This window comes from Salvelinus fontinalis, chromosome 18, assembly GCF_029448725.1.
Source record: "Salvelinus fontinalis isolate EN_2023a chromosome 18, ASM2944872v1, whole genome shotgun sequence".
NCBI classification, from domain to species: Eukaryota; Metazoa; Chordata; class Actinopteri; order Salmoniformes; family Salmonidae; genus Salvelinus; species Salvelinus fontinalis.
In genome coordinates, this window is record NC_074682.1 from 37,300,093 (window position 1) to 37,444,271 (window position 144,179).

Here is a 144,179-nt window from a genome sequence, read left to right on the forward strand (position 1 = left end):
CGGAGATCATCCGTTCACCTACTCTGCATATCACAAAGACACAGTGGTTGGAACCAAAAAATCTCTGATTTGGACTCATCAGACCAAAGGACAGATTTCCACCGGTCTAATGTCCATTGCTCGTGTTTCTTGGCCCAAGCCAGTCTCTTCTTCTTATTGGTGTATTTTCGTAGTGGTTTCTTAGCAGCAATTTGACCATGAAGGTCTGAATCACACAGTCTCCTCTGAACAGTTGATGTTGAGATGTGTCTGTTACTTGAACTCTGTAAAGCATTTATGTCACGGCCGTCGAAAGAAGTGGACCAAAGTGCAGCGTGGTAAGCGTACCCTTTATTTCCCTTTATTATAGAATGTCGCCAACAAAACAAGAAACAAAATTAACGACCGTGAAGCTTTCGAGGGCTATAGTGCCACTAACAAAGTCAACTACCCACAATCACAGGTGGGAAACAGGGCTGCCTAAGTATGATTCCCAATCAGAGACAACGATAGACAGCTGTCCCTGATTGAGAACCATACCCAGCCAAAACATAGAAACACAAATCATAGAAATAAAGGACATAGAATACCCACCCAAATCACACCCTGACCAAACCAAAATGTTATGCTGATGAAGGAGGACCCAAAAGCGACGAAATAGAAACAGAGTCTTTATTCCAGTCTTAGACAAAAACGATACTCCTGATATATCTAAGGTAAAAACAAAACAGGAAAACTGAAATCCTCTCGTCAGTAGAGATGAACGACTGGAGACGCGACCACTAGACACCTGCTCACACGCAGCATCTGATGAAGGCAAAAACACGATAGGGCGGAACAAGGACACAGAACAGCAAACATCAAACAAGAATCCGACAAAGACAGAAGCAGAAAACAGAGGGAGAAATAGGGACTCAAATCAGAGGGCAAAATAGGGGACAGGTGTGAAAGAGTAAATAAGGTCGTTAGGAGAATGAGAACCAGCTGGGAGCAAGAACGGAACGATAGAGAGAGAGAGCGGGAGAGGGAAAAAGGAAGGAGGAGAGAGAGGAAATAGAAAGAGGGAAAGAACCTAATAAGACCAGCAGAGGGAAGCACAGGGACAAGACATGAAGATCAAAGACAAAACATGACAGTACCCCCCCACTCACCAAGCGCCTCCTGGCGCACTCGAGGAGGAACCCTGGCGGCGACGAAGGAAATCATCAATCAACGAACGGTCCAGCACATCCCGAGATGGAACCCAACTCCTCTCCTCAGGACCGAAACCCTCCCCCTCCACTAAGTACTGGTGACCACGTCCCTGAGAACGCATGTCCATGATCTTCCGTTCCTTGTAAATAGGTGCGCCCTCGACAAGGACGGGAGGGGGGGAGGGAAGACGAACGGGGGCGCGAAGAAAAGGCTTGACACAAGAGACATGGAAGACAGGGTGGATGCGACGAAGATGTCGCGGAAGAAGCAGTCGCACAGCGACAGGATTAACGACCTGAGAGACACGGAACGGACCAATGAACCGTGGAGTCAACTTGCGAGAAGCTGTCGTAAGGGAAAGGTTACGAGTGGAAAGCCACACTCTCTGACCGCGACAATACCTAGGACTCTTAATCCTACGTTTATTGGCGGCTCTCACAGTCCTCCCCGCAGACGAAGGCAGACCGGTACTAAAGTCTAAGGCGATCTGAGACCATGGTCGAGAAGGAATGTGAAGCGGTCTAAGACGACCGGCATGAGGAGAGTTACCTGACTTAGTCTGCGCGCAGTCCGGACAAGCAGCCACGAAACGGCGCGTATCCCGCTCCTGAGTAGGCCACCAAAACCGCTGGCGAATAGAAGCAAGCGTACCCCGAACGCCGGGGTGACCATCTAACTTGGCAGAATGAGCCCACTGAAGAACAGCCAGACGAATAGAGACAGGAACGAACAGAAGGTTACTAGGACAAGCGCGCGGCGACGCAGTGTGAGTGAGTGCTTGCTTTACCTGTCTCTCAATTCCCCAGACAGTCAACCCGACAACACGCCCTTCAGGGAGAATCCCCTCGGGTTTCGATGGCGACAATCGATGAGAAAAGTAAGCGCAAGGATGGACCTTATCGTCAGACTGGAAGCGCTGGGACAGAATGGCTCCCACGCCCACCTCTGAAGCGTCAACCTCGACAATGAATTGTTTAGTGACGTCAGGAGTAACAAGGATAGGGGCGGATGTAACACGCTTCTTGAGGAGATCAAAAGCTCCCTGGGCGGAACCAGACCACTTAAAGCGAGACTTGACAGAAGTCAGAGCTGTGAGAGGGGCAGCCACTTGACCGAAATTACGAATGAAACGCCGATAGAAATTAGCGAAACCGAGAAAGCGCTGTAACTCGACACGTGACTTAGGAACAGGCCAATCGCTGACATCCTGGACCTTAGCGGGATCCATCTGAATGCCTTCAGCAGACAGATAATCATCGAGAGCCTTACGTTCGGGAGCCGACAGAGAGAATAATCTACCCCGAGGAGAAGTGGTCCCCGGATGGAGATCAATACAACAATCATACGACCGGTGAGGAGGAAGAGAGTTGGCTCTGGACCGACTGAAGACCGTGCGTAGATCATGATGTTCCTCCGGCACTCCTGTCACATCACCAGGCTCCTCCTGAGTAGAGGGGACAGAAGAAACAGGAGGAATAGCAGACATTAAACACTTCACATGACAAGAAACGTTCCAGGATAGGATAGAATTACTAGACCAATTAATAGAAGGATTATGACATACTAGCCAGGGATGACCCAAAACAACAGGTGTAACAGGTGAACAAAAAATCAAAAAAGAAATGGTCTCACTTTGGTTACCAGATACTGTGAGGGTTAAAGGTAGTGTCTCATATCTGATACTGGGGAGAGAACTACCATCTAAGGCGAACATGGGTGTGATCCTCCCTAACTCTCTGAGAGGAATGTCATGTTTCCGAGCCCATGCTTCGTCCATAAAACAACCCTCAGCCCCAGAGTCTATCAAGGCACTGCAGGAAGCAGCCGACCCGGTCCAGCGTAGATGGACCGACAAGGTAGTACAGGATCTTGATGGAGAGACCTGAGTAGTAGCGCTCACCAGTAGCCCTCCGCTTACTGATGATCTCTGACCTTTAACTGGACATGACATGACAAAATGTCCAGCAGAACCGCAATAGAAGCAAAGGCGGTTGGTGATTCTCCGTTCCCTCTCCTTAGTCGAGATGTGAACACCTCCCAGCTGCATGGGCTCAGTCTCTGAGCCGATGGAAGGAGATGGTCGAGATGCGGAGAAGGGAAGCCCCGCTAACGCGAGCTCTCTTCCCCGAGCTCGGTGACGAAGATCTACCCGTCGTTCTATGCGGATGGCGAGTGCAATCAACGAGTCCACGCTGGAAGGAACCTCCCGGGAGAGAATCTCATCCTTAACCTCAGCGTGGAGTCCCTCCAGAAAACGAGCGAGCAACGCCGGCTCGTTCCAGTCACTGGATGCAGCAAGAGTACGAAACTCTATAGAGTAATCCGTTATGGATCGATCACCTTGACATAGGGAAGCCAGACCCCTGGAAGCCTCCTTCCCAAAAACTGAACGATCAAAGACCCGTATCATCTCCTCCTTAAAGTTCTGATAAACGTCAGAACACTCAGCCCTTGCCTCCCAGATAGCTGTGCCCCACTCCCGAGCCCGCCCAGTAAGGAGTGATATGACGTAAGCGATCCGAGCTCTCTCTCCAGAGTATGTGTTGGGCTGGAGAGAGAACACAATATCACACTGGGTGAGAAAGGAGCGACACTCAGTGGGCTGTCCAGAGTAACATGGTGGATTATTAACCCTGGGTTCCGGAGACTCGGAAGACCAGGAAGTAGCTTGTGGTACGAGACGAAGACTCTGAAACTGTCCTGAGAGATCGGAAACCTGAGCGGCCAGGGTCTCAACGGCATGACGAGCAGCAGACAATTCCTGCTCGTGTCTGCCGAGCATTGCTCCCTGGAACTTGACGGTAGTGTAGAGAGAATCCGTAGTCGCTGGGTCCATTCTTGGTCGGATTCTTCTGTTATGCTGATGAAGGAGGACCCAAAAGCGACGAAATAGAAACAGAGTCTTTATTCCAGTCTTAGACAAAAACGATACTCCTGATATATCTAAGGTAAAAACAAAACAGGAAAACTGAAATCCTCTCGTCAGTAGAGATGAACGACTGGAGACGCGACCACTAGACACCTGCTCACACGCAGCATCTGATGAAGGCAAAAACACGATAGGGCGGAACAAGGACACAGAACAGCAAACATCAAACAAGAATCCGACAAAGACAGAAGCAGAAAACAGAGGGAGAAATAGGGACTCAAATCAGAGGGCAAAATAGGGGACAGGTGTGAAAGAGTAAATAAGGTCGTTAGGAGAATGAGAACCAGCTGGGAGCAAGAACGGAACGATAGAGAGAGAGAGCGGGAGAGGGAAAAAGGAAGGAGGAGAGAGAGGAAATAGAAAGAGGGAAAGAACCTAATAAGACCAGCAGAGGGAAGCACAGGGACAAGACATGAAGATCAAAGACAAAACATGACAGTACCCCCCCACTCACCAAGCGCCTCCTGGCGCACTCGAGGAGGAACCCTGGCGGCGACGAAGGAAATCATCAATCAACGAACGGTCCAGCACATCCCGAGATGGAACCCAACTCCTCTCCTCAGGACCGAAACCCTCCCCCTCCACTAAGTACTGGTGACCACGTCCCTGAGAACGCATGTCCATGATCTTCCGTTCCTTGTAAATAGGTGCGCCCTCGACAAGGACGGGAGGGGGGGAGGGAAGACGAACGGGGGCGCGAAGAAAAGGCTTGACACAAGAGACATGGAAGACAGGGTGGATGCGACGAAGATGTCGCGGAAGAAGCAGTCGCACAGCGACAGGATTAACGACCTGAGAGACACGGAACGGACCAATGAACCGTGGAGTCAACTTGCGAGAAGCTGTCGTAAGGGAAAGGTTACGAGTGGAAAGCCACACTCTCTGACCGCGACAATACCTAGGACTCTTAATCCTACGTTTATTGGCGGCTCTCACAGTCCTCCCCGCAGACGAAGGCAGACCGGTACTAAAGTCTAAGGCGATCTGAGACCATGGTCGAGAAGGAATGTGAAGCGGTCTAAGACGACCGGCATGAGGAGAGTTACCTGACTTAGTCTGCGCGCAGTCCGGACAAGCAGCCACGAAACGGCGCGTATCCCGCTCCTGAGTAGGCCACCAAAACCGCTGGCGAATAGAAGCAAGCGTACCCCGAACGCCGGGGTGACCATCTAACTTGGCAGAATGAGCCCACTGAAGAACAGCCAGACGAATAGAGACAGGAACGAACAGAAGGTTACTAGGACAAGCGCGCGGCGACGCAGTGTGAGTGAGTGCTTGCTTTACCTGTCTCTCAATTCCCCAGACAGTCAACCCGACAACACGCCCTTCAGGGAGAATCCCCTCGGGTTTCGATGGCGACAATCGATGAGAAAAGTAAGCGCAAGGATGGACCTTATCGTCAGACTGGAAGCGCTGGGACAGAATGGCTCCCACGCCCACCTCTGAAGCGTCAACCTCGACAATGAATTGTTTAGTGACGTCAGGAGTAACAAGGATAGGGGCGGATGTAACACGCTTCTTGAGGAGATCAAAAGCTCCCTGGGCGGAACCAGACCACTTAAAGCGAGACTTGACAGAAGTCAGAGCTGTGAGAGGGGCAGCCACTTGACCGAAATTACGAATGAAACGCCGATAGAAATTAGCGAAACCGAGAAAGCGCTGTAACTCGACACGTGACTTAGGAACAGGCCAATCGCTGACATCCTGGACCTTAGCGGGATCCATCTGAATGCCTTCAGCAGACAGATAATCATCGAGAGCCTTACGTTCGGGAGCCGACAGAGAGAATAATCTACCCCGAGGAGAAGTGGTCCCCGGATGGAGATCAATACAACAATCATACGACCGGTGAGGAGGAAGAGAGTTGGCTCTGGACCGACTGAAGACCGTGCGTAGATCATGATGTTCCTCCGGCACTCCTGTCACATCACCAGGCTCCTCCTGAGTAGAGGGGACAGAAGAAACAGGAGGAATAGCAGACATTAAACACTTCACATGACAAGAAACGTTCCAGGATAGGATAGAATTACTAGACCAATTAATAGAAGGATTATGACATACTAGCCAGGGATGACCCAAAACAACAGGTGTAACAGGTGAACAAAAAATCAAAAAAGAAATGGTCTCACTTTGGTTACCAGATACTGTGAGGGTTAAAGGTAGTGTCTCATATCTGATACTGGGGAGAGAACTACCATCTAAGGCGAACATGGGTGTGATCCTCCCTAACTCTCTGAGAGGAATGTCATGTTTCCGAGCCCATGCTTCGTCCATAAAACAACCCTCAGCCCCAGAGTCTATCAAGGCACTGCAGGAAGCAGCCGACCCGGTCCAGCGTAGATGGACCGACAAGGTAGTACAGGATCTTGATGGAGAGACCTGAGTAGTAGCGCTCACCAGTAGCCCTCCGCTTACTGATGATCTCTGACCTTTAACTGGACATGACATGACAAAATGTCCAGCAGAACCGCAATAGAAGCAAAGGCGGTTGGTGATTCTCCGTTCCCTCTCCTTAGTCGAGATGTGAACACCTCCCAGCTGCATGGGCTCAGTCTCTGAGCCGATGGAAGGAGATGGTCGAGATGCGGAGAAGGGAAGCCCCGCTAACGCGAGCTCTCTTCCCCGAGCTCGGTGACGAAGATCTACCCGTCGTTCTATGCGGATGGCGAGTGCAATCAACGAGTCCACGCTGGAAGGAACCTCCCGGGAGAGAATCTCATCCTTAACCTCAGCGTGGAGTCCCTCCAGAAAACGAGCGAGCAACGCCGGCTCGTTCCAGTCACTGGATGCAGCAAGAGTACGAAACTCTATAGAGTAATCCGTTATGGATCGATCACCTTGACATAGGGAAGCCAGACCCCTGGAAGCCTCCTTCCCAAAAACTGAACGATCAAAGACCCGTATCATCTCCTCCTTAAAGTTCTGATAAACGTCAGAACACTCAGCCCTTGCCTCCCAGATAGCTGTGCCCCACTCCCGAGCCCGCCCAGTAAGGAGTGATATGACGTAAGCGATCCGAGCTCTCTCTCCAGAGTATGTGTTGGGCTGGAGAGAGAACACAATATCACACTGGGTGAGAAAGGAGCGACACTCAGTGGGCTGTCCAGAGTAACATGGTGGATTATTAACCCTGGGTTCCGGAGACTCGGAAGACCAGGAAGTAGCTTGTGGTACGAGACGAAGACTCTGAAACTGTCCTGAGAGATCGGAAACCTGAGCGGCCAGGGTCTCAACGGCATGACGAGCAGCAGACAATTCCTGCTCGTGTCTGCCGAGCATTGCTCCCTGGAACTTGACGGTAGTGTAGAGAGAATCCGTAGTCGCTGGGTCCATTCTTGGTCGGATTCTTCTGTTATGCTGATGAAGGAGGACCCAAAAGCGACGAAATAGAAACAGAGTCTTTATTCCAGTCTTAGACAAAAACGATACTCCTGATATATCTAAGGTAAAAACAAAACAGGAAAACTGAAATCCTCTCGTCAGTAGAGATGAACGACTGGAGACGCGACCACTAGACACCTGCTCACACGCAGCATCTGATGAAGGCAAAAACACGATAGGGCGGAACAAGGACACAGAACAGCAAACATCAAACAAGAATCCGACAAAGACAGAAGCAGAAAACAGAGGGAGAAATAGGGACTCAAATCAGAGGGCAAAATAGGGGACAGGTGTGAAAGAGTAAATAAGGTCGTTAGGAGAATGAGAACCAGCTGGGAGCAAGAACGGAACGATAGAGAGAGAGAGCGGGAGAGGGAAAAAGGAAGGAGGAGAGAGAGGAAATAGAAAGAGGGAAAGAACCTAATAAGACCAGCAGAGGGAAGCACAGGGACAAGACATGAAGATCAAAGACAAAACATGACACAAAAAGAGACATAAAAAGGCTCTTTCAGGTCAGGGGGTGACAATTTATTTGGGCTGCAATTTCTGAGGTTAGTAACTCTAATGAACATATCCTCTGCAGCAGAGGTAACTCTGGGTCTTCCTTTCCTTTGGCGGTACTCATGGGAGCCAGTTTCATCATAGCGCTTGATGGTTTTTGCGACTACACTTAGAGACATTTTCAAAATTCTTCCAGATTGACTGACCTTCATGTCTTAAAGTAAGGATGAAATGTATTTTCCCTTTGCTTATTTGAGCTGTTCTTGCCTTAATATGAACTTGGCCTTTTACCTGATATGGCTATCTTCTTTATACCACCCCTACCTTTTCACAACACAACTGATTCGCTCAAACGCATTCTGAAGGAAAGAAATTCCACAATTAACTTTTAACAAGGCACACCTGTTAATTGAAATGCATTCCAGGTGACTACCTCATGGAGCTGGTTGAGAGAATGACAAGAATGTGCAAATATATCATCAAGGCAAAGGGTGGCTACATTGAAGAATCTCAAATATAAACTATATTTTGATTTGTTTGAATCTTTTTTGGTTACTACGTGATTCCACAATCAAATCAAATCAAATTGTATTGGTCACATACACATGGTTAGCAGATGTTAATGCGAGTGTAGCGAAATGCTTGTGCTTCTAGTTCAAACCATGCAGTAATATCTAACAAGTAATCTAACAATTTCACAACAACTACCTTATACACACAAGTGTAAAGGAATGAATAAGAATATGTACATATAAATATATGGATGAGCGATGGCCGAACGGCATAGGCAAGATGCAGTAGAAGGTATAGAGTACAGTATATACATGAGATAAGTAATGTAGGGTATGTAAACATTATATAAAGTGGCATTGTTTAAAGTGACTAGTGATACCTTTATTACATCCAATTTTTAATTATTAAGTGGCTAGAGATTTGAGTCAGTATGTTGGCAGCAGCCACTCAATGTTAGTGATGGCTGTTTAACAGTCTGATGGCCTTGAGATAGAAGCTGTTTATCAGTCTCTCGGTCCCAGCTTTGATGCACCTGTACTGACCTCGCCTTCTGGATAATAGCGGGGTGAACAGGCAGTGGCTCGGGTGGTTGTTGTCCTTGATGATCTTTTTAGCCTTCCTGTGACATCTGGTGGTGTAGGTGTCCTGGAGGGCAGGTAGTTTTCCGTACCAGGCGGTGATACAGCCCGACAGGATGCTCTCGTTTGTGCATCTGTAAAAGTTTGTGAGTGTTTTAGGTGACAAGACAAATTTCTTCAGCCTCCTTCACCACGCTGTCTGTGTGGGTGGACCATTTCAGTTTGTCCATGATGTGTTCGCCAAAGAACTTAAAACTTTCCACCTTCCCCACTACTGTCCTGTCGATGTGGATAGGGGGGTGCTCCCTCTGCTGTTTCCTGAAGTCCACGATCATCTCCTTTGTTTAAATATGTGTTATTTAATAGTGTTGATGTCTTCACTAGTATTCTACAATGTAGAAAAGAGTCAAAATATTGAAAAACCCTGGAATGATTAGATGTGTCCAAAATTTTGACTGGTACTGTATATAGCAATATCATATAGGCTATAGTTAGGGATGGGCAACTTTGATGGGGCGGGGGTCACAAAAAATCTGAACGTCATCATGATGGGCCGCAGTTGCTCGCAGGTCTGCAGTACCCAACTCCCCACACTGTGAGCAAAACATTTTAGTGGTCGCCATCTTGACAGCAGAGAGGAAGTTTTAAATAAATTGTGCAATTCAACAAATTGTGTGTCGGGTGTAGAGAAATGTTGCAATTTTATTACAAATTTTGTGCAAGTGGCATGGGGCGGAGTTGAAAATGTGCTGTTTTACAGCCAATTTCCTGCGATTCTACATTTTGCCATAGGGTCGAAAGAAATGTTTGGAGTTTTTAATATGATATCTATGTGAGACTGACTAATAAAATCCAATGGGTGCACCCCCAGCGGGTAATTCGACCATGATACTTTTAGATAGCTGGCCGCGAAACTAACTTAGAAAACTAAAAATGTTTAGCTGACATGGGCTAATTGACTGACTAATCAGTGACTGACAAAAGAGAAAACATTTCTGATGCACAACCAAATTGTTCCGAGGGCCTTCAAAAGGGGAGCCGCAGTCGCAGGCCCGCAGCCGCCCATCCCTGGTCTATGCCATGATTGCTGTCGTCATAGGCCTATACATTGCAAGTTCAAATGATAATGTAAAACATCTGACAATGAATCCGTATACTTTGTAACAATCTACTCCAGTATTATGGATACATAGGCTACTTTGTTACCCCCTGAATGTGCAACTTGAAACGGGACTTTATCTTGTCATCAGTTCAGTGGCAACAGCAATGCGTCGCAGTCTTTCTGCTGCCTTCTCATAATTGGCTGAACAAGCAGTGATGCTACATCCACCGCTAACCTTGCCCGGGACCAAAGGGAGGAAAGCTTGAGGAGCGCGCGCATCAGGACGTCAAAACGCTAATAACAGAACAGGTGGAATTTTCAGCGTTTCTACGATTCTCTCTCAACTGGGAACATGTTTTCCCACACCATGTCTGTCAGAATTGGCAAGGAATGTCACCAATGAATATCTGTCAAAGAATTGACTGATAACACCGCGAGTCCCTTCTTGTAGCCGTTTTGGCTATCAGCTTCAGACTCCGTGTATAGTAGCTCACCCGTCAACTGAAAGGACGATACACGGACCCTACTACCATGCCCGCAGAAGTCAACGACCCTGAGAGCATTTTGAGCTACCAGGTATTGTCATCTTTCTTTGTGCACTCCCTTATTTATTGAAAATTTTAATATCAAAATATGGCACAGTCAAGTGAATAAAAGTAGCGTAGATTTATACATCAGCCTAAAATAACAATGTTACCTGAACGTTACCGATGCCGTTATAACGGTTTTATCTGGAGAGGAAAAACGGAACGCATCTGGACGCGCTTTTATGCTACCAAACGTGGGAAGATCAATAGCCATGTTTGCCTATAGGGCAGCTTCATCCAGTTTGTTACGAAGATTAACATAATTAGTCATTACATCTCAATGTGAACAGATTGAGATGTAGATGAATTTGCCACTCTTCAATTGAAAACAGGTACGCATTTTTGTAGTAGGCTACAATCCTGTGAGGATGGAGCAGAGTTAGTGCGCACGAAGTGTTTTTATTATTCGGAAACTGCTGGCACGTGCAATGGCACAATTCCCAATGGACATATCACATTGCAATACACTGCCTAGTGTGGACCCATCTTTCACGAGTTATATTTCTTTAACCTCAAGCATGTTTTAAAATGTGTCTGGCATCGCCAGAAATAAGGAACATGTTGGAGATGCATGCAATCACTCGCGAGGCAGGCATGGCAAGGCTAGCAAGTGTAAACAAGGATAGAGGCTTAGTGTATATCTATGTTTGTTCATTGTTTGGCTATATAAAACGGACACTTATTAAAACTGTTTGAATATTGAGTTTGATCAATGTATCGAGTATGAAGCCTACAGCAGCCTAGGCTATGGGTTGTCCAAAACAATTGAAGCATTCGGTCTCCTTCTCCTTTTAGAACCGCATCAGACAACATCAACCATTCACCCTCAATGATAGTCTACAACACACATCTAACATGTTCAGTGTAGCTAAAGTGTTCATCATATTCTACTCAATCCCCGAATACATTCTCAATTACCCTCAAATGACCTTGACGCCATCCTATGTGTAATCCGTGGCGGTTGAAGGAAACCGAGCTCCGAATTAAGCTCTAGTTTCATCATTGTGTTAATTGGGGTGGGACCATAGAGCTAGATATAGTTTCTAAGAAGATAAAGAGAAAATATAATTAGCGTCAGCTTTCAATACTTGATTGATCTTACCCATAGTCAACCGACAATACAGGCAGTTCAAAATACAGCGACTGCTCATGAATGTACCCTGAAGCATCTCTGGGTAATGAATGAAATAAGTGTACATAGTACCGTACCAGGGTTTAAGATAGGATAACGTTATGAATATTTATGCAAAGTACCTGGATGACAGTCTCCTATGTCGTCATTGGTTGGCTGACTGCTCGGGGAATGTATGGAGACTCAAGTGTTTTTTATATATTATAGGAGAAAATTCTGAAATTCCATTCCGGTGCCAGAACAACTAATCAAAGATTATCAACTGGACTAGACTGTAGTCTGATGGTGCTTGAAGTTGTTCAAATGGGCATTATTTGGACAGTAAGTGTCCTTCAAATACATAGGCTCTGATACACAGATCTGATAGTACAAAAAAAGTATGAATGTATGTAAGTCGCTCTGGATAAGAGCGTCTGCTAAATGACTTAAATGATAGAGAGCCAAAAGTCTCATATTAGATTAAGCCCGATTGTAGCCTAAGTATTGAGGTTAAAGTGATTGGGGAGGATCTAGACTGGACTGAGCATGGGCAGACCTAATGACTGGTGTCAAGGGAAGACAATGGTAATATAATTTGATGGCTTTACTGCATAGCACCGGAAAGGGAGGGAGGCAGACAGAGACATCTGGACCCATACATTACAGAGCTCTAGCCTCCCAGTGAACCCATTACCACTGTCTGTATATCATCTTCTGATAAGGTTAATGCTTTATTTCATTACTCTATTAGCTCTAATCCAGTTAGCACAGAACTAGGCAACATCAGGCTATGATATCACCATGCGTGAAAGAGCTATAATGCCTCAATAGTTTTGTTTGTTCTGATGAGTCACCACATGTACTGTGTCATACAGTAGGGAATCTAGGACTGATAATGCCAAAAACAGACCAGCCCTAAATATATGACAATGTTGTTAAAAGACAGCGATTTCACTGCCACGTTTTTCTAAAATCTTACTGAATTGGCCCATTTCAACCCAAGTCTTGAGTATCAATAAAAGTATGTAACATGGATAGGCCTTATTAATGTAGCCATAGTACAGTACACCACATTGTTGTATTGTGAGGTGAAATCCTCAGGGCTACAGCTCAAATGTTTCTTAAAATCAAGGACAGAACAAGAGAATAACTATTAGGATATACAAATACATAATATTTGTTCGCCACAAGATATTCTCAATAGACGCTTGGACTGCAAGAACATCTTTAACGTCTTTGTGCTTCACACAATATCTGCTGACAGCACAGTGTTTAGAGATCCAGTTTAGAGCAGTCATTTTCACTAATTAGTGTAGCATACAACATGGATCCTAGATTCTGGCAAACAAAATAATCACAAACCTAAGGCATGCTATGAGAGAAAGACTGTGGACCAATAGAGACCGGCACACTTGCGGTAGACACATTCTTACAATTACACATCTTCAATTTGGTTACGCCATTGTCATCACTCCCGTCCTCCCAAGACATGCCCATATTTACCATAGTAAGGGATCCCCTGACCGAACAGGAAGGCCAAACTTTTATACTCTAGGCAATGCCTTTAATTTCCAATAAGGGACACCTGGCACTGACAAGCCATAAGGGTACATTCACAAACTACCTTGTTGCAGATAATAACTCAGTTATGGTTCAGTTAGGATGTTTCCATGGTGATAACCCTTAATCCCTTAACTCCCCTTAGTGATGACAAACTCCCTTTAATGTTGTTCTGTCCAGCTTATCTCACAGTTTTAATTAGGCTCTGATCTTATCTCTGTGTTTGGACAGACCATTATGTACCTGTAAGTAATTGCTTTGAGAGGGAAAAACTAGCCACTATAATGTTTATGTTATGATCTGTTTGTTAGCACTGGCAGCATTGTCCTTTTAGTGACAGAGGCTGTAAAAAAAGAAGTTGTGGTGAAACACATGCGTGATAAATGATGTGGGTGATATCCCTTCTCACTGTAACTCGCACGCACGCACACACTCACACACAGCTAGTAATATAGTGCCTCCTCAATCAAAGGAAGTCACAGAATAAGCTGAATGATGCACATGTAATTATACAACACCCTTCCCTCCCTGTATGAGCTCTATTTGCATTGTTGCGTTCTCTCACCTACACAACCCACCAAGGCCACAGTGTTCTGATGGAGGGAAGAAGAAGGTAAAGAGAGAAAGAGAATTAGAGAGAGACACAAATAAATGAGTGGCATTGAACAATGCTAGTGAATGCATCCTCTCCTCTCCCCTTTCTCGGCTCTCTCTCTTTTTAACCTAAGACCACTTTTTCTCTCATCTTTACCTCCCCACCGCTTCACCTCAGTCATCCCTCTTTCTCTATCCCCATCTGTCCAATCCCTCTCTCATCTTCTCTTTCACGGCTTAGATATCAGCCTCTCCCATCCCTAGTGTCCTATGGAACTAACTCCTTCTCTATTCTTCCTGAGTCAGGTCAGTTGTAGTGTACAGCAGTGTGTTAGACTGTACTGTAGTAGCAGTGCAGGTGTCTGGGGCCAGGCCTGGGGCTGAGTGGTTACAGTTACACTATGAGCCATGTGGAGGAGGAACAGCAGCCTCTGTGGCCTGCTGCCCCCGCCCCCCTCACACACTGGGCCGCGTCTGGAAGTGACAGGCCCAGTTGTCAGAGTCAGGATCTGTAGCACTGCTGTCAGGTCAGTGTGCTGCTGGAGGGAGAATAGAGAAGAGGAGAGGAGAATGAGAGGGAGGGGGAGTGAGAAAGGAGGAGAGAGAGTGTGGAAAAAAGGAGAAGAGGGAGAGGAAGGCTTAAGTAAAGAGAGGGAGAAGTAAGTGTGGAAATTGAGTTGAAAGGAGGAAGGAGAGAGTGTGGAGAAAGTAGAAAAGGGAGAGGGGGACTCTAGGAAAGTGAGGGAGGAAGAGAGAGAGAGTGGAGAGAGTGGTGGACTACTTAAAGAGAAGTAGCCTGTAGGAGGAGAGATTATTAGGCCTATAACCGTGACCATGACTTACACACAGTTCAGCAACCTCTTGTGTTAAAGAAACCACAAAGTTTATTGCACTAAAAAGACAGATGATTCACACAACTGTGCAGCGCGGAAGTTCATGTTTAAAACAGTGAATATGATTGGTTTTATGTGATAACTAATGTAACGTGTCTTCACATTTCATAACTCCCTTTTACTAAGGAATCATAAAGAGTCTCCTCATTCCTAAAATAAACCATGAGATCTGTTAGCGATATTAGGATTACTGTGCAACGTAGACCTTCCAGTTTCTCCCAGGATGGCAAAACAATTTGCATGTTCGTATAGTGCCCATCGGTTATGAATGTTTCAGCCTTTGTTGAGAAGTCGTGTTTTTACCGTAATTTGCAGGTTTTAAAGAGCACCAAAAACTACACTAAACATGAGCCTTAGCGTATCTGCCGCCACAGAAACAGACCCTGGGTCTGTTCTAACGCGACCACCCGCGAATCCGAGGCCATGATTGTGCTTCCGTTGTTGGTGTGGTAGCGAAGCAACCTTTATTTGGATGCAATTAACATATATGCATATGACAATTTCTCCCGACAGTGGTAGAATTGCTCTGGCGCGCTGCATGAAACAGAGGCGCGTTTAGTTAAAAGTATGCAGTATGCCACGACCGCAACACAGTAGCAGCTCATGACTGGCTAAGTAGACAGGGCGGGGCCGAGTGCAGATGGATTTTTCCGAATTCAACATGTATCACTTCAACCAGCCTGATAATAGTTAATTTCCAATTTGTTTAATTTCTCTAAACTCTGAATAGAATAGGATTGGAGTTATAGGCCTACTCAGGCTGGTTATAGGCAGACTATCACATTCAACCTATAGCGTAGCCCAAATAGCCCATCTATCCTATTTAAAAAGGACTTAAGACAGAAACAGATCATTGGTTCCATTTCCATTACTAGTGAAACCAAAGCGCTGTAACATATAAATCAAATCAAAAGGCTATTGCACAGAAAAACATGGACTTGCGGGTGTATCGCAAATTCAGAACTGATGGACAGCAACACAATAAACTACAGCACTGATCATTGGAAACGAGATCAGAATGACTGCTAAGGCTTGATCCATGAATGAAATAATTAAATTAGGTAGCCTAGCCTACAAAACTAAAACAATCCATGTGTTCAAATCAAAAGGCCTGATTAACATGACATCAGTAGCCTATGATGCAATACTCGTGATCATATTGAGGAGAACAAAAACTACTTAGCCTAATACCACCACAGAAAGTTCACTATTTGGCATCTTCACAATTAACTAGCCTAGTTTTGCTGTTAGGTTTGAAGAGAACTAGGTCCTGTTACTTGCAGCCCACCTCTTCCAATGCATTGTGGAAAAGTGTGTATCGAATTCTACTAGATGAAGAGCCGAAGTGAGTATTAAATCCTGGCATTTAAACTATACTCGATTTTTGAAAATTCCCATACTATAAAAAATGTAAAAATCCCATACTGAGAGTGCGTCATGCGTGATTGCGTTGTTTCCCGCTATTCGTTGATTTCGGTAGCGCATCTTCATATCTAATGGATCAGCTGTTGTCAAAGCTGAAATTAGTATGACATCCAGCATTTAAAGTATTCTTGATTTTTTTCTAAATGTCACTTACAATTAAACTACATTTTTTCTCCATACTCAAACGGCCTACTATTTAAGACGCAAGTATGGGTATTCAAACATGGCCAGTGTCTACTGTTTGCATGTCTGTGGATCAGCTGAGTCATTGGTCCCCGGTTAGTGTTAATGGTTATTGCCTTGGTCAGCTGAGTTGTTGGTCCCCGGTTAGTGTTAATGGTTATTGCCTTGGTCAGCTGAGTTGTTGGTTCCCGGTTAGTGTTAATGGTTATTGCCTTGGTCAGCTGAGTCATTGGTCCCTGGTTAGTGTTAATGGTTATTGCCTTGGTCAGCTGAGTTGTTGGTCCCCGGTTAGTGTTAATGGTTATTGCCTTGGTCAGCTGAGTTGTTGGTTCCTGGTTAGTGTTAATGGTTATTGCCTTGGTCAGCTGAGTCGTTGGTTCCCGGTTAGTGTTAATGGTTATTGCCTTGGTCAGCTGAGTTGTTGGTCCCCGGTTAGTGTTAATGGTTATTGCCTTGGTCAGCTGAGTTGTTGGTTCCTGGTTAGTGTTAATGGTTATTGCCTTGGTCAGCTGAGTTGTTGGTTCCTGGTTAGTGTTAATGGTTATTGCCTTGGTCAGCTGAGTTGTTGGTCCCCGGTTAGTGTTAATGGTTATTGCCTTGGTCAGCTGAGTTGTTGGTTCCCAGTTAGTGTTAATGGTTATTGCCTTGGTCAGCTGAGTTGTTGGTCCCCGGTTAGTGTTAATGGTTATTGCCTTGGTCAGCTGAGTCATTGGTCCCTGGTTAGTGTTAATGGTTATTGCCTTGGTCAGCTGAGTTGTTGGTCCCCGGTTAGTGTTAATGGTTATTGCCTTGGTCAGCTGAGTTGTTGGTTCCTGGTTAGTGTTAATGGTTATTGCCTTGGTCAGCTGAGTCGTTGGTCCCCGGTTAGTGTTAATGATTATTGCCTTGGTCAGCTGAGTTGTTGGTCCCTGGTTAGTGTTAATGGTTATTGCCTTGGCCACCTGTCAATGTGGATGGTTGTTGTCCTGGCACCACACTGCCAGGTCATTGACCTCCTCCCTGTAGGCTGTCTAATCGTCAGGCTTACCACCGTTGTGTCGTTAGCAAACTTGATGATAGTGTTGGAGTTGTGCATCACCACGCAGTCGTGGGTAAACAGGTAGTACAGGAGGGGACTAAGCACACTCCCCTGTGGGGCACCCGTGTTAAAGGTCAGGTCTTGTACATACGTAGGATCTTAATTTGAGCCAGTTTGCTATAGCAGGAAAATAATAATAATGGACATTTTTGTAGGGCTTGATACATTTTTTGTAAATGTATCAAATTGGAAATTACAAACTTCAGAAGACTTTTTAAACCTCAAATACACTACAAGTTTTGCAATGAAATTTCTCCTGCAACAGGGTGATCAAATGAAGATTCTACATCAGTATGTATTTATCTTACGTGTGACAATGCTGGCCTGGCTGTGTGCACTTAAAATGGACTGACAGAGTCTTCCAAAATGAAGGATATTTATTTAGGAACAGAAAGGTAAAAAAAGGATGCTACAAGTAGACAATAGGTCTTCTAAAATGTTTACAATACTACAACCTTTATACACAAACTGAAGCGCATCCTACTACTGGCCTAGATTACACTGCTTCCACCAAATGTAGGCTTTTGTAGATGCAATCAAACTAATGTTGATAGCCAACTCAACTCTTTGGGATATTCTACCAGATTGTAAACTTGTTACATCCAATGAAAGCATTTTCTATTTCCATATAAAACCTCCAAATCATCAAGAACGAAAAAGAGACACAGAGACACATAGTAGCTCACTGTACAAGTAGGATTTTATTCACAAGACATATTTCACATGTATTCATCCTCCTGGAGGAGAAATACCTCCCAGCCTTGAGATCCGAGCTAAATTAGACAGATGCTTTGGGTGATACAGCTGTGTGTGTCTGTACAAGTATGTGGTTGTGTTTTGATGTACTGTTACTAGGTAACAGAAAGGTCAAACAGAGGTTTTCTCAGTGTGAGATGCAGACCATGATGATTCCTAGACCTGGAGAAATACTGTTTTCACTCCCTGTGTGGCTGGCAGCTGTGACAAATATTGTTGACTACACACAACACCATCTACTACATTCTGACATTCTGCTAATTGGAAAACCAAAATTCACATCTGTTTTTATTGTTCTGTCAGGTAGGCTATCTCTCGCTCTCGCTCTCTGTCTCTGTCTCGGTCTCTGTCTCTGGGGTGTGTATGTTTGTGTGTTTAGAAGCTCAAGCTGTGTTGTCCTCAGGCTACTCCAGTGCTATAGTGATTTGCTGTGGTGGTGGTGTCCTCCCCTCACACTCTGTCAGTCTGTCAGTAAAAAAAAAGTAAGAAAATGTATGCACTCACTACTGTGAGCGGTCTGCTAAATGACTTACATGTAAATGTACATGTAGTTAGTGTAGCACTGATGAGCCTGTGAAGGACACAAACTCAAGTAAAGAGCTATTTCGAGTGTGTGTGTGTGTGTGTGTGTGTGTGTGTGTGTGTGTGTGTGTGTGTGTGTGTGTGTGTGTGTGTGTGTGTGTGTGTGTGTGTGTGTGTGTGTGTGTGTGTGTGTGTGTGTGTGTGGTAGCAGGTGGCTGAGATCGGGGGTTGATGGTGGTAAGCTGTGTGGAAAATGACTGTGTGAAGTCAAGCCCTTTTGAGCATTGTCGGCATGACTGGGGTGTGGTGGGTGGGACTGGGGTGTGGTGGGTGTGACTGGGGTGTGGTGGGTGTGACTGGGGTGTGGTGGGCGAGTGACAAGCATTATTTACATGCACCAAATAATGCATGCAGACCAGATTTTGGCCGATACACGCTAATTATCAAAATCCAGAAAAGAGCCATTAAATTCTACAGCCACCTAGAAGGAAGTGATTCCCAGACCTTCCACAACAAAGCCATCACCTACAGAGAGATGAACCTGGAGAATAGTCCCCTAAGCAAGCTGGTCCTGGGGCTCTGTTCACAAACACAAACAGACCCCACAGAGCCCTAGGACAGCAACACAATTAGACCCAACCAAATCACGAGAAAACAAAAAGATAATTACTTGACACATTGGAAAGAATTAACAAAAAAACTGAGCAAACTAGAATGCTATTTGGCAAAGCTTTGACCATGTCTGTACATATGTACTATGTACAGACTCAGTGAGCATAGCCTTGCTATTGAGAAAGGCCGTCGTAGGCAGACCTGGGTCTCAAGAGAAGACATGCTATGTGCACATTTCCCACAAAATGAAGTGGAAACTGAGCTGCACTTCCTTAACTCCTGCCCAATGTATGACCATATTAGAGACACAAATTTCCTTCAGATGACACAGATCCACAAAGAATTCGAAAGCAAACCCAATTTTGATAAACTTAGATATCCACTGGGTGAAATACCACAGTGTGCCATCACAGCAGCAAAATGTGTGATCTGTTGCCACAAAAAAGGGCAACCAGTGAAAAACAAACACTATTGTAAATACAACCCATATTTATGTTTATTTATTTTCCCTTTTGTACTTTAACTATTTGCACATCATTACAACACCGTATATAGACACAATATGACATTTGAAATGTCTTTATTCTTTTGGAACTGCTGTTATTATCTACTTCACTTGCTTAGGCAATGTTAACATATGTTTCCCATGCCAATAAAGAGAAAGAAGGAGCACTCAACAGAATGAAACAGAGAGGGAGAGAGAGAGAGAGAGCTGTATCCTAGCTGCAGTTCCAGTCCTCCTAATAGAGCTGATTATAGAGCTTGCAACCTGAGCTGAGTCCCACAGACAGCCCTAATTCACCAGCCACAGCTGCACTGCCTGATAAGACAGCACCACCACCACATCGAACAGAATAGGGGAGTGAGTGTGTGTGTGTGTGTTAGAAGGGTAAAGGAGAGAGAATTAGAGGAAGGGTGTGTGCATGTGTTTATACAGTAGATGGAAGGAGAGAGGAGAATGAGAGAGGACAGAGACTGAGATTAATCAACACCATTTTAATATACCAGTGGTAAATGAAGTCTGACTATAGAGCCATTGTGAAAGAGATCACTGAGACTGTTTATCAACTCTTTCCTCTTAACCACCAGGTTTATTGAGCCCTAAATACATTATTTCTACCAATTCCATTTTTATGTGCAAATGGGACTCTTCATGTTTTTTGCAACTCAAGGTCCGTCCATCATTAATGAAGGAATTCTATATATGCCATTCAGCTTGTATCTAATGCAATTTACAGTACAGGGAGTTCATACATTTTAGTGATTCCAGCAGGAATTGAACCCACAGTCCTGGCGTTGCTAGCACAACTCTCTTACCAACTGAGCCACACATTCATTCAGCATTGCAACAATTCCCTCACTCACCCAGTCTTTCTGTATTTTCAAATAGTTCCATGTAATACTCAGTGTATTTGTCTAACAGTGAGAGAAAGAGGTGTCTAGGGAGATGGAACGCCTAGTCATGGAAATAACTCCCTGTGGCTCAACATTGACAGGGAGAGGGTGAGGTGTAGTGGAAAAACGAAGGATGGCTAAGCATCAGCACCAAGTCAACCATTTCAGTTAACTCTCGCCAGGGAGGTGTAGGGGGTACTGACACAACAGGTGTGTCTGCATGACCTGTGTATGTGCATTGTGTTGACTCTAAGCTGAGGGAAAGGTGCTATACCTTACAGCGCAGGTACAGATCTGTTTTTCTTTTGTAAGATTTGACTTCACAAGGTAAGAATGGTCTCTGAGTCTTGGTTTTCCCTTGAAAAACATAGTCTGTGTCATATCTTAATCTGCAGACTAGTTATATAAAACTGTGATTGGAAGCTTGAAAATACACTTTAGATGAAATATGTAGGATAATGAAAAATTATACTTTACTTTCAATACTGTAACTTGTTTTAACTCGTCAAACTACAGCTAAAAATGACAGTGGTCAACTATTAAGACCTGTTTGTGTGATAAATGTTGAACTGAAAGTGAGGGAACTCCAGTGAAGGTGAACCTGCCAGACCTCTGAAGGATAAGTGAAACAGCCCTCTCCTTGAGGTGAGGGGGAGTGGGCCCAGCTGTCCTCTGTTCTGTTTATGGTGGGGTTTCTGTTGTGATGAATTATGCCACCATCAAGGGGTTAGGCCAGGGGGAGGAAACTGATAGAACAGGTCTGCTAAAGAGTTGGAGCTTACAGGGACAGGGACTGTCTCCCTCCTCAACCCCTCACCCTCGCTCACCCTCATCCCCACTCTCATGTATCACAGCTCACAACTCTAAGGCTAGCTGGCGGAACAAGAATGGTTCTAAAGTGCCTTCTCTAAATGGGTCGATACATTGCCCCTGTGTTGAATTAGACAGAGCACAGGAGAACCAGAAAAGGTAAATCAATGTTCTATGTATTTACTCTGATGCCATGTCAATTTGATACGCATTGCGGATAATGGCACACACACACACACACACACACACACACACAGGAAGGCTGGAGATAGGCAGTGATGTGCTGAAAGGAAGGTTGAATCATCTCATTCAAGGAAAGTATTGATGCATGCAGTTCACATAAAGGGATCCTGGCTGCAGCAGAGGAAGGCACTAATAGGGATTCATATTTTCCCGAAAATCAACCAAGTTTCAATACCGGGAATAATTCCAATTTATCCAGAGAAGTACTGCAAAAATCAGAAGTGCCCATTTAAAGCGTTTAAACCAAGATATCGTCACTATGTGTCACGGCTGTTGAAAGGAGAGGATCAAGGTGCAGCGTGGTGAGCGTACATTTTCTTTATTAATAATCAAAATGACGCCGAACAAAACAATAAACACTACAAAAACAAACTGTGAAGCTCAAAGGCTATGTGCCCTTAACAAAGTCAACTTCCCACAAAGACAAGTGGAAAAAGGGATACCTAAGTATGGTTCTCAATCAGAGACAACAATAGACAGCTGCCTCTGATTGAGAACCACACCCAGCCAAACACAAAGAAATACACAACATAGAACATAGAATACCCACCCCAACTCACGCCCTGACCAAACCAAAATAGAGACTTAAAAGGATCTCTAAGGTCAGGGCGTGACACTATGCCAGGCCAATCAGAGGGGCTTTGCACCACCTTGTAGGCTTGGTTGCACCACTATGTAAAGATTTCAGAGAAAGTGAATCTGATATTTAATAGTGATAGAGTAACTATCTTTGATCGCTAATGACATAGTTGTGAATTGCGAAACAGGCAGTTCATGTTCCTCAACTCATTCAGCGCTTTTCAGCAGTAGGCTATCTCGACACAGAGAGCGTTCAGGACGCACAGAGTGCACCCTGAGTATAGCGTTGTTGAATCATACAAACTTTGTAATGGCAGTCAATCAAAAGTTAAATTACAAAAGTTGCTAAGCTTGCTAGATAACCTCCTTCAACGAATGACAGAATATCTCCTATATTTGGCAAAATCGAGTTGACAATTATGCAGATAGCAGATCAACTCATGAATAACAGGGAGATGAAGTGTGGAAGTAGTTGCAATATCATGGTATCTTAACCCAGACCAAAATATCCATATCTTCTCTCATACCGTTTGTTGATCACACATTCTCTACCGAAGCTCTCATATGGGCAGCAATACGAGACAGCGCAGAGAAGCGGGGAAAATGTTATAGCGGTATTTTGACATACTTAGGCGAGAGACGTGCTTTCATAATGCAACCTATGGATTACAGAATAAAGTTAGGAATTTTCATGCGAGACAGGAGTCAGCATACTGGGTTTCAGTGAGATTGGGGCCAGACAGGAAAATAACCTAGGCTCTAGGACAGGAGAAGATATAGTTTTCCCTCAAGTCTCTGAATTGTTAACATACTTCATGTCTGTGACAGAGATGACTATGTAGTGAATTGTGCATAGGCCTACCAAATTTGTGATTATCTGAAGAGTCACAATGACAACGCAAAGAGGCACGCGTTCTTTTCTAGGCTGTACTCTAGGGGTTTCCTGTAGGGTTTATTAACTACATTCGGGTCGGTTGTGCTGTCCAGCAGTGTCAATTATGTGTGTGCTTTGGATTTATGGCGACTTTGTGTGAAGTAAATATGCTAGGCTAAAGGCTTACTGCTGTGGAACTGCATTAGTGCGACATTGGGGGAAAATGTTGTAATTTCCCGGGTCTTGTCATTACATTTTTTCAGGAAATGTGAACAGTGTTCCCAGGGCGGTCCCGGGATGCCGGTTATCCATGTTAATCCCGAGAAGGTACCAGCTGCAGCCACTCCAATTTGGGCCATGCCCTGTTTAAGCAGCACACCTTGCTGCAGTCAGGCTGCGTTTACACAGGCAGCCCAATAATGTTATTATTTTTTTACCACTAATTGGTCTTTTGGCCAAAGCAATTAATTGGTCTAAAGATCCGAATTGGGCTGCCTGTATTAACACAGCCTCAGAGCTCTATTGCGTTCGGTTGGTCTCCAGCCCAGTGACTATCTCAAAGACTATGGACCTTTTGATTAAATGTTTTTGATAGACTGAACAGTCGAATGGTGGCAAGAGATATTTCAGTTACAGTTTTGACCTCTGTTGAGTTATTAAGTGCTTGAACAGTGATATATACTCTGATTTGAGCTAGGCCTTTTATTTAGCAGTTTGAATTCCGCTTTGAAAGCGATAAAACAGCAGGACATTTTCATGTTTTCACTGGTCCTTTGGCTCCAGTGTCCCGGTCATACACATGCACGCACACACACACACATACACACACACACACACGCACACACGCGCGCACGCGCGCGCACGCACGCACGCACGCACGCACGCACACACACACACACACACACACACACACACACACACACACACACACACACACACACTGTGCCAGATGATGACAGACTGGCCCTGGTCCAGGTTTGTGATGATCCATCAAGGATGTGTCAGAACAGCCAAACCATGATTAGTTTATGCCTATGATTTAGGGTCTGCAGTGTTGCTACAGACCCCACACACACACATGCCTGCACATACACACAAAATTACAATTCCAGTGCGGCCCTGGCCGTAGATGCAGAACCATTAGCTGTCTTGGACCAGTGGAACCACACCCTTGTTTTTGAATTCTTTCTTTTTCTTTTCAGTTGATTGAACAGTTAAACTTTGAGACATTGTGACAGAATATGTCACAAGGTTAATGGCTTGTTTGTTAGAACAGACTCAGTTTGTGATTGTACTGCTGAATGGAGTTCTGTGTGGAAATGTGTTAGTAGAACATCCTGACCTAGCTCCTCTGGTTGAGTGGGAGATTTTCCTTTGTCATGCTCTTTGATGGGTTTGTGTGTGTCGGTTTGACGGTTTGTCTCCGGCTAAGGTCAACAATATTGACTGGGATTCGCCAGTAATAACATAGAAAAGGTACACATACCACACACACACACTTCTATAACTGTATCATACATAGATTTTTATTTTATGTCCTCTGAGCCATCTAATAACACTTCTGAAAGGTTGCTGCAACATTGTAACAATGATATTGAAATATAAGAGCAGCATTCCCTTGATCTGAAACCAGATTTGAACCCTCAGATCCAGTACAGTATAGGTCCTTGTCAATAAAACGTCACAATACAGTGCACAGCGTTTGATTTGCCTACTGGGGCGCAAGGAGACCCCCACCTGTAATTTCAGATATGTGAGGGTAGCCCATCCATTTGGCATGTAGCTACACTCTTAGAAAAAAAGGTGCTATCTAGAACCCTTTGAAGAACCCTTTTTGGTTCCAGTTAGAACGTTTTTGGTTCCAGCTAGAACATTTTTGGCTTCCATGTAGAACTCTTTCCCCATCAGGTTCTACATGGAACTGAAACGGGTTCGACCTGGAACCAAAAAAGGTGCTCTTATGGGGACAGCCGAATAACCCTTTTGGAACCCTTTTTTCTAAGAGCGTAGCTACTGTAACACTCTTAAAAACAATGTGGAAAAGGGGATGTTAGGTAACTTCGCTAGGTAGGCCTACATAGGTTGAAGAAAACAGTACATTAGGTCTACTTTAGGTAGGTCCATTAGGTCTCCCGGGTGGCGTAGTGGTCCAGGGCACTGCATCGCAGTGCTGGCTGCGCCACCAGAGTCTCTGGGTTCGCGCCCAGGCTGGGCTGGGTTCGCACCCAGGCTCTGTCGCAGCCGGCCGCAACCGGGAGGTCCGTGGGGCGACGCACAATTGGCATAGCGTGGTTAGGGAGGGTTTGGCCGGTAGGGATATCCTTGTCTCAGTATGTAAAAAAAAATAATAATGTAATAAAATGTATGCACTCTACTGTAAGTCGCTCTGGATAAGAGCGTCTGCTAAATGACTAAAATGTAAATGTACTTACCACTATATGTGTAGCCAACTGTACAATGTTTCTACTAGTAGGTTGCAAAGTAAACATGATCAGCTAACAGTGCATTTGCAAATGCACCCTTCTGCTGCTTGACAGGCAGAGCCCACAAAGGAAGGGAAATTAACGTTAACCACTCATACTTGTCAGGTATAGGTAACTTTTATTTTATATCACTCAAATATCCAATTAATGGTGGCCGATATTGTGCAATATCACGAGGCTACCCTCATGTATCTGAAATGACATGATCAATTGATGTTTACTGATTGTGAAAAGCGTGCAGTTACTTGCTCGATAACTCTGATGATAGAGCAAAATGTGCACAATTGTTTTGCATGGAATAATCGGAAATTTGTCATTCTGACTACGCTCTTCAAGAGGTGATGCTATTACAACCAAATAGTTAACATTTATATAACAGTCCTTTGAAAACTGCACGCAGTTGTCAATGGTTTTAGTGGGGCTGGGAGTCTTCTTTCCCCCCAGCAGGCAAGTCAAAAGCTCTGCACATTATTGTGACGTTTTATTGATGACGACCTATAGGGTCAATGACATGCACAGGCCTTAGGGCCAGATTTCGACTTAAAATATATGCTTTTTCTACACATGCCTTTCCTATGCACTTCTCAGTAGTTGGTATTCAGACTTACCTTATGCAGGTGCGTAACGGGCTTTGCAGGCGCGGTCCCCTTGCAGGCACTAAATACATTTAATTCAACCGCTGAAAACCCTCCCACTTGTTGGCCAACAGATTTTTCATTCAATAGGGTTTTCAGTACATTTATTGTCTCCGTTTCAACACCAACTGGTAGATTATTTAGGTAAAACATTTTTTTTTATATATATTTTTTTATATACAGTGCTTTCGGAAAGTATTCAGACTCCTTGACTTTTTCCACATTTTGTTACGTTGCAGCCTTATTCTAAAATGTATTAAAATTGTTTTTCCCCCTCATCAATCTACACATAATAGCCCATAATGACAAAGCAAAAACTTGTTTTTAGAAATGTTTACTAATTTATAAAAAATAAACAACTGAAATATGACTTTTACATAAGTTTTCAGACCCTTTACTCAGTACTTTTTGAAGCACCTTTGCCAGTGTTTACAGCCTTGAGTCTTCTTGGGTATGATGCTACAAGCTTGGCACACCTTTATTTGGGGAGTTTCTCCCATTCTTCTCTGCAGATCCTCTCAAGCTCTGTCAGGTTGGATGGGGAGTGTAGCTGCAAAGCTATTTTCAGGTCTCTCCAGAGATGTTTGATTGGGTTCAAGTCTGGGCTGTTGTTGGGCCACTCAAGGACATTCAGAGACTTGTCCCGAAGCCACTCCTGCGTTGTCTTGGCTGTGTGCTTAGGGTTGTTGTCCTGTTGGAGGGTGAACTTTCACCCCAGTCTGAGATCCTGAGTGCTCTGGAGCAGGTTTTCATCAAGGATCTCTCTGTACTTTTCTCCGTTCACCTTTGCCTCGATCCTGACTAGTCTCCCAGTCCCTGTCGCTGAAAACTTCCCCACAGCATGATGCTGCCACCACCATGCTTCACCGTCGGGATGGTGCCAGGTTTCCTCCAGACGTGACACTTGACATTCAGGCCCAGGAGTTCAATCTTGGTTTCATCAGACCAGTGAATCTTGTTTCTCATGGTCTGAGAGTCTTTGGGTGCCCTCCAAGCAGGTTGTCATGTGCCTTTTACTGAGGAGTGGATTCCGTCTGGCCACTCTACCATAAAGACCTGATTGGTGAGGTGCTGCAGAGATAGATGGTTGTCCTTCTGGAAGTTTCTCCCATCTCCACAGAGGAACTCTGGAGCGGTGTCAGAGTGACCATCGGGTTCTTGGTCACCTCCGTGACCAAGGCCCTTCTCCCCAATTTCTCAGTTTGGCCAGGTGGACAGCTCTAGGAAGAGTCTTTGTGGTTCCAAACTTCTTCCATTTAAGAATGATGGAGGCCACTGTATTCTTCGGGACCTTCAATGCTGCAGAAATCTTTTCGTACCCTTCCCCAGATCTGTGCCTCGACACAACCCTGTCTCGGAGCTCTATGGACAGTTCCTTCGACCTCATGGCTTGGTTTTTGCTCTGACATGCACTGTCAACTGTGGGAACTTATATAGACAGATGTGTGCCTTTTAAATCATGTCCAATCAATTGAATTTACCACAGGTGGACTACAATCCAGTTGTAGAAACATCTCAAGGATGATCAATGGAAACAGGATGCACCTGAGCTCAATTTCGAGTCTCATAGCAAAGGGTCTGAATACTTATGTAAATAAGGTATTTCAGGTTTTAATACATTTGCAAAAATGTCTAAAAACCTGTTTTTGCTTTGTCATTATGGGGTATTGTGTATAGATTGCTGAGGATTTTTATTTATTTAATACATTTCTGAATAAGGCTGTAACGTAACAAAATGTGGAAAAAGTCAAGGGGTCTGAATACTTTCTGAAGGCACTGTATATTTTTTTGTTGGTACTTTTACCCCCTTTTCTCCACAATTGGTAGCTACAGTCTTGTCCCATCGCTGCACTCCCCTACGGACTCAGGAGAGGCGAAGGTCAAGAGCCATATGTCCTCCGAAACACAACCCAGCCAATCTGCACTGCATTTTGACACACTGCTTGCTTAACCTGGAAGCCAGCTGCACCAGTGTGTTAGAGGAAACACCGTCCACCTGGCAACCAAAGTCAGCTTGCAGGTGCCCGGCTGCCACAAGGAGTCGCTAGAGCGCGATGGGACAAGGAAATCCCGGCTGGCCAATTGTGCTCCGTCTCATGGGTCTCCCGGTCACAGCCGGGTGTGACACAGCCTGGGATCGAATCCGGGTCTGTAGTGACGCCTCAAGCACTGCAATGCAGTATCTTAGACCGCTGCGCCACTCGGGAAGCTTAGGCACATTTTAGGGTTAGGAAATGTATGTATGAATCATTAAAAATCAGCTTTGGAGAGCCTTTACACACAAATAATTATAATATAAACATTGTAAAGCGCGTTCAGCCCTAGAAGCCTATAGCTTTGGTCTCCAAATTTTATCCATTCAAATTATGAGGGCATACAATTTAGATTCTGAATAACGGCACAGCTATTTATAGCCTAGTTCCCTGTGGAAAAGGGGAAATCATCTAAAACAATTGCTTTGTGTATTTACAATCCCCCTCTCCTATCAGATTACTCATTTACCTAGCTCTTATCAATTTATACATTACAGTGCATGAAGAATGCTGTTATTTTTATCGGAAAAAAAGAAAGTAGGTGCTTTTTCCACTTGGAACCGGCAGGTTCGCTCGACCTTATTCAAGATATCCTCTTGCGTAAAGGTGGAATTATTATGGAATTAAGTCAAGGTCAGAATACAGCGTATCTGTAGACACACCTCCGCCACACCTTCATTTCTTAGATCTCCACCCTGAACGAATAGCGGGTGAATAGCTTGCTATTCTCATCCTTAAGTTCAAGGTCAGAATACGGATAGAGAGAAAAGTGCATAAAAAGGGAATTGCGTTCCATTTATGTGCACTTAACTAGGGTCGGAATCGCCCCCTTAGTGAATAGATAGATGCCACAGTTTCTCAATCATATCCTTATGTAGTTGTCTAACTAATACACACACTCTTACCGCACACACTGCTTATTGTTTTACCCCCTCCAGGCACTGACTGAAGTGTACTAGGGTTGTCACGATGCCAACATTTTATTAACGACACTATACCAGGCCAAGTATCAGGATACGATACCAGGTAGTATCGAGAGACCACAGGGAAAATGTGTCTCCGCTGTGCATCGTGGCACACAACTTCCGCATCATGCATGCATTATTTTCCAGAGAACTCATAGCCCCTCATTGATTAAACCTTACATAATGATTGACATGTCATTGTGGCAGTAAGCAGAACAATAATACATGAAACTCTCATTACTGTTTTGTGGTTCTTTTGATCGGTAGGACGAATAATTCAGTAGTATTATATGAAACAGTACTATGGTATTCATAAATCTTAGTATCATAAGTATCATAACGTTTTGGTACTGTGATATTACCATGGTACCGGTATATAGTGCAACACTAAAGTGTACACGCACGCACACATTCACACACACAGGAACACGCATTCACACACTGATATCCATATCAAGTGGGTGGAAGCATCCATCCATATGCATGAGGAGAGCTTTATTTAATCCCTACTGCTTGGTCAAAGGTTGGTAAAGGTTGCATTACTTTGGAGGAGTAATGGTCAGAGTGGGAATTCATCAGAAATGACCCCCACCCACACTGTAGACTTAACACCAAGTACATGAGGCCTGCTTTTTATTTATTTTTGAGTTTATTTAACATTTATTTAACTAGGCAAGTCAGTTAAGAACAAATTCTTATTTACAATGACGGCCTACCAAAAGGTAAAAGGCCTCCTGCGGGGACGGGGGCCGGGATTAAAAATACAAAAAAAAATTAAAATATAGGCCAAAACACAGATCACAACAAGAGAGACACCACAACAATACATTAAGAGAGACCTAAGACAACAACATAGCATGGCAGCAACACATTACTTCTGCATGTGTGTTCAGTTAAACAGCTCTGTTGAAGATGCTGCAGATTACAGATCGAGTACTCCTGGTAAACATGCTGAGCTCTGAGCATTAGGTCCAAACAGATCACTTTCCCACGAGCACACCACTCACATCAACCAATACTACATCACTCCCCCGCTCCTCCCTCACATACACGCACACACACACACACACACACACACACGCGCACACACACACGCACACACACGCATACACACGCACACACACACACACGCACACACACACACACACACACACACACACACACACACACACACACACACACACACACACACACACACACACACACACACACACACACTGCAGTGTAAGCAAAAAGAATGTCAGAACACCAACAATGTTTATCATAAATGTGGTGAAACAAGTTCATCTAGAAACCTTGATCTCTCTGAAGATACAGTACAACATCACCGCAGCCAACTAGCAGCATCAGTCAGTCTGATAGATGTGTCACTTTGTTTATTTATTGATTCAACTCTCCCTGGATGGCACAGATTGGAGGTTTCACTGGCCTGCCTGTCCTTCACATCTCTTGTCTTCTTCAAGGCCAGGCCTAATGTGTGTGTACGGGTGTGTGTGTACGGGTGTGTGTGTACGGGTGTGTGTGTGTGTGTGTGTGTGTGTGTGTGTGTGTGTGTGTGTGTGTGTGTGTGTGTGTGTGTGTGTGTGTGTGTGTGTGTGTGTGTGTGTGTGTGTGTGTGTGTGTGTGTGTGTGTGTGTGTGTGTGTGTGTGTGTGTGTGTGCGTGCGTGTGTGTGTGTGTGTGCACATGTATGTGTCTGTGTGTATGTCAAATTTCAATCAAATGTATTTATAAAGCCCTTCTTACATCAGCTGATGTCACAAAGTGCTGTACAGAAACCCAGCCTAAAACCCCAAACAGCAAGCAATGCAGGTGTAGAAGTACGGTGGCTAGGAAAAACTCCCTGGAAAGGCCGGAACCTAGGAAGAAACCTGTAGAGGAACCAGCCTCTGGGTGGTGGCCAGTCCTCTTCTGACTGTGCCTGGTGGAGATTATAACAGAACATGGCCAAGATGTTCAAATGTTCTTCGATGACCAGCAGGGTCAGATAATAATAGTCACAGTGGTTGTAGAAGGTGCAACAAGTCAGCACCTCAGGAGTAAATGTCATTTGGCTTTTCATAGCCGATCATTCAGAGTATCTCTAGAGAGTTAAAAACAGCAGGTCTGGGACAAGGTAGCATGTCTCGGTGCGCGAGCGTGAAAGAAACAACCATCTGACCTAAAATCTACTTTTTATGCATTAGTGTCGTCCTCTGAGGCTCCTAATGTGAAATAGCCTCTGAGGCTGTTCTGACTGTAGTTTGAGTTCTCTCTGAGTTACCAAGTGTCTATGCTTTGATGCTGGTTTTTGATAGGAGATCATCAGTTAGGGCTGGTTAGTGGCTCTTTGGAACTGAGAATGGGGTTTGGTGCTCCAATTGACCTTATGACACAGATGGCAAGGACTCTGAGACACCTTGCTGCCTGCCTTCCTCCGGACTTGCTCCAGAGACCATCTTGCTCTCCCCATTTGACCACCTCCCTCCGATGACCACTCAGGCCTGCACTTTCCCGCCCCTCCACATGACCTTCCATCTCATGAATGATGTTGTTGTTTTCTAAATTGCTTGTATTTTTTGTGTTGCTTTAAAGCGCTTTGAGATTCATTATGTAATGAATAGCGCTATAAAAGTTAAATTAATTATTATGATGATGTTGATCTAGCTCCTCACAGCTTCTGTGAGTGCATGTGTGTACGTGCATGTCCGTCCGTGTGTATGTGTGAATGAGCGCATGTGTATGTGTGTAAATGTGTGTGTGTGTGTGTGTGTGTGTGTGAGATTCTAATGTTACACTCTTTTGAAAAAAGGGCTGCAAAGGGGTTATTTGGCAGTCCCCATAGGATAACCTTTTTGGTTCCAGGTAGAACCCTTTTTGGTTTCAAGTAGAACCCTTTTGGGGTCCATGTAAAACCCTCTGTGGAAAGGCTTCTTCGTGGAACCTAAAATGGTTTTACTTGGATACAAAAAAGCTTATTCAAAGGTTTCTCCATTTTAGGTTGTAGATAATACCTTTTTTAAGTGTGTATTTCCTGTGTTTGTATCTCCCAGAGGGCAGATGAGGAAGTGGTAGTGGACCAAGGAGGAACCAGCTCAGTCCTCAACATCCACTATGAGAAGGAGGAGCTAGAGGGTGAGACACCTGACCACCTCATTAACCTTTATCTGTGTGTATGTGTGCTTAGCAATTGAGCTCATACATTTTTCAGCACAGGAGTCGGGCAACCACTGTTCATGTGCAAGTGTGTATATATATTTGTGTGTGTGTGTGTGTATGTATGAGCATATTTGCATGTGTAAGCACAATATTGTGTACCACACAGGTTTGTTCACGAGATAATGCCAAGTGTGTCTTTCTTTCTAGTGTGTGTAAGTGTGTATGTGTTTGTCCATCCCTGGCCATGTTCTGGTTCAAATGGATAGAGATCTACATTAATAATGGATCCGCCAGGTAGGCCTGAGCAGGTTGAGGGGGGTCTACTCTGTCATTGGTGTGTGTGTGTGTGTGTGTGTGTGTGTGTGTGTGTTGTCTCACTTTCCTCTGTAATGAGAAAGCTGGATAGAGAACTGAACACACCCTGATGATTTGACTCTTCTAACTCTCCTATAACACATTATTCTGACAACTTTCTTATATTATTAGCTGTGGACTCACATCAAGTACATTTGCACTGAATGTTTATCAAGGTAGCTGACACGCGCGCACACACACATACACATACACAAACACAGACACACACACACGCACACAGCCTCCAACATGTGGCTGCCAAAAGGCTGTTGTGTCATGCGTTATTCATGATTGCCTAACAGATGAGATTGGGCAGATTCAACAAATTCAACAGCTGCTTGATTCCTGACTACTGTGAGCCTTTAGAACATTAACTCTTATTTACTTCATCCTGCCCTTAGCTTTTTTACTTGTCCCATTGTGCTGGATAAGCTAAATCAAGCTTACCTAAAATATTTATAGAAAACGATGTAGGACCCATGTTGAATATGCACCATTGCACAAAGCTAAATCACAATACATTTGTTCACTCTCTCTCATTCTCTGAGTTTTTATAGTGCTGATGTCAGGGCTATTAAATCTGTCTCTCTCCCTCTCTCTGATCCACCTCTTCTCCTCTCTGATCCACCTCTTCTCCTCTCTGATCCACCTCTTCTCCTCTCTGATCCACCTCTTCTCCTCTCTGATCCACCTCTTCTCCTCTCTGATCCACCTCTTCTCCTCTCTGTTCCACCTCCCTCTCTCTGATCCACCTCTTCTCCTCTCTGTTCCACCTCTTCTCCTCTCTGATCCACCTCTTCTCCTCTCTGATCCACCTCTTTTCCTCTGTTCCACCTCTTCTCCTCTCTGTTCCACCTCTTATCCTCTCTGTTCCACCTCCCTCTCTCTCCAGGCCACAGGACTCTGTTTTTGGGGGTGAGTATGCCCATGGGTAGACAGAGCCACCGCCACCACCGCCCCCACGGCTCACGCCACCGCAAGAAGGACAGGAGGGCAGGGAACGCTACGCAGCAGGACGAGGGGGGAGAGGGGGCCTCAGCCTCTCATGGTGACATACACACACAAACTTGTCTATCCTCGAGGAGACCTAAAATTGATTTGCATTCAAAATCTCATTTCCCCTCAACTTAATCATAACCCTTAACCCTAACCCAAATCCTAACCCTAACCCCTAACCCTAATTGTAACCCTAACCCTAATTGTAACCCTAACCCTAAACCTAACCCCTAACCCTAATTGTAACCCTAACCCTAAACCTAACCCCTAAGCGTAAAATAACATTTGTCCTCATGGGGACGTGGGAAGGGAGAATTTTCCTTGTTTTATTATCCTTGAGGAGACTTTGGGGGATATTAGGTCCCAACAAGGATAGAAGAACAAGACCACACACACAATGTACACTGTACACGTGCAGCAATTTGACTATGTTCAATCCAAACAGCGTCATGTGGAATTTCAATGAAATCCTATATAAATGTTTCTGTGTCCATGAATGAACATGGACACTAACTGTACATCATGTCCAAGGTTGCTGGCTGCTGATCCATATGGGGGAGAATTCTCTGCAGTTCTATCCCTGAGGTTGTTCTGTTGGAAGCCATTCACATGTGTAGGCTAACCTACGTGTCTATATTTCCTCTCTGTTAGAGAGAGGATGGTAAACAAATCAAGTCAATAGTGCAGCACAGGCCAGGCCAGGCAGCTAGGCCAGTGGTGTTAATCCATGTCACCTTCACAGGGCTGTGGACACACTGCTAATGCAACCTGCCTCAGCACCCCAGGCTAATATTGATAAGCATGCTGATTAGGCAGCCCAGAGCGGGAACTGGCACACATAAAACACACACACTATTGTGTCAGTGTGGGGGGACGGGGTTCCATCTGCAATATGGTCTGAAATACTGTAATATCTTTGAGGTCAACAAGATTTCAGTCAATAATCCCTCCATCAACACAGGCAGGAAACAATTGTAAATATCTAAACAGTCCATCTCCTATCATTATTTACTCTGCTTCTCTTCTCAACCCACACATCCTATCCTACTACCTCTGCTCCCGCCATTATTTCCTCTCTCTCTATCCTTCCTTTTCTCTCCTCTTCATCGCTCCTCTGTTCATCTCTCTTCACCTTCCCTGCCCTGTATCCCTGTCTCTTCCCGCTTAATATCTCTCCCCTCATCATCTCTATCCATCCTTCTCTCTCTCCTCTTCATCTCTCTCACTCCATGTAGACACTCCGTCCCAGCGTGTCCAGTTCATTCTGGGGACAGAGGAGGATTCTGAACATGTGGCCCACGAGCTCTTCACTGAGCTGGATGAGATCTGTGTCAAAGAGGGCAAGGACGCAGAGTGGAAAGAAACTGCCAGGTCAGGGAGGGACATAGGAGTGTGTGTATGCGTGAGGCTTGTGAGAATCCCTACATTGCTTTAAGCGCTAAACATCTCTCATCCCTGTAGGTGGTTGAAGTTTGAGGAGGACGTGGAGGATGGAGGAGAGAGGTGGAGTAAGCCCTATGTGGCCACGCTGTCCCTCCACAGCCTGTTTGAGCTGCGTAGCTGCCTCATCAACGGCAGTGTGCTGCTGGACATGCAGGCCAACACCATCGAGGAGATCGCAGGTTAGTCAGACCAGCACACAGACAGGGAAGAGCCTGTGGTCCAGTGGTAATGCTCCTGGCTCCAGACACATGTATGACTCCCCACCAGAGACAGGGGTTCAATCCCCATATCTGCCTCACCCTCTGATCTCAAATCTTCCAGAATAACATGTCAAAATACAAACAAATTATAATAAAACACTACACAGATAAATATCTTCAATCAATATATTGAACAGGAATCAAAAGTCCAGTTCAAGAATAGGTAATTTCACATTCCTGCAGTTTCACACACAAAACCCCACCTCAACAGCTGCTACTGACAGACCAATTACAAATTCCCCAAAGAAAATATGACATATGTACAGTATTAGCTTTACATTGACAAGGCAATTGTCACCATATTGCTAGACTAAGTGCCCTAAATACACTGCTCAAAAAAATAAAGGGAACACTTAAACAACACAATGTAACTCCAAGTCAATCACACTTCTATGAAATCAAACTGTCCACTTAGGAAGCAACACTGATTGACAATAAATTTCACATGCTGTTGTGCAAATGGAATAGACAAAAGGTGGAAAGTATAGGCAATTAGCAAGACACCCCCAAAAAAGGAGTGATTCTGCAGGTGGTGACCACAGACCACTTCTCAGTTCCTATGCTTCCTGGCTGATGTTTTGGTCACTTTTGAATGCTGGCGGTGCTCTCACTCTAGTGGTAGCATGAGATGGAGTCTACAACCCACACAAGTGGCTCAGGTAGTGCAGTTCATCCAGGATGGCACATCAATGCGAGCTGTGGCAAAAAGGTTTGCTGTGTCTGTCAGCGTAGTGTCCAGAGCATGGAGGCGCTACCAGGAGACAGGCCAGTACATCAGGAGACGTGGAGGAGGCCGTAGGAGAGCAACAACCCAGCAGCAGGACAGCTACCTCTGCCTTTGTGCAAGGAGGTGCACTGCCAGCGCCCTGCAAAATGACCTCCAGCAGGCCACAAATGTGCATGTGTCTGCTCAAACTGTCAGAAACAGACTCCATGAGGGTGGTATGAGGGCCCGACGTCCACAGGTGGGGGTTGTGCTTACAGCCCAGCACCGTGCAGGACGTTTGGCATTTGCCAGAAAACACCAAGATTGGCAAATTCGCCACTGGCGCCCTGTGCTCTTCACAGATGAAAGCAGGTTCACACTGAGCACATGAGCACATGTGACAGACGTGACAGAGTCTGGAGACGCCGTGGAGAACGTTCTGCTGCCTGCAACATCCTCCAGCATGACCGGTTTGGCGGTGGGTCAGTCATGGTGTGTGGTGGCATTTCTTTGTGGGGCCGCACAGCCCTCCATGTGCTCGTCAGAGGTAGCCTGACTGCCATTAGGTACCGAGATGAGATCCTCAGACCCCTTGTGAGACCATATGCTGACACATGCACATTTGTGGCCTGCTGGAGGTCATTTTGCAGGGCGCTGGCAGTGCACCTCCTTGCACAAAGGCAGAGGTAGCGGTCCTGCTGCTGGGTTGTTGCCCTCCTACAGCCTCCTCCACGTCTCCTGATGTACTGGCCTGTCTCCTGGTAGCGCCTCCATGCTCTGGACACTACGCTGACAGACACAGCAAACCTTTTTGCCACAGCTCGCATTGATGTGCCATCCTGGATGAACTGCACTACCTGAGCCACTTGTGTGGGTTGTAGACTCCGTCTCATGCTACCACTAGAGTGAGAGCACCGCCAGCATTCAAAAGTGACCAAAACATCAGCCAGGAAGCATAGGAACTGAGAAGTGGTCTGTGGTCACCACCTGCAGAATCACTCCTTTTTTGGGGGTGTCTTGCTAATTGCCTATAATTTCCACCTTTTGTCTATTCCATTTGCACAACAGCATGTGAAATTTATTGTCAATCAGTGTTGCTTCCTAAGTGGACAGTTTGATTTCATAGAAGTGTGATTGACTTGGAGTTACATTGTGTTGTTTAAGTGTTCCCTTTATTTTTTTGAGCAGTGTATATAAAGTCATTACAGTCAAATGAGAGATGATGGAGGGCTAGAGCAGTGAACTGTGTCTATCTCACACATTTCACCGTAGGGTGACAGGTACACAGACAGGCTGAACAGGTGGCTCCCTCGCTCTTCTCCATGTGACACCTGTCAGCTGCACCTGTCACCTGTCTGTCTAGATGATGTAAGAGCATTGTGTCTAACAGCATACAGAGACTGTCCTGTAGTCTTATCATTCATGACATTACAGAGTGTGCTGAGAGAGAGGTGGGGTCCTGGTCTAGACACAACAATGAATATCACAGTACAGAAGCACACTTTAGTGCTGAGCGATTAGTGCTTTTTTTGAGGTCAGTTCAGTTTCGGTTCGATTATGACAAAATAATCACGGTTTTCAGTTTCATTTTCCTGCTCATTAAAAATGGCACCGACCATTTATTTTTTGTCCAACAATCTATGATTGTTTTTGTGGTGTGTCCCGGTGCAGATATGGTGTTGGACCAGCAAGAGGCGTCCCATGAGCTGGACGACAGTGTGAGGCTGAAGGTAAGGGAGGCCCTGCTGAAGAGACACCACCACCAGAACGAGAAGAAGAGGTCAGGCCATCACCAGCTCATCCCTGACATGGTGCGCTCATTTGCCGATGCCGGACGCAAGCACTCTGAACCCCACATGGACAAGAGTGGTGGGTACCAGGAGAGAAGGGTGGGTGGAAGGGCAGAGAGAAGGGTGGGTGGAAGGGCAGAGGGAAGTGTGGGAGGAAGGGCAGAGAGAAGGGAAGGGGAGGATAGAAAGCAGGTTGACATTTATTGTCATGAATCTTGCCCTGGAGGCAGAGCTGATTTCCGTTAAATGGGCCAGCTGCTAAGTCAAAATTGGCTATATCGTAAAAATTCATGAAAATACAAATGTGCTTTTTTTGTCCTAATTTAAGGTTAGGGTTAGACATTAGGGCTAGCAGTGTGGTTACGGTTAGGGTTATGTAAAAAATCTGATTGTATTAATTGTGTCTGTGCCAGTCAGTGACCACTCTGCAGAGCTACTTCCAGTACATGAGTCATTCCAATAAATGCCAACCTGCTGATGGATAGGGGGGAAAGGAGGGAAAATGTGAGGGGGAGGGAAAAGTGAGAGAAGAAGTGAGGGAGGGAGTCAACAGGTGGGTGACAGATAGAAAGAGAGTGGGGAGAGAGAGAGAAAGAGAGTGGGATATAGTAACTAATGACAGCCTTCTTTGATGTGTCAAAAAGTCTAATTGAAACTTCCGTTAGTCGTCTGCCAGGAATCAATAAAATTGTTCCCAAAGAGAAAATGTCTGATATATTAGCTGAACAACGATTAGTTTCACTCTCTTGGCAGAAGTATAGAGGAAAATGTACCAACATCACCTCACACACACTCCTCCACACCGCTCTGATCCCTCAGGTCCAACTGTCTCCCCCCAGCCTCCCCCCAACAACATTGAGGTAAAAAACGGAGCCAACCACGACAACAGCCAAGTGGACCTTAGCAAGGTACGTGTGTGTGTGTGTTTGGTACCGCGGTGAAGTGACTCACTGTTGTCTGGATCAGAGAGCTGTGAAGATCACACCAGACACACAGAGAGAGAGAGAGAGAGAGAGAGAGAGAGAGAGAGAGAGAGAGAGAGAGAGACAGAGAGAGAGAGAGACAGAGATATAGATAGAGAGAGAGAGATAGAGAGAGAGAGAGAGAGAGAGAGAGAGAGAGAGCGAGAGATAGAGACAGAGAGAGACAGAGACAGAGAGACAGAAAGAGAGGGAGCTAAGGACCGAGAGAGCTAAGGACTGAGAGAGAGAGAGAGATATATATACTCTTAGTCTCTCATTGATCTAATCCTTATGGGAGCCAACAGCAAATACTTCTGTCCGAGGAGAAGTGGCCAAATATAGACAAATGCATATTGTACAACAGAATCAAAATTAAACTCACCACCATACATATGGACCTCGCCATTACAGTGACTTGCACACCAGTATAATATAATCAATGTACAGTATTACACAGACCTCAGCACACAGACATCCCCTGACTTGCTGACTGTGTGATACTGTGTGGCTGCTATGCACCATCCTGCTGGAATCAGTCACTGGTGTCAGTCAGGGAACATCTGGGCCACACAGCACCCTCCAGGGAGGAGCAAGGGTACTACACATTGTCTTATTGTTACTGAGCCACATCCTGTCCCAGGCAGCCTTTATCATATATAACATTATTCAGATTTAAGGATGCATCTCAATACTCTATAGTGGTTTAATCTCCTTGTCTCCTTCCCTTCACCTGCTCTGATACGCATCATCAAACTGGTGAAAGCATATTCCTGATTCTGTATCCACTATGTGTTCTCAGATCAGTACAGATGAAGACGAGGAGAAGAAATCACTTTAGACTAAGGACTAGAAACCCAAGAAACCCAAGGCCTGAACTCATATAGTAATACTGTAAATAGAAACACAAGCATAGTATAGATAGACAGGTGTGATACTGCAGCTATGTAGCCTACTGTGGCAATATTTAGTACTATATTAATGGCTTTTTGTCTATAGGTCAGGGATTTAGTTGAAGCATTCAAAAACCTCCTTCCTCTCCTCTCCCAGGTGGACATGCACTTCATGAAGAAGATTCCTACAGGAGCCGAGGCCTCTAACGTCCTGGTGGGAGAGCTGGACTTCCTGGAGAGACCTGTGGTGGCCTTCGTACGCCTCTCCCCTGCCGTACTGCTCACTGGCCTCACTGAGGTCCCCATACCCACCAGGTAGTCTACTGTGTTTGGTGTGTGTGTGTGTCTGTCTGTCTGTCCTGCTCACTGAGGTCCCCATACCCACCAGGTAGTCTACTGTGTTTGGTGTGTGTGTGTGTCTGTCTGTCCTGCTCACTGGCTTCACTGAGGTCCCAATACCCACCAGGTAGTGTTGGTCCTATTCTATGATTCTAATGCATTCATATGATAATGTTAGTAAGGGGATGATTGGCAAAAAGCAGTTGGTGACTGAGGTGTGTAGAATCTTCAGTAAATTAACAGAAAATGACAGACAATATTCTGGTCAGATAGGACAGCCACCCGATGCTTTCATAGCATTGTAGCATTGCGTATGATAGCATAGTAGTATCCAGTAGTATCCAGTATTGTTAACCCAGTCACTGTTGCAGGTTCATGTTCATCCTCCTGGGCCCAGATGGAAAGGCTCAGCAGTACCACGAGATTGGCCGCTCCATGGCAACCATCATGACTGACGAGGTAAAGTTCAACAAAAGTCTACATTCTTCCTCTTTAACACTAAACATTCAGGGGGTAAATGGCAACTCTTGGCAACCCTAGATAGAGTTACAGAAAGTGCCAGTTTGTGTGCCAGATCTTTGCCCTTGTTCTGTGTCAGATCTCAGTTGGCACAGACAATTCATTACCTCCTATCTTTATCAGATCACTCTCTCTTTCTCTCTTCCTCTCTCTCTGTCAGATTTTCCATGATGTGGCATATAAAGCTAAGGACCGCAGTGACCTGCTGGCTGGTATAGATGAGTTTCTGGATCAGGTAACCGTTCTTCCCCCCGGGGAGTGGGACCCTTCCATCCGCATCGAGCCCCCCAAGAGTGTCCCCTCTCAGGTAATGTGACTATGGTACAGTCCCGTGTGGCTCAGTTGGTAGAGCATGGCGCTTGCAACGCCAGGGTTGTGGGTTCGATTCCCACGGGGGACCAGTACAAAAAAGTATGAATGTATGTACTTGTAAGTCGCTCTGGATAAGAGCGTCTGCTAAATGACTTAAATGTTAAATGACTGTGGTAATGTGACTGCCCCTTTGGCTATATCTTACTGTATGGTTTAAGTGATCCATTAAACAATGTGGAGCAAACATGAGCACCAGTATGCTTAATTTGTAATGGTTTGTGGCAAGGCTTTTTGTGATTGGGGTTCAAATTGTTCTGTTTGTTCCTGATTGGCTGCTGATGCTCAATGGGAGTTGTTTGATTGGTTGTGTGTGCAGGAGAAGCGGAAAATTCCGGGGATGCCCAACGGTACGACCTGCCCTGTGGAAGAGGAGTTTCACGCAGAACATCATGGTCCTGAGCTCCAGAGAACAGGAAGGTATGTTACTCTGAACAACAAACAGGGTTAGGAGTTAGGCTTAGGTTTCTGCTGCTGGGGAACTCAATCAATGCATAAGAACAACGATCTTGCCCACAGTATTGCTATTTCTAAATAAAAGTGAATGTATTGTCTAAATGGAGACAAACAAGCAATATTTTTGTTATTTTTGTATTTAACTTTTTATTTTGCCTAATTGAGCTTTGAACTCATAAGGTGATGTATTGATATTGGTACTGCTCTCCTCCCACTCCTCCTCCCCCTCTCCTGTGTAGATTGTTTGGGGGTCTGATCCTGGACATTAAGCGGAAGGCTCCATTCTATCTGAGTGACTACAAAGATGGGTTGAGTCTTCAGTGTGTTGCCTCCTTCCTCTTCCTCTACTGCGCCTGCATGTCCCCAGTCATCACCTTCGGAGGCCTGCTGGGGGAGGCTACGGAGGGACGCATTGTAAGAACACACATATACAAATGTGACCGACCACCTCAATTTGGTCTTGTGTTGCAAAATTTGAAATTGTGTTTTTTACATTGGATAAAAGTAGAGATTCTCAGCTACAAAATGGTATATCATACACTGCAGTTGAGGAACAATGGGAAAGTAATTCTGCTTTGAAAGTTGATAAACTTCTAACCCCACTTTTGAGAAAATAGCCCTTGAATATTTTGGTAAACCTACTGTGGAGCTCTTCTTTATCTACACCTATTCAGCATCGTTCACACCCTCTTAAGCCTTAGCCCCACCCATCTCTTTAAGGATTCACATGTGATGCCATGTGCTAAACAGAGTGAGTAAGGTAGTGTAGATAACAACCAGAGATTTCAAGACGAAAAGTGGTGAAAGTAGTAGCCTACAATAAGGACAAACGCCAGGTAAAAATACACTTTATCTAGTCCTTTACCTATATCCTAATCTGACGTTGGTGCAGGTCATGTTGTTTTTCACATTACCGCCTCTGGTAAACACACACTATAAATCTAAGGTTATTTGTCACATGCACAGGACACAGTAAGTGTAAACGTTACAGTGAAATGGTTACTTGCATATTTGCATAGAGCAATATCAAAAATAGAGTGTCTAGATAAAAATATTTTATAAATATTTTATAATTATTATATGATGCTTACCCAGACACACTTGTCTAAACTGATGGCTCATGTGAAAGAAATGCAATCTGTAATCACCCCCCGACACACCTGGCTAACATGATGGGTCATGTAATCATCTGGCCAAGTGGAGTCTTTTGTTTAGACATGTAGCTAGTTAGCTAAACAATGAACCATAATCCCAACCAACACAGTACAAATGGGTTGTCATAGCTAGACACCATGCATGAAATGCTGTAGTATGAATCTGCAGGTAGCTAAAGCTAACCAACTAGGTTCAATGTTATAACTAGGCCATAGGCTCTAACTAGCAATGCAAATGGCTTTCTGAGATACAAATAATATTACTACACAGATCATACACGTAACGTTAGCTAGCGTGCCAGCAAGCTAACGCTAGCTAGCTAACACAACATTTTAACTTACAATAAAAAAATTGACTTTCTGGCAAAATTAGAAACTTATAATATCTGAAAATGTAGCTACACTCAAACCCGTATACATGGAGGTACTCTTCACGACAGACTGGAACCACTTTAACTAAGTAAGTTGTCTTCCTGTGTTGTTTCCGTTTTGTTTGTGGCTACAGCTTGTTTGGCCCGTTGTGTCAAGTGACTCCGTTTCATACTGACCATTTGCAAAAAGTAGTTCATCACAACTTTTTCCCACTGATCTTTGTCGATGTCGCCTGCAATATTTCATGGCTAACGCTATATCTTTAAAAAAGAGCTGTGGTAGCAAGGATTATATACACACACTGAGGAGCTCATGTTATAGACAGAAGCATGCTACATGGCAGACCAATCCAAACTCATCTCTCGGTATATCAAGCTCATCCATTATCTCAGCCAATCATGGCTAGCAGGAAGGGTCCTGTCTTTTTCCATGGCTAAACCAACGAGGCTCTTAATTTAACAATTGTATTCGTATTTATAGATGCTATACAAGTTTGTTATTAAGGCATATCAAAGTCCACATGTTCACGAAGGCATTTCTGCAACAACAACAAAAATATTTTGATCAGCAACCAAAAAATTATGTTCAAATGCCTATCCTGTGAAGTAGTGACATGCTACATACTAGCTTCCTGAAACGGGTCACAAATATGTTCACACACACTCACAGACTCCTGCACTAGTGGTGCACGGGTCAGCTGTTTGTTCACCCGCACCTGCCCGCAATTGCTAATAACCCATCCGCAAATGCGCAACTATATGTGATAAAATGAAAATCTGAGGCCCACACCCGACCCTAACCCGCTAATATAGAAAATGCACTGTAGGCTACAGTCAGAATCGGAGGGACGTTTTTTGTTGTTATTATTTAGATACAGTCCCTTCAGAAAATATTCACACCCCTTGACTTTTTCCACATTTTGTTATAGCCTGAATGAAAAATTTTGATTTTGTGCCACTGGGCTACAGAGTGGAAATATGTTTTAAGAAATGTTTACAAATTAATAAAAAATGAAAAGCTGAAATATCTTGAGTCAGTAATTAGTGAACCCCTTTGTACTGGCAAGACTAAATTAGTTCAGGAGTAAAAATTAGCCGAAGTCACATACAGTGCATTCGGAAAGTATTCAGACCCCTTGACCTTTTCCACATTTTGTTACGTTACAGCCTTATTTTAAAATATTTGTTTTCCCTCATCAATCTACACACAATATCCCATAATGACAAAGCAAAAACAGGTTTTTAGAAATGTTTGCAAATGTATTAAAGTAAATAAACTGAAATATAACATTTACATAAGTATTCAGACCCTTTTAGTCAGTACTTTGTTGAAGCACCTTTGGCAGCTATTAATGCCTCTTCTTCTTGGGTATGATGCTACAAGCTTGGCACACCTGTATTTGGGAGTTTCTCCCATTCTTCTCTGCTGATCCTCTCAAGCTCTGTCAGGTTGGATGGGAGCTGCACAGCTATTTTCAGGTCTCTCCAGAGATGCTCGACCGAGTTCAAGTCCGGTCTCTTGCTGGGCCACTCAAGGACATTCAGAGACTTGTCCCGAAGCCACTCCTGCGTTGTCTTTGCTGTGTGTTTAGGGTCGTTGTCTTCACCCCAGTCAGAGGTCCTGGGCGCTCTGGAGCAGGTTTTCATCAAGGATCTCTCTGTCCTTTGCTTCATTCATCTTTCCTTCAATGCTTACTAGTCTCCCAGTCCCAAAATGTACCAAAGAAATTAACTTTATGTCCTGAATACAATGTGTTATGTTTGGTGCAAATTCAATCATGGTGGTGGCTGCATCATGTTATGGGAATGCTTGTCATCGGCAAGGACTAGAGAGTTTTATTTTGGATAGAAAGAAACGGAATAGAGCTAAGCACAGGCAAAATCATAGAGGAAAACCTGGTTCTGTCTGCTTTCCAACAGACACTGGGAGACAAATACACCTTTCAGCAGGACAATAACCTAAAACATAAGGCCAAATATACATTATACTGTAGTTTCTTACCAAGACGCCATTGAATGTTCCTGAGTGGCCTAGTTACAGTTTTGACTTAAAATGCCTTGAAAATCTATGTCAAGACTTGAAAGTGGCTGTCTAGCAATGATCAACAGCCAACTAGACAGAGGTTGACAGAGGTCGAGTTTTTAAAATAATTATGTGCGAATATTGTACAATCCAGGTGTGCAAAGCTCTTAGTGACTTACCCAGAAAGACTCACAGCTGTAATCACTGTCAATGGTGATTCTATTGACTCAGGGATGTGAAAACGAATGTAAATTAGATATTTCATTTTCAATAAACTTGCAAACATTTCCATCAAAAAAATGTACTTGGTCATTATGGGGTGTTGTGTGTAGATTTGTGAAGAACAAAAATAGAAAGAAAATATTATAATTTGATTTCAAACTGTAAGAACAAAATGTGGAATAAGTCAAGGGGTATGAATAGTTTCTGAAGGCACTGCATGTTTCTGGTTATAATTTCTGACATTTTGGTAGGCTATTTGTTAGTCAACTTGTCTATAATTAAATATATGCAGCTTCTCTTCTGTCATTATATGTTGCCATAGAAGACTAAATAAACCCTTGCTCACCAGAATAATGTCATAAATCGAAAGAATGAACGTTTTCTCTGTCATCTCTGTTTCTTTCGCAGAGCAAAGATGTTCAGGGACCAGGGAGAAAATACAATAACTCAACAACAACAAAAAACGGGAAAGATTTTCTGTGCAAAATTTCAAAATGACAGTTTGACTGGTTGCAAGGAAATTGAAAGCTGTGAAAACAACCCAACATGTTTCTTCTGATAAGATTTCAGTTCGGCCTGGATGCATATTTTATGTGGTTGAAATACTATCAGCTTTTATGATGCTGATAAAGATAGCACCTCTACAGATGGTATCTAATTGCGCATTCATATTCTCTCAAAATGCTGTAAGAAAGAAATCATATTTCTCCACTCCTGTTCCCAGATTCAAATTGTAGCCTACATTTGTTGTATAATTTCACTGCAAGAAATGCTTAATTCTACAGGGGTTATTATTACAGCTATGTGAGAGGTTATAGACCTACATTCAGTGTCCAGATTTCAGTTTCCATTTAACCCATCTAAACAGTAGGCTACAATTCCCTTGACGTGTCATAGGCCTATTTCAAGTCCCGTCTTGTGACTGTCGAATTTGTATAGCGCCTTACAATCATCAAACATAACATAGCACTGCTATCATCCTCTTATACCACTTCAATAAATATTTTCTAAACATTACTTTTCTGGCACTCCCTTTTCTTTATTTTCAACTCTCTATTTCGCAGCTTTTCTCTTATTGAATTAAACTCTGACATTGTCCTTTTTGCCTCTGTGGATCAACATTAACTTTTTCTACCCGTCACCAAAAGCATTTGGCGATTGGCATGTAGGCTATTTGAATATCGTACAGTTAGGCCCGAAAGCTTGGGTTTATGCACTAATACCAGGTAGCCTAAAATAATGAAAGAAAAACCTCAATGTTTCCTATATAAATTGTACAAGAAGGATATATATTCACTCAGCTGCCCTTCAACCACACAATATTGAATGACTCTAAACCCGTGCATCACACACACACACACACACACACACACTCATGTACAGTCAGATCAAATCAAAATCAAATACATATGCATGCACGCACACACATACACTCTCACACACCAACACTCTCACTCACACCCTTTTGTCTTGCATACGTGTGTGTGTGTGTGTTTATGTGCGTGTGTATCTCAGAGTGCCATTGAGTCTCTGCTGGGAGCATCCATGACAGGAGTGGCCTACTCTCTGTTTGCTGGTCAGCCTCTCACCATCCTGGGTAGCACAGGCCCTGTCCTCGTCTTTGAGAAGATCCTCTTCAAGTTCTGCAAGTCAGTACATTCTCTTCATTATATTAATGTATTATTATGTACTATAATTAGGGCATGACTGTTAATATTTCCTCTGACTGTCTCCCAACCCCCCTCCCTCTCTCAGGGACTATGACCTGTCCTACCTGTCTCTGAGGACCTGTATCGGCCTGTGGACGGCCTTCCTGTGTCTCGTCCTGGTGGCCACAGATGCCAGCTCCCTGGTCTGCTACATCACCCGCTTCACAGAAGAAGCCTTTGCTTCCCTTATCTGCATCATCTTCATTTACGAGGCTCTGGAGAAGCTCATCCACCTGGGGGAACACTACCCCATCAACACCCACAGCGACCTGGACAAGCTCACACTGGCATAGTGAGGACCAACACCTTCCTGTTTCTACCTTTTCTGTTTCTGTCTTTATTTAGCTGTTTCTTACTTTATTTACATTTTCTCATTTTGTGTCATTTAGTCCCTTTGAATTATTTCTACTATGTGTGTGAGAGTATACTTAAGAGTATGTTTTCTGTGGCTTAAGTGAATTCAATTGAGTATATCTCTCTCTGTAGCTGTCGGTGTGCAGAGCCTGATAACCTCAGTAATACAACCCTGGAGCTATGGAGTCAGAAAAACATCACTGCTTCTGCTGTGCCTTGGGCCAACCTTACTGTCAAGGTAACTCAGCCGACATACTCCCACACAAACACACACAATCACAGGGACGGATTAATGCAGGGGCTTACCAGGGCTGAAGCCCCTGGGCCCAGGCCCATGTCGGGCCCAAAAGGCAGCAAAAAAATAAAAATAAAAGTATGATTAAAATAATTAATGAAATATATCATGTATATATTATATATGTAGTATATATTTTATAATTTTTCACTGCAACCACAGGAAGACTCAATGACTGTAGTCAGCCAGCTGCTGCCTGCTGCCTCGCTGCTAATCATCAGATGGGGGAGGAGAGGAGGTAGGGGGCCCACGTGGGTAACTGGGGGATAATTGGGTAACTGATTAATAAAAACAATTAATATGAATTACATAATAAATAAATATGACTGGCCAATTGTATGATTCAGGGGCTGGGCCCAAGCCTGTAGGGGGCACTAGAGGCTAAACAAAATGTATATCTAAAAAAATATATATTCTTACAATTTTTATCCAACCACAGGAGCCCATGTTCAATGTTCAAAATAGACCACACGGCATAATTTAGCCACAAAGGATCAACAGTTAATAAAAAAGAACTGTGGATTTAGTTTTATCACATAAATACAGGTCTCTGACAAAATGAACGAAACCCCAACATAAAGGTCTTCAAAGGGTTTTGGGCACCATGATATGCTAGAACAGCTACAATGCTCCTTGGCATAGATTCTACAAGTGGACCGAAACCATGCCAGGAAAATGCACTGCACACCGTAACATATTTGTTTACTCAAGTGTTTCCTTTATTTTGTCAGTTACCGGTGTGCCTACAGTCGGGAAGGCCGCAGTTTGGGCAGCATGCCTGACAAATATAGGCTACAGCTTGTTGCGTTGAGGCCATAGACCTATAATCCATAGAAGGATTTTGTAACCTGGCAATTTGACTGATAAACTCATGGGTATACTAGCAATGGATGCCAGTCCTGACTTGAATGGGAACTGCCATCTATGGATACAATTTCTATGGTTGGTTGCAGCTGTCAGTTTGCCTTTTGCAGATTTCAAAATACAATCGCGGAAAAAACGCACAGTTTGGAAGCAAATGCCTACAAAGCCCCGGGGCCAATGATTTGTTCATCTGCCCCCGACCCCCCCCCCCCCCCATTTCGTGATATCCAATTGGTAGTTACAGTAATGTCCCATCGCTGCAACTCCCGTACAGACTTGGGAGAGGCGAAGGTCAAGAGCCATGTGTCCTCCAAAACACGACCCTGCCAAGCCGCACTGCTTCTTGACATACTGCTCTCTTAACCTGGAAGCCAGCCACACCAATGTGTCAGAGGAACACTGTACAGCTGGCGACCAAAGTCTGCGTGCATGCGCACAGCCCGCCACAAGGAGTCGCTAGAGCGCGATGGGACAAGGACATCCCGGCGGGTCTGGGACGTGAACCCAAAACAGTTGCAGTGCTGTCTGAGCTATTCTATATGGTTTGTGTGTTTGTTAATCTTCAGGAGTGCATAGGTCTGCAGGGCCACTTTGTGGGTACAGCTTGTGGACACCATGGCCCCTACACCCCTGACGTGCTCTTCTGGTCGGCCATCCTCTTCTTCGCCACTGTCTTCATGTCAGCATTCCTCAAAGAGTGTAAGACCAGCCGCTATTTCCCCACCAGGGTAAGACAATACAAAACTGTGTAAACGTATGAAGCTCAATCTGAAGTAGATTCCAATGCAATGGTTGTGGCATTGGTGTTTGGAAGGGAAGAGGCTACAGTGTTAATTGTTCTATATGCTGGTTAATCTAGACCTATGTTTTTTGCCTGAGTTTTGGTGGACAATTTTGTATTGTTGCATCATCGAAGATCCCTTCCTGCTTTGTTCAGGTGCGGTCCATGATCAGTGACTTTGCGGTCTTTATCACCATTGTATTTATGGTCATGCTTGACTTCCTAATTGGAATCCCCTCGCAGAAGCTGCAGGTGCCCAGCAACTTTAAGGTAGGATGAAAAGATCACTGTTTTATATGTGATAGGTGGTTTATAAACTATCGAGCCGATCCATTCCGTACCCTGCTATCTCAGATATTTTATTTTTGTCTCTGTTCTACTAACTAGCCCACCCGAGATGACCGTGGTTGGTTGATCAACCCGATAGGTCGAAACCCTTGGTGGACGGTCTTGGCTGCCTCCATCCCTGCTCTGCTCTGCACCATCCTCATCTTCATGGACCAACAGATCACCGCTGTCATCATCAACCGCAAGGAGCATAAACTACTGGTGAGAGGAAGACAAGTCTGTATTTATTGGTCCCAAATATTATTTTACTAAGGACTGGGATGCCGTCACACTGTTGGAGGTATGGCAATGGCCACACTGGCCATTGCCCAATAGTTAGTCAGAACGAACTTGTTCTTAATTCAGCTTTGTTCTGAGGGCACAAGTCAGAATTTGAGTTAAGCCTTTGTTGGTCGATCTGTATGATCTTTCATGCGTTATTTTCCCTCCATGTATTTACCCTCTTCCCCTTACAGAAGGGCTGTGGCTATCACCTGGACCTGCTGATGGTGGGGGTGATGCTGGCTGTGTGCTCCATTATGGGCCTGCCCTGGTTTGTGGCAGCCACCGTGCTCTCCATCTCCCACGTCAACAGCCTGAAACTGGAGTCAGAGAGCTCGGCCCCCGGTGAACAGCCCCGCTTCCTGGGCATCAGAGAGCAGAGGCTCACAGGCCTGGTCATCTTCCTACTGATGGGCCTCTCTGTCTTCATGACTGGGGCTCTGCAGTTCATTCCCATGCCTGTCCTGTATGGAGTATTTCTCTACATGGGAGCCTCGTCTTTGAGGGGGATACAGGTAATGTCTTACAAAGCATGCACTTCTACAGCAGCAACACACACACACATTTGTTGCCATTATAAGTCACTGTCGTACAATTCCAATGTTATCTTCTTTCCTCTCTCAGTTTTTTGACCGTCTAAAGTTGTTTGGTATGCCAGCTAAGCACCAGCCAGACTTCATCTACCTGAGACACGTTCCCCTGAGGAAGGTGCACCTGTTCACCATCACCCAGCTCACCTGCCTGGCCCTGCTCTGGATCATTAAAACCTCCAAGGCTGCCATTGTCTTCCCCATGATGGTAACAATTATACTATGGCACAGAGCATAGCAGTACTGTGGTATTGCTTCTTCTAAACCTATTTATCCCGATTGCTCTCATTGAGCAAGAATGGTATTAGCTTTGGGAATCTCTGTGTAAATGGCTAAAAGTATTTTGTTGTATCATTGTATTGAATGTCATACTTGTGAAATATCACATCTGGCAATATGCGTGTATGTATGTGTGTGCGTGTGTGTGTGTGTTGTGTAGGTTCTGGCTCTAGTGTTCATCCGTAAGTTGTTGGACCTTTGCTTCACTAAGAGGGAGCTGAGTTACCTGGACGACATAATGCCTGAGAGCAAGAAGAAACAACTGCATGACGCCTCCAAGAATGTTGACATTGAGGTACTCCATCTATTTACAGTATGCTTTGATCCTATAGCATTCAACACAACTGGTTTTGGAACATGGAGGTCAACTTTGCTTTGTCACCACTAGAGGCAGTGTTGTATGGGGTATGGTGTATTATTACACTACCGTAATTTCCGGACTATAAGCCGCTACTTTTTTCCCACGCTATGAACCTTGCGCTTTATACAATGACGCGGCTAATTTATGGATTTTTCCCGCTTTCACAAATTCATGCCGCCAAAAAACTGAGCACCGTCACATAATGTGAAGTAAATCGAGCGCGCTCAAACTTTCCATCATTCTGATTACGGTAGTCATTTTGTCACCCTCATCATGGCAAAGACACGGAGAAATGCATATGATGCAGCTTTCAATTTGAAGGCGATCGATCTGGCTGTTTGAAAAGGAAATAGAGCTTCTGCACGGGAGCTTGGCCTTAATGAGTCGATGATAAGACGTTGGAAACAGCAGCGTGAGAAACTGACTTAGTGCAAAAAGACAACAAAACCTTTCAGAGGAAAGAAAAGCAGATGGCCCGAACTAGAAAATGGATTGGATGACAAGTGGGGAGAAATCCTTCACTAAAACGGGCCGCATGTGAAGAGCGACTTATGGTCAAGTCTGCCAGTGGGTGACAGCGTGGAGCTGCTGCGTATTGAAGAGGGCAGCATAAGCTCAGCGGGGAATTTGCCTCCGGATGAAAGTGAGGAGAGCACAATGAAAACGATCCAACATCGGATGAAGCAATTCTGAGGCTATTCAACTCCAACACCAAAGGAGATGACTTCAGTGGTTTCAGTGCACAGGAGGAAGATAGTGACCAAGGACTTTCTTGGTAGGCTACTGTTTACTGCTATTTAAAAAAAATAATATGTTACAAGCCTGTTTCGTTAAAGCCTATTTATTTTTGTTACAAGAAGTGTTTCGTTAAAGCCTATTTATTTTTGTTACAAGCCGTGTTTCGTTTAAAGGCTGTGTAAAGTTAATTTGTTTCAATGTACCGGTAGGCACCTGCGGCTTATAGACACGTGCGGCTTATTTATGTACAAAATACATTTTTTTTTTAAATTCAGTGGGCGCGGCTTATATTCAGGTGCGCTTAATAGTCCAGCAATTACGGTACACAATTTTTGCAGGGTGTATGGGCTCTATCCATCGGAGAACCTCTCCCATTTAACGATTTAGTCAAGCCAAATTATTGTGAAATAGTACATATACCTCGCGGAACCTCCGATTAGACAATCGGGACGGAATTTGCATATATTTGCTAGGCATGGAGGAAGATGCTGTGTGCTTTTATCTGCATTGCTGTCAGGGGTGTAGTGCAGCCGGTATACAGTGGAGCGACGCTCCTCCATTTCTCAGAATGGGGCTTGTTTAATAAAGTTTAGACTAAAGTTGAATCAATGTGTCTCACAAGATCTCTTAATGATTCATTAGTATTTTACATAACAAACCATAGTATAACGTTACGCTCTACTGCCAAGTAATTAGGCTACTTGTGACATTTTATTATGATTGTGCTGAATAGTCGCATTTATATTCTCATGTGGCCAGAACTCAACAATGCACGCCACTAGGCTTAATATGCTTTGATTGAAACAAAATACAAGTGGAAGTATAGCTTCTTAAACTTCCTCTGCTCTAAAATGTGATTAAACAGTAGTTAGGTTGCTAAGCCTACATCATTCAAGAAGATGAAGATGGAAACGCAAATTCCCCTGAAACTGATTGGGATCAAATGGTTGGCATGCAGCATGGACATTTCACCCGTAAAAGGTGAAGAATTATCATTCACGATTGACAGTGTTTATGGCCTAAAATGTATAATAAGGTAGGCTTAATGAGGTGTTTTAGGATTTTAAAACATTTTTTTTTTTTGAGACACTTTGTGTAGGCAAGGCAATTGTTACATTTTGCATGATGCATTGTAGGCTATGTATATTCAAAAATTATATTCTACAACAGGCTACATTTCGGAACCAAATTTCATTGAGAAATGATGACATAATACATTTAAAAAATAGCACTACATCACTGATTGTTATGTGCCAAAAAAACTAAGACAAAAGCAAGAATGGAGTGAATTTTGGCATGCAACTGGTTATGGAAAAGAAGACAATATGGAGTGTTGATTTTGTAGAAAGAGCTTGGGGTAAGAACACATTTAAATGTGACTTGTAACATAGCCCAGCAGACCAGCTAGCTTGTGTGTGTGTGTCTGTGTATGTTTTTGTGTGTGATGAACTTGTGAGACAGGTAAAGAGAACCTTTATAGTTCTGAGTAGCTGATTGGCTAACAGTGGGACATGCCTTGCATCTGCTCTGAGCATTGTTCACACTTGGCCGATTTGAGGCTGAATATATTCAACATTTGAAATTATCGTGATACCAAGTGCCCAGGAGCCTGTGACAGCCATCAACCACAAATCAGGTATGTTTTACTCCAGGTTTGCTCCGGTTTCTCGGTAGCCTGTAGATCGGGTTAAAAACATGTAGTGTCCGCCAACCATAACACTCTTTCTGCTACAGATGTAGGATCTTAATTTGATCACCCTGTTGCAGGTAAACGTTTTACTTGTAGTGTATTTGCTGTTTAAAATGGCTTCTGACGTTTGTAATTTCCACTTAGAAAATGTTTCCTTACGAAAAATGGATCAACCTCTAATTAATGTTCATAAATTATAATTCACATAATAATTCACATTTCCTGTTGCTGCAGGATTAATTTCCTGCTGTAGCAAACTGTCTCTAATTAAGATTAACATCTGTACCTGACATATCATCACTATATTCTTCTGTGTGTGTGTGCAGCAGGATGAGGAGATTCTGGGTACAGCAGTAGAGGATAAGACCTCTGTCCATATCGCCATGGAGAGCAGCAAGCTCCTGCAGTTCCCCAAAACACACGACCTCAGGTAACACAGACACCCACTTACCTACGCACACACACACACTTACATATGAACACGTACACCCTTATGAAGACACACACACTTACCTACGAACACACACATACGTGATGGTTGAGATAGCTTAGGCAGTCGCTACTGGGCGCTAGATCTGCACTATCGTCTAGGATTGATGTGCATTCCCGGTAATAAATCAAATCTAATTTTATTTGTCACATGCTTCGTAAACAGCAGGTGCAGACTAACAGTGAAATGCTTACTTCCCAACAATGCTGAGAGAAAAAAAGAGAAATAGTAGTGTATTTGGTTAACTATTTAACAGTCTTATGGTTTGGGGGTAGAAGCTGTTCAGGGTCCTGTTGGTTCCAGACTTGGTGCATCTGTACCGTTTGCCGTGCGGTAGCAGATAGAACAGTCAATGACATGGAAGGGCTGGAGTCTTTGACCATTTTTTGGGCCTTCCTCTGACACCGCCTGGTATAGAGGTTCTGGATGGCAGCTGTAGAACTTGGTGCAGCTGTAGAACTTATTGAGGATTTGAGGGCCCAAGCTGAATCTTTTCAGCCTCCTTAGGGGGAAGAGGCGTTGCCGTGCCCTTTTCATGACTGTGTTGATGTGTGTGAACCATGATGTGGACACTGAGGACCTTGAAGCTCTCGACCTGCTCCACAACAGCCCTGTTGATGTGGATGGGGACGTGCTCAGCCCTCTGTTTTCTGTAGTCCACATTCAGCTCCTTTGTCTTGCTGATGTTGAGGGAGAGGTTGATGTCCTGGCACCACACAGCCAGGTCTCTGACCTCCTCCCTGTGGGCTGTCTCATCGCTGCAGGTGATCTGGTTTACCACCGTCGTGTCGTCTGCAAACTCAATGATGGTGTTGGAGTCCTGCGCAGCCATGTAGTCGTGGGTGAAAAGGGAGTACACTCGTGTGTGTGCAAAAGCAGAATTTCCCGCCTCAACTATCTTTAACTGTTCCGTCAACATTTTCGTAATTTCGGATGTTGCACACCCTTGGCTCAATGCGGTTGTTAAGGAGGGAAATGATGCCTTTGCAGCCTGGATGGAGGATGCTTTATGTACTAGCCAGTGCACGGGGGAGTGTATTACCGGGAATGCACATCAAGCCTAGTTGATAGTGCAGATCTAACACCCACTATTGGCTGCCTATGCTATGACATCTAGTGGACAGGTAAGTCTTGGTTCATGTCTTTGCTCACTGTCTGTATGTGGTGTCTTTTGATGGTACAGTAGAGGTTTCTTCATTGCACCGCTTGTTGAGTACTAACCCCCTCAGACTCCACCCTCCCCTTCTTCCCACCCCCTCTGACCTCTGACCCATTGCTTTAACCCCTTCCTCCCCAGGTGTGACCCCTCTGACATTAACATATCTGATGAGATGTCTAAAACCACCGTGTGGAAATCCCTCAACGCCAACCAAAAGGACAGTCGCATGGGGGCTGCTAAGAAGGCAAGGCCCTATCCCTCTCTGCCTCTTTCTTTTTCAACCTTTCTCACAGTCACAGTCTTTTTTTTTTTTTTTACCTTTATTTAACTAGGCAAGTCAGTTAAGAATTTTTTTAATTTACAATGACAGCCTACTGGGAAACAGTGGATTAACTGCCTTGTTCAGGGGCAGAATGACATATTTTTGCCTTGTCAGCTCGGGGATTTAATCCAGCAACCTTTCGGTTACTGGCTCAACACTAACCATTAGGCTACCTGCCGCCCCTGTCTGGTGCATTGCATGTCTCCATTTTGCCCACTGAGGTTACTGTCTCTCTGTTTTCTCAACTCTCTCCTCTCCTACTTGCATTTTATAGAATCAGTTGTTTGAGTTTTTAATATTATGATAGACAAGTGGGAAATTGGATCTCCCTCAAACTGGATTTGCCATGGTATTTTATTAACCATGTCTCTCTGCTCTCTATCTTTCTCATTCCTTACTTCCCTCTGTGTGTGTGTGTGTGTGTGTGTGTGTGTGTGTGTGTGTGTGTGTGTGTGTGTGTGTGTGTGTGTGTGTGTGTGTGTGTGTGTGTACTTCTCTCTAAAGGATTGAAATTGAAGGTCTGGAATTTATAGATCAGTGAGAGAGTGGAACCAGATGACTACAGAGGCTGTGAGCTACTCTTCAATAAGCCAGACACATAGGTCATAGAGCATTTCTAATGCCCCCTTGTGTTTTGGCTCACACACATCTTTAACCCAAACACCTCCTCTACAATACCGGGAACCCAAGATTCTCACCAGCCCCCCCCCCCGACACCTAACGGCTGCTCTCATACACCCCAACACACACACATTTCCTCAAACAACCACAACCACAACAAACCTTCAGAACAGCCTTGCTGTGTCTATGAGAATGCTCCTCCAAACCCAAACCAGGTTCTTTTCTAAATCTCAGTGGCTCTACTAGTATGTTATCTTTACTTTAAAGAGTTGGTCATTTTCTTTACTGTACCATAAGTGTGTTTTTTATAACGTGGTGGTCTTGTCAAATTAGTATATAATTGGATCAATAATGTAGAGATATTTAACTTTGGACATAAAATCTGTGTCTGTTTTTGTGCAACGTACGATATGATAATATTGCTAGAAGAGACCGTACTTCAGTTCAACCAGTGAAATCAATAATTTGATTATGCGCTATAATAATCTGTTACCTTTGTGGATATATCTGTGTTAAATATAACTGTTCAGATTGGAAGCTCCTGTACAGAATGTATGTGATCTTCTGTTTCTGTCCATGTGTTTTACCTCAGTTGACCTCTTTGGAATTGGGAACTCTTGTCAGGCAGTATGGGTAGGACCTTAAGTTTTTCCAGATCACGTGATCTGGGTTGTTCCTGATCAGGTCACATGGTCGGGAACAACACACAGCGCCTAAGTATGGGTAACACTGTAAAATGTTAGAAGCCAGAGGGGAGTAGCAGTGGAGCCTAGAGCAGTACAGGACCACACCTAGAAATTACTCACAGAAATGGCCAGAATACACACCTTTTGACTGTGTGTGTGCAATTCTGAGATAGTTTAATATGTGTGCATCCATAATTCATCGGCAAAACCAAACATGCTGAATATGAGCAATAAATTAGCCCAAATGAATGGCCCTGTGCAGAAGATCTACCTACCACTGAATCTACCAAGACTACACACTTACTGGACCTGATTGTAATGTTTCAATGACCTCCACGTTTTGAGGACATTTAATTTCATTGATAAACCTGTCCATTTCTTCTCAAAGGTGCATCATTCCTCCTTCCTCTACTCTCTTCTGTTGATTACTGATCTCAGATCTGTAATTATATTAAGTAATGAAGGAAGGATGTATTTGAACAGCACCCTAATCCAGTAAATTGGGACCACATCCCTTACTGTGATGTGTGCTCTTTGCTCCTAGGGCCAGTTGGGAGGCCAGAAAACATACTGGCACAGTATTCCTCAATAACATACAATTCATTTGTAGTTGCACATTGTATAGATATAGTATATATAATATATATGTTTTATTTTCAAGAAACTGAGTAAGAGATTATGTATGACAATAATTTATTACAATAATTTATTTTAGAATATGAATGTTAAAAACGGTCACTTTCTGTATATAGTGTAATAAATGGGACAATGTGTTACCAGGAAGCCTAATGAATGCAGCACAAAAAGCATCTAAATACAAACGTAATAGGAATGACTCCACTAGAATATATCCTCCCATGTTTACAAGATGTTTCCCACCACTAAATCCAACTGCCTACTACTGAGAAACTTCAGGAATGTGTCCAAAATGATGATAATTGTAATTTTGATGATGATTGTCATGATCGTTATCATGTCTATACATCCCCATGACTAGTGCCAAAGTGACTTTAAGTACAGTCTACATACAGTAATAATACCCGTACAAAGATCATGAGAGATACAGCATCTTGCTTCAGATAAAGCCATCATTGTTTGTCAATAGTCATCTTGACATGGATCACCCAATGGGTCCAATAGATTACATTCCTCTTTTTTCCAAACCTGATGGAAATACTAATGTATGGAATGTAAGAATCGTACTGAGAATTGTACTCATTGTACTGAGGACTAACTAGAAAACATTGTATTGTTTTTGATACAATGTGGTGATGTTTTGCCTCTGTGTGTTATACCTCTCAACTTCCTTTTAAATCATCCAATCATTTTGTTTCTTTGTCCCAGACAACAGTATGAAATGACTTTGAGAATACGTAAAAGTACAGTGTGACACAAACACAATAAAATATGAGAATTCAAACAATATAAAACAGCAACAGTCAAACACTTAAAATAGCCAAATTTGAAAAACACAAATCACAAAACATACAGTGAAAGCAGAACATACATTTAGAGAAAGAAACAAAACTGAAAATGTGATTTAAAAGGCCCGGGGCAGTTAAAACATTGATATTCCTGTGTTTATATATATTTACACATTACTAGGTTTGAATAATATTATGAAATTGTGAAAATTATGATAATAAAACTTTTAGTGTAAGAGCTGTTTGAAAAGACCGCCAGAAATTCCAGCCTGTTTTGGTGGGATGGAGTTTTAGCCTGCCTGGTGACATAAATAGACCAATAACAAAGATAGTTTTAAACCTCTGACAATAACAGTTGGATTTCACTTTTCCCTTCCCCACTCAGACCACTCCCAAACAGTCCTAGCAAAATTTTTGCTTGAGAAATTGCTCTTTGCTAAGTAGCTATTTTTGTTTCTTTTTCACAATTTAATTGAAAACAATCACAGCAAGCTTCTTAATTGACCCTTAACTAAGCCCCACACCAGAATTTTGGGGAATCAATCTCAGTGCTCCAATGGATAGCAACTGTAGTTGCTCACGTTTCAAACGCATGAAAGCCAATGAGAGCTATGGCAAAACTGAGAGTTTCATCAAAATGTAGCTAAATTGTTTCAATGGCTAAATAACAATGCACCAGGGTTACTTGCTACTGTGATTCCTGCAATGCAGAGCCTGTTGGAGTATTTTTAAAATCCTAATTATACTTTTGTTACATTGTTTGCTAGCTCAGCTGGTTAGCTAGCTCTGTCTCATTGACCACCAAACATTGCTAACACTAGCTAGCCACTTATTATAACTTGTTTTATCAAAATGTATGTTAGCTAGCTAAGTTATCTATATTATGAATACAACTATAATCCGCTGTTGACATCAGGATTCGACTTGAGATAACTAGTTAGCTCCAAAAGTAGTTATAGTAGTAGCTTTGACTGCATGACAGTGCATTCAGAGCCATCCAATCTTCCACAAACTTAATTGTACCAGGTTCCCGTGAAGCAATTGTAATGACAGTCCACCACAACATACCCAATAGTCTCCTAAATAGCAAGGGTAGTTTGTGTTTAATTTATTGTGTATTAAAAACACAGTTTAAGATTGTTGTGAGTGGTTTTCTCCAGTAGTTTGACTGGGGAATGGAGCTTCCTGGGAAAATGTTGTCATAGGTTGCAACAGTAACCAAGGGGGGCAGGGCTTAGCAAAGGGTCAATTGTTACCTAGAAATGATTTGATATTGAGAAAAAAACGGCTACATTGGACCTGTAAGAAAGCAGAGCTACTGTACATTCACACACTGTTAGTGGATGTGCTCTCAGAAAAGACTTGAATAATTCAGCAAAGCAATCTTAAAAATGACATGATTAGTTTTATGTGATTGAGAAATAAAAACATCTATTCAAACAATGTGTTCTTCTATGTATACAGTGCCTTCAGAAAGTATTCATACACCTTGACTTATTCCACATTTTGCTGTTACAGCCTGAGTTCAAAATGGATTACAACATTTTCTTCTCACCCATCTACACACAATAGCCCATAATGACAAAGTGAAGATATATTTTTAGAAATTTAGCAAATGTATTGAAAATAAAGTACAGAACTATCTAATTTACATAAGTATTCACAACCCTGAGTCAATACATGTTAGAATAAACTTTGGCAGCGATTACAGCTTTAAGTCTTTTTGGATAAGTCTCAGCTTTGCACACCTGGATTGTACAATATTTGCACATTAATATTTTTTGAATAATGTAAGTTCTGTCAAGTTGGTTGTTGATCAATGCTAGACAGCCATTTTCAAATCTTGCCATAGATTTTTGGCAATTTCAGTCAAAACTGTAACTAGGCCACTCAGGAACAATCAATGTCATCTTGGTAAGCAACTCCAGTGTATATTTGGCCTTGTGTTTTAGGTTACTGTCCTGCTGAAAGGTGAGTTTGTCTCCCAGTGTCTCGGAAAGCAGACTGACCCTCTAGGATTTTGTCTGTGCTTAGTTCTATTCCGTTTATTTTTATCCTTAAAAACTCCCTAGTCCTTGTCGAAGACAACTATGCCCATAACGTGATGCCACCACCACCATGCTTGAAAATATGAAGAGTGGTACTCTGATGTGTTGTATCTTTGTAGTGACTGCATGTATTGATACACCATCCATAGGGTATTTAATAACTTCGCCATGCTCAAAGGGATATTCAATGTCTGTTTTTTTTTTGTTTTTTTTTACCCATCTACCAATAGATGCCCTTCTTTGCAAGGCATTGGAAAACTTCCCTGTTTTTTTGTGGTTGAATTTGTGTTTGAAATTCACTGCTTGACTGAGGGACCTTTCAGATAATTGTTTGTGTTGAGTACAAAGATGAGGTAGTCATTCAAAAATCATGTTAAACACTATTATTGCACATTGAGTGAGTCCATGAAACTTATTATGTGACTTATTATGTGACACATTTTTACTCCTAAACTTATTTAGGCTTGCTATAACAAAGGGGTTGACTACTTAATGACTCAAGGCATTTCCGTTTTTCATTTTCCATTAATTTGTACAATTTTGTAAAAATGTAATTACAGTTTAATATTACGGGGTATTGTGTGTAGGCCAGTTACACAAAATCTCAATGTAATACATTTTAAATTCAGGCTGTGTGAATACTTTCTGAAGGTACTGTATGTCAGTACGTGCTGCCCCAGCTGTTCTGTCGAGTGTGTGTGTGTGTGTTGAGACTTTGACTTTGTCCAGTGCAGTGCAGTCAGTGTCACAGTGTCCTCACCCTCAGTCTCAGACTTTTTCTCTGAGATCATACACTTCTGGTATTAGCTGTGTTTACCCAATGTAATTGAGTGTGTCCGCTTCTCTCTTCCTCCCATCCTTTCCTACTCTCCTCTTCTCCTTCCCTCCATGTAGTGAGTAGATGAGTCATAGTGTACAGTGTCAGACAGTGTTTTTCTGATGAATACAAGATTGGCCTTGTGTCCACAATTAATTTAATAGACAAGGTCAAAGAGAAAGAGAGGGATGAGAGGAGGGGGCGGGGTGAGAGAAAGAAATTAAAGAGAGGGTGAGAGATACAGAGGGCTTAGAGAGAGAGATTTTCAGGGAGAAAGATGCCTTGTCTGAAAAATATTGAAAGCTTAGTCCATAGCAAAATGATTCTAAATGTTTTATATGTGTAATGTCATTTTTGATTATGGAAACATGGGAAATAAACCATACATCTTTAAAAGTATACTTGTTGTTTGTGTCATTGCATTTAAATTGTATTTTAGGAGGGTAAGGTTTGAAGTGTTTTTCATGAATTGTGTAATTCAATACTGTCTCTAAAGTAATAATCCCAACCTCAAGAGGCAGTCTTATTATGCCACTAGATGGCGATGCCTCATAGAAAGTCAAAGGCCCTGTTATTAAATTACTTTTTTTAATGAATACTTTTTGACATGGTTTCATTGGTGAAAGCCAAAAGATGGAATTTTTACCCAATCAAATACAATACATGATCAGTGAGTTTCGTAAGCAGGAAAAATGCATTTTGTAAGTATTTAACTGGGCCAAATATGTTTAGGAGGCCTGACATAAGTCCTGCATTGACTGAGGGAATCTCTATCTCTCTCTCTATCCCTCACCTGAGGTGAGGTCCCTGAGTGTGGAGTTTAGACATCTGGAGGTAATCCATCTGTCAGAGAAGAGGAGTAGGTCCTGATTACAAACAGCTGGTGGTGCTAAGTCCTACCCAATCACAAAGCCCCTCTCCTGTGATGTCAGCGTCAGGACAGGGTGTGGCTATGGACACTAGAACAGAGAGGAGGGGATTAATGATGAAGCCGTACGAACACTCAGGGGCCAGTTCACAAAAATGGTTAGCTCCTACAGACAGTGAGTCACGTGGCCGTGGCAGACTGGCACTGAAGCATTCAGTTACTGTTCGATTGAACGTTAGAATGGGCAAAACGAGTGACCTAAGTGACTTTGAGCGTGGTATGATTGTCTGTGCCAGGAAGGCCAGTTCAACAGTGTCTAGGGTTTACCAAGAGTGGCAGTGGGTAAACTCGTTGATGAGAGAGGTCAAAATGAGAACGGCAAGAATCGTACTAGTTCCCCCACCTCTTGGAGCATACTGATTATTACATAGAAAGTGTAATATTAATAATATAATGATGTTAGTAATATACCTGTATGCGTATGATATGGCCTTGTCTCTTGATCTTTTTCGTGTTGTTTAACTTTATTAATAAAGGCACCATACATTTTCTGTGTCAATGTGGCAAGATTGACTCTACAGTACAAGGCTTGTTAGAGGAAAAACACCATGAAGTGATCAGAGGGGTATCCTACGAAGCAAGCTAGATCTACTAGGATTTTCTAAAACTAACCAGCTTCAGTTAGCTTCACATTCCAGCTCAGGCTTTATCTGTACTTTGACTGTGGATATTGCTCATCCGCTTGCCGCTAACTCTAGCAGGCTTAACTACGTGTGCATATCGCACATGCAGTGGTCTAAAGTACTTAAGTAAAAATACATTAAAGTGTTACTTAAGTAATTTTTTGGGGTATCTGTACTTTACTATTTATATTTTGAACTACTTTTACTCCACTACATTTTACTCCATACATTTTCCCTGACACCCAAAAGAACTCGTTACAACTTGAATGCTTAGCAGGACAGGAAAATGGTCCAATTTACATACTTATCAAGAGAACATCCCTGGTCATCCCTACTGCCTCTAATCTGGCGGACTCACTAAACACAAATATTTAATTTGTAAATTATGTCTGAGTGTTGGAGTGCCCCTGACTTTCCGTTAAAAAAAATGAGAAAATGTGCCGTCTGATTTGCCTACTATAAGGAATTTGAAATTATTCATACTTTTACTTTTTATACTTAAGTATATTTTAGCAATTACCTTTAATTTTGATACTTAAGTATATTTAAAACCAAATACTTTCAGACTTTTACTCAAGTAGTATTTTACTGGGAGACTGCGCACATGGCTGGCCAAACACCGAACTCTTCATTGAGACAATGCTGAAACATTAACCCATGGGTGAGTCAGTGCCACATTTTAATTTGTGCCGAAATCAAAATGAAATAAAAGTTATTTCAAATTCAGCAGGCTATGGTGTGAAATATGCTTTTAGAAGTGCGGTCTTTATTGTATTACTTATCGTTAATGCCTTCTTCCGTGTGCGTATCAATGCACGAGCTTCTGCCTTGAGTCAATCAGTGTAATTTTGTAAATGCCAGATCTCTATGGCAAGACGCATCATTCACCCAAGTTTTGTAAAAATGTAGCCAGTGCTGTCTGAGATATCACGTGTGACTAACATACGAGACAGGTTCCATCACCGATTTCATCGTGGGGTAAGTAAAAAATGTAATCAGTGAAAATGAAGGGGATGATGACAATCTTTGCAAGAGGGAGGGAATCTGATTTCATTGGTCTTCAACTCGCTGCTCAGTCATTTCATTCAGGGTTAGTGGAGTTAGCTGTGAGTTAGCCTGCTCTGGAGCCAGTTAGTTCTGAATAATTTGTTTGTTGCCATAGACATTTACCTGGGTAAAAGGTGAGCCACTTTCGTATGACCGGTTATCCCGAGTTGAATTTAGAGTTACCTCGCTATCTTCTCAAACCTGCTTCGTAGGATACCCCTCGGACTATTCTCTTCATTTTCCTTCAGAAATTGCTGCCATTGTTGCAGGGGCAAAACCAAAACAAATTATCTATCCCCCCACCCCACCCCCTCCACTATAACAGAGGCAGCTCTCAGGCCCTCCCCTCCATCAATCTCTGTCATAAATCCGTCAGAGGCAGAGATAGGGAACTGCTGAATACAGCTTTGTCAGCAATTAATCTAACCTCCATTACCAGGCTCTGAATATTGTGTTCACCTAACCAGGGAACAACGAGCCACTCAAACACCCAGCCCCAGGGTGTGTTTGTGTGTGCGTGTGCAAAAAACATTTGGAAACAACATCCTATCCTGATCTGACACATACCTCCATTCTTCTCTTGTTCATTCTCCAAACCTTGTTTTGATGATCTGGTCTGTCATCTATCTGGCTCTCTCAGGAAACCCCATCAACACTGGTCTTTCTCTTAGAACCTCAAAGGATCAACAGGAAGAAGAAGCAGGATTTGTCTCAGTTTCATTTTGATTCAGCCAATTCCTATATCCCTTAATGCTAATAGATGGCACTAATCAAAATTGCATTGGAATGTGAATTCGTCTTGTGAATTGAAACAGAATTTGCACGACAAACAGGGAGGTGAATGGAGCCGTGACTATTCTGTATTGATCCATGAATATGCTGTATTAGCAGTGGAGAGGCAGGCTGCTGGACTGTCATGTTCTCTACTGGAGGGTTGTGTTATTGACAATCACCCAGACAGCTCTGCCGTTTAACCTTGGGTTACCACCATACACTATGGCCAGCTAATTGATGATCTGTAGTTGAGGAGAGAAAGGACACAAGTGTGTTTGTGTGTATGTGTGTGTATATATGTTTGTGTTGTGTGTGTGTGTGTGTGTGTGCGTGCGTGCGTGCGATTGTGTGTGTGCGTGCATGTGCCCTGGTGAGTGTGTGTTTGTGTTTGACAGAAAGTATAAGAGCGCTGACAGCGTTTCTGAGAGACAATGCCCAGCTCAGCAAACACTTTTCCTGTTCTGTGTCCAAAGCTTTCCTGTCTCTGTTTTGGTTGCTCTCTTTCTCTGTCAGTGAAATTCAGCATCCAAGTTAGTGGAAAGGATTGACGTCTTTTCATGTGGTTAGCACACAAACACACTTCACTCTGGCTCTTTATATTTCTTTCCCTCATTTTGACACACACAGATGCACACGTGCAAACATTTAGATGACAACTAAATAAAAAATCTGACATTATTTTTCCACTGGAATTTGGTAATGCTTATCACGGTTGATAGCAAAATTATAACACATTGGAAATGCAACAAAATTCTGTCTGTCTTTTTGAGTGGGTGAATAAAGTTTGAAATATTATTTATCAACGTTTCAACCAAATATTACCCAGATTTCCACGTTTAAATTACATGGTGTGCCCAGTGGAGAGGTAGGCTGCTGGACTGTCATGTTCTCTACTGGAGGGTTGTGTTATTGACAATCACCCAGATAGCTCTGCCGTTTAACCTTGGGTTACCACCATACACTATGGCCAGCTAATTGATGATCTGTAGTTGAGGAGAGAAAGGACACAAGTGTGTTTGTGTGTATGTGTGTGTATATATGTTTGTGTGTTGTGTGTGTGTATGTGTGTGTGTGCACAAAATCTTGCTGACTCCAATCACCTCGTGTAGAGAGCCTGTGGGTCAAGCCATAGTGGGACATATCCTTGACTCACTGCTTCAGATTACCGCAAATACCCCCCTCTCTGTGATGGGGGCTGAGTTTATTGGGACTGGGATAGTCTCCCCGCCAGTGCTCAGCTGCCACGGCCAGAATTAGAGTGACAAACAGCTGAGCCTCTCGGAGGTATGGTAATGTGACATATCCCACCCACAGGGTGACAGGAACTAGGATGGGGTTACTGCCCTGAATCACAAGCAGCACACGTGTGTCCATGTCATGTGTGTTTGTGTCCTTTTGTGCTATTTGAGTGTGTTTGTGAGCATGAGAGACAGCCACAGGCACCATATTGAGGTGTAAGGAGAATATGCTCTATCTCGTGGACCTGGTTTGAAAACCTGCTGACGGAAGCCTTTTCTTCATCTATCAGTACCTCGTAGTGGCCTTTGTCCTACTGACCTGGTTTATGATACACACAGTTGTGTTGGGATATCTCGCTGAATGTCATGACATGAGAGACAATATCTGGAGGGCTTTTATGTTATGAAAAGCATTATTGGTGAGAAGTTTACATTGTATCTTATTAGCAAACCGTGTCCGTTACGTATTTGTCCTTTGCTGAAAAGAAAAACAGCTTCCCCAACACATTTGTGATTGTTTCAAGCCATTGTTCCTGGTCTGCAGAACAACCACAGTGAGTCTGTTTTTCAGTGTCAGTCAGCAGAGCAGGTAAAGAAGAAAGAGCTGAGCACTAGCCATTTCTCCTCTGGGTCGTCACCACCACCATTATTACTATTACCACTACTACAACCACTGCTACCACTACCACTACTACTACTACCACTACCACTACTACTACCACTACTACCACCACCACCACCATTACTTGTACTACCACTACCACTACCACTACTACCATTACTAGCACCAGCACCATTACTACTACTACTACTACCACTACCACCATTACTACTACTACTACTACTACTACTACTATTTCCACTACTACCACTACTACTACTACTACCAGCCCTTTCAAGCTTAACATCCTTATCATTTATCGCCCTCCAGGTTCCCTCGGAGAGTTCATCAATGAGCTTGATGCCTTGATAAGCTCCTTTCCTGAGGACGGCTCACCTCTCACAGTTCTGGGTGACTTTAACCTCCCCACGTCTACCTTTGACTTATTCCTCTCTGCCTCCTTATTTCCACTCCTCTCCTCTTTTGACCTCACCCTCTCACCTTCCCCCCTACTCACAAGGCAGGCAATACGCTTGACCTCATCTTTACTAGATGCTGTTCTTCCACTAACCTCATTGCAACTCCCCTCCAAGTCTCCGACCACTACCTTGTATCCTTTTCCCTCTCGCTCTCATCCAACACTTCCCACACTGCCCCTACTCGCATGGTATCGCGCCGTCCCAACCTTCGCTCTCTCTCCCCCGCTACTCTCTCCTCTTCCATCCTATCATCTCTTCCCTCTGCTCAAACCTTCTCCAACCTATCTCCTGATTCTGCCTCCTCAACCCTCCTCTCCTCCCTTTCTGCATCCTTTGACTCTCTATGTCCCCTATCCTCCAGGCCGGCTCGGTCCTCCCCTCCCGCTCCGTGGCTCGACGACTCATTGCGAGCTCACAGAACAGGGCTCCGGGCAGCCGAGCGGAAATGGAGGAAAACTCGCCTCCCTGCGGACCTGGCATCCTTTCACTCCCTCCTCTCTACATTTTCCTCTTCTGTCTCTGCTGCTAAAGCCACTTTCTACCACTCTAAATTCCAAGCATCTGCCTCTAACCCTAGGAAGCTCTTTGCCACCTTCTCCTCCCTCCTGAATCCTCCTCCCCCTCCCCCCTCTCTGCAGATGACTTCGTCAACCATTTTGAAAAGAAGGTCGACGACATCCGATCCTCGTTTGCTAATTTAAACGACACCGCTGGTTCTGCTCACACTGCCCTACCCTGTGCTCTGACCTCTTTCTCCCCTCTCTCTCCAGATGAAATCTCGCGTCTTGTGACGGCCGGCCGCCCAACAACCTGCCCGCTTGACCCTATCCCCTCCTCTCTTCTCCAGACCATTTCCGGAGACCTTCTCCCTTACCTCACCTCGCTCATCAACTCATCCCTGACCACTGGCTACGTCCCTTCCGTCTTCAAGAGAGCGAGAGTTGCACCCCTTCTGAAAAAACCTACACTCGATCCCTCCGATGTCAACAACTACAGACCAGTATCCCTTCTTTCTTTTCTCTCCAAAACTCTTGAACATACCGTCCTTGGCCAGCTCTCCTGCTATCTCTCTCAGAATGACCTTCTTGATCCAAATCAGTCAGGTTTCAAGACTAGTCATTCAACTGAGACTGATCTTCTCTGTATCACGGAGGCGCTCCGCACTGCTAAAGCTAACTCTCTCTCCTCTGCTCTCATCCTTCTAGACCTATCGGCTGCCTTCGATACTGTGAACCATCAGATCCTCCTCTCCACCCTCTCCGAGTTGGGCATCTCCGGCGCGGCCCACGCTTGGATTGCGTCCTACCTGACAGGTCGCTCCTACCAGGTGGCGTGGCGAGAATCTGTCTCCTCACCACGTGCTCTCACCACTGGTGTCCCCCAGGGCTCTGTTCTAGGCCCTCTCTTATTCTCGCTATACACCAAGTCACTTGGCTCTGTCATAACCTCACATGGTCTCTCCTATCATTGCTATGCAGACGACACACAATTAATCTTCTCCTTTCCCCCTTCTGATGACCAGGTGGCGAATCGCATCTCTGCATGTCTGGCAGACATATCAGTGTGGATGACGGATCACCACCTCAAGCTGAACCTCGGCAAGACGGAGCTGCTCTTCCTCCCGGGGAAGGACTGCCCGTTCCATGATCTCGCCATCACGGTTGACAACTCCATTGTGTCCTCCTCCCAGAGCGCTAAGAACCTTGGCGTGATCCTGGACAACACCCTGTCGTTCTCAACTAACATCAAGGCGGTGGCCCGTTCCTGTAGGTTCATGCTCTACAACATCCGCAGAGTACGACCCTGCCTCACACAGGAAGCTGCGCAGGTCCTAATCCAGGCACTTGTCATCTCCCGTCTGGATTACTGCAACTCGCTGTTGGCTGGGCTCCCTGCCTGTGCCATTAAACCCCTACAACTCATCCAGAACGCCGCAGCCCGTCTGGTGTTCAACCTTCCCAAGTTCTCTCACGTCACCCCGCTCCTCCGCTCTCTCCACTGGCTTCCAGTTGAAGCTCGCATCCGCTACAAGACCATGGTGCTTGCCTACGGAGCTGTGAGGGGAACGGCACCTCAGTACCTTCAGGCTCTGATCAGGCCCTACACCCAAACAAGGGCACTGCGTTCATCCACCTCTGGCCTACTCGCCTCCCTACCACTGAGGAAGTACAGTTCCCGCTCAGCCCAGTCAAAACTGTTCGCTGCTCTGTCCCCCCAATGGTGGAACAAACTCCCTCACGACGCCAGGACAGCGGAGTCAATCACCACCTTCCGGAGACACCTGAAACCCCACCTCTTTAAGGAATACCTAGGATAGGATAAAGTAATCCTTCTGACCCCCCCCTTAAAAGATTTAGATGCACTATTGTAAAGTGGCTGTTCCACTGGATGTCATAAGGTGAATGCACCAATTTGTAAGTCGCTCTGGATAAGAGCGTCTGCTAAATGACTTAAATGTAAATGTTAAATGTACTACTACCACTACAGCTACCACTACTACCATTACTACTGCTACTACCACTAATACCTTTACTACTGCTACTACCACTACCACTACCACCACTACTACAACTACTACCACTACAGCTACCACTACTACTACTTCTACTACTACTACTACTAATAATACTACCACTCCTACCACTACTACTACTACTACTACCATTATTACTACTATTACTACCACTACTACTTCTACAACCATTACTACTACAACTACCACGACTACGACCACTACTACTACCACTACTCCCACTACTACTATCATTACTACCACTCCTACCACTACCACTACTACCACTATCCCTACTAATACTACCACTACCACTATCACTACTAATATTACCACTACTACCAATACCATTACTACTACTACCCCTAGTACTACCACTACTACCACGACAACCATTACTACTACCACTACTACTTCCACTACCACTACTACCATTACTACTACTACTACCACTACTACTACCACCACTACTACCACTACCACCACTACTACCATTAGTACTACAACTACTACCACTACTACTACCACTACTTCCACTACGACTACCACTACTACCACCACCACTACTACCACCACCACTACTACCACTACTACTACGACTACTACTACTACTACTAATGCCACAATTAATACTACTACTACCACTACCATTACTACAACTACTACTACTACTACCACCACCACCACTACTACCATTAGTACTACAACTACTACCACTACTAATACCACTACTACAACTACTACTTCCACTACTACTACCACTACTACCACCACCACTACTACCACTACTACTACGACTACTACCACTAATACCACAATTAATCCTACTACTACAACTACCATTACTATAATAATAATACTACCACTCCTACCACTACTACCATTATTACTACTATTACTACCACTACTACTTCTACAACCATTACTACTACTACTACTACAACTACCACGACTACGACCACTACTACTACCACTACTCCCACTACTACTATCATTACTACCACTCCTACCACTACCACTACTACCACTATCCCTACTAATACTACCACTACCACTATCACTACTAATATTACCACTACTACCAATACCATTACTACTACTACCCCTAGTACTACCACTACTACCACGACAACCATTACTACTACCACTACTACTTCCACTACCACTACTACCATTACTACTACTACTACCACTACTACTACCACCACTACTACCACTACCACCACTACTACCATTAGTACTACAACTACTACCACTACTACTACCACTACTTCCACTACGACTACCACTACTACCACCACCACTACTACCACCACCACTACTACCACTACTACTACGACTACTACTACTACTACTAATGCCACAATTAATACTACTACTACCACTACCATTACTACAACTACTACTACTACTACTACTATCATTACTACCACTCCTACCACTACTACTATGACCACTACCACCACCACCACCATTACTACTACTACTACCACTAGTACTACCACTACCACCACTACTACTACTATTACCAATACTACCACTACCATTCCTACTACTACTACCACTACTACAACCACTACAGCTACCACTACCCACCACTACTACCACTACTACCATTCCTACTGCTACTACAACTACTACTACTACTACCGCCACTACTACACCTATCACTGCTACTACCACTACTACCACTACCATTACTACTACCACTACTACCACTACCACTACTACCATTACCACTACACCACTGCTACAGTACTACTACTACTACCACTACTACCATGACAGCTACCACTACTACTATTACTACTACTACAACTTCCACTACTACTACCACTACTACTATCACTTCCACTACCACTACTACTACAACTACGACTACTACTACTACAACCACCACCACTACCACAACTACTACTACTACTAATACTACACCTACCACTACTACCACCACTACTACCACTACTACCACTACAACTACTACTACTACCACAAGTACTTCCACTACAACCATTACTACTACTACTACCACTACTACTACTACTAATACCACTACTACAACCACAACTACTACTACCACTACTACTACTGCCAAAACTACTACCACTTCTACCATTACTACCACTACTACTACCATTACTACTACTACCACTACCACCACTACTACTACCATTACCACCACTACTGCTACCATTACTTCCACTACCACTACCACTAATAATACTACTACTATCAATACTACAACTACTAGTACTACTACCATTACTACCACTACAACTACCACTACTACCACCATTAGTACTATTACCACTACTACCATTACTACCACCACTACCACTATTACTACCACTACTACTACCTTTACTACCACTACTACCATTACTACCACTACTACTACTACCACCATTACTACTACTACTACTACTACTACCACTACTACTACCATCACTACTACCACTACTACCACTACTACTACTACCAATACCACTACTACTACTACTACTAAAACCACTACTACCACTACTAATTCCACTACCACTACTACCATTACTACTACTACTACTACCACTACTACTACCACTACCATTACTACCACTACCATTACCACTACTACTACCACTACTCCCACTACTAATACTACCACTACTATTACTACCACCACTACTACTACCACTACTCTACCACCAATAGTAGTATAGTAATACTACTATAGTAGTAGTGGTAGTAGAAATATAGTAGTAGTGGTAATACTACTACTACTACTACCACTAATAGTAATACAGCTACCACAACTACTACCATTACTACTGCTACTACCACTACTACTACCACTACTACTACCACTACTACGAATACTACCACAACTACTACTAATACTACTACTACCACCACAACTACTACTTCCACTACCACTACTACGACTACTACTACAACCACCACTACTACTACTACTAATACTACCCCTACTACTACTACCACTACTACTTCCACTACCATTACTACTATTGCTACTACTACTACTACCACCACTACTATCATTACTACCACTCCTACCACTACCACTACCAATACTATCACTACTACCACTACCATTACTACTACTACCCCTACTACTACCACTACTACCACGATTGCCATTACTACTACCACTACTACTTTCACTACAACTACTAACATTACTACTACTACTACCACTACTACTACTACCACTACTACTACCACCACTACTACCACTACCACCACTACTACCATTAGTACTACAACTACTACCACTACTAATACCACTACTACAACTACTACTTCCACTACTACTACCACTACTACCAACACCACTACTACCACTACTACTACCACTAATACCACAATTAATCCTACTACTACCACTACCATTACTACAACTACTACTACTACTACCACTACTACTATCATTACTACCACTCCTACCACTACTACTATGACCACTGCCACCACCACCACCACCATTACTACTACTACTACTACCACTAGTACTACCACTACCACTACTACCACTACCATTCTCACTACTACTACCACTACTACTACTACAACCACTACAGCTACCACTACCCACCACTACTACCATTCCTACTGCTACAACCACTACTACTACTACTACTACCGCCACTACTACACCTACCACTGCTACTACCACTACCATTACTACCATTACCACTACACCACTGCTACATTACTACTACTACTACCACTACTACCATTACTACTACTACAACTTCCACTACTACTACCACTACTACTATCACTTCCACTACTACAACTACTACTACTACTAATACTACACCTACTACTACTACCACTACTACCGCTACTACCACTACAACTACTACTACAACTACAACCATTACTACCACTACTACCATTACTACTACTACTACTACCATTACTACTACTACCACTACTACCATTACTACTACAACTACCACCACTACTACCACTACTACTACCATTACCACTACTACTGCTACCACTACTTCCACTACTACTACTACTACTAATACTACACCTACTACTACTACCACTACTACTTCCACAACCATTACTACTATTGCTACTACTACTACCACTACTACTACTACTACTACCACCACTACTATCATTACTACCACTCCTACCACTACCACTACCACTAACAATACTATCACTACTACCACTACCATTACTACTACTACCCCTACTACTACCACTACTACCACGATTACCATTACTACTACCACTACTACTTTCACTACAACTACTAACATTACTACTACTACTACCACTTCTACTACCACCACCACCACTACTACCATTAGTACTACAACTACTACCACTACTAATACCACTACTACAACTACTACTTCCACTACTACTACCACTACTACCACCACCACTACTACCACTACTACTACGACTACTACCACTAATACCACAATTAATCCTACTACTACAACTACCATTACTACAACAACTACTACTACTACCACTACTACTATCATTACTACCACTCCTACCACTACTACTATGACCACTACCACCACCACCACCATTACTACTACTACTACTACTACTACCACTAGTACTACCACTACCATTACTACCACTACCATTCCCACTACTACTACCACTACTACAACCACTACAGCTACCACTACCCACCACTACTACCATTCCTACTGCTACAACCACTACTACTACTACTACCGCCACTACTACACCTACCACTGCTACTACCACTACCATTACTAACACTACCACTAACACTACACCACTGCTACATTACTACTACTACTACCACTACTACCATTACTACTACTACAACTTCCACTACTACTACCACTACTACTATCACTTCAACTACTACAACTACTACTACTACTAATACTACACCTACTACTACTACCACTACTACCGCTACTACCACTACAACTACTACTACAACTACAACCATTACTACTACTACTACCACTACTACTACAACTAATACCACTACTACAACCACTACTCCTACTACCACTACTACTACTGCCAAAACTACTACCACTACTACCATTACTACTACTACTACTACCATTACTACTACTACCACTACTACCATTACTACTACAACTACCACCACTACTACTACCATTACCACTACTACTGCTACCATTACTTCCACTACTACTACCACTACTACTCCCACTAATAATACTACTACTATCACTACTACACCTACTAGGACTACTACCATTACTACCACCATTAGTACTATTACCACTACTACCATTACTACTACCACTACCACTATTACTACCACTACTACTACCTTTACTACCACCATTACTACCACTACTACTACCACCACCATTACTACTACTACTACTATTACCACCACTACTACTACCACTACTACCATTACTACTACCACTACTACTACTACCAATACCACTACTACTACTATGACTAAAACCACTACTACCACTACTAATTCTACTACCACTACTAGCATTACTACTACTACTACTATCACTACTACTAACACTACCATTACTACCACTAATAATACTACCACTACCATTACCACTACTACTACCACTACGCCCACTACTAATACTACCACTACTATTACTACCACCACTACTCTACCACCAATAGTAGTATAGTAATACTACTATAGTAGTAGTGGTAGTAGAAATACTACTATAGTCGTAGTGGTAATACTACTACTACTACTACCACTAATAGTAATACAGCTACCACAACTACTACCATTACTACTGCTACTACCACTACTACTACCACTACTACGAATACTACCACAACTACTACTAATACTACCACTACTACTAATACCACCACAACTACTACTTCCACTACCACTCCCACGACTACTACTACAACCACCACTACTACTACTACTACTAATACTACACCTACTACTACTACCACTACTACCACAACTACTTCCACTACCATTACTACCATTGCTACTACTACTACCACCACTACCACTCCTACCACTACCACTATCACTACTAATACTATCACTACTACCACTACCATTACTACTACTACCCCTACTACTACTACTACTACTACCACGACTACCATTACTACTACCACTACTACTTCCACTACCACTACTACCATTACTACTACTACTACCACTACTACCACTACTACTACCACTACCACCACTACTACCATTAGTACTACAACTACTACCACTACTAATACCACTACTACAACTACTACTTCCACTACCACCACTACTACCACCACCACTACTACCACTACTACTACCACTAATACTACAATTAATCCTACTACTACCACTACCATTACTACAACTACTACTACTACTACTACTACTACTATCATTACTACCACTCCTACCACTACTATGACCACTACCACCACCACCACCATTACTACTACTACTACTACCACTAGTACTACCACTACCACCACTACTACTACTATTACCACTACTACCACTACCATTCCCACTACTACTACCACTACTACTACTACAACCACTACAGCTACCACTACTACCACTACTACCATTCCTACTGCTACTACCACTACTACTACTACTACCGCCACTACTACACCTACCACTGCTACTACCACTACTACCACTACCATTACTACCACTACCACTACTACCATTACCACTACACCACTGCTACATTACTACTACTACTACCACTACTACCATTACTACTACTACAACTTCCACTACTACTACCACTACTACTATCACTTCCACTACGACTACTACTACTACTACTACTACTACTACTACTACTACTACTACTACTACTACAACTACTACTACTACTAATACTACACCTACTACTACTACCACTACTACCATTACTAGCACTACAACAACTACAACCATTACTACTACTACTACCACTACTACTACAACTAATACCACTACTACAACCACAACTACTACTACCACTACTCCTACTACCACTACTACTACTGCCAAAACTACTACCACTACTACCATTACTACTACTACTACTACTACCATTACTACCATTACTACTACTACTACCACCACTACTACCACCACTACTACCATTACCACCACTACTGCTACCATTACTTCCACTACTACTACCACTACTACTCCCACTAATAATACTACTACTACCACTACTACACCTACTAGGACTACTACCATTACTACCACCATTAGTACTATTACCACTACTACCATTACTACTACCACTACCACTACTACTACTTTTACTACCACTACTACCATTACTACCACTACTACTACCACCATTACTACTACTACCACCATTACTACTACTACTACACCACTACTACTACTACTACACCACCACTACTACTACTACTAAAACCACTACTACCACTACTAATTCCACGAACACTACTACCATTACTACTACTACTACTACTACAACTACCATTACTACCACTACTACTACTACTACCACTAATAATACTACCACTACCATTACCACTACTACTACCACTACTCATACTACCACTACTAATACTACCACCACTACTACTACCAGGGGTAGTAGAAATACTACTATAGTAGTAGTGGTAATACTACTACTACTACTACCACTAATAGTAATACAGCTACCACAACTACTACCATTACTACTGCTACTACCACTACTACTACCACTACTACTAATACTACCACAACTACTACTAATACTACCACTACTACTACTACCACCACAACTACTACTTCCACTACCACTACTACTACAACCACCACTACTACTACTAATACTAATACTACACCTACTACTACTACCACTACTACCACTACTACTTCCACTACCATTACTACCATTGCTACTACTACTACCACTACTACCACCACCACTACTACTACCACTACAACTACTACTACTACCACTACTACTACCACTACTACCATTACTACTACTACCACCACTACTACCACCACCATTACTACTACTAACACTACCACTACCACCATTACTACTACTAACACTACAACTACTACTACCTCTACCATCACTACCACTACTACTAATACTACCACTGCCACTACTACCACCACTACTACCACCACTACTACTACTACCACCACTACTATTCACATTTTGACCTCAAAACAGTGTGTGTGGCAGGTTAGCGTTTTCCGTCATTAATTTGGGAACAAAATTTTTACAAAGTGAAAACAGCACCCCCTATTGAGAAAAGGTTAATCTTGTTCTGGAGGCAGTGGTCACTAGCACAGCCACAAAGTAATAGAATCTGTTTTAAACCTATGCTTAACCACACTGCTAACCATTAAGACCATAAATATTTACATAAGGACAAGACTAATGACATAAACGTCAACGTGTGTGTGTGTGTGCGTGCGTGCGTGCGTGCGTGTGTACGTGCGTGCGTGTGTGTGGAATGGGGAGAGGGGTGTGTGTGTGTGCATCTGCTTGCATGTGAAGATGTAGAGAGAGCACTTCTAAATGCATGCAGTTAGGAAAAAGACGTGTGTGTGTGGATAATTGTGTAAGCAGAAGGACTGTGTACTGGAGTGTCTACGGTCAGAGTAACATGGTTGTGAAGAAGGCACGACAACGCCTCTTGCCCCTCAGGAGCCTGAAAAGATTTGGCATGGGCCCTCAGATTCACAACAAGTTCTAAGCTGCACCATTGAGAGCATCTTGACTGGCTGCATCACCGCATGGTATGGCAACTGCTTGGCATCCGACAGCAAAATGCTACAGATGATGATGCGGACGGCCCAGTATATCACTGTGAAAGATCTCCCTGCCATCCAGGACCTCTATCAGGCGGTGTCAGAGGAAGGACCGGAAAATTGTCAAAGACCCCAGCCACAGACTGTTCACTCTGCTACCGCACGGCAAGTGGTACCGGAGCACCAAGTCTGGGTCCAAAATGCTCTTGAACAGCTTCTATCTACAACTGCTGAACAGTTAATCAAATGGCTACCTGGACAATTTGCACTGACTCTATGCACACTCACCGGACTCTACCCACACACTCACACATACTTACACTGACTCTCCAACACACACACACACGCATGTTGATGCCACACACACACACTTTTATACAATTCACATATGCTGCTGCTACTCTGTATATTATCTATGCTGATTGCCTAGTAGGTTTTACCCCTACCTACAGTGCATTCGGCAAGTATTAAGACCCCTTCCCTTTTTCCACATTTTGTTATGTTACAGCCTTATTCTGAAATTGATTAAATATTTTTTTGCCTCATCAATCTACACACAATACCCTACAATGACAAAGGGAAAACAGGTTTTAAAAATCAGAGCTACCTTATTTACATACGTATTCAGACCCTTTGCTATGAGACTCGAAATTGAGCTCAGGTGCATCCTGTTTCCATTGATCTTCCTTGAGATGTTCTACTCTACCATAACGGCCTGATTGGTGGAGTGCTGCAGAGATGGTTGTCCTTCTGGAAGTTTCTCCCATCTCCACAGAGAAACTCTAGAGCTCTGTCAGAGTCCCTATCGGGTTCTTGGTCACCTCCCTGACCAAGGCCCTTCTCCCTGATTGCTCAGTTGGGCCAAGCCGGCCAGCTCTAGGGAGAGTCTTGTTGGTTTGAAACTTCTTCCATTTAAGAATGATGGAAGCCACTGTGTTCTTGGGGACCTTCAATGCTGCAGACATTTTTTGGTACCTTTCCCCAGATCTGTGCCTCGATACAATCTTGTCTCGGAGCTCTACGGACAATTCCTTCGACCTCATGGTTAGTTTTTTTCTCTGACATGCACTGTCAACTGTTGAACCTTTTATAGACTTTCCAAATCATGTCCAATCAATTGAATTTACCACAGGTGGACTCCAATCAAGTTGATTTACCTTATTTACATAAGTATTCAGACCCTTTGCTATGACTCAAAATTGAGCTCAAGTGCATTCTGTTTCCATTGATCATCCTTGAGATGTTTCTACAACTTGATTGTACATGATTTGGAAAGGCACACACCTGTCTATATAAGGTTCCACAGTTGACAGTGCATCCTATAAAAGTTTGTGAGGGTTTTAGGGGCCAAGCCAAATTTGTTCAGCCTCCTGTGACCACACTGTCTGTGTGGGTGGACCATTTCAGATCGTCAGTGATGTGTACGCTGAGGAACTTGAAGCTTTCTACCTTCTCCACTGCGATCCCGTCAATGTGGATAGGGGCGTCGTCCCTCTGCTGTTTCCTGAAGTCAACAATCAGCTCCTTTGTTTTGTTGACGTTGAGTGAGAGGCACCACTCTCCCAGGGCCTTCACCACCTCCCTGTTGGCTGTCTCGTCATTGTTGGTAATCAGGCCTACTACTGTTGTGTTGTCTGCAAACTTGATGATTGAGTTGGAGGCGTGCGTGGCCACTCAGTCATGGGTGAACAGGGAGTACAGGAGGGGGCTGAGCACACACCCTTGTGGGGCCCCTGTGTTGAGGATCTGCAAAGTGGAGGTGTTGTTTCCTACCTTTACCACCTGGTGGCGGCCCGTCAGGAAGTCTAGGACCCAGTTGCACAGGGCGAGGTTCAGACCCATGGCCCCAAGCTTAGTGATGAGCTTGGAGGGTACTATGGTGTTGCAGGATGCGCTATAGTCAATGAACAGTATTCTTACACAGGTATCTTGTCCCGATGGGATAGGGCAGTGTGCAGTGCGATTGTGATGGCATCGTCTGTAGATCTGTTGGGGGCGGTAAGCAAATTGAAGTGGGTCTAGGGTGTCAGGTAAGGTAGAGGTGATATGATTCTTAACTAGCCTCTCAAAGCACTCATGATGACAGAAGTGAGTCATTTAGTTCAGTTACCTTTGCTTTCTTGGGTACAGGAACAATGGTGGACATCTTGAAGCAAGTGGGGACAGCAGACTGGGATTGGGAGAGATTGAATATGTCCGTAAATACTCCAGCCAGCTGGTCTGCACATGCTCTGAGGACGCGGCTAGGGATGCCGTCTTGGCTGGCAGCCGTGCAAGGGTTAACACACTTAAATGTCTTACTCACGTCAGCCACGGAGAAAGAGAGCCCACAGTCCTTGGTAGCGGGCCGAGTGGTTGGCACTGTGTTATCCTCAAAGCGGGTGAAGAAGGTGTTTAGCTTGTCCGGAAGCAAGATGTTGGTGTCCGTGACATGGCTTGTTTTCCCTTTGTAATCCATGATTGTCTGTAGACCCTGCCACATATGTCTCGTGTCTGAGCCGTTGAATGGCGACTCCACTTTGTCTCTGTACTTCGAATACCTCTTCTCCGCCGGCGGTGTTTTGGAGCAGCCTCTGGAATAAGTTTAACTGCCCTGGGGGGTACGAACAAAGAATCAAATTCCGGAAAGTCATATTGCTGGTCGTAATGCTGGTGTGTTAGCGCCGCTCTGATATCCAAAAGTTATTTCCGGCTATACGTAATAACACAAAAAATGTCTGGCTTAATAATGTAATGTAATAACCTGACTAGATCATAAAGGAACAATTGTCCAGACAGAGAATTGAGTTTACAAATTTACGGTTTATTAAACCAACTTTACACAAGCTACTGTTTGGCCGTAGCCCACGCCAAATAAATGAAAGATACCCTTTAAACCAACTATAACCTTCTCTTGTGAAGGCCAGACGTAAGAGAGAGAACAATGGCTAAACCTGGTCTTAACTTCTAATGCTCCATCCCCCTGCCCAACCCCCCTCCACGCCACTTCACCAACCACCAGGATGCCCTGCATCAGAACATTCAAGGCATTCCCGTGATTGGCAGATAGCAGGTTGATTGGCATGGCGGACCCCGTGAACACTGGGTACTGGTAAGTACAACACAACCAACTAATAGCCTAACACATAACACACAGCTGTCTGTACGGATCGCTACAGTAAGAAATAACAAAATACTGCAAAGTGGCTTAGGAGCTAGAAGCAGAGCTGCCTTATCTGTCGGCGCCATCTTACTGATAAGATAGGGTGTTTCTGTTTATTATTTTTAAAACATTTGCTTTTTTTTTTGTCATTATGGGTTATGTGTGTCGATTGCTGAGGATTTTTAAAATGTAATCCATTTTAGAATAAGGCTGTAACATAACAAAATGTAGAAAAAGTCAAGGGGTCTGAATACTTTCTGAAGGTATTGTACATTTTACCTCGTACCCCTGCACATTGACGCGGTACTGGTACTCCTTGTACATAGTAACGTTATTGTTACCTATTCTGTTACTATTTTCTATTCATGTTCACTAACTTTCTTACTTTTTAACCCCGCATTGTTGGGAAAGGGCTCATAAGTAAGCATTTCACGGTAAGTTCTACACCTGTTGTATTCAGCACATGTGAAAAATACAATTTGATTTGAGGAGTGCATGAGTGTGTCCGGCCTACGCCACAACTTTAAATACAGACCTACAGCTGTGTTTTATTGCGTGTGTGCATGCTTGCACGTGTGTATGTGCATATGTGCTGGGGGATGGAGTGTCAGGTATTAGGTATTATTGACATGGTGACTTATTTCAATGTTCTAATCAATGAGAATCATTAACAATAACTCAACTCCCTATGTGAGCACGGAAGGAGAGAATTCAGCATCTTTCAGATGTCTGTGTGCGTGTGTGCAGGAATGTATCTATGTATGATGAATGTGTGTTTAATACTCAGTGTACCAGTCACACAATCAGAAAAACACCAATCCTCTCTCTATCTCTCAATGTAATTCAATTACAATTCAAGGGCTTTATTGGCATGGGAAAGATAAGTTAACATTGCCAAAGCAAGTGAAGTAGATAATTAACAAAAGTGAAATAAGCAATACAAATTTACAGTAAACATTACTCTCACAGAAGTTCCAAAAGAATAAAGACATTTCAAATGCAATATTATGTCTATATACAGTGTTGTAACGATGTGCAAATTGTTAAAGTACAAAAGGGAAAATAAATAAACATAAATATGGGTTGTATTTACAATGGTGTTTGTTCTTCACTGGTTGCCCTTTTCCTTGTGAGAACAGGTCACAAATCTTGCTGCTGTGATGGCACACTGTGGTATTTCACCCAGTAGATATGGGAGTTTATCAAAATTGGGTTTGTTTTCAAATTCTTTGTGGATCTGTGTAATCTGAGGGAAATATGTGTCTCTAATATGGTCATACATTTGGCAGGAGTTTAGGAAGTGCAGCTCAGTTTCCACTTCATTTTGTGGGCAATGTGCACATAGCCTGTCTTCTCTTGAGAGCCAGGTCTGCCTACGGTGGCCTTTCTCAATAGCAAGGCTATGCTCACTGAGTCTGTACATGCTTTCCTTAAGTTTGGGTCGGTCACAGTGGTCAGGTATTCTACTACTGTGTACTCTCTGTTTAGGGCCAAATAGCATTTTTTGTTAATTATTTCCAATGTGTCAAGTAATTATATATTTGTTTTCTCATGATTTGGTTGGGTCTAATTGGGGTCTCTCTCTCGCACACACACACACACACACACACACACACACACACACACACACACACACACACACACACACACACACACACACACACACACACACACACACACACACACACACACGCACAATCCGCAGGGGAATACAGGCTCCTCTCTGACACGTCATGATTGGTCACTTTTTGCCTCTCTCCCTTCCTGCTTAAATAGTTTTTAACAAAAGAGAGGGATGGAGAGGGGGAGGGGAGGAGTGGATGGGGGAGGGGATGTATGTGCTGCTCTGTTGTCACTAGGGGAGCGAGAAGGAGGGGTAGAGTGGGAGAGCAGAGAAGGATAGAGTCCCAGAAGTGGAAAAACACTGCCTTACTGTGTGGGTCATTCTATTGGCTTCCAGATAGAACCCATCATATCAAGGAAATACAAGCATGAGCAGGTAGGCTTGGATTTTGTTTTAGAGCATTTCCTCCTTTCCTTCTGTTTCTTTCTTCTTCCTGCTTTATTTCTCTCCCATACCAACAGATTCTTTATCCCTCTTGTTTGTCTTATCACGCTGTGCTCTCCACATTCCTCCTCTTTTCTGCTTTTCTCTTCTCTCACTCCCGTAACCGGTTTTGTGTTGTCACTATATTTCTTCCCCTCTAAACCTGCTGTTGAATTAAGATAGCTTTCTCCTCTCATACAAATATTCAAAATGATTCTCAATCTTTATTAACATGTTTTTTTTCTCTCTACCATCTCACTGTGTACATACTGGTTGAATCAACGTTGTTTCCAACCAACATGGAATAAACGTTGAATTGATGTCAGTGCCCAGTGGGATGTGTCTATCATGTAAATGTTGATCATCTCATATATTCCCAGATTCCTCAGTTATCTTTATATTTTTATCCTACTTCCTGTATTTTTGCTTTGTATGGGAATAACACATCTGCATTCTTCAACACTTGACAAAGTACAAAGTTCTGATTGCTGTTTTTGGTGCGTGTGTGTAACTGTGCTAACGTGTGAGGAGGCGTTGGTGGGTGCAGAGAATTGTAAACTCTTTAGTCTTTTTTCTTCTGATGGTGGTGTTGCTGTTTTGCAATCAGAGGGCAGAAGCTTTTCCCTTCCTTTCCGAGCATTTGGCACTGCGGTAACACACACACACACAGCACTATATTTTGTTTGGTTTAAATTGTGCACGTGTCTTTCATGAAGAGTACGTCCATTCCTGTTAGCTCCAATAATATACCTAATGTGTACAAAAATACTCATGTTTTTCCAGTGTTTTTGTTTTAGATCTCTCAATTACATTAATCCTTTCCGTCATAGTAATTATGTATTAGTAGTAAGTAGTATTACTGACATTTTTTTAAATGAATTTGACATGCAAGTGAGCTAGTGAGTTAGTGAGTATTAATATGCTCAAAGATGAGAATAAGTGTTTGCATTTGGGTCACTTCAATGTGAATATACAACCAGTGAGTGAATACAGCTTTTTGATGTGATTACATACATAGTGAATACAGCTTTTTGATGTGATTACATACATAGGTGTGTGTTGTATTCTTCCAGCGCTGTCTAACTCCCTGCTCTCTCTCCTTGGCAGTCATCAGTGTGTAGGAGTAGTGGAGGTTACTGAGGCTAGCCATGGAGTGGTGTATCATAACAAACACTGACAGACCCACTCAGAGAGCCAGCAGCAGCGCAGGACCAGCCAGCAGCAGAATGTGTAACGTGTGTCCCCCTCCCACCAACTCTGAGTGGACTCAGTACTCTCCTCTTTACCAGGGAGCAGGGCTGCAAGATGCTCAGTCCTGTCACCCCCTACAGAAAGAGCTTGGTTGCTCTCCTTCCCTCTCTGTTCTCTCAATGAAAGGCCACTATTAAAACAACAATGATCTTCCTGTCCAATGTATTGGGGTAGAGAATATCCTATTTATCGTCTCCTCCATGTGAGTGAGGTGTGCTGGTACAGTCAGGCTGGGACTGACAATGTCACAGTGAGAAGTCCCACCTCGTTATGTATTTTATGCCCTGTGTCCATTCACAGATGGTCAAATTAGCCCTGCCCCCCTGGACTTTGCCACCGTACCCTTTCCTATCTCCTGGTGTAAAACTAGACCAATTCATGGATTGCCTCTGTGGACATTATGATGTTGTATGTTTTGGATGTTATTCATTTTACATACTTAATAGGACACAAACAGTCTGGTATTTTTGTGTGTGATGCATTCCCATAAATGGGTGTGTATTGTTGGTGAAAGCTGGGTAGATTGTTACGGTCCAATATGCGTGTGTGCTTTGCATGAGGGGTCTCTAAGCCAAGCTAATGAATATGCTCATATTGACTGAGGTTATTGACTAGAAGAAGGTTTAACAGGATTACCACGCTAACATGATTGAAATAATGCATTAGGGACGCACATTTCCTACCTCTGTGTGCTATCAGGACTCCTGCTAAGCTAAGAGAAAGATACTATAGGCATATTTTCCCAAATTGTATTTTGTGGTTCTTTGAAAAGAAAGAGTGAGTTGTGAACACACATGACTTGTGTATGAAATAAGTTTGCCTAGCGTACATCTGTAACATTCCTGTTTTTTAAAGACTCACACACACAGTTGTCATAATTAGGAGTGTGTGATATAAATGTGATAGTGAATAGCTTGTGTGGCCCGTAGGTAAACAGTCCAGGGTGAAGTGGTTCTGTGAATGAGAATCAGGTCGTTAGTGACGGGGTGTCAATGAGCGTTAATTAAACTGGTGTGTAGGGATTCACACACAGGAACGCATGCTCGCACACACACTTTCTCGCTCTCTGTCACACACACAAACGTGCACATCAGGCCAACATAGTGTTCATGACAGCTCGTTAAGCAAATTTGAGTCCAGCTCATTTAAGGTCCTCATTAGGTGGTAAAGGCTTATATTGCAGAGCGAGAGAGCGAGAGAGCGAGAGAGCGAGAGAGCGAGAGAGCGAGAGAGCGAGAGAGCGAGAGAGCGAGAGAGCGAGAGAGAGCGAGAGAGAGAGAGAGAGCGAGAGAGAGAGAGAGAGAGAGAGAGAGAGCGAGAGAGAGAGAGAGCGAGAGAGAGAGAGAGAGGCAGATGGTCAGGAGGAGGGACTGGTCAGCTGCAGGCTGATATATGAGTGGACACAATGAGCAGAGGCCAGGCAGATCCGGCCACATGTGTGGGTGAGCTGAAAGAGACATAGTGTGGGGGAGGGGTGGCCTAAACTACACAGGCATGGATGGACACACTGAGGGAGAGGGGGGCACAGAAGAAGTGTAGCGGGAAAGAGGTAGAAAGATAGAATGGAAGATAGAACAAGAGCCCTGTTTAACCAAAACCAATGTTCAAAGTAAAACAGCTTTCACACTAAAAAGTTTGCTGCTGCAGTATGACAGGGTAACTTTTAGCTTTTCAGGCAGTAGCTGTGCGAGCCAACTTCAAATGATCTATTGCATGCATGTTTTATTTTAAGAGGACCTGATGGTATGTAGATTGACATCACTGTGGCCCTATGAAGGACATGCCCTGCTAAAAAACCCAGGATAGAGGGGGAAATGGGAGAGGGGAGGAAAAGAAGTGACACAACAGTAGCTTCTTCTCTGACAGGCTTGATTGGCCAGTAAAGTATCTAGTGCTTGTGGGCCATGCTTATACAGTACATAGCATATAGTTTCAGTGTCTGTGGTGGTTTTAGTATGAATCTAAGATAGTTTGTGTGTATTGTATGGATCTTTGTGGCCATAATGGTCCACTGGTTAAATCAATGTTGTTTCTAAGTCATTTCATTGAAATGACGTCGAACCAATCTGGAATAGACATTCAATTGACATCTGTGCCCAGTGGGGAGTGGTTGTTGGAGGGTGGGCGGTCCACAGAGTCCTTACGGGCGTCCTTGTATATTAATGTCCCACTGGTCCTCTGATGCGTTCCGTATTGATCCAACCAATGGCTTGAATTAGTACTAACGAATACAAATCACCCAATAATGAGTGACCAGCTGATAGAGCGTGATTAATCAGGGCCCTAAACAAACACTTTATTTTTTTTGCTGTCCTCTCATCTCTCTCGGTCTCTCTCTTGCATATGGTGAGGATATGTGCTGTGTAAATATATCTCAGGTTGAATTCCAGACATTCCAACAACCCGAGTTATCTGCAGGATGACCGGGATTCTCTCTCACTCTGGCCGCTCGGCCGGCCTGCACGGACCACTCAAACTTTACATCCTGATCTTTACGACTGGCACAGACCTATCTGTGTATCTCAGTCAAACACAACACATTAACACAGGTCAACTATCTCAGCTACAGTGTACAGTACCAGTAAAATGTTTGGACATACCTATTCATTCGAGGGTTTTTCTTTCTTTAAATTATTTTCTACATTGTAGAATAATAGTGAAGACATCAAAATGAAATAACACCTATGGAATCATGTAGTAACCAAAAAAAAGTGTTAAACAAATCAAAATGTATTTTATATTTTAGATTCTTCAAAGTAGTCACCCTTGGCCTTGACAGCTTTGCACACTCTTGCCATTCTCTCAACCAGCTTCGTGAGGAATGATTTTCCCACAGCCTTGAAGGAGTTCCCCAATATGCTGGGTCAATTGGGTTAAGGTTGGGTGATTGTGTAGGCCAAGTCATCTGATGCAATACTCCATCACTCTCCTTCTTGGTCAAATAGCCCTTACACAGCCTGGAGGTGTGTTTTGGGTCATTGTCCTGTTGAAAAACAAATTATAGTCCCACTAAGCGCAAACCAGATGGGATGGCGTCTCCCTGCACAATGCTGTGGTTGCCATGCTGGTAAAGTGTGCCTTGCATTCTAAATAAACCACAGACAGTGTCACCAGCAAAGCACCCCCACACCATCACACCTCCTGCTCTATTTGTGGGAACCACACATGCGGAGATCATCCGTTCACCTACTCTGCATCTCACAAAGACACGGCGGTTGGAACCAAAAATCTCAAATTTGGACTCATCATACCAAAAGGACAGATTTCTACTGGTCTAATGTCCATTGCTCGTGTTTCTTGGCCCAAGCAAGTCTCTTTTTCTTATTGGTGTCCTTTAGTAGTGGTTTCTTTGCAGCAATTCAACCATGAACTTGACCACTAGGGCTCCCGAGTGGCACAGCAGTCTAAGGCACTGCATCTCAGTGCAAGAGGCGTCACTACATTCTCTGGTTTGAATCCAGGCTGTATCACACCCGGCCATGATTGGGAGTCCCATAGGGCGGCGCACAATTGGCCCAGCGTCGCCCGAGTTTGGCAGGGGTAGGCCGTCATTGTAAATAAGAATTTGTTCTTAACTGACTTGCCTAGTTAAATAAAGTTTCAAATAATAATAATAAAGTCCTGATTCACGCAGTCAACTCTGAACAGTTGATGTTGAGATGTGTCTGTTACTTGAACTCTGAAGCATTTATTTGGGCTGCCATTTCTGAGGCTGGTAACTCTAATGAACTTATCCTCTGCATTAGAGGTAACTCTGGGTCTTCCTTTCCTGTGGCGATACTCATGAGAGCCAGTTTCATCATAGCGCTTGATGGTTTTTGCAACTGCACTTGAAGAAACTTTCAAAGTTCTTGGCATTTTCCACATTGACTGACCTTCATGTCTTAAAGTAATGATGGACTGTCATTTCTCTTCGCTTATTTGAGCTGTTCATGTGCCCCTCCCCCCGCCTCCCTGCATCCCTGCCTTTCTCTCTCCACTATTCGTCTGATTAACCCTTAATTGCTAATACTGACCATGGAGTGGACCGCTACCAAGAGGGGGAAAGAATTCACACCAGCAGCTCTTCTGCTCGCATCAATCATGTGCATGTACATAACTCTGGCCCATAGGTTGAATGATCAGATTCTTTCATTTAGATTAGAAGCATTATCTTATTCTGAATAAGAGTGTGTGTTGATTGTTGAAAGGGTTGAACATCTGAAAATGAGGAACATCATCAGTGGGTTTGGTCTCTCCAGTCTTAGTGATTTGTGGTGTTGTGAGTTCTAGAGAACACAAACCTGAACAGCACATATTATGTCTCTGCTGGCTGTGGAATGGTAATTTGCACACTGGTCATCGTTGGTGATTGACGGTAGGTATAGGGAGAGAGAGACAGGGAGAGAGAGAGACCGAGAGAGAGAGCAGAAGCTAAATCATCGCTCTACCTGGCTATGTAATTAGGACCAGTCCAGCGAGACTAAGCTGCTCTCTCACAGGCTGGCTGCAGTGGAGTGGAGTGTAGGGGGGAGGGGGGGTCAGATCTTCGGGCAGAGTGGATGGTGTTGAAAGCTGGACTGGGGGGGGGGGGGGGGGCACATACTAGCCATCCTCTGATTGGATTGATCAAGCTCTTGTTTACAAGCCCTCTGTTCCCTGTTCGTTGCTCAGGCGCACACACACGCACAATATGCCTGTTTTACTGGCCCCCTGGTCCCATGAGGTGTGTTGGATCCATGTGAGGGCCTTAGTCCTTGAGGCAGGAAAACAAAAGCTGGGGTGTAGAGTTAGCCTTGACCCCCGGGGAGCAGGAGGAGGCTGGTGTGTGTGTGTGAGTGAGTGACAGGGAGAGTGTGTGCGTGTGTGAACAGGGGGGCTGTAACTCTATCTCACTTCCTCCAGGTCTCAGATTTCAGGAGCCACCATCCTTTTGGGACTACTCATTACACACACACACACACACACACACACACACACACACACACACACACACACACACACACACACACACACACACACACACACACACACACACACACACACACACACACACACACCTTGTAAACTGTCAGTACTGCTGGTGGATATATGGAGCTGGTGGTCTGAGTTAGTGAGATGTTTGAGTTCTTATAGGATCTGCTGTCAGACAATAGGGTCCCTGTGGCTTTGTTAGGGGACGTGGGGAGACAATAGGAGCTGAGGGACAGGCTGGACACAGAGAGAGAAGGTTCCTCTGCTCAAAACAGCTGTTTCTGTTTGGGGTCCCCACGACAGTGTCCGCACGTACGCCACACGGATACATACACACAAACACACTCAGTCAACTCTCATTTGCACAACATGTTAGATCCATCCACACACTCAAAACATTGGGTTAGGTCTAAACGTCGGAACTGCATTGTTGGTTAAGGGCTTGCAAGTAAGCACAGTAAAGTCTACACTTGTTGTATTCGGCACATGTGACAAATAAAGTTTGATTTGATTATAGAACCAGAGTTTAGTAAACGGTTAGAATCATGCAATGCAAACAAGTAGCACTATTTGGAACCAGTGTCTTGAAACAATGTTGCGCTACAGTATAAGTCACTGTTTCACACTTCTGACATCATTCAATCCATCATGAGATACTATAGCGCAAATCATAATTTCAGATATGCGTGCATAATTTCAAACAAACCTCCCATTGACATTTCAAACATGCGTAAAGCATCCTATTTACGCACATTTAAATATCAATAGGATGTTTGTGCAATTGTTCGAACAAATTGAGAACACATTTTGTCTCTGCCATGTTTTGTATGATCACCCAGAGTGAAGTTTCAACGCCCTTCAAAATCATAAACAACAAGAATATGCTTCCAACAACAGGACAGCAATAGATGATAAACAAAAAACACATATACCTAATGATTAAAAAGCCATTAGAAAGTGGGCCCTCCTCCATACCCTACTCCCCATACATCCTCTGCTACAGATAGCTGTGTTATATAAGCACTGTTTTCCCTAATCCTTCCTGCAATCTCCTCACCCACTCATCAATCTCCTCCTTTATGAATCACTACTACTGTAAGCATAGACATGTTTGTGCACACAAACACACAAGTACTGTATGCGTGCGCAAAAAAAATCATCTTTTGAGCGCGGCTTTATCGACTGTGCCAGAAGTGGTGTGTTTGTTGTTGAGCTGGGGAAGGGGACAGTCCCATGACTGGCTGGAATTCCCTGGAGCACAGACACATTTCCAGAGGGGATTGGGACTGAGTGCGGGATTTAGTCACAAATTGACCAGGACCAACGGAAGGGCCGCTAAACGATCCACATGTTGATCCCTAAATTATACAATCACAGTCCCATAATTCCATTCATCCAATCCTGGGATCCCAGCCGTCTAACCCCTCCCCAGCCAAGTCCCAATCCCCCCTGTAAACGTGTCTGTAATCCAGGGAATTCCAGGCAGTCATTGGACTGTCCCTGTCCACAGCTCAACAACAAACACACTACTTCTGGCACAATCGATAAAGCCGTGTTCAAACATTGTACTCCCACAAATGTATGGGCACACAAAAACACTGTTAAGTGTATGGAGAGAGCAGACAGTCAGATGTAGGCACCAGACGCTACAGAGTTGTAGTGTAAACAAATTCAACACTGAGCTCATAAACGCTCACCTCCACGCAACTAACTAGTATAGGGGAGACTGGTAAAGCATGTGAACAACCATAGGTTTGTTCCCCTCTTTCCCTCTTTCCCTCCCTCCCTCCCCCTCTCAGTTCTGTTGTAGTCCCTCTGGCCCAGGCTCAAAGGGTCAGGACAGTTTAATAATACTCTGCAATGCCTGGAATGTCAGCCTAATGCCTGCTCAAAGACATGCAGCCTGCAAAGCCAATCAAAATGGTTGATCACTGCACCAACGGAAACCACTGCACTAATGTGCGTGTGTGAGTGTGTATGCGGTTGTTTGTATGTGTGTGTGTGTTCGTGTTAGAATGAGTAGAGTGGGGGTCTCACACACAGAGCCCCGTACAGAGGGAGAACAATGATCCCAGTGAGAGAGCAGGACAGAGGGGAGCGGGGCGGCTGATAGGGGCTTATCGCCCTGGAGACCAGGCCAGGGGCTGTGTTGTTCATGACGATTAGGCATGGAGGAGCTCAGAACACAAGGTACCCTCCGCGGGTAGAACTGTAGGAGCAGTGGGGGGCACTGGGGAGAAGAGGGATTGCTAAGCAAAGACATGATAATGGGCTCTGCTGGTCAGCGGGACTGTAATGTTTTTTAGAAAATCTTATATCCTTGGGTTTTCAAGTGAGAAAGAAGTCAATCTCCATGAAACCTTGAGTAAAGTGGAACTTTGTTGTATTTTATCTTGTATAAACTCAATCTATTTGCATTTAGTTAGTGTATTACCAGTGTGGTATGGTTATCTGAACCTGAATAATTTGCAGTTATCTCTGCTCTAAAACTGGACTGATGGGTTTTGTATTTAATATGGATCCCCATTAGTTCCTGCCAAGGCAGCAACTACTCTTCCTGGGGTCCAGCAACATTAAGGCAGTTATATACAATTAAAAAAATTATATGACATTACATTTCATAACACTTTCACAACACATTAAGTGTATTCCCTCAGGCCACTACTCTACTACCACATATCTACAATACAAAATCCATGTGTACGTGTGTAGAGTGTGTGTCTTATCATGTGTAGGTGTGTCTGTACCTGTGTGTGTGTCTCTTCACGGTCCACGCTGTTCCATAAGGTGTATTTATTATCTGATTCTACTGCTTGCATCAGTTACATGATGTGGAATAGAGTTCCATGTACTCATGGCTCTATGTAGTACTGTGCGCCTCCCATAGTCTGTTGTTGACTTGGGGATTCTGAAGAGACCTTTGGTGGCATGTCTTGTGGGGTATGCATGGGTGTCCACGTTGTGTTCTAGTAGTTTAAACAGACATTTTGGTGCATTCAGCATGTAAACACTTCATACAAAAACAAGTAGTGATGAAGTCAATCTCTCCACTTTGAGCCATGAGAGATTTACATGCATATTATTAATGTTAAATCTCCATGTACATTTAAGGGTAAGCCGTGATGCCCTGTTCTGAGCCAATTGTAATTTTCCGAGGTCTCTCTTTGTGGCACCTGACAAAATGTAATACGTGGTGAATAACCATGCTCTCCCTGTCCTCTCTCTGTGGGTCTGTAGGTCTGTTGAAGATGCACTGGTCTCCGGAGCACGCGGCCCCCCTGTCCCAGTGGCCTGAGCAGCACCTGGATGTGTCTTCCACCACCTCCCCTCCCTCTGCCCACAAACACGACTCACGTGGTTACACCACTGCAGCCGGATACCCCTGGGCCAGCGACGACATCTCTGCCCTCACCGCCTCTTCCTTGTTAAAACGCTATGCCGAAAAGTACTCAGGCCTGGAGCTGCCCTACGAAAGGCCTGCCCCAGGGGCTTACTCAGAGCTTGGGACCTTCCTGAAGAGTGAAACTGAGCCCTGGGCCCTGGGGCAGGGCATGGAGTGTTACCCTGTGCTGGAGGCCCTGGCAGCAGGGGCCAAAGTGGGATCAGCATCAGTGGGCCTCCCTGGCACGGGCAGTGTGACGGTGGTGAACAGTAACTTGACCTCTGACCCTGGGTATAGTGGTGGTGGCTCCTGTAATGGCCCCCCCTCTCAGGACTACCCCCTCTCCTACAACAGCACCTACCTCTCCTCAGGATACTGCCTCCAGCCCGGCTCAGCACTTCCCCCAGCCTCTCTGCAAACCACCCCCACCCTGGTGTCCAGCTACAACCCTACCAACCCTGTATACAACTACCCGCCAGGCTGCTACCCCCACCTCCAGACCAGCCTGGCAGCCAGCTACAGCCACAGCCACCCCAGTGCCTCCTACCTCCCCTCTGGGCTGAGCACCCCTACCCCCCTGACCCCCCGGTCCACCATGGAGGGGGGCAGCTATGGCTACCCCAGTCACAGCCTAGGGGCCGGCTCTGAGACAGGAGGGCCGCTGAAACGCAAGGCCTTTGAGATGGCGGAAGAGGGGGAGGAGGGAGGAGGAGATGGCTCGCGGTACAGGAAGTACGGCAACAGCAAGAGCCACGTCAATGGTCACGGCAACGACTACGACATAGCGGGCTCAGAAGTCCAGGCCTACAAGCCCGGCAAGCCTCTGGTGTCGCCTCCTTATGGTGGGCAGGGGGAGTATAGCCCCTCCTCAGGCCTAGGGGGGGAGAGTGGGGGAGGAGGGGAACATGGCTTCCCCCATCAGAGGCTGGCCATGAAGATGCCTGTGTCACATGCACGATCTGAGGACCCAACTGGAGGACGCTAGTTCAGGCACTTGAAAGGAAAAAACTCTCTGGGGGTCCCTCGGTTTTATTGGCATTTGAAAACCAAGTAGAGTACTTACTCTGACAAAAACTGGGGGAAATAATAATTGGATTTTGCAATGAGAGGTCATGTGATCTAACCAGAAAGGAGAGAAAATGGCAAATGACTTGAATCCGCCTCCTATCTTATATCATTTTCATTCTTAGATTTTCTCCAAAGAGTCAAGGGGCACTTTGTCCTGTATGGGTATGGTGGGGTGGTGTGAGGACAGAGGGAGGGATCTAGATGGATAGGGCTAAATCAGGCAGTCAATGGATTACCGACCGCTTCTCTCAGGATCCTATTTACTTCCCAATCTGCTACGACAGTGACATTGCAATGTTGTTGTTTTGAAGAGTTGCTCTCTTAATTGGAGTGGCCACTTGATATGGAAAGGACGTTTGACTCTATTACCTCCTACAGCACCATAAGAATCATAACCTTTCAGACCAAAAAGTAGAGAAGAACATAATTGATGTGATGTACTTTAATAACATGACACCACGAGCACAATGACAGCTCTTCTGAGGCTTGGTGCCTCTATACAACTCGCTTTGAAACGAATGTCCCCCTCTCCCCCCTTCCCTTTTCCCTGTTTTCTTTTGACAGTGTTTCTATGTTATTTCTCCATATTTCTCTCCATTTTCACCATGTTTTCCCTTCCCTGCTTTTTCTCAGTTTGTTTCACTCACTCACTCTTTTTCTTTTTCTGTTAAAGCTGCAATATGTAACTTTTTGGGCAACCTGACCAAATTCACATAGAAATGTGAGTTATAGATATGTTATTCTCATCGAAAGCAAGCTTAAGAAGCAGTAGATCTATTCTATGTGTGCTATTTCTATACTTCCAGTTCTTTAGTTTTTGCTTCTTTTACTTTCGGTTTTGTACAACAGCTTTAAACAGCTGAAAATACAATATTTTTGGTTATTGAAAATATATTTCACAACAGTTTAGATGGTACAATGATTCTCTATACTAGGCATTGCTTATTTTGTCAAAAACTGAAATTAGGTTAACTATTGTTCATTATGCAGTGTTACATGCAGCTCTATCAATACATTCAAATACTTAAACCTGCAGAAAGAGATACTTGTAGAAACAGACTCGAGAGAGAGAATTTTAACTACAGCATTTAAACTCATCAAAAAAAGAAAAGTCCTCTCACTATCAACTGCGTTAATTTTCAGCAAACTTAACATGTGTAAATATTTGTATGAACATAACATTCAACAACTGAGACATACACTGAACCAGTTCCATAGACATGTGACTAACAGAAATGGAATAATGTGTCCCTGAGCGAAGGGGGGGGGTGTCAAAATCAAAAGTAACAGTCAGTATCTGGTGTGGCCACCAGCTGCATTAAATACTGCAGTGCATCTCCTCCTCATCGACTGCACCAGATTTGCCAGATCCAGGCTCTTCGCTGGCCATGGCAGAACACTGACATTACTGTCTTGCAGGAAATCACGCACAGAACGAGCAGTATGGCTGGTGGCATTGTCATGCTGGAGGGTCATGTCAAGATGAGCCTGCAGGAAGGGTACCACATGAGGGAGGATGTCTTCTCTGTAACGCACAGTGTTGAGATTGCCTGCAATGACAACAAGGTCAGTCCGATGATGCTTGACACACCGCCCCAGACCATGACGGACCCTCCACCTCCAAATCGATCCCGCTCCAGAGTACAGGCCTCGGTGTAACGCTCATTCCTTCGACGATAAACGCGAATCCGACCATCACCCCTGGTGAGACAAAACCGCGACTCGTCAGTGAAGAGCACTTTTTCCCAGTCCTGTCTGGTCCAGCGACAGTGGGTTTGGTTTGTGCCCATAGCCGACGTTGTTGTCGATGAAGTCTGGTGAGGACATGCCTTACAACAGGCCTACAAGCCCTCAGTCCTGCCTCTCTCAGCCTATTGGGGACAGCCTGAGCACTGATGGAGGGATTGTGCATTCCTGGTGTAACTCTGGCAGTTGTTGTTGCCATCCTGTACCTGTCCCGCAGGTGTTATGTTCGTACCGATCGTGTGCAGGTGTTGTTACACGTGGTCTGCCACTGCGAGGACGATCAGCTGTTCTTCCTGTCTTAGGCGTTTCACAGTACGGACATTGCAATTTATTGCTCTGGCCACATCTGCAGTCCTCATACCTCCTTGCAGCATGCCTAAGTCACGTTCACGCAGATGAGCAGGGACCCTGGGAATATTTATTTTGGTGTTTTTCAGAGTCAGTAGAAAGGCCTCTTTAGTGTCCTACGTTTTGATAACTGTGACCTTAATTTCCTACTATCTGTAAGCTGTTAGTGTCTTAACGACCGTTCCACAGGTGCATGTTCATTAAATGTTTATGGTTCATTGAACAAGCATGGGAACCAGTGTTTAAACCCTTTACAATGAAGATCTGCGAAGTTATTTGGATTTTTACAAATTATCTTTGAAAGACAGGGTCCTGAAAAAGAGGCGTTTCTTTTTTTGCAGAGTTTACTAAAGAGTACACTGTCAAACCAATGCAAATGTGCCGTTTTCATAGAGATACTCTTAGAATCCTAAAATCGGAGTCTGATTGTGTTTTTGATGTATACGTTCTTTTTTATTTTTGCCTTTTTAAAGAAATATATGTAGTCTTGTTATTGAATACTCAGGAAGATTGTTGTATTGTAAAAGAATGTATGTATGTATGTATGTATGTATGTATGTATGTATGTATGTATTACCTTCTGGTGTTTGTAGGGAACTTTATGGAGAATATAATGGAGTCATGGCTGGTGTAATACAGACATACTGTACACTTCAGGGAACAAAGAGCTTTTAGGGCCACCAATATTAGCGTTTGTGCGCACACACATGCACAAACACGTCCCCACACACACTTACACATAAGCATGCACACACAGGCACGGCCACGTAGATTCAAATATTTGAACACCCACACCCAACTTGTGAATTGAAACTTGAGATTCCTACCAATGCCTGAAACGTAGAATGTAATTCAATATATTTTATTCAAAGGATAATAGATACCATAATGTACATCAATATTTTTTTTTTAGATATATAAAACATATTTTCTTCATGTGTCAATTTATTTCCCATCTAGATTTTGGTGGAGTGATGATCTTCATTAAGTGTTATGTAGTTAGCAAAGTGGAAGAAACACTTTTTCTGGACAAACGTTGACAACCTGTGACAAAATGCAAATGACAACTTTCAGCCTGTAGTGCTCAAACATAAAAGCTTTGCTTGACGTCAGAAGTGAATGTCTACATCCATCAAATACCTTCCTATCAACGTACCCTAGAAATTACATTAGGTATGTTTCTGAAATGTCTTAACTGTATGTGACTATACACCTCAGTAACAGTTCCTTTCTCCAGTCCCCCCTCTACTTTGTGTTTTCTATAGTAGCCGTGTACAGCTGCTGGGCCTCTATAGACCTCACTGTACCTATTATAATACTGATCTATTACCTCAGGACAGTGGTGAAAACAACATCAGAGCCTCAAGAACCACCAAAAATATCACAGCTGTAGAAATAATACATTCTTCCTAAACCCCCTTTATTCTAAATATGCCAAGTTTTCATAATAGAACATTTTTTTTATAGCTATAGGTTAACCAGGGCATTGGATAAGCAACATAATTATTGAATATATTTGCAAAATATGTTTATTCTGTAGCTAAGGGCTATTACTGTAGCTGCTTTGTTCCAAGCAGACAGACATACTGTCCAAGGCTACCACATCATCCTGGGTATAAAGTGTGACATATATGATATCCCTCTTATACATTTGCAAACTGTTGGGGCTCAGAATCTTTATTTTTAACATTCAGTTCAATATAATTTTAAAAAATCCCTCCAGATCCAGAGAACATGAACAGTATTTTGCAGAGGTTGTGCTAGTAAGTGTCCTAGGTTTCAGACCTTCATACATATTTCAGTTGTTTCAGCAGCTCTTGAATCATCTGCACCAGCAAAACATTCCCAATAACAAAATATGTACACAGTGGATTGCATCAGTGCCAAATAATAATTTAATATACACTTTTTGTTAGCATTAAACATTTACCTTTTTGTTAGCATTATAGAATTGTATCAGTTCTGAGTGCTGACTGTGAAGGGCTGAGAAAATAGTTTCACAATCCAGAAAATTTATGAATTGGAAAAGCGCTTAGCAACACGTAAATTAACACTCATAATGCAATGTGCATTAAGCTTTAAGTCACAATTACTAATAATGAGGTTAGCCTGGCCTCCTTTCTTTGTTGTTGTCCCAAGTTGATGATGTTCTTCAGCGTCACCAATATGAAGGTGTATGTGGAGATAAGTTTGTCCAACAAAAGTGGGATTTCAACACTATCTTTTTAATACAGTAGTATTATTATATCTTGTACATTCTCTAACCATTTCTACCTCATTTTGAAGACGGTCATGGAAATATTTATTTCCTGTTGTTTCACGTCTGTTATGGAATAATGATGATGATTCTTGAACTGTTTTAGTCTACCTCACAAAAGGCTATTTTAAAATAAAAATGTTTAATGGAAATGAAGAGATAATGCCCAACTCTGTCTCCAGTTTGTTTTCTTATCACCAAAATCTTGTAATTTGCAGGTCATGATGAGTGTGCCTACAACATGATGGGTACCTGGATAGCTGTTTTTTCTGACCTGTCCATGGGAAGAAAACACCTGGATCATTTGTGGGTTCTTTAGATGGTGGACGGATGACTCTTTATGTAGACAACACTGGATGGAGACTACTCTATTGATTACTCTATTGCAGATTTACTTGGATCGCGTTCCCCCAATGGTTGTGTGGCCACGTCATCGACTCTGTCATCGACCGACAGATTGCTTTAACATATGATGTGGTTAGCTGATATGTAAAATATCTATCCAGGCGTTTTAGGACCTGGCAGGTGTCAGCAACTTCTGAGCAGAAGAACGCGCCCATTATGAAATGACCACAGTTACAGCCATGCATCAACTCAAGTAGTTCCTGTTCTAAGTCAAACAATTAACATCTGACTAATCAGAATACAGATGAGTTGCTAGGTAGATAACCAAATACAACTGAACTACAGAACTACTGATTTAACATATTTTAATATATTTTCAATATGAAAAAACTGTACTCCAAGTGTTATTTGAAATGACCACTTTTTGTGTATTATGTTTACTGCATTTCAATACAGTCCAAAGTGTCATATATTTCAACATAATGGTAAAAATGGGGCATTTGACTCACTTTTTTTCCTACCATATCAACAACCATTTCTGTTTTTTGCATTATCCGTGTGGGTGTGGCCTGCTACAGCACATCCTGACAGGCTGTCAAAGGTACTTGGTCTATAGGTGACACCTCCCCCTCACACTGGTCTGTCTCTGTGCTGTCTGTTTCTATAGGCTGTACTCTGGGGCCAGGATGACTGCCTATCCTGATCAGCCTGTCCTGCTCCTGTTCTGAACCCGACGCCAAGCCTGAGTATGTCCGATGGACCGTTGAAGCTGAGCCAATCAGAGAGATCCTAGGGATCAGGAAGTCTAGTGTAAGTGATGAGTACAGAGGCAGATGGCAGGTGTATAACAACAAGAAGCATATAGGGAACCTCTCTCTCTAGCTCACAACCATCACTGAGAAGGATGACGCTCTGTACAGGTGTAAAATCAACATGGAGCATGTTCAGAGACATCAGACTCCATGTGGAAGGTTAGACAAAATGTTTATTTACATCAACTTCCTTAGCACAATCTACAACTTGCAAGATGATATACTGTATACAACTGTGCATTTTTGTGAGTAATATAATAGTGGCAAAACTTGCTCACTAACATCATAATGACAAAACCTATTACTAGTAGCCTTCTCAGGGAAGAACATGTGGTGGAGAATGGCCACACACACACACACACACCACATACTCACCTACAAAATGAACCAGGGAATGTATATGTTTTTCTTGAACTGGTATCTAGATCCTGCATCATCGGTTAGGCGTTAGGGTCATCTCCTACATTCGTACTCCGATGTGTCAACAATCAGACATGTCACTGTTTGTATTCTACAGGCTGTACTCTATCAGGCCCTGAACATACAGAGATCACTGCCTTCCCAGGCCAGTCCGTTCTCCTGCCATGCTCCTGTACTGACCCTCAGGCCAAACCTCACAGCTTCACATGGTCCGTGGGCAGTCGGCTAGCCACCAGTGACATCTGGTCCTCTCTCTCCTCTAACTGGAGTCATGTCTACAGACACAGCGTGCAGCTGTCTTCTAACAGTTCTCCTGGAGGCTCTCTCCTCCTCTCCAATTTCACTCACAGGAATGAAGGACTATACACATGCAAAATGACAAGCCATAATACCACAGCGCATAGACTCATCTTTCTCACTGGTAAGCAGACATTTAGTAATTTCGTCACTGATGGCTTTTCCCCATGACAGTAAAGATACTAAAAAATAATGTAGAAAAAATTATTTGCATAAATGCATACAGATAATTGAATTGTTGTTTTATCAGTTACAACGCTCAGGACAGGACAAGAGTCCAGCAGACATTCCATACTCCCAAATTGCAGTGCTTGCCTTCCTCACATTACCCTTGGCAGTTGGGTGTTACTTCTGGATATCATTAAACTGCTGTCAAAAAGAGAACACACTACACACTCTAGTATCCCTCATGTGTAGTACTTACTATAGAACTTTGTAGTATACTATAGTAAATACTACAGTAATATCTGCAAAAACACTAGCGTCCGCAATACATTTTTTTAGCTAGTAATAATATAGTATTACATTTGCATATACCCCACCCATTCCCCTTATCCCAATTTATGCCACCCATGAGGGTGAAACCTATATGCCAAGTATATTCCATTTATTGTTCTCCCTACACTTATTGTGTTCACCCTGATCTATCCCTACAAGCACCAAGAATATTTACTTACTTATTACAGGTTATAGAAAAGAGCAGAAACTCTGAACAATCTGTTCAGACTCCAGTCCTACCTACAGGTTATGCAAAATGTGCTATTTAATAATTATCCAGTTTCCTCAAGGAGAAAGCCCCCACTTATATGTCAAAGATACACTTAACAAAAATATAAACGCAACATGTAAAGTGTTGGTCCCATGATTCATGAGCCGAAATAAAAGATTCCAGAAATGTTCCAAATGTACAAAATGCTTATTTCTCTCAAATTTGGTGCAGTAATGTATTTACATCCCTGTTAGTGAGCATTTCCCCTTTACAAAGATTATCCATCCACCTGACAGGTGTGGCATATCAAGAAGCTGATTAAACAGCGTGATCATTACACAGGTGCACCTTGTGCTGGGGACAATAAAAGGCCACTCTAAAATGTGTAGTTGTCACACAACACAATGCCACAGATGTTTTAAGTTTCCAGGGAGCGTGCAATTGGCAATCTGACTGCAGGAATGTCCACCAGAGCTGTTGCCAGAGCATTGAATGTTCATTTCTCTACCATACAGTGCATTCGGAAAGTATTAAGACCCTTTGACTTTTTCCACATTTTGTTACGTTATAGCCTTATTCAAAAATGTATTAAAAACACAATACCCCATAATGACAAAGCAGAAACAGCTTTATATAATTTTTTGCAAAAGCATTAACAAAAACAGAAATATTACATTTACATAAGTATTCAGACCCTTTACTAAGTACTTTGTTGAATCACCTATGGCAGCGATTACAGACTCGATTCTTCTTGGGTATGACACTACAAGCTTGGCACACCTGTATTTGGGGAGTTTCTCCCATTCCTCTCTGCAGATCCTCTCAAGCTCTGTCAGGTTGGATGGGGAGCGTGGCTGCACAGCTACACTGCTCAAAAAAATAAAGGGAACACTTAAACAACACAATGTAACTCCAAGTCAATCACACTTCTGTGAAATCAAACTGTCTACTTAGGAAGCAACACTGATTGACAATCAATTTCACATGCTGTTGTGCAAATGGAATAGACAAAAGGTGGAAATTATAGGCAATTAGCAAGACACCCCCCAAAACAGGAGTGATTCTGCAGGTGGTGACCACAGACCACTTCTCAGTTCCTATCCTTCCTGGCTGATGTTTTGGTCACTTTTGAATGCTGGCGGTGCTCTCACTCTAGTGGTAGCATGAGACGGAGTCTACAACCCACACAAGTGGCTCAGGTAGTGCAGTTCATCCAGGGTGGCACATCAATGCGAACTGTAGTGCGATTAGTGTAGTGTTAGCTGGCTACACAGTTGTCTTTGCTATCTTTGATTGTTTGATCTTAGCTAGCTACTTAGCTGGCTACATAGCCGTCTTTGTATCAAAGATAATTGTGTAGTTATTGAGGTTCGCTGAGGTTCGCTAGCCAGGTATTCTCGTCCTAACGTAACGTAACGTAGTCAACCCTGCTAGCTAGCCAACTAGCCACCGATTAGCAGCACTGTAGAAACGATTACATTACAACGGAACGACTTGATTAGTGTAGTGTTAGCTAGCTACATAGTTGTCTTTGCTATCTTTGTATCTAAGATAATTGTGTAGCTTTGAGTAATTATCGGTTAGCTAGCCAGCTATTTTCGCCTGCCGCGCTGCCGTCCTCCTACCTAGCCAACACTGCTAGCTAACACTGCTAGCTAGCCAACTTCTACCGAATAGCAGCACTGTAGAAACTTACATTACAACGGAACGACTTGATTAGCGTAGTGTTAGCTAGTTGTCTTTGCTGTCCTTGTATCCAAGATAATTGTGTAGTTTAGATAAATTTAGAGAAATTGTCGAGGTTACCTAGCCAGCTTCACTTTCAACAACACAGCCACTGCTAGCCAGCCTACTTCACCAGCCAGCAGTACTATATCATTTTTAGTCAATAAGATCTTTTATTTTATTTTTTTGCAACGTAAGCTTAACTTTCTGAACATTCGAGACGTGTAGTCCACTTGTCATTCTAATCTCCTTTGCATTAGCGTAGCCTCTTCTGTAGCCTGTCAACTATGTGTCTGTCTATCCCTGTTCTCTCCTCTCTGCACAGACCATACAAACGCTTCACACCGCGTGGCCGCGGCCACCCTAACCTGGTGGTCCCAGCCCGCACGACCCACGTGGAGTTCCAGGTCTCCGGTAGCCTCTGGAACTGCCGATCTGCGGCCAACAAGGCAGAGCTCATCTCAGCCTATGCGTCCCTCCAGTCCCTCGACTTCTTGGCACTGACGGAAACATGGCTCACCACAGATAACACTGCTACTCCTACTGCTCTCTCTTCGTCTGCCCACGTGTTCTCGCACACCCCGAGAGCTTCTGGTCAGCGGGGTGGTGGCACCGGGATCCTCATCTCTCCCAAGTGGTCATTCTCTCTTTCTCCCCTTACCCATCTGTCTATCGCCTCCTTTGAATTCCATGCTGTCACAGTTACCAGCCCTTTCAAGCTTAACATCCTTATCATTTATCGCCCTCCAGGTTCCCTCGGAGAGTTCATCAATGAGCTTGATGCCTTGATAAGCTCCTTTCCTGAGGACGGCTCACCTCTCACAGTTTTGGGTGACTTTAACCTCCCCACGTCTACCTTTGACTCATTCCTCTCTGCCTCCTTCTTTCCACTCCTCTCCTCTTTTGACCTCACCCTCTCACCTTCCCCCCCTACTCACAAGGCAGGCAATACGCTTGACCTCATCTTTACTAGATGCTGTTCTTCCACTAACCTCATTGCAACTCCCCTCCAAGTCTCCGACCACTACCTTGTATCCTTTTCCCTCTCGCTCTCATCCAACACTTCCCACACTGCCCCTACTCGGATGGTATCGCGCCGTCCCAACCTTCGCTCTCTCTCCCCCGCTACTCTCTCCTCTTCCATCCTATCATCTCTTCCCTCTGCCCAAACCTTCTCCAACCTATCTCCTGATTCTGCCTCCTCAACCCTCCTCTCCTCCCTTTCTGCATCCTTTGACTCTCTATGTCCCCTATCCTCCAGGCCGGCTCGGTCCTCCCCTCCCGCTCCGTGGCTCGACGACTCATTGCGAGCTCACAGAACAGGGCTCCGGGCAGCCGAGCGGAAATGGAGGAAAACTCGCCTCCCTGCGGACCTGGCATCCTTTCACTCCCTCCTCTTTACATTTTCCTCTTCTGTCTCTGCTGCTAAAGCCACTTTCTACCACTCTAAATTCCAAGCATCTGCCTCTAACCCTAGGAAGCTCTTTGCCACCTTCTCCTCCCTCCTGAATCCTCCTCCCCCTCCCCCCCCCTCCTCCCTCTCTGCAGACGACTTCGTCAACCATTTCGAAAAGAAGGTCGACGACATCCGATCCTCGTTTGCTAAGTCAAACGCCACCGCTGGTTCTGCTCACACTGCCCTACCCTGTGCTCTGACCTCTTTCTCCCCTCTCTCTCCAGATGAAATCTCGCGTCTTGTGACGGCCGGCCGCCCAACAACCTGCCCGCTTGACCCTATCCCCTCCTCTCTTCTCCAGACCATTTCCGGAGACCTTCTCCCTTACCTCACCTCGCTCATCAACTCATCCTTGACCGCTGGCTACGTCCCTTCCGTCTTCAAGAGAGCGAGAGTTGCACCCCTTCTGAAAAAACCTACACTCGATCCCTCCGATGTCAACAACTACAGACCAGTATCCCTTCTTTCTTTTCTCTCCAAAACTCTTGAACGTGCCGTCCTTGGCCAGCTCTCCTGCTATCTCTCTCAGAATGACCTTCTTGATCCAAATCAGTCAGGTTTCAAGACTAGTCACTCAACTGAGACTGCTCTTCTCTGTATCACGGAGGCGCTCCGCACTGCTAAAGCTAACTCTCTCTCCTCTGCTCTCATCCTTCTAGACCTATCGGCTGCCTTCGATACTGTGAACCATCAGATCCTCCTCTCCACCCTCTCCGAGTTGGGCATCTCCGGCGCGGCCCACGCTTGGATTGCGTCCTACCTGACAGGTCGCTCCTACCAGGTGGCGTGGCGAGAATCTGTCTCCTCAACACGCGCTCTCACCACTGGTGTCCCCCAGGGCTCTGTTCTAGGCCCTCTCCTATTCTCGCTATACACCAAGTCACTTGGCTCTGTCATAACCTCACATGGTCTCTCCTATCATTGCTATGCAGACGACACACAATTAATCTTCTCCTTTCCCCCTTCTGATGACCAGGTGGCGAATCGCATCTCTGCATGTCTGGCAGACATATCAGTGTGGATGACGGATCACCACCTCAAGCTGAACCTCGGCAAGACGGAGCTGCTCTTCCTCCCGGGGAAGGACTGCCCGTTCCATGATCTCGCCATCACGGTTGACAACTCCATTGTGTCCTCCTCCCAGAGCGCTAAGAACCTTGGCGTGATCCTGGACAACACCCTGTCGTTCTCAACTAACATCAAGGCGGTGGCCCGTTCCTGTAGGTTCATGCTCTACAACATCCGCAGAGTACGACCCTGCCTCACACAGGAAGCGGCGCAGGTCCTAATCCAGGCACTTGTCATCTCCCGTCTGGATTACTGCAACTCGCTGTTGGCTGGGCTCCCTGCCTGTGCCATTAAACCCCTACAACTCATCCAGAACGCCGCAGCCCGTCTGGTGTTCAACCTTCCCAAGTTCTCTCACGTCACCCCGCTCCTCCGCTCTCTCCACTGGCTTCCAGTTGAAGCTCGCATCCGCTACAAGACCATGGTGCTTGCCTACGGAGCTGTGAGGGGAACGGCACCTCAGTACCTTCAGGCTCTGATCAGGCCCTACACCCAAACAAGGGCACTGCGTTCATCCACCTCTGGCCTGCTCGCCTCCCTACCACTGAGGAAGTACAGTTCCCGCTCAGCCCAGTCAAAACTGTTCGCTGCTCTGGCACCCCAATGGTGGAACAAACTCCCTCACGACGCCAGGACAGCGGAGTCAATCACCACCTTCCGGAGACACCTGAAACCCCACCTCTTCAAGGAATACCTAGGATAGGATAAAGCAATCCTTCTGCCCCCCCCCCCTAAAAGATTTAGATGCACTATTGTAAAGTGGCTGTTCCACTGGATGTCATAAGGTGAATGCACCAATTTGTAAGTCGCTCTGGATAAGAGCGTCTGCTAAATGACTTAAAAATGTTAAATGTAATGTAATGTAACTGTGGCAAAAAGGTTTGCTGTGTCTGTCAGCGTAGTGTCCAGAGCATGCAGGCGCTACCAGGAGACAGGCCAGTACATCAGGAGACGTGGAGGAGGCCGTAGGAGGGCAACAACCCAGCAGCAGGACCGGTAGCTCCGCCTTAGTGCAAGGAGGTGCACTGCCAGAGCCCTGCAAAATGACCTCCAGCAGGCCACAAATGTGCATGTCAGCATATGGTCTCACAAGGGGTCTGAGGATCTCATCTCGGTACCTAATGGCAGTCAGGCTACCTCTGGCGAGCACATGGAGGGCTGTGCGGCCCAACAAAGAAATGCCACCCCACACCATGACTGACCCATCGCCAAACTGGTCATGCTGGAGGATGTTGCAGGCAGCAGAACGTTCTCCACGGCGTCTCCAGACTCTGTCACGTCTGTCACATGTGCTCAGTGTGAACCTGCTTTCATCTGTAAAGAGCACAGGGCGCCAGTGGCGAATTTGCCAATCTTGGTGTTCTCTGGCAAATGCCAAACGTCCTGCACGGTGTTGGGCTGTAAGCACAACCCCCACCTGTGGACGTCGGGCCCTCATACCACCCTCATGGAGTCTGTTTCTGACCGTTTGAGCAGACACATGCACATTTGTGGCCTGCTGGAGGTCATTTTGCAGGGCTCTGGCAGTGCACCTCCTTGCACAAAGGCGGAGGTAGCGGTCCTGCTGCTGGGTTGTTGCCCTCCTACGGCCTCCTCCACGTCTCCTGATGTACTGGCCTGTCTCCTGGTAGCGCCTGCATGCTCTGGACACTACGCTGACAGACACAGCAAACCTTTTTGCCACAGTTCGCATTGATGTGCCACCCTGGATGAACTGCACTACCTGAGCCACTTGTGTGGGTTGTAGACTCCGTCTCATGCTACCACTAGAGTGAGAGCACCGCCAGTATTCAAAAGTGACCAAAACATCAGCCAGGAAGCATAGGAACTGAGAAGTGGTCTGTGGTCACCACCTGCAGAATCACTCCTGTTTTGGGGGGTGTCTTGCTAATTGCCTATAGTTTCCACCTTTTGTCTATTCCATTTGCACAACAGCATGTGAAATTTATTGTCAATCAGTGTTGCTTCCTAAGTGGACAGTTTGATTTCACAGAAGTGTGATTGACTTGGAGTTACATTGTGTTGTTTAAGTGTTCCCTTTATTTTTTTGAGCAGTGTATTTTCAGATGTTCGATCGGAACCTTCAGACTTGTCCCGAAGCCACTCCTGTGTTGTCTTGGCTGTGTGCTTAGGGTCGTTGTCCTGTTGGAAGGTGAACCTTCACCACAGTCTGAGGTCCTGAGCACTCTGGAGCAGGTTATCATCAAGGATCTCTCTGTACTTTGCTCCATTCATCTTTGCCTCGATCCTGACTAGTCTCCCAGTCACTGCTGCTGAAAAACATCCTCACAGCATGATTTTGCCATCACCATGCTTCACCGTAGGGATGGTGCCAGGTTTCTTCCAGACATGACGCTTGGTATTCAAGCCAAAAAGTTATTGGTTTCAACAGACTAGAGAATATTGTTTATCATGGTCTGAGCAGGCTGTCTTGTGCCTTTTACCACTACCATAAAGGCCTGACTGGTGGAGTGCTGCAGATATGGTTGTCTTTCTGGAAGGTTCTCCCATCTCCACAGAGGAACTCTAGAGCTCTGTCAGAGTGACCATCAGGTTCTTGGTCACTTCCTTAACCAAGGCCCTTCTCCCCTGATTGCTCAGTTTGGCCTGGCAGCTAGCTCTAGGAAGAGTCTTGGTGGTTCCATTTAAGAATGAAGGAGGCCACTGTTCTTGGGGACCTTCAATGCTGCAGACATTTTTTGCTACCTTTCTCCAGATCGGTGCCTCGACAAAATCCTGTCTCGGAGCTCTACGGACAATTCCTTTGACCTCATGGTTTGGTTTTTGCTCAGACATGCACTGTCAACTGTGGAACCTAATATAGACGTGTGTGCCTTTCGAAATCATGTCCAATCAATTGCATTTACCACAGGTGGACTCCAATCAAGTTGTAGAAACATCTCAAGGATTATCAATGGCAACAGGATGAGCTCAATTTCGAGTCTCATAGCAAAGGGTCTGAATAATTATGTAAATAAGGTATTTCTGTCTTTTATTTTTAATACATCTTGCAAAAATGTCAAAAAACATGTTTTCGCTTTGCCATTATGGGGTATTGTGTGTGGATTGATAAGGGGAAAAAGAATTTCATCCATTTTAAAATAAGGCTGTAACGTAAGAAAATATGGGGGAAAAAGTCAATGGAGCTCATCCACACAAGAGGACACACAGGATAGGGTACATCTACAACTTTATTTCTGAAAAAGGAAGATAGAAATGTTTTTCAGAGAGTGAAAGGAGTGAAAGGGGTGGATGGGTAAATGTTGGCAAGGGAAACAAAGGGCCAAATGTGTCATGTCAAGAACCCCCCAAAAGGCTCAAGAGGGTGTGAGGAGGGAAGCTGAAAGAAAGTGGAGTCAAAGTGACAACTCACCCCCCCATGTCCCTGGTTCTATTGTGTCGAGGGGTGTGCGGTGGCTTGTGACATGTCTAACTATTTGTATCCCTCCATCAAACTCTGCTGTCCCTCCTGTCAATCTCCATGCATTCCACAGCAGAGCCCCCAAACCATCCTCTCACCCACCCCGGTTCCAGCCACCCTATCACCCTAACCCTGGTCCCAGCACCAACCATACTCGCACCCTAACCCTGGTCCCAGCCACCCTATCACCCTAACCCTGGTCCCAGCACCAACCATCCTCTCACCCACCCCGGTTCCAGCCCCAGCCACCCTATCACCCTAACCCTGGTTCCAGCCCCAACCACTCTCACCATTTTACGATTCAGGTATTGATTGGTGTGAACGACAATGTGCTGTCAGCAAGCCAAGTCATGTAGAAGTAAAAGGGCAGGGATGATCTATAAAGGACGATCAAAATGTGTCATTAGAGTGAGACAGATGTGATGTAAGCATTTGGCCCCTCCTGCACCGACATGCGCTTTGTGCCTCCACCCTAACAGGGATTAGGTGACCCACCCTCCCTCCCACATCAATCCCATGTCTAATGTGTGTGGTGGTAGGGATGAGGGGGGGGGTGTAGCAAAACAGAATATATAGTGGCAATTTTAGAAAAAACAAAAATCAGGGAGACAGACTATCCAAATTTAACACCTGATAAGACTCCAGATGATGTTAATATGCTCCCTAATCCATTTTGTAGGTGAGTGTGGCAATTCTCCACCATATGTGTGGGATAGTGGACCCTTCATGCATAGGCCCTGAGGATGAGCAGGTCACCCACTCAAGGGTAGAGGAGTCTCATTGAATTCAATAATCCAACAATTTATCTTTCCCAACACAAAGGCTTAAGGCCTGTATACTCTTGAAAGGGTTCCCTAATTCTTCTTCTTAATATATATTTGTTTATATATCGGGTATTTTTCCACTGTACGTAGAGACATATTCATTACGTTTCAAAGCAGACTGAATATACAAATCAAAGTTCTACATAAGGCTGTTGTTTAGCAAACTCATGAGTTCCTAGAGTACCTGGCCCATCTGCCAGTCTGTGGAAAAACGATTGCCCCATTTGGGCACTCATTTGGGGATGGCTAGTCTGACAATGTCATTACCCTTCTCTGTCCTAGACATTCCGAATCCTGTTAAATTCACATCCACTTCAGACAAAAACTTCAGTGTTTGTCTATTCACATCTTTCTATGTCATGGAAGGATGAAGGGTCAGAAGAAGTAGGGGGTGACCCGATGCCCCCTTAGACACGACCCGTTAAAGATTATCTACTAGTGCATGTTTCATTTTTCTCAGTGAAGTACAAGATCACAGGATAACCTCTCACTCACACACCCAGCAGTATGAGAGAGGAAAGTGGTAGACAGGAAATAACACAACAGTGACATTTAGTGGTTGTCACTATACTACTATTTCACTCTGTAAATTTTAAATGTTCTACTATTTCAACCTTTTTGATAATATTTTATTAGAACAATGACATACTGCAAAACTGATTAAACATATTACAAACAGGAGGGGATCAAACTAGGTAATCTGTAAGGAATTGTACGTTACTTTAAAAGACCATCCACAATGGAGAATTGAGAATCTCAAATCAGAGTTCACCAGCATTACATAGGAAATAATCAAACATTAAAAAGTCAGCGGCAGTTACAAATCAGTCAGTGTGTTAATCAAACAGATCTCCCAGGATAGGTCTGCTGTCTTTCCCTTTTCTGCTCCCCCTCTCCGATATCCCTTCTTTACTAGATAGGTCCTCTTCAGATATGCTTCTCACTGGCTGGGCTAGTGCATAAACCCTCCTCTTTCTGATAACAGGGACAGTTTGAGCTGTTTCAGAGGGAAAAATACCATTAGCTTCTGTGAATTGAGCTGTCCTTGCTGATCACATGACCAAGATGATAAAGTAAGAACTTAAAAAACATGCAAAGCCACACTTCTGTGTATGGTAAGAGGGACCACTTCTCTAACAGTGCATTAGGAGGTGTCTACTCATCGAGAGGAATGTACCCAGGGGTTCTGAGGGTCCGTTACCCAGGGGGGATGGTTGTGTTCTGTGCTGTGTAGAACTAGCCGTCCATGGATCCTCCTCCGGATTATGGGGAATCCCCCAGCTCTGCACTGGGGTGGATGGAACTGCAAAGTCTGTAATTTTAAGTGTGTCCACAAAGTCACCAAGGACCTCACAACTCACTGTTGCCACACCCTTTAGCCTACCCTAGCAAATGGAACTTCAGTAGCCTACAGCTTATGTGCTTATAATAAGGCAGAGGGCTGTGTAGGCCTACTTTTGCACAGTATTAAATAGACTAAGATGTGGGCTCATAGTGGAAGTGTACTTTATTTCAGGGTGTTTTCACCATACTAATGAAGCTTCATTGAAATCCTGTCTAGGAGATGGGCAACAAGTCTCAAAATGCAAGCCTTTAAAGACCAGTGTGGTGTCAAAATAACTCTGTGCGAGGGTCCAATCCGAAGGGGAATCGAACTCAATATACTTTAAAATGACTAAAACCAAATCAAAACTGTGTAGAAATGATAATGGACCTACATTCATACAATTTCAAGACTTCTGTCTAGCTCGCTAATAAATCACTGAAATGAAAGCTAGACAGTCAGGGCGCAAATATAATAACTAATATATAGTGTGGCCCTCTGGACCACTGGTGTAGCACACACTCCCACAGCCCACGCAAGGCAGGGGGGTCCACGCACTTTGGGGGCCCCCAACCCTTAAAAGGACAGGCCCCCCAGATAGCATATGAACACAAACATTTTAGAATTACAGGAAATTAGCTTTAAACTGCTAAATGTTCTCTCAGCCTCATGGCAAAATGTGCAGAACAGCAGGAAATTAGCTCAGAGATTCTTGAAAGTCGGGACAATCCTTGTCCGGCAGGGAAACTTGATATAGAGATATAAAAAACATAAAATGTGCATTTACGGGAATGTTATAAGGGAAAATATTTCTTTTTGGAATTTTCTCAATATGATTCATTTTCATGTCTGCTCTATGCCTGTAAATGCCCTTGTCCGGAGCAAAGGATCCCAATTTCAAACTCTCCAAAAAAGTGTTTTAAATTATAAAAACTGCCAATAAAGGGACATTAACTAAAAAATAACATTATGTAGTTTCTTGCAATAGCTCTCTGTGACTTTAAAGAATATTTCTTAAGACTGATCCCTAAAAGAAGTGTCTGGAGATTGTCAACTCCATCAGATTTGCCTAAAATTCTAAATTAACCAGGAATGAGCTGTGTCAGCTATACCATAAGGACTGTCACGCTGGTATAAACGATTTGGAGACAGGCACATGAATACACAATAGGGGTTTTTAATACACCCAAAACAAACATGTATACAAAAACACTGGGCTGTACCCAAACAAAAGAGCGAGGGTAAACCTCGTTGAATGACGATACCCGTAATACACAATATATAAAGCTGCACCAACACATAGGTACTCACACACCCAACAGACATGGGAACAATAACCGACAAAGACAGAGGGTGGATATTTAACATACTAATCAGGGGAAATAGGAATCAGGTGTGTGTAATCAGACAAGACAGTTCGGGATTGATGATAATGAATCCCGTTCAGTGAAGCCTAGAAAGCCGGTGACGTAGACCTTTGGAACTGGTGAACAGAATGAGCAGCAGTACCGGGAGGATCCGTGACAAAGACCCCAACATCCTCATTACATGTAGTGAAACAAGACCACTCATGGTCTGTAAAGTTCTCTACTTTTGATATATTGTTTGTTTTAAATCTATCGGAATCCCCATGGTAACAACCATAAACTGTCAACCCCATCAGCCTAATAGTTTAAGATAGAATTATACTTTTTTCAAATATGCAACTAACGAAAAACAAAAATTGCTACTGTATAAACCACTTGAATGAAGAACAAAAAGCAATTTGTCAACACCGTAAAACAAACTAAGATTTTTGTCTAACGTCAACTCCTTCATGGTGTTGAAAGATCTGATAACAACCATTATTTTATTGGGGATTTTCAAATGAATAATTTTTCATATTTAAAAAAATGTTTGTACTTAACTTTTATTTTTAGTATCTGTTGTCAGATGTCCATCACCGATGGAGTCAAAGTATTTAGTGTGCTTGACCTAAGGGATGTTTGCTTTATAAATGCAGTTTTTTTTTTAAATAAATGTTGTTCTAAATCTAGAAAAAGAACTTCAAAATGCTAACGAAAATAGCCCTGGAGCATTTAATAGTGCTATAAAACAAAACAAAAAGACGTTTGGAGATTTGTATTACATATTTGAATAATCTAAATGCTAGAATTAAACTTTCAATGTCATTAAACACGTGTTGTACAATAATTGTAAAAATGAAATGCTTTTATGGTGTCTGACAGTTGACAAATCTAGTTAGATTATATATTTTTTATTAGGAGATTATTCCTTTACATGGTGTAATATCTTATCATTTGGTTCATCAAAATATATACAATTATTTGTTAATATTATTACAAATATTTGTGGGAAAAAGTTTAAATTGTCCAATCGTTCAAGAATCCCTGAGCTCTAAAACAGCAACATTTTCCATCAGCCTCACGGCAACATTTGAAAAATTGCATGAGATTAGCTATAGCTATAGATTAGCATTTTTCTCTCTGCCCATGGAAGAAAAATACAGGTCCTTGCTCGAACCTTGTGGGGGTCACGCGAAACTGTGCTACACCACTGCTCCGGTCCTAGTTTGACACCCCTGCTTTAGACATTGTAATGTGAAATAAATCAGGCCAGTTGAGCTGATGACATTACAGTGTGCATCAGTAATTCCATCACTTACTGCTGATTGGAGAGCTTTGGGTGCAGACTGATCCAGTGACATAAGGAGACCGCGGTACTCCCTGGTCTGTTGTGCTCCTCGCGGGACCTGCAGTGTGGTTAAAATATTCTCTCTAGTTAAACATAGCTGGCAGCACTGTGTATATGTAACGTTTCTTACTATAGCCACAGATAAAAAAAACAAAAAACATCTTTGCTTAAGCTACTCACTTACAGGAGAACATACAACATTAACCTGTCTTGCTATCTCATCACTTACCAGATGAGGTCGCTAGGCCCATCTCAAACCACTCCAGACCAGCGCTGGTCTCTGTGATGTCGGGTACTTGACGAGTCGGTGACTCAGGGCTAGGATAAGAAATTCTCGTTGCGAATTCTCGGTTGAGGTTTTGATAAGGCGAGTCGTCATTTCGCAATAAAACACCTCGTATTAAAGACATTGAGTCCATAGCTAACTAAATAAGATGAACTCGGGCTAGTCCTAAAGCGAACAACAACAACCTGCGCGCAGGACGGCTGGTAACCATTCCTTGTAGGGACGATAGTAGCCAGCTAGCTTGCTAACTTGTTAGCTAGCTAGTTCCTGCATCTGCTGCGCCAAACGTTGTTTAAACGCAGTCTATCTAGCTACTAGCGGTTGATTAGGGTGAGAACAACTTAAAGGCCATGTTGCAAATAAATACATTAGCCAATAATATAAATAGAACATACACCCCTTGCAAATTGCTGCTAGATTTAAATAAAAGTGAAGCACATGTTCTAGTTAGTAAACGCCCCCTCAAGCGCATGACGCAGCCTGTAATTTTGCCAACACATTTCCTGTGAAGTTCGTTCGGGTGAAGACGGGCTGACTTGGGACATCTGGTGAAGACGCCGGTTCTACAAACAAGTAGGTAACTATTACTCCATGGCCTGAAGTTCTGGAATAAAACCAAAAATGATCTGCTTCAAGGTAATTGTCTCTTTTATGCATACATGATTTTTGTTGGTAAAAGGTATGAACTTGGCATTGCTAGCTGGCTTCTGACTTATCCATCCTACTTTACTAGCTAACAACTGACAAGTTGTATCAGGCAGATGCATGGGGAAAAATAGCTATATTTGCAGTGGTGGAAAAAGTATCCCATTGTCATACTTGAGAAAGTAAAGGCACCTTAATAGAAAATGACTGAAGTAAAAGTCACCCAGTAAAATTCTACTTAAGTATATTTAAAACCAAAAACTTTTACTCAAGTATCAAAAGTAAACGTGACCTCCGCAGTGGTTTAACATGCTTAACGTTACCTGACCGCGCGCATGTTGATTTTTGTCGTTCCACCTCAGACACGATCAGGACACACAGGTTGAAATATCAAAACAAACTCTGAACCAACAATATTCCTTTGGGGACAGGTCGAAAAGCATTAAACTTTTATGGCAATTTTAAATAGCTAGCTTGCGGTTGCTAGTTAATGCTAGCAATTTTGTCCTTGGATATAAACATTGGATTGTTATTTTACCTGAAATGCACAAGGTCCTTTACTCCGACAATTGATCAACCTGTAAAAGTTTGTTTTCTAGTAATCTCTCCTCCTTCAGACTTGTTCTTCTTTGGACTTTATTTGGTGGTTGGCAACCAATATAAGGTGCATTACCACTACTGACTGGAGCATAGACCTCAGTTCATCTTTCAATCACACACGTGGGTATATGCTCCTAAAAACCAATGAGGTGATTGCATGTGGTTAAATGCTGCTAAAACCATGCACACTGACACGGTCGCCAGGTGTACGGTGTTACCGCTGACACATAGGTGCGGCTGGCTTCTGGGTTAAGCGAGCATTGTTTCAAAGAAGCAGTGCAGCTTGGCGGGGTCGTGTTTCTGGGGACGCACGGCTCTCGACCTTCACGTCTCCCGAGTCCGTATGGGAGTTGCAGCGATGGGACAAGACTGTAACTACCAATTTGGATACCACGAAATTAGGGAGAAAAAGGGTAAATAAGCTTTTTTTTAATGTAATTTCTAAAATATACTTAAGTATCAAAACCAGACGGCACAATTTATTTACGGATAGCCAAGGACACAGTCCAACACTCAGACATCATTTAGTGAGTCCGCCAGATCAGAGGCAGTAGAGAAGGCCAGGGATGTTCTCTTGATAAGTGTGTGAATTGGACCATTTTCCTGTCCTGCTAAGCATTCAAAATGTAATGAGTACTTTTGGGTGTCAGGAGAAAATAAGATGACTTAAGTAGTACTTTAAGCTATCCAAAGTTGATGAAAATGCTGTTAGCTAGATTGAAACTGCTGGGGGAAAGTTAGCTAACATGATATAACTCCCACAATCAGTCTGAGTTCACTGCATTTGCTAGTGGACTGTAGCTAGCAACAGTAGGTTTCTAGAAAATAACTATTCATTTGCTAGCTATATGACTATTGGGAATACTTCTTGTCAAACTACTTCATTCCCTTGGAGTTTATTGATACACTAGTGACAGCAAGAAAAATGCCCCTCTTGATTACACTGTAATAGGGCTGTTGTTTTGTTATTATTTGGCAGAATAGTCTTGTGCATATTTATATTCGTTTCATTAGTTAGCCTAGTCAGTCAGTAACTTAGCTAATTCATGTTTTTGGTGTTGCATTTCAGATGGAGACGAGAGGGAGTTAGACCACTAAAAAGCAGCATTCAGACAGACCGGGGCCGGTGTTCACAAAGCATCTCAGAATAGGAGTACTGATTTAGGATCAGTTTTTGCCTTTCACAATGAATGTGCAGGTCATAGATCCCAATTCCTACTTTGAAGACGCTTTGTGAATAAGTGCCCGGGAAGAAACTTTTTGCCCAATACCTTGCACAGCAGTCTTTCACCAAAGGACCCTAGAGTCGATGCTTATGAACTGAATATTGTATGTGAATTTCCATACAGTGCCTTCAAAAAGTATTAATACCCCTTGACATATTACACATTTTGTTGTTAAGGAATTCAAAATGTATTAAATATATTTTTTATTTCTCACCCAGTACCTCATAATGACCAAGTGAAAACATGTTTTTAGAATTGCTTGCTAATATTTTGAAAATGAAATACAGAAATGTCTAATTTACATAATTACCCTTGAGTCAATACTTTGTAGAAGTACCTTTGGTAGAGATTACAGCTGAGTCTTTCTGGGTAAGTCTAAGAGCTTTCCACACCTGGATTGTGCAACATTTGCCCATTTTATTATAATAAAAATTGTTAAAGCTCAAATTGGTTGTTGATCATTGCTAAACAACCACTGTCAGTTCTTGCCATAGATTTAAGTCAAAACTGTAACGCGGCCACTCAGGAAAATTCACTGTCTTTTTAGTAAGCAACCCCAGTGTTCATTTGGCCTTGTTTTAGGTTATTGTCCTGCTGAAAGGTGAATTAATCTCCCAGTGTCTGGTGGAAAGCAGACTGAATCAGGTTTTCCTCTACAATTTTGCCTGTGCATAGTTCCATTCCTTTTATTTTTTTTAACCTGGAAAAACTTCCCAGTCGTTAACGATTAGAATACCCATAACATGATGCAGCCACCACTATGCTTGAATATATGGAGTGTGGTACTCCGAATGTATTGGATTTGCCCCAAACATAGCACTTTGTATTCAGGACAAAAAGTGAATTGCTTTGCCACATTTTTTTGCAGTATTACTTTACTGCCTTGTTGCACACAGGATGCATGTTTTGGAATATTTTTTATTCTGTACAGGCTTACTTTTCATTCTGTCAATTAGGTTAGTATTGTGGAGTAACAACAATGTTGTTGATCCATCCTCAGTTTTCTCCTATCACAGCCAATAAACTCTGTAACTGTTAAATCCCTAAAAGGTTTCCTTCCACTTGGGCAACTGAGTTAGGAAGGATTCCTGTATGTTTAGTGACTGGGTGTATTGATACACCATCCAAAGTGTAATAACTTCACCATGCTCAAAGGGATATTCAATTGTTTCAAACAGTGAGTCCATGCAACTTTTATGTGACTTGTTAAGCACATTTTTACTCCTGAACATATTTTAGCTTACCATAACAAAGGGGTTGAATACTTGTTTACTGAAGACATTTCAGCTTTTAATTTTGATCAATTGGTAAACATTTTGAAAAACAATTCCACTTTGACGTTATAGGGTATTGTGTGTAGGCCAGTGACAAAAACATTTAAACTATTTTAATTTCAGTCTGTAACACAACAAAATGTGGGAAGAGTCGAGTGGTGTAAATACTTTCTAAAGGCACTGTATATCTGTAACCAGGTTTCCATCCAACCTTTTTATGTGAGTAAAGTACAGGTCGGATGAAAAATAATCTCATGACAGGCCTGATGGAAACAGAATTTTTCGTTTAACTTTCCAAATGTCGGCAAAACAAAATAAGCTAGACAAGGTGGGATCTTTTTGTGTCAGTAAAATTAATTGTGAGAAATGTTGGTGGAAACCTATTGATATAATAACCATCATATCAAAGTAAACTTGGAGTCAAGCGATTTGTGGTCCTCCCACTACGACTCATCGGAAGAGCATGGAGTTTATTAGGTTACAGATTAAATAAATTATGAACTTCACAGGGTGGTGAAAGTGCAAGGTGATGAACTTGAGGGTCCTTTCCAATAACTATTGAGGGTTTTATTCTGGTGACATGATAATCAATGCTATTTGCAAAATCTAGCTCTATTGTCCATAATCTCATCATGTAGACTATACATGCGCTTTAGCCAACAGCGCACAGATAGTGCTGTTGGCTAGAGAGCACATGCCAATACCAGAGTGGGCACACGCGCTATATTACGCAACCATTAGTATATGTAACGGATGTGAAATGGCTAGCTAGTTAGTGGGTACGCGCTAGTAGCATTTCAATCAGTTACGTCACTTGCTCTGAGACTTTAAGTAGGGTTGCCCCTTGCTCTGCAAGGGCCCGGCCTTTGTGGAGCGATGGGTAGCGATGCTTCGTGGGCGACCGTTGTTGATGTGTGCAGAGGGTCCCTGGTTCGCGCCCGTGTCGGGGCGAGGGGACGACGTAAAGTTCTACTGTTACATATAGTTAAATGCGATGGAAACCCATTTTACTTGTATTTTTTTCTTCGGTTCATGGGAATTTAAAAGCTAAATGTATTTTTATGTGCTCTACGTTACTACAGCCTTTTATCTGCAACAAGCCAATTTTAATAAACAAGTTTTTTTAAATGCAGATTTTTTGAATATTCACATGAAAATCTGTCAAATTGGATAGAAACCTAGCTAAAGACACTAACAGGAGGGGTTAAATTGTTCAGCAACATGTGACGTGAATGCTAACATGGCTTGTGTCACGAAAGGTACATATTGCATTGTCCTCTCCCTATCAGGGCACTGCATGCTGTGTCATGGGCCTGGATGGTGACGCACATCTTCAAGCTTCCTGACAATACTGGGTCCTTCAGTGGTTCCGGAAGCAAGGGCGTTACCTGGGAGAACCACAACAATCTCACTGTCTCTCGCAGCCATTCTGTCAACATGTACTGTATGTAACTACTCATTCATACAAACTTCAAGCACTGACTTATTCAATTTGTCCCATTCTTTAACTATTTCTGGGATATATATTGTAGTTGACACCTGTATGATGTGCCTGAAATATTACTAAACATGTATTCACTTTGAAACATTTTTTAAATTTTTATCTTTTGAATCATAAGTTAACTTAAACGTCAAGACAAATACACTTATCACAGAAGTTAGTAGACATGTAAAGACCAACATGACAAACCGGCTATGGAAAAAGTTAGTTTTGTAATCTTACAAATACATGAAAATTAGTTGTTTATACAAAACTATTGCATTTGGTCATCCCCAAAATGTGTCTATTAAAGTGGAACTGACAGCCTTTTTAGCAACATGAAGTGTTATTGAAATCTGTTCAAATACACCCCCAGGAAGAATGACACTTTATAAAAAAATATATATATATTAGAAGCGTGCCCTTAGATATGGTCATTTTCACGATTTCATAAATTCTTAAGTGTTTGGGAATTGCATATACTGAGGCATTTGTAAAAATTCTATAGAAATATAAAGTTGGAAAGCGGCCATGCTTTGGACAATTAATAGACACTGCAGTAAATAAAACCTAATTAAAAACATCTGTCTTGTCCAGGACCTGAATCTACGCAGGTCGGTGCTCCATAGCCAATCAGAGGTACATTAGTCCTGTATGGAAACAAGCCATTTGCCACAAGGGCCTGCCATAATTCAATTTGAACTGGACTGTGTTTACAGGTAGTTGCAACAGCGTTACTTTAAATCATTAGAACACATTAGTCAAAAGCTACAAAATACACTTAATTGGATTTCTGCAAATATGTAACTAAATACCACAGGTGTCCTCTTAAATTTGGGAACTTTACAGTCCTATTGATCAAACAGCCATAAAAAAGTAGGCTATCTTTCCCTATATGCACATCAACAACTAAGGCTAGCCAGAGCAAGATGAGCTAAAATCTAACAAAGGAACATTAGATAAACCTTCTCAAACATTTTTAAGCTAGTTGGCTGTCAAAATTGCACTGATAAACGATGGGGAATAGCCTGCTCATCCTTCTGCAGCCTGCCAATGCATGCGTTGTCCCAAACAAGCAAACTGGCTAAAGTTGGCCTACTTGCTAGCTAGCTACTTCCAGACACAAATGAGAGTACACCTCCCTGACCATTTTACACACCCTGGCAGAGCTGGTTAGACCGTTTACATCTTTTATATAGAGCGTTCATGACTAAGTACTACTTTTTTTGAGTATGTTTTCTGACACCGTATTCAGCGGGTCTTGCGCGTTTGTAATTTAATCAGTTATTCTGAGCTCTAGCACACTCAAGACGAGTGCGCTGAAATCAGAGTAAATAGCTAGCCAGAGTGAGTTTGCAAACGCAAGAGATGCTAACTGGATAACAGTCGTTCAGCATAGCTATCTAGCAAAGCGATTCACATTTCTTGCTAGCTAACCAAACGGCACGTGCATCTAACTGTGGAGCCACTGAAAAACGATACGAGCTGGAAAAGTCACTCACCCACTCCTCCAATGACATGATGTCCTCCTAGCAGCAAGCCATCTAGCTAACGTTATGCTCTGTGTTTTTAGCTTGCTACATAAATAGGTACACTAGTATATTAGCCATGTTATGACTGACTTGTGATCATTTCCTTTGCTAGTTTGATTGTATTATTAATTACCCAAGTCCAGCTCAGTTAATCCGTACTAATGTGTCGCTGAGTTGTTATAATGCTTCAGCAAATATACATTATCCCAGGGGTGTTGGAAGACATAATGTAACTTAATGTATGTCCCTCTAACTGCCCTGAATGCCTCTGCTCATCCTACAGCTATTTATGCACATAATTACTGCATACAGAAACCAGAGTTTTATACTGTTAGCACTGAGGCGGTGTGCCATAGTAGGAAGTCCGCTGTGCAGCTCACCCTGCACTAACATAAATAACATGAGAATGTCTACTTCTGCTAAGCTTCCCAGTAAAACAATGAAAACAATAAAGCATCCCAGAAAAGTGCTAAAAAATAGCCCACGTTAACATATGTAGCTTAAAAAACAAGGTTCATAAAATCAATCATTTGCTAGTAACAGGTGACATTCATATTGACAGTTTCTGAAACTCACTTAGATAATACCTTTTGATGATAGTGGTAGCAATACATGGTTATAACTTTACAGAAAAGACAAATGCCAAAGGTGGAGGTGTGGCTGTTTATATTCTGAACCACATTAATGTAAAGCTTAGAGAGGATCTCATGTTAAATAGTGTTGAAGTAATATGCCTACAAGTTAATTTACCTCACCTAAAGCCCATTCTGGTGGGAAGCTGCTATAGACCAAGTGCAAACATTCTGATAACCTGGTATCAGTCAACCTACCAGGTAGTTAACAGCACAGGAATGAAATCATCAATATTTTTATTGTTCACATCTTTACTAATGTGGCAGAAATATGCTTTTAAAGTAGTATCCAAATTCATCAGATGTAGTGATCACAATATATTAGCCATATCTAGGAAAAACAAAATTCCAAAGGCTAGGCCTAACATAGTATATAAGAGGTCATACAATAAGTTTCGTAGTGATTCCTATGTTGTTGATGTAAATAATTGTTTGTTGGTATGTGGTGTATAATGAGGAGCAGCCAGAAGCTGCACTTGACACATTTATGAAATTGCTTATCCAAGTTACTAATAAGCATGCACCTATTATGAAAATGGCTGTGAAAACGTTTAAATCCCCGTGGAATGATGAGGAATTAAAAAATTGTATGGTTGAGAGGGATGAGGCAAACGAATGGCAAAGAAGTCTGGCTGCACAACTGATTGGCAAATGTACTGTAAATTGAGAAATAATGTGACTAAACTGAATAAAAATAATATTATGAAACAATGACAAAGAATGACAGTAAAAAGCTTTGGAGCACCTTCAATGAAATTGTGAGCAAAAAGGCAAACTCAGCTCCATCATTCATAGAATCAGATGGCTCATTCATCACAAACCCCAATGATATATTGCCATGATATTTAATGATTTATTTCATTGGCAAGATGAGCAAACTTAGGCATGACATGCCAGCAACAAATGCTGACGCTACACTTTCAAGTATAACTGATCAAATAATGAACGATAAGAATTGTAATTTTTCATTCCGTAAAGTGAGTGTGGAAGAGAAAATTGTCTATCAACAATGACAAGCCACCGGTGTCTGACAACTTGGATGGAAAATTACAGAGGATAATAGCCGATGATATTGCCACTCCTATTCGCCATATCTTCAATATAAGCCGACTAGAAAGTGTGTGCCCTCAGGCCTGGAGGGAAGCTAAAATCCTTCCGCTACCCAAGAATAGTAAAGCCCACTTTACTGGCTCAAAATGCTGACCAATCAGCCTGTTACCAACCCTTCGTAAACTTTTGGAAAAAATAGTGATTAACCAGATACAATGCTATTTTACTGTAAACAACAGACTTTCAGCACGCTTATGGAGAAGGACATTCAAAAAGCACGGCACTTACACAAATGACTGATGATTGGCTGAGAGAAATTAATGATAAAAAGATTGTGGGAGCTGTTTTGTTTGACTTGAGTGAGGCTTTTGACATTATCGATCATTGTCTGCTGATTTTGTTACGACAGTAGCTAAGATGGGGAGAAGTCTGTCCATAATTGGAAAAGATTGGAAAGCTGCCGCGTTCATCCAGCTCTTCAAAGGGGGAGACACTCTAGACCTAAACTGCTACAGACCTATATCTATCCTATTATGGCTTTCTAAGGTCTTGGAAAGCCAAATTAACAAACAGATTACCAACCATTTCGAATCCCACCGTACCTTCTCCGCTATGCAATCTGGTTTCAGAGCTGGTCATGGGTGCACCTCAGCCACGCTCAAGGTTCTAAATGATATCATAACCGCCATCGATAAGAGACATTACTGTGCAGCCGTATTCATCGACCTGGCCAAGGCTTTCAACTCTGTCAATCACCACATTCTTATTGGCAGACTCAACAGCCTTGGTTTCTCAAATGATTGCCTCGCCTGGTTTACCAACTACTTCTCTGATAGAGTTCAGTGTGTCAAATCGGAGGGCCTGTTGTCCGGACCTCTGGCAGTCTCTATGGGGGTGCCACAGGGTTTAATTCTCGGGCCGACTCTCTTCTCTGTATACATCAATGATGTCGCTCTTGCTGCTAGTGATTCTCTGATCCACCTCTACGCAGACGACACCATTCTGTATACTTCTGGCCCTTCATTGGACACTGTTAACTAACCTCCAGACGAGCTTCAATACCATACAACTCTCCTTCCGTGGCCTCCAACTGCTCTTAAATGCAAGTTAAACTAAATGCATGCTCTTCAACCGATCACTGCCCACATCTGCCCGCCCGTCCAGCATCACTACTCTGGTTGGCTCTGACTTAGAATATGTGAATAACTACAAATACCTAGGTGTCTGGATAGACTGTAAACTCTCCTTCCAGACTCACATTAACTATCTCCAATACAAAATTAAATCTAGAATTGGCTTCCTATTTCGCAACAAAGCATCCTTCATTCATGCTGCCAAACATACCCTTGTATGTTTGGCGATGTCATTTACAAAATAGCCTCCAACACTCTACTCAACAAATTGGATGCAGTCTATCACAGTGCCATCCGTTTTGTCACCAAAGCCCCATATACTACCCACCACTGCGACCTGTATGCTCTCGAAGGCATGGCTCTCGACCTTCGCCTCTCCCGAGTCCGTACGGGAGTTGCAGCGATGAGACAAGACTAACTAATACCAATTGGATACCACGAAATTGGGGAGAAAAAATGGGTAAAAAAATGAATCTAGAATCGGCTTTCTATTTCTCAACAAAGCCTCCTTCACTCACACTGCCAAACATACCCCAATAACACTGACTATCCTACCGATCCTCATCTTTGGCAATGTCATTTACAAAATAGACTGCATTCAGTTTGCTGAGTAGAGTGTTGGAGGCTATCACAGTGCCATCTGTTTTGTCACCAAAGCCCCATTTACCACCCACCACTGCGACCTGTATGATCTAGTCGGCTGGCCCTCGCTACATATTTGTCGCCAGACCCACTGGCTCCAGGTCATCTGTAAGTCTGCTAGGTAAAGTTCCACCTTATCTCAGCTCACTGGTCACGATAACACCCACCTGTAGCATGCGCTCCAGCAGGTATATCTCACTGGTCACCCCCAAAGCCAATTCATCCTTTGGCTGCCTTTCCTTCCAGCTCTCTGCTGCCGATGACGGGAACGAACTGCAAAAATCACTGAAGCTGGAGACTCATTTCTCCCTCACTAGCTTTAAGCGTCAGCTGTCAGAGCAGCTCACACTGCACCTGTACATAGCCAATCTGTAAACAGCCCATCCAACTACCTCATCCCCATACTGTATTTATTTATCTTGCTCCTTTGCACTCCAGTATCTCTACTTCCACATTCATCTTCTGCACATCTACCATTCCAGTGTTTAATTGCTATATTGTAATTACTTCGCCACCATGGCCTATTTATTGCCTTAACTCCCTTATCTTACCTCATTTGCACTCACTGTATAGACTTTTTCTTTTCTTTTTTCTACTACTATTATTGACTATGTTGTTTATTCCATGTGTAACTTTGTGTTGTTGTACATGTCGAACTGCAATGCTTTATCTTGGCCAGGTCACAGTTGCAAATGAGAACTTGTTCTCAACTAGCCTACCTGGTTAAATAAAGGTGAAATTAAAAAAATAAAGTGCTGCTGTGCCTTCTTAACACTATCAACAAGGCAGGTCCTACAGGCTCTAGTTTTGTCGCACCTGGACTACTGTTCAGTCGTGTGGTCAGGTGCCACAAAGAGGGACTTAAAACATTATAATTGGCTCAGAACAGGGCAGCACGGCTGGCCCTTAACTTCTCTGGGATATGTGGGACGCTAACATCCCACTTGGCCAAAAGCCAATAAAAATGCAGAGCGCCAAATTCAAATAAATTACTATAAAAATCAAACTTTCATTAAATCACACATGAAAGACACCAAATTAAAGCTACACTGGTTGTGAATCCAGCCAACATGTCAGAATTCAAATAACCTTTTCGGCGAAAGCAAACAATGCTATTATCTGAGGATAGCACAATAGTAAACAAAGACCGAGAAGCATATTTCAACCCTGCAGGCGCGACACAAAACGCAGAAATAAAAATATAATTCATGCCTTACCTTTGACGAGCTTCTGTTGTTGGCACTCCAATATGTCCCATAAACATCACAAATGGTCCTTTTGTTTGATTAATTCCGTCGATATATATCCAAAATTTCCATTTTTTTGGGCGCGTTTGATCCAGAAGAACACCGGTTCCAACTTGCTCAAACGTGACTACAAAATATCTCAAAAGTTACCTGTAAACTTTGGCAAAACATTTCAAACTACTTTTGTAATACAACTTTAGGTATTTTTTAATGTTAATAATCGATCAAATTGAATACAGAATTAAAACCAACTATAGCTAGCTTTCTGGTCACGCGCTTCTATCTAACAGGACACTTCATGTGACTCTCGTTCAAGATGGCCGTACTTCATTACACAAAGGAATAAACTCAACCAATTTCTCAAGACTGTTGACATCCAGTGGAAGCGGTAGGAACTGCAAGCAGGTCCCTTAGAAATCTGGTTTCCCAATGAAACCTCAATGAAAAGTGACCTCAGAAAAAAAATCTCAATGGTTTGTCCTCGGGGTTTTGCCTGCTAAATAAGTTCTGTTATACTCACAGACATGATTCAAACAGTTTTAGAAACTTCAGAGTGTTTTCTATCCAAATCTACATATCTTATCTTCTGGGGATGAGTAGCTGGCAGTTGAATTTGGGTATGCTTTTCATCCAAACGTGAAAATGCTGCCCCCTATCCTAGAGAAGTTAAGAACACATTCTTTTCAATGACGGCCTAGGAACGGTGGGTTAACTACCTTGTTCAGGGGCAGAACGACAGATTTTTACCTTGTCGGCTCGGGGATTTGATCTTGCAACCTTCTGGTTACTAGTCCAACGCTCTAACCACCTGCCTTACATTGCACTCCACGAGGAGCCTGCGTGGCAGGCTGACTACCTGTTACGCGAGTGCAGAAAGAAGCCAAGGTAAGTTGCTAGCTAGCATTAAACTTATCTTGTAAAAAAACAATCAACCTTAACATAATCACTAGTTAACTACACATGGTTGATGATATTACTAGATTATCTAGCGTGTCCTGCGTTGCATATAATCGATGCGGTGCCTGTTAATTTCTCATCGAATCACAGCCTACTTCTCCAAACGGGTGATGATTTAACAAGCACATTCGCCCCCCAAAAAAACTGTCGTTACACCAATGTGTACCTAATCCATAAAAATCGATGCCGATCTTTAAAATCAATACACAAGTATATATTTTTAAACCTGCATATTTAGTTAATATTGCCAGCTAACATTACTTTCTTTTAACGAGGGAAATTGTGTCACTTCTCTTGCGTTCCGTGCAAGCAGTCAGGGTATATGCAGCAGTTTGGGCTGCCAGGCTCGTTGCAAACTGTGTGAAGACCATTTATTCCTAACAAAGACCGTAGTTAATTTGCCAGAATTGTACATAATTATGACATAACATTGAAGGTTGTACAATATTTAGACTTAGGGATGCCACCAGTTAGATAAAATACGGAACGGTTCCGTATTTCACTGAAAGATTAAACGTTTTGTTTTCGAAATGATTGTTTCCGGATTTGACCATATTAATGACCTAAGGCTCGTATTTCTGTGTGTTATGTTATAATTAAGTCTATGATTTGATAGAGCAGTCTGAGTGGTGGTAGGCAGCAGCAGGCTCGTAAGCATTCATTCAAACAGCACTTTCGTGCGTTTGCCAGCAGCTCTTCGTTGTGCTTCAAGCATTGAGCTGTTTATGACTTCAAGCCTATCAACTCCCGAGATTAGGCTGGTGTAACCGATGTGAAATGGCTAGGTACCTAGTTAGCCGGGTGCGCGCTAATAGCGTTTCAATCGGTGACGGTTCTCGCTCTGAGACCTTGAAGTAGTTGTTCCCGTTGCTCTGCAAGCGTTGCGGCATTTGTGGAGCAATGGATAACGATGCTTCGAGGGTGGCTGTTTTCAATGTTTTCCTGTTTCGAGCCCAGGTAGGGGCGAGGAGAGGGATGGAAGCTATACTGTTACACTGGCAATACTGAAGTGCCTATAAGAACATCCAATAGTCAAAGGTATATGAAATACAAATGCATATAGTAACTACAACCTAAAACTTCTTACCTGGGAATATTGAAGACTCATGTTAAAAGGAACCACCAGCTTTCATATGTTCGCATGTTCTGAGCAAGGAACTTAAACGTTAGCTTTTTTTACATGGCCCATATTGCACTTTTACTTTCTTCTCCAACACTTTGTTTTTGCATTATTTAAACCAAATTGAACATGTTTCATTATTTATTTGAGGCTAAATTGATTTTATTGATGTATTATATTAAGTTGAAATAAAAGTGTTCATTCAGTATTGTTGTAATTGTCATTATTACAAATAAATACATTTAAAAAATCGATCGCTTAATCGGAATCTGCTTTTTTTGGTCCTCCAATAATCGGTATCGGTGTTGAAAAATCATAATCGGTCGACCTCTAGTAGATATATATATAAATACACCTTATGGAACAGCGGGGACTGTGAAGAGACACATACACAGACACACATGATAAGACATGCACTCTACTCTACACACATACACATGGATGTTGTATTGCAAGTATGTGATAGTGGAGTAGTGGCTTGAGGGAACACACTAAATGTATTGGGTAAAGTGTTATGAAATGTAATATTTTACATTTTATGTAACTGCCTTAATGTGCTGGACCCCAGGAAGAGTAATGGGGATCCTTAATAAATACAAAGTATTGACATTCCCAGCCTTCTTTACATTAGTACGCTGTTGTCCAAAATATTGAGTCATTGAAACTGAAACAGGGCATCTCGAATGGCGGCAGCAAACAATGTACCAGGACAGCTGTATTTACAACCTGATAGCAATATTTTTTTGGACTACCAAGAAATGTATTGGTGAATTATATGAATCATGCATATAACTGCATCCATCTGTTCTGCCAACAATACCTTGGTGTACGTCATGGAATGTTGAGTCAAATAGAACCTACTGTATTTTTAAAACCTCATGAAGTTTGTTTTGTAGCATAAACTGGGAATTTGATATTTTTGACTGACATTATGATTGTTTGTTTCATATCTGCAAAGTAGTATAAAAGTCTGCATGACAGTTTTTTTTTTTGATGTGCTGTTCTAGAGTACCATAGCCCAGCAGACTCACCTAACGGAAAGGGGGATGGACACATGTTCGTTCTTATTAAAGTCTGGGAGACTTACAGAGACTTACAACAACTTTAAAAATCTGCTATCCGAGCAGCTAACCGATCGCTGCAGCTGTACATAGTCCATCTGTAAACTACCCACCCAATTTACCTACCTCACCCCCCACACTGCTTTTATTTATTTACTTTTCTGCTCTTTTGCACACGAGTATCTCTTGCACATGATCATCTGATGATTTATCACTCCAGTGTTAATCTGCTAAATTGTAATTATTCGATTTATTGCCTACCTCATGCCTTTTGCACACATTGTATATAGATTCTCTTTTTTTCTACCATGTTATTGACTTGTTTATTGTTTACTCCAGAAATCTTGCTTGTTTGTAGGTGACCAAATACTTATTTTCCACCATAATTTGCAAATAAATTCTTTAAAAATCCTACAATATGATTTTCTGCATTTTTTTTTCTCTCATTTTGTCTGTCATAGTTGAAGTGTACCTGTGATGAAAATTACAGGCCTCATCTTTTTAAGTGGGAGAACTTGCACAATTGGTGGCTGACTAAATACTTTTTTGCCCCACTGTATCAGCGAGAAACAATTTTCAAAAAAATGCTAAATTGATACACACCTTTTATACGTTTAGTGTTCCCTCAGCCATATCTCCATGTTACAGCATGTTTTTATGGAAGACCGACTGAAGAAAGTGCCAATTAGCTACCTAGTATGCTCCAAACATGTGTGTAACAGAAGAAGGTCGCCAGAAAAGTGTTGTCACGGACAAATACTGTCGGCTGCAACTGTGATAAGCCGGTAAAGGTAAAACAGTGTAGTGTGTACTTTGCATTTGTGAAATGATTTTGTGATATGAAAGTAAAGGGCTTTATATTTCTAGAACCATATCTCAATTGAGAATCAATTCAGTTAGATGGAGTATTTGGCTGCCAGAGCCATTCTACCTCTGAAAGTACACAGAGTATACGAAACATTAGGAACCCCTTCCTAATATTGAGTTAAACCCTCTTTTACCCTCAGAATACCCTCCATTTGTCGGGCACGGACTCTACAAGGTGTCAAAAGTATTCCACAGGGATGCTGGCCCATGTTGACTCCAATGCTTCCCACAGGATATCCTTTGGGTGGAGGACCATTCTTCATTCACGCGGGAAACTTTTGAGTGAAAAACCCAGCAGCTTTGCGGTTCTTGACTCACTCAAACCGGTGCGCTTGGCACACTACCATACCCTGTTCAAAGGCACTTAAATATTTTGTCTTGCACATTCACCCTCAATGGCACACACAATAAATGCCTCAATTGTATCAAGGCTTAAAAATCCTTCTTTTAACCTGTCTCCTTCCCTTCATCTACTCTGAAGTAGATTTAACAAATGACATCAATAAGGAATCATAGCCTTCACCTGGTCAGTCTAGTGGAAAGAGCAGGTGTTCCTAATGTTTTGTACGCTCCGTATATAAGGTCCTTTACCTTAAGGCTTAACGGTAGCGTTAGGCTCCTTAAAGAGTACATCTTGGGCTAGTGGAAACATTTCGTGATAATGGTTACGCAAATTTACATTGCATCCATGTGAATTCATAGCTAAGCTATTATTTTATATTATGGCACCACGTATCATCTTATTAACAATTGCTACCTTGACTTATTCAATTATGACATCAACATGCTCCTTGTTTGACGTTAGTTAGCTGCTAGCTTAGCTAGATGCAGCCTGTGATTGTTAACGGCTAATTCTTCAAATATGGTAGCTAGCTCAAGGACAACCCTATTCATTCTAGAAGTATTGAATATTGCTTAATTCAGAAAGTAGGCTTCACCTTCGAGTTACATCTGTAGGCATTAGCTAGCTAGCCAACATGCATTGTTTGACATGCTACGATCCTGCTTACTTTAAATCTGACGGGGCTGTAATGGAGCAGGTTGAGAGCTTCAAGTTCCTTGGTGTCCACATCAACAACAAACTAGAATGGTCCAAACACACCAAGACAGTCGTGAAGAGGGTACAACAAAGCCTATTCCCCCTCAGGAAACTAAAAAGATTTGGCATGGGTCCTGAGATCCTCAAAGGGTTCTACAGCTGCAACATCGAGAGCATCCTGACTGGTTGCATCACTGCCTGGTATGGCAATTGCTCGGCCTCTGACCGTAAGGCACTACAGAGGGTAGTGTGTATGGCCCAGTACATTACTGGGGTTAAGCTGCCTGCCATCCAGGACCTCTACATCAGGCGGTGTCAGAGGAAGGCCTTAAAAATTGTCAAAGACCCCAGCCACCCCAGTCATAGACTGTTCTCTCTACTAAGTCTAGGACAAAAAGGCTTCTCAACAGTTTTTACCCCCAAGCCATAAGACTCCTGAACAGGTAATCAAATGACTACCCGGACTATTTGCATTGTGTGCCCCCCCCACCACCACTCTTTTTACGCTGCTGCTACTCTCTGTTTATCATATGCATAGTCACTTTAACTATACATTCATGTACATACTACCTCAATTGGGCCGACCAACCAGTGCTCCCGCATATTGGCTAACCGGGCTATCTGCATTGTGTCCCACCACCCGCCAACCCCTCTTTTACGCTACTGCTAATCTCTGTTCATCATATAGGCAGTCACTTTAACCATATCTACATGTACATACTACCTCAATCAGCCTGACTAACCGGTGTCTGTACATAGCCTCACTACTTTTATAGCCTTGCTACTGTATATAGCCTGTCTTTTTACTGTTGTTTTATTTCTTTACTTACCTATTGTTCACCTGTTAGGAATTTTGTTAATAAATAGTTAAAACAAATTCTAGCTTTAGAAAAAACTATAACTAATTGAACTCTGCATGCCTGGTGAAAAGAGATTTGTGTTGTGGGTCATAAAATAAGCAGAAAGGGTCGTTAAACTATGGTTGAACTGACCCAACTTAGCCCTGAGGTGTTTAGATAAACTTTTTAGGTCTTCCATTATCTTGAGTTGTCTGCTAAAGTGGTAATAAATTATAGTGAGCCTTCAGGATAAATGATTATATGGTGTGTCATGTGAGTGCCCTGTGAAGTTGGAATTAACTTTTGAACCTGTTTTCTATTAGTCAGGACAATGAGACTTATTTTGTAACCTATGACGTCATATCTTGTATATAAACCTGTGTTTTTGATCAAATGGCAGCGTGCTCCGAGAATAAACACTATTGTCTAAATTTTGATTAGACTGTATCCTGTCTATTTTATGTTAATAATTATCTTACAAATTCTTATAAATAGACGGATTGAATTTAATTAATGAGTACATTAGAGGAATTATTAAATTCCACTAACATCACCTAATACCTTTTTTGCACTATTGATTAGAGCCTGTATGTAAGCATTTCACTGTAAAGTCTACACCTGTTGTATTCGGCCTAAGTGACAAATAAACTTTGATTTGATATAGCTGCCGTAGCTAGCTAGATAATGGTTTATGATAATTGCAGTTTAGTTCATTATCTAGCTAGCTAACTAGCTAAACAACTAGGCAGTTATCAGACACTGGCCATGTTCGAGAGGATCAAAACCGCGATGTATGATGGGTAAATTGTGAGTGACTGACTGATCTACAAATAATAATGAGTCGTTATTTATAATGTGATTTGTAGATCAGTCAGTCGGCAGTCACCTGCAGTCATTGTAATGCTCTCGAACATGGCCAATTGCTCTTAACTTACCATACCTTTCTGATCAACTAGACATTACTTTCGCCAATCTTGGCTGACTCCTCCTTGCCTACCCCCGTCTACACGTCTTCTTCTAGGTTCAAAACGATGTCTGTAGTCCGGTGCTTCATTGACAAAAGAAACCCACTCACACACATCCATCTGGTGCAGTCAATGGGGATGTTTGAGTGGATCAATTTTGTTAAGACGTTGTTCACCTCCTTTCAAAGTGTGTTGCATTATGGGTATAAAAATGTTCTAATTTGCAAGGTCCAGCTTTTGTCAAATTATCGTCAGATTTCACTTTTTGTTGCAGATTAGGAGAATTAAGCTAAGGTTAGGGCTAGCTAAAATAAAACAAAAGTCTACTTTTTACATTCATTTGACAGACGCTGGATACCTTCTAACCATGACTGACTTGTGACTACATGTCGACTGCATGACCTTTACAACAACCATGTGATCAAAGATCATGAACTTTCGACTATAGTCGACTGGAAATTTCTGCAGTTGCTCCTTGCCAACTGCATCTTGTAATCGGAAACTAAAGCATTGTGAGAGACAACCTTCTGTTTTTTGGGATGCAAAAGGCACTACATTTTATTTTTTATTTTTTTTATTTCACCTTTATTTAACCAGGTAGGCTAGTTGAGAACAAGTTCTCATTTGCAACTGCGACCTGGCCAAGATAAAGCATAGCAGTGTGAACAGACAACACAGAGTTACACATGGAGTAAACAATAAACAAGTCAATAACATGGTAGAAAAAAGAGAATCTATATACAATGTGTGCAAAAGGCATGAGGTAGGCAATAAATCGAATAATTACAATTTAGCAGATTAACACTGGAGTGATAAATCATCAGATGAACATGTGCAAGAAGAGATACTGGTGTGCAAAAGAGCAGAAAAGTAAATAAATAAAAGCAGTATGGGGGGTGAGGTAGGTAAATTGGGTGGGTAGTTTACAGATGGACTATGTACAGCTGCAGTGATCGGTTAGCTGCTCGGATAGCAGATTTTTAAAGTTGTTGAGGGAGATAAAAGTCTCCAACTTCAGAGATTTTTGCAATTCGTTCCAGTCGCAGGCAGCAGAGAACTGGAAGGAAAGGCGTCCAAATGAGGTTTTAGCTTTAGGGATGATCAGTGAGATACACCTGCTGGAGCGCGTGCTGCGGGTGGGTGTAGCCATCGTGACCAGTGAACTGAGATAAGGCGGCACTTTACCTAGCATAGCCTTGTAGATGACCTGGAGCCAGTGGGTCTGACGACGAACATGTAGCGAGGGCCAGCCGACTAGGGCATACAGGTTGCAGTGGTGGGTCGTATAAGGTGCTTTAGTAACAAAACGAATGGCACTGTGATAAACTGCGTCCAGTTTGCTGAGTAGAGTGTTGGAAGCTATTTTGTAGATGACATCGCCGAAGTCGAGGATCGGTAGGATAGTCAGTTTTACTAGGGTAAGTTTGGCGGCGTGAGTGAAGGAGGCTTTGTTGCGGAATAGAAAGCCGATTCTTGATTTGATTTTGGATTGGAGATGTTTGATATGAGTCTGGAAGGAGAGTTTGCAGTCTAGCCAGACACCTAGGTACTTATAGATGTCCACATATTCTAGGTCGGAACCGTCCAGGGTGGTGATGCTAGTCGGGCGTGCGGGTGCAGGCAGCGAACGGTTGAAAAGCATGCATTTGGTTTTACTAGCGTTTAAGAGCAGTTGGAGGCCACGGAAGGAGTGTTGTATGGCATTGAAGCTCGTTTGGAGGTTAGATAGCACAGTGTCCAAGGAAGGGCCGGAAGTATATAGAATGGTGTCGTCTGCGTAGAGGTGGATTAGGGAATCGCCCGCAGCAAGAGCAACATCATTGATGTATACAGAGAAAAGAGTCGGCCCGAGAATTGAACCCTGTGGTACCCCCATAGAGACTGCCAGAGGACCGGACAACATGCCCTCCGATTTGACACACTGAACTCTGTCTGCAAAGTAGTTGGTGAACCAGGCAAGGCAGTCATTAGAAAAACCGAGGCTACCGAGTCTGCCGATAAGAATATGGTGATTGACAGAGTCGAAAGCTTTGGCCAGGTCGATGAAGACGGCTGCACAGTAATGTCTTTTATCGATGGCGGTTATGATGTCGTTTAGTACCTTGAGCGTGGCTGAGGTGCACCCGTGACCGGCTCGGAAACCGGATTGCACAGCGGAGAAGGTACGGTGGGATTCGAGATGGTCAGTGATCTGTTTGTTGACTTGGCTTTCGAAGACCTTAGATAGGCAGGGCAGGATGGATATAGGTCTGTAACAGTTTGGGTCCAGGGTGTCTCCCCCTTTGAAGAGGGGGATGACCGCGGCAGCTTTCCAATCCTTGGGGATCTCAGATGATACGAAGGAGAGGTTGAACAGGCTGGTGATAGGGGGTGCGACAATGGCGGCGGACAGTTTCAGGAATAGGGGGTCCAGATTGTCAAGCCCAGCTGATTTGTATGGGTCCAGGTTTTCCAGCTCTTTCAGAACATCTGCTATCTGGATTTGGGTAAAGGAGAAGCTGGGGAGGCTTGGGCGAGTAGCAGCGGGGGGGGCGGGGCTGTTGGCCAAGGTTGGAGTCGCCAGGAGGAAGGCATGGCCAGCCATTGAGAAATGCTTGTTGAAGTCTTCGATTATCACGGATTTATCGGTGGTGACCGTGTTACCTAGCCTCAGTGCAGTGGGCAGCTGGGAGGAGGTGCTCTTGTTCTCCATGGACTTTACAGTATCCCAGAACTTTTTGGAGTTAGAGCTACAGGATGCGAATTTCTGCTTGAAAAAGCTGGCCTTTGCTTTCCTGACTGACTGCGTGTATTGGTTCCTGACTTCCCTGAACAGTTGCATATCGCGGGGGCTCTTCGATGCTATTGCAGTTCGCCACAGGATGTTTTTGTGCTGGTCGAGGGCAGTCAGGTCTGGAGTGAACCAAGGGCTATATCTGTTTTTGGTTCTGCATTTTTTGAACGGAGCATGCTTGTCTAATATGGTGAGGAAGTAACATTTAAAGAATGACCAGGCATCCTCAACTGACGGGATGAGGTCAATATCCTTCCAGGGTACCCGGGCCAGGTCGATTAGAAAGGCCTGCTCGCTGAAGTGTTTTAGGGAGCGTTTGACAGTGATGAGGGGTGGTCGTTTGACCGCGGACCCGTGGCGGATACAGGCAATGAGGCAGTGATCGCTGAGATCTTGATTGAAGACAGCAGAGGTGTATTTGGAGGGCAGGTTGGTCAGGATAATGTCTATTAGGGTGCCCATGTTTACGGATTTAAGGTTGTACCTGGTGGGTTCCTTGATGATTTGTGTGAGATTGAGGGCATCAAGCTTGGATTGTAGGACTGCCGGGGTGTTAAGCATATCCCAGTTTAGGTCACCTAACAGAACAAACTCTGAAGCTAGATGGGGAGCGATCAATTCACAGATGGTGTCCAGGGCACAGCTGGGAGCTGAGGGGGGTCGGTAGCAGGCGGCAACAGTGAGAGACTTATTTCTGGAGAGATTAATTTTTAAAATTAGAAGTTCGAACTGTTTGGGCATAGACCTGGAAAGTATGACAGAACTTTGCAGGCTATCTCTGCAGTAGATTGCAACTCCTCCCCCTTTGGCAGTTCTATCTTGACGGAAAGTGTTATAGTTGGGTATGGAAATCTCAGAATTTTTGGTGGCCTTCCTAAGCCAGGATTCGGACACGGCAAGGACATCAGGATTGGCAGAGTGTGCTAAAGCGGTGAGTAAGGCAAACTTAGGGAGGAGGCTTCTGATGTTGACATGCATGAGGCCAAGGCTTTTTCGATCGCAGAAGTCAACAAATGAGGGTGACTGGGGACATGCAGGGCCTGGGTTTACCTCCACATCACCCGAGGAACAGAGGAGTAGTAGGATGAGGGTGCGGCTAAAGGCTATCAAAACTGGTCGCCTAGAGCGTTGGGGACAAAGAATAAAAGGAGCAGATTTATGGGCGTGGTAGAATAGATTCTGGGCATAATGTGCAGACAGGGGTATGGAGGGGCGCGGGTACAGCGGAGGCAAGCCCAGGCACTGGGTGATGATAAGAGAGGTTGTATCTCTGGACATGCTGGTCTCAATGGGTGAGGTCACCGCATGTGTGGGGGGTGGGACAAAGGGGGTATCAGAGGTACGGAGAGTGGAACTACAGGGTCCATTGCAAACCAAAACAATGATAATGAAAACTAGCCTGAACAACAGTATGCAAGGCATATTGATATTTGAGAGAGACATACAATAAGGCATAAAGTGATTGCAGGTCTTGATTGGGAGAGCTAGCTAAAACAACAGGTAAGATAACAGCAGCAATAACAGGGTGTTAGTCTAACACAGCAACAACAGGTAAAAATGGCGACGACTAGGCAGAGAGGGTCGGATTAACTACACACAGATCCTGAGTTAAAGTACAGAGCCGACAGGTAAAGCACAAATAAACAGAATGGAGTACCGTGAATTAATGGACAGTCAAGCATGCATCAGCTATGTAGCCAAGTGATCATAGTGTCCAGGGGGCAGCCGTAGATGGAGCAGAGGAGGCCTCCACTAAGCTAGCACGCGGCGTATAAAGTTAGTAGCCCGGGGGGTGGTCTGCTCAGACGGAGGGGGTCTGGCGCAGTGGCGCTAGCGCTAGCTCTTCAGCTAGCCGGCAGATGGGCCTAGCTCGAGGCTAGCTCAAGGCTAACTGGTGCTTGCTTCGGGACAGTGGTGTTAGCCAGTAGTAGCCACTCGGTTGCAGCTAGCTAGCTGTGATGATACGGTGTAATTGTCCAGAGCTTGCGTCAGGAATCCGGTGATGTGGTAGAGAGAAAGCAGTCCTATATGCTCTGGGTTGATATCGCGCTTGCAGCTAGCCGGCAGATGGGCCTAGCTCGAGGCTAGCTCAAGGCTAACTGGTGCTTGCTTCGGGACAGAGGTGTTAGCCAGTAGTAGCCACTCGGTTGCAGCTAGCTAGCTGTGATGATACGGTGTAATTGTCCAGAGCTTGCGTCAGGAATCCGGTGATGTGGTAGAGAAAAAAGCAGTCCTATATGCTCTCGGTTGATATCGCGCTTGCAGACTGGTATGTATTGGCCCGGTATTGAAGCTGGCTGTGTCCGAGTTGAGGGTGAAGACCGCAGCAGTGGCTAACTGACTACTAGCTAGTAGCTAGTTATCTGGCTAGCTTCAGCTTGGGGTTACGGTTCTAAAGTATAAAAAAAAATAGCAGGTCCGTACCACATTGGGTGAGGCGGAATGTAGGAATGTATATTCAGTTCCTAGATGGAAAGTGAAAGTAAAATATATACGAAATGTATACGAAAAATACGAAGACTATTTACTATTTACTATTTACACGCTACAGGACAATACAGGACAATACAAACACACGTCCGACTGCTACGCCATCTTGGAATAATGTGCTCATAAATACATGCTCATAAATGGTTGATGTCGCCAAATATCATTGGTTATTATCAATGCATGTTTGCTGTTTTGGGTGGATAACTATTTAGAGCTTAAAATACATATTTATACTTACAATCTAATTACATGTAATCCAAATTTCTAACATAAATAAGTGAAATATCCTATTTGTGACAATATGCTATATATGCTTCGGATCATCGCTGCTAGCTAGCTGCTACCGAGTGGCTATAGTGGCTAATGCACCTGTCCCGACGCTAGCACCAGTCTTCCGGCTAGCAAACAAAATTACAACATTACCTCTTTCGCCAACTGGCCTGAACCCTTTGTCGACAAGGAGCCTGCCGTTCCACCACGACTGGTCTGCCGACGTAACTCCATCCACTGTGCCCTCAACCGGCCTTTGCCGGATGTCGGAGTAGGCGCTTCTACTAGCCCCGGCCTGCTAACTTTAAACACCGTGTCTCCCGCTTGCTAGGTAGTAACGACTACCCAGCGGCTTCCCCGTTTCATCTATTGCTGTTCACTGGATCCTATGATCACTAGGCTACATAGCTGATGCCTGCTGGACTTTTCATTAATCACGGTACTCCATTTTGTTTATGTTTTGTTTATCTGTCGGCCCCAGACTCACCATCTTGTTAACTAGTTAACTCACCATCTCTGCCCATTCATCGCCATTTTAGCTGTTGTTGTTGTCTTAGCTGATTAGCTGTTGTTGTCTTAGCTAGCTCTCCCAATCAACACCTGTAATTGCTTTATGCATCGCTTTGTCTCTCAAATGTCAATATTTTTACTTCACCTTTTATTTTTTTATTTCACCTTTATTTAACCAGGTAGGCTAGTTGAGAACAAGTTCTCATTTGCAACTGCGACCTGGCCAAGATAAAGCATAGCAGTGTGAACAGACAACAACACAGAGTTACACATGGAGTAAACAATAAACAAGTCAATAACATGGTAGAAAAAAGAGAATCTATATACAATGTGTGCAAAAGGCATGAGGTAGGCAATAAATCGAATAATTACAATTTAGCAGATTAACACTGGAGTGATAAATCATCAGATGATCATGTGCAAGAAGAGATACTGGTGTGCAAAAGAGCAGAAAAGTAAATAAATAAAAGCAGTATGGGGGTGAGGTAGGTAAAATTGGGTGGGTAGTTTACAGATGGACTATGTACAGCTGCAGCGATCGGTTAGCTGCTCGGATAGCAGATTTTTAAAGTTGTTGAGGGAGATAAAAGTCTCCAACTTCAGAGATTTTTGCAATTCGTTCCAGTTGCAGGCAGCAGAGAACTGGAAGGAAAGGCGTCCAAATGAGGTTTTGGCTTTAGGGATGATCAGTGAGATACCCACCCGTAGCACGCGCTCCAGCAGGTGTGTAGCCATCGTGACCAGTGAACTGAGATAAGGCGGCACTTTACCTAGCATAGCCTTGTAGATGACCTGGAGCCAGTGGGTCTGACGACGAAGATGTAGCGAGGGCCAGCCGACTAGGGCATACAGGTTGCAGTGGTGGGTCGTATAAGGTGCTTTAGTAACAAAACGGATGGCACTGTGATAAACTGCATCCAGTTTGCTGAGTAGAGTATTGGAAGCTATTTTGTAGATGACATCGCCGAAGTCGAGGATCGGTAGGATAGTCAGTTTTACTAGGGTAAGTTTGGCGGCGTGAGTGAAGGAGGCTTTGTTCCGGAATAGAAAGCCGACTCTAGATTTGATTTTGGATTGGAGATGTTTGATATGAGTCTGGAAGGAGAGTTTGCAGTCTAGCCAGACACCTAGGTACTTATATATGTCCACATATTCTAGGTCGAAACGGTCCAGGGTGGTGATGCTAGTCGGGCGTGCGGGTGCAGGCAGCGAACGGTTGAAAAGCATGCATTTGGTTTTACTAGCGTTTAAGAGCAGTTGGAGGCCACGGAAGGAGTGTTGTATGGCATTGAAGCTCGTTTGGAGGTTAGATAGCACAGTGTCCAGGGAAGGGCCGGAAGTATACAGAATGGTGTCGTCTGCGTAGAGGTGGATCAGGGAATCGCCCGCAGCAAGAGCAACATCATTGATGTATACAGAGAAAAGAGTCGGCCCGAGAATTGAACCCTGTGGTACCCCCATAGAGACTGCCAGAGGATCGGACAACATGCCCTCCGATTTGACACACTGAACTCTGTCTGCAAAGTAGTTGGTGAACCAGGCAAGGCAGTCATTAGAAAAACCGAGGCTATTGAGTCTGCCGATAAGAATATGGTGATTGACAGAGTCGAAAGCCTTGGCCAGGTCGATGAAGACGGCTGCACAGTAATGTCTTTTATCGATGGCGGTTATGATATCGTTTAGTACCTTGAGCGTGGCTGAGGTGCACCCGTGACCGGCACGGAAACCGGATTGCACAGTGGAGAAGGTACGGTGGGATTCGAGATGGTCAGTGATCTGTTTGTTGACTTGGCTTTCGAAGACCTTAGCTAGGCAGGGCAGGATGGATATAGGTCTGTAACAGGTTGGGTCCAGGGTGTCTCCCCCTTTGAAGAGGGGGATGACAGCGGCAGCTTTCCAATCCTTGGGGATCTCAGATGATATGAAGGAGAGGTTGAACAGGCTGGTAATAGGGGGTGCGACAATGGCGGCGGACAGTTTCAGAAATAGGGGGTCCAGATTGTCAAGCCCAGCTGATTTGTATGGGTCCAGGTTTTCCAGCTCTTTCAGAACATCTGCTATCTGGATATGGGTAAAGGAGAAGTTGGGGAGGCTTGGGCGAGTAGCAGCGGGGGGGGGGGGGGGGGGGGCGGGGCTGTTGGCCAAGGTTGGAGTCGCCAGGTGGAAGGCATGGCCAGCCATTGAGAAATGTTTGTTGAAGTTTTCGATTATCACGGACTTATCAGTGGTGACCGTGTTATCTAGCCTCAGTGCAGTGGGCAGCTGGGAGGAGGTGCTCGTGTTTTCCATGGACTTTACAGTATCCCAGAACTTTTTGGAGTTAGAGCTACAGGATGCAAATTTCTGCTTGAAAAAGCTGGCCTTTGCTTTCCTGACTGACTGCGTGTATTGGTTCCTGACTTCCCTGAACAGTTGCATATCGCGGGGGCTCTTCGATGCTATTGCAGTTCGCCACAGGATGTTTTTGTGCTGGTCGAGGGCAGTCAGGTCTGGAGTGAACCAAGGGCTATATCTGTTCTTGGTTCTGCATTTTTTGAACGGAGCATGCTTGTCTAATATGGTGAGGAAGTAACTTTTAAAGAATGACCAGGCATCCTCAACTGACGGGATGAGGTCAATATCCTTCCAGGGTACCCGGGCCAGGTCGATTAGAAAGGCCTGCTCGCAGAAGTGTTTTAGGGAGCGTTTGACAGTGATGAGGGGTGGTCGTTTGACCGCGGACCCGTGGCGGATACAGGCAATGAGGCAGTGATCGCTGAGATCTTGATTGAAGACAGCAGAGGTGTATTTGGAGGGCAAGTTGGTCAGGATAATGTCTATTAGGGTGCCCATGTTTACGGATTTAGGGTTGTACCTGGTGGGTTCCTTGATGATTTGTGTGAGATTGAGGGCATCAAGCTTAGATTGTAGGACTGCCGGGGTGTTAAGCATATCCCAGTTTAGGTCACCTAACAGAACAAACTCTGAAGCTAGATGGGGAGCGATCAATTCACAGATGGTGTCCAGGGCACAGCTGGGAGCTGAGGGGGGTCGGTAGCAGGCGGCAACAGTGGGAGACTTATTTCTGGAGAGATTAATTTTTAAAATTAGAAGTTCGAACTGTTTGGGCATAGATTTGGAAAGTATGACAGAACTTTGCAGGCTATCTCTGCAGTGATTGGGGACACTGCCCTGTGTAGGGTGCCGTCTTTCGGATGGGACGTTAAACGGGTGTCCTGACTCTCTGAGGTCATTAAAGATCCCATGGCACTTATCGTAAGAGTAGGGGTGTTAACCCCGGTGTCCTGGCTAAATTCCCAATCTGGCCCTCAAACCATCTTGGTCACCTAATAATCCCCAGTTTACAATTGGCTCATTCATCCCCCTCCTCTCCCCTGTAACTATTCCCCAGGTCGTTGCTGCAAATGAGAACGTGTTCTCAGTCAACTTACCTGGTAAAATAACGGTAAAATAAAAATAAAAATAAAAGTAGATTGCAACTCCTCCCCCCAGGTCTATGCCCAAACAGTTCGAGCTTCTAATTTTAAAAATGAATCTCTCCAGAAATAAGTCTCTCACTGTTGCCGCCTGTTATAGACCCCCCTCAGCTCCCAGCTGTGCCCTAGACACCATATGTGAATTGATTGCCCCCCATGTGACCTAAACTGGGATATGCTTAACACCCCGGCAGTTCTACAATCTAAGCTAGATGCCCTCAATCTCACACAAATTATCAAGGAACCCACCAGGTACAACCCTAAATCCGTAAACATGTGCACCCTCATAGATATTATCCTGACTTGCCCTCCAAATACACCTCTGCTGTTTTCAATCAGGATCTCAGCGATCACTGCCTCATTGCCTGCATCCGCTATGGGTCCACCGTCAAACGACCACACCTCATCACTGTCAAACGCTCCCTAAAACACTTCTGCGAGCAGGCCTTTCTAATCGACCTGGCCCGGGTATCCTGGGAGGATATTGACCTCATCCCGTCAGTCGAGGATGCCTGGTCGTTCTTTAAAAGTAATTTCCTCACCATCTTAAATAAGCATGCCCCTTTCAAAAAAATGTAGAACTAAGAACAGATATAGCCCTTGGTTCACTCCAGACCTGGCTGCCCTCGACCAGCACGAAAACATCCTGTGGCGGACTGCAATAGCATCGAATAGTCCCCGCGATATGCAACTTTTCAGGGAAGTCAGAAACCAATACACACAGTCAGTCAGGAAAGCAAAGGCTAGCTTTTTCTAACAGAAATTTGCATCCTGTATCTCTAACTCCAAAAAGTTTTGGGACACTGTAAAGTCCATGGAGAACAAGAGCACCTCCTCCCAGCTGCCCACTGCACTGAGGCTAGGTAACACTGTCACCACTGATAAATAAGCATTTCAATAAGCATTTCTCTACGGCTGGCCATGCTTTCTTCCTGGCTACCCCAACCCCGGTTAACAGCGCCACACCCCCCGCAGCTACTTGCCCAAGCCTCCCCAACTTCTCCTTCACCCAAATCCAGATAGCATATGTTCTGAAAGAGCTGCAAAACCTGAACCCATACAAATCAGCTGGGCTAGACAATCTGGACCCTCTCTTTCTAAAATTATCTGCCGCCATTGTTGCAACCCCTTTTACCAGTCTGTTCAACCTCTTTCGTATCGTCCGAGATCCCTAAAGATTGGAAAGCTGCCGTGGTCCCCCTCTTCAAAGGGGGTGAAACTCTAGACCCAAACTGTTATAGACCTTATCCATCCTGCCCTGCCTTTCTAAAGTCTTCGAAAGCCAAGTTAATAAACAGATCACTGACCATTTCGAATCCTACCGTACCTTCTCCGCTGTGCAATCCGGTTTCTGGTTTTTCAATGCCATACAACACTCCTTCCATGGCCTCCAACTGCTCTTAAACGCTAGTAAAACTAAATGCATGCTTTTCAACAGCTCGCTGCCCGCACCCGCCCGCCCGACTAGCATCACTACTCTGGACGGTTCTGACTTAGAATATGTGGACAACTACAAATCCCTTTGTGTCTGGCTAGACTGTAAACTCTCCTTCCAGACTCATATTAAACATCTCCAGTCCAAAATTAAATCTAGGGCCTCCCGAGTGGCACAGTGGTCTAAGGCACTGCATCGCAGTGCTCGCTGTGCCACTAGAGATTCTGGGTTCGAGTCCAGGCTCTGTCGCAGCCGGCCGCGACCGGGAGGCCCATGGGGCGGCACATAATTGGCCCAGCGTCTACCGGGTTAGGGAGGGTTTGGCCGGCAGGGATATTCTTGTCTCATCGCGCGGGCCGGGCACAGTGCACGCTGACACGGTCGCCAGGTGTACAGTGTTTCCTCCGACACATTGGTGCGGCTGGCTTCCGGGTTGGATGGGCATTGTGTCAAGAAGCAGTGCGGCTTGGTTGGGTTGTGTTTCGGAGGACGCATGGCTCTCGACCTTCGCCTCTCCCGAGTCCGTACGATGAGACAAGACTGTAACTAATGGGCCTCCCGGGTGGCGCAGTGGTCTATGGCACTGCATCGCAGTGCTAACTGCGCCACCAGAGTCTCTGGGTTCGCGCCCAGGCTCTGTCGCAGCCGGCCGCGACCGGGAGGTCCGTGGGGCGACGCACAATTGGCATAGCGTCGTCCGGGGTAGGGAGGGTTTGGCCGGTAGGGATATCCTTGTCTCTTCACGCTCCAGCGACTCCTGTGGCGGGCCGGGCGCAGTGCGCGCCAACCAAGGGGGCCAGGTACACGGTGTTTCCTCCGACACATTGGTGCGGCTGGCTTCCGGGTTGGAGGCGCGCTGTGTTAAGAAGCAGTACGGCTGGTTGGGTTGTGCTTCGGAGGACGCATGGCTTTCGACCTTCGTCTCTCCCGAGCCCGTACGGGAGTTGTAGCGATGGTAGTAATTACTAGCGATTGGATACCACGAAAATTGGGGAGAAATGGGATAAAAAAAAAAAAAAAAAAAAGACTGTAACTAATACCAATTGGATACCACGAAAT

At 43.7% G+C, this 144,179-nt stretch overlaps 2 protein-coding genes and 1 long non-coding RNA gene across 4 annotated transcripts; 2 read left to right on the forward strand and 1 right to left on the reverse strand.

Annotated features, from left to right (window-relative positions):
* The first annotated feature begins 10,257 nt into the window (after positions 1-10,257).
* On the forward strand, positions 10,258-61,742 carry slc4a8 (solute carrier family 4 member 8). Its single transcript, XM_055869291.1, has 24 exons — positions 10,258-10,753; positions 32,547-32,628; positions 33,899-34,054; positions 35,238-35,373; positions 35,464-35,624; positions 38,083-38,280; positions 39,021-39,109; positions 40,211-40,368; positions 40,764-40,851; positions 41,072-41,218; positions 41,600-41,700; positions 41,976-42,150; positions 47,022-47,155; positions 47,262-47,507; positions 47,702-47,807; positions 49,295-49,456; positions 49,666-49,779; positions 49,897-50,058; positions 50,313-50,633; positions 50,743-50,916; positions 51,148-51,282; positions 54,103-54,206; positions 55,564-55,669; positions 56,252-61,742. The coding sequence occupies exons 1-24, from the start codon at positions 10,709-10,711 to the stop codon at positions 56,255-56,257; spliced, it is 3,306 nt and encodes a 1,101-aa protein (XP_055725266.1). The 5' UTR covers positions 10,258-10,708; the 3' UTR covers positions 56,258-61,742.
* A 21,552-nt stretch (positions 61,743-83,294) lies between these two features.
* Positions 83,295-97,153, forward strand: LOC129815448 (fidgetin-like protein 2). The gene is made up of 2 exons (XM_055869292.1): positions 83,295-83,423; positions 92,913-97,153. The coding sequence occupies exon 2, from the start codon at positions 92,924-92,926 to the stop codon at positions 94,040-94,042; it is 1,119 nt and encodes a 372-aa protein (XP_055725267.1). The 5' UTR covers positions 83,295-83,423; positions 92,913-92,923; the 3' UTR covers positions 94,043-97,153.
* A 10,202-nt stretch (positions 97,154-107,355) lies between these two features.
* Positions 107,356-114,308, reverse strand: LOC129815449 (uncharacterized). Of its 2 annotated transcripts, XR_008753433.1 has the most exons (4): positions 113,801-114,308; positions 113,543-113,629; positions 110,731-110,865; positions 107,356-110,550 (listed from the first exon to the last, which is right to left on the reverse strand). It is a non-coding gene; the product is annotated as an uncharacterized LOC129815449 (long non-coding RNA). The 2 variants fall into 2 exon arrangements; XR_008753432.1 differs by having other exon boundaries at positions 107,356-110,865; positions 113,801-114,307.
* Positions 114,309-144,179: the final 29,871 nt, after the last annotated feature.

Excerpts from the sequence above, each read along its gene's own strand:
- slc4a8 (XM_055869291.1), top strand. The coding sequence starts at position 10,709 with ATGCCCGCAGAAGTCAACGACCCTGAGAGCATTTTGAGCTACCAG. Across the intron at positions 40,369-40,763 it reads GAGGTCCCCATACCCACCAG|GTTCATGTTCATCCTCCTGG; the intron begins GTAGTCTACTGT and ends TCACTGTTGCAG. Across the intron at positions 50,634-50,742 it reads CGTCTTTGAGGGGGATACAG|TTTTTTGACCGTCTAAAGTT; the intron begins GTAATGTCTTAC and ends TTCCTCTCTCAG.
- LOC129815448 (XM_055869292.1), top strand. The coding sequence starts at position 92,924 with ATGCACTGGTCTCCGGAGCACGCGGCCCCCCTGTCCCAGTGGCCTGAG.